Here is a 144,179-nt window from a genome sequence, read left to right as displayed (position 1 = left end):
ATTTAGTTAGTTCCAGAGAGCTAATCCTCTGATATTGCCTGTTATGAAACTCCCAAACATGCTGCATTGTTTCCCATTTTGCCAAGGGAAATAATGTATCTCTGCTTTTGCTTTGACTCAGCCTGCTAATTTGCCAAATATTTTGCTTTATGTAGTTCATAGCCTTTGGTTAAACCCTACTTCTAGGGTTGAAGAGTTCAAAAAACAAGGAATAATGCTATAAATCTTTATAATATATTCATATACTAGGATTCTTCATCTGGTTTCATAGCTGGATGTCAGCACTGCAGCTTAAGTTGTAACTGATCACATTTGACTCACAAATTTTCTGTTTTCATTTTCTTTATTTTTAGTACAAACCAAATTGGCTTCTCCCCCCTCTCCAGCTTTTATGTACTATTGTGCAGTAGAATATATGGGGGAAGAGGGAAGATCTAAAGTAAGACTAAAAGTTTGGCCTCAAATTCACGATTTATCTACTGACATTTTATAATAAACTAGCTGTGCCTTTTATTAATTAAAAAAAGTTCAACAATACAAATGATTCCTCATTATCACTTAAATGGACTAGTCACTACATTCATTTAAAAGATACTGGTGCTTTTTCCCTTGGACTTTAAAAATGAATAAATTATGAATTATATTGCTGATGACACTTATGCCTTTGATTTTTAGAAGGGAATGCTTCATAAAAACCATGCTGTGAATAGATGCAAAGCTTATCTTTGCATAATATGGACTTTTTTTTAATTAATGTGAAAAGCACACATAATTAAACACAAAACTGACACAACATTATTTTTGTATGCTAAATTGAGTGCATCTGTGTGTGTGTCTGTGTGTGTGATAGGAAGTATGTGTGTGATATATATCATAGCCCAAAGAAGTCAAGTTTTATAATATTTATTTTCTATCTGAAGTTCTAGGGAACATTATACTAATTCATTTAGCTTTCACTATGTGTACAGTGGTTCCTCAGTACTCCTCATTAATTATTCCAGGAGGTGAGATAACTACCAAAAACAATGAGTACCAAATTTCTCTCCCCCCCCCTTATAAATAGTAAGTGAGTTACAAGGCAGCCGACACCAAGTTCTAGTTTGTATAGAACAATGGTACCAGCACAAAATTTTCACATCAAAATGCATTGACTATCAAATTCAATGAGTTTCAAAGCAGTTTAGTACCAAGGACCTGCTATATTTGGATATTATCAAGTCCAAGTCTGAAGATGACACAGTGAAATCCAAACAAATCCAATTCTTTATTTGCTTACACTTAATGAACAAAATCTTGCCAAACTAAAGCTATAATGTCTAGTCAGAGATGCTCTATGAGGAAGATAGGCATTTTTAAAAATATGATACATAAAATAAAGTAACCTTCTAACCTAATAGATATAACCTGAGTGATTCTAAGATATGTCTACTCTGACCTTTTTCCTCCCTTCCTACAACTAGGGAGTGCACAGCCTCTTAATGTGGGCTACTCTCTGGAAAGTCTGCTTCCTCCCTAGGAAACCATGATGCTACCAAGATGCTTCCTTTTCCAGGTGCACATTCCATCACACTTTTTAAGAACAGTGCTTTTACTATTTAATACCACCCTAGGCTGGCAAAACTTTTTCAATTTTCTGATAACAGATGGTTGAACAAACTAAGACTATGATGAGAACTTCTCATCTTCGGTTTGCCAGAATATTTGACTAAGCGCAAGAGAACAATTTGCAAAAGCTCAAGTTACAGACTTGAGGTCAAGAGTTGAGTAACTGTTTCCATCTGTTCTGTAGTATGCACAAATAAGAATGTTACTGATATTTTTAATAGATCATAGCAGCAGAAGAATTGGCTATCTTGCTAGTAGCACTGCCAGAAAAGTTATGTTGAAAGAACATCTTGCGTCAGTACCATAATTAGAAAAGATTGCATCTTGTTTATTTTGTTGGAGAGTTTCAGGGTTCCTTGATTTAGATTCAGGAGTGAATTACAGATCCCACCTCACTTGACTGCTTTGTAAGATTTGGCAGAATACTTGTAGACAAGCCTGAGGTAACTTGGAATCTTAATCAAAGACATGAATGTAACTATACACCACAGTTGATTGTCCATTGCCATTCATAAGATAGGATGTTAATAGCCTAGAGATATAACTTCCTTGTGTCTTCTTCCTTGTGTCTTTCAGAATTAATGAGAACTAAGCTTGAGCAGTTATTGTATGTTTATTTCATCTGGGAATCACTGATTCTTAAAGAAAGATCTATGAGCTTACCAGGTATGTGTACACCAATCTTCTAGTGGCAAACCCAGGTTGTGTTTTGTTGACTTATGGATGGACTTGGTTCAGAAGCCACAATTTCCCCAAGATAAGAATCTAGAATATAAGACTTCATTTTTACCTCCCCACTAGTCATTACCGCTTGTAGTCAGATTATATCACTTAGTTTGACTACAAGAAGTAATAGCTAGTGGGGAGGTAAAAATGGAGGCATAAGCTGAATCTTTCAGAACCGTGTGTCATAACAATGTTGACATTGTTTTAGAAAATAAGCATGAAAATATTGAAAATATTTACCACAGGAATTACATTATCAAGTTTGGCAGAATTTTAAACTCTGAATTTAAAAGAAAAGTCAAACATATTCATTTTCTGAATGTTTCTTATTTTATTCTTATCTTCTAAATATCCTCAAAATGTCTTTTTTTCCAGCATGCTGATATTTGTGGACTATAGATTGTGTTTATGATTATTGCAACAAACAACTTATTTTATTTCCTTGATTTACCTGAAACCTCATTTATCACAGAAGGACATATGGAAAATATAACATGATTTCATACACATGGGATCAGAGGGTTGGTACATTGTTAATACTGTCCCTGTGAAATGTATCTGATTTATATAATCTGGCCAATGAGTGGTGCCTGGCCTAGAGGTGCAGATCTTGCCTCACAATCAGGAGGCTATGAGTTTGATCCTAAGTAGCGGCAGGTATTTCTCTCTCTGGGCACAATGAGTAAATATCACTCCACCCCAGTGCAAGGGATTACGGGGTCATTAAAAGACAACATATAATCTGGCCCATACTTTTCACTTTAATTTATCAGAAAAAAAGGAAATAAATGAGGAATTTTAAAATGATAGGATTGATTTAATAAGCTAGCTTTATTTAAAATATTGTCAGAACAATGAAATTCACATTTTTGTTTTGTTTACTATGTATCCAGAGATTAATATATACTAAATACTAAACTGTTTAACTGGATTCCCTGATACAATCTTTTTAAAGGACAAAGTAGCTTGTTACATCAGTTCTGGAAACAATGCCAAATCTGAAGTTTGAGAACATGTTTTGACAGAGCCTTTTCAGATCAGTAAGTTTTCCAATAGTGAAGTCCACATTTTTTAATTTTATCATCAAAGATGGGGCATTTGAAATCAGCCTCTAAGGCAACTGGTCAGAATGTCTATGCTTCATATACTTTATTCCCATAGAAACATTACAGCAAAGGGACAAGTTTCATGTGAATTTATTGTAGACTGATCATTAATGTTACTTAAGTAACAAGTACATATGTAGAACAAAGAAAATCAGAGTTGGAAGAGACTTTGGCAGTCTTTTAGTTCAACGCCCTGCTCAAACAAGAGACCCTATGCCATTTCATATAAGTGGCTGTCCAGTCTCTTCTTAAAAGCCTCGAGTGATGGAGCATCCACAACTACTGAAGGCAAGTTGTTCCACTGGTTGGTTATTTTCACCGTCAGGAAGTTTCTCCTTGGTTCTAGATTGGGTCTCTCTTTGATTACCTCCCATCTGTTGTTTCTTGTCTTACTTTTGGGTGCTTTGGAAAATAGGTTGACCTCCTCATCTTTCAAGTATTGGAACACTGCATCATGTCATTCCAGTCCTTGTATTCACTAGACTAGCCATATCCAATTCCTGCAACCATTCATCATATGTTTTAATCTGTGCCTCCCTAATCATCTCTGCACTTTTTTCAAAATCTCGACATCTTTTTTATAATGGGATGACCAATCTTCTGTCAAACATACGGTCTTCGGTTGGGTTTGGGGAGTCCACAGGAATATTAACAAAAGTCATAACACTGATTGATTGTGGTTTGTACATCAGAGAATAATATGAATTTTTTTTAGGCTTGTTGTTATGTCCTCTAAATTTGTGGACAAAAATACTGTGAATTAAATATGAAAAAATGTGCTTCTAGGAGTGTGTGGAAAATAAGGATCTTCTCAGTAGGATTTGTTCTCTTGTAATTGAAAATTAAAATTAAAAACCAAGAAGCTGTTCAGTTCCACAGCCACCTGCCTTTTCAGATATCATCAGAAGCCAGTGTTTCTTTGCCAGACAGACTGCAGATGTTTGTAGTAAATTTAACTATATTTAAATGAACAGGCATTCTGTACTATTTGGTGCAACTTTGAGAATGGTTCTTAATAGGTAGGTAGTAGAAAGTTTTGCACTTTGAATTTAAATGAAATTGAAGTCCTTATGAGCAGAATTCTAGGAGGAAGGAGAATTGGAATGAAAAAAATGGGGATGACAAAAATACCACTTTACACCTTACATATTTCCAATTACACATTTTTAATCTAAGCCTGTAGCTAACATTTAAAATAAATGCTCAGGATGAATTCTTCCCTCTTTCCTTTTAAACTTCCTTAGTTGTGAATTGGTATATTGTATTCTATCTTGGGAGCCCTCAGGCAGAGAGAAGGCCTAGGAAATATGACTGATTTCACCCTAAAATTCTGCTTTATGAATCTAGTTTATAGACAGGTAGGAATTCTGAGTTTGAGAAGAATAGAATTCATTCAAACCCTTGTGGTCATGCTTGAGAGAATATGTTGTGTAGTCCTGAGAGTTTACAAGAATTAAAGTTCATCCTTACTTTTTCACTCAGAGGTAGCTCTCAGCTACTAAACCCCACTGAGTTCAATTAGGCTCCTTCGAAATGAATATATAACTGTAGCATAAGGCATACAGTTTCAGCAATCAATTTTCATCAGACACTGATTTTAAAAAAGGGTAAAGAGAAAGCACAGCATTAAGAAAACAACAAGTTTTTGGAACCTGTGTGGTACGGATTTTCCCATGTCATTATAGTTGTGCTTTTAAAGTTGTAGCAATGTTTCGGCAGAATCTCATCTGCCATCATCAGGCTTCTGTATTGTGTTCATCTGTGAGTCAGACTTTTACAGTTGTTTCAGTTTTAAATTTGGGGCTAGCCTACTGCTGTGCCAGAATGGTTTCTTCTTCATCCTGATTGGTTGGGAGTCTTGGTCTGTGTTTATTGGTCTTGGAGTTTGCTGTGTTCTGCTTGATTGGTGTTTCTAATATCTTCTGTCTGTTTTGTGGCTTTTTTTTGGTGTCTTGATTGGCTGGCAACATTGTGTTCCTGTATTGGAGGCTTTTAGTGCAGCTTGGCTCTGAGTAAATGGACAGCTATCATTTGTTAGGAAGCTTGGTTTCATCTGGGTGCCTGGTTGGGGTGTGTTTGAGCTGGAGGTATCAAGGGGAGTCTGTTTGTGCCCAGGTGTTTGCCTGGCTTGTGGTGTATATATTTAACAAATCCAGCATTTACACTGGAAGTATACGTGTGCATTGTATTTTGTGTAATGATGCTTTTCATCTGAAATCCTGAAAGATGCTAAGGCGGTCATCATCTCACTATTTATTGGATCCTATTTTGTCAATTTTGTAGTGATTATGAAGAAGGACAAATTGCAACTAGACGAGAAATGTTGTTTTCCCAAAGCTTTTGTTTGATCAGAATAGGCATTTGAATGGGCATCCCAGCTTCATAACATTTTGAGACTAGGCTTGCTTCTCTGATAGTACATTCTATTGTCATAGATTGCAATTCTACTGTACTCTTGGTACCATTTATACAGGTTTACATTCAGATCACTACTACTCAGAGACTTGGAAATAGTCCCTAAATTTCCAGATCAAGTATAGTTTTATGGTGTTATAGCTCTTAAGGAGAATGGCCAAGGTGCTACTCCAAGGTGAAGTAGCAACTTTTATGCAGAATGTCACATGTTTTATCTATGGCATCTCCAGGAAAAAAAGTCCCAAGTTTTGATAGAGGAGAATATTTGTAGCTCAGGATTTAAAAGAGAGGTCCTTGGTACTCTCTGAGCTTGGTTGTTTTCTTGCAGACATTTCATTACCCAAACCAGATAATATAATCAGTGCTCTCAGTCTGAAGTTTCTCAAATCTCTTTCTTTCAGCTATTAATATCATTTTTACTATTTGCAATAAACAGAAGTAGTCATACCCTTGAATCTCTGTTTGCACGTCTTCTAGTTCTTAAGTACCAATCCAGGTGAAGCCGGAGAACAAAAGCAGCTATTGCATACTCCCAGTTTGAGGGCAAGAAACATGATGTTGAGTTTTCTAGGTCCACTGGTGACTACCAAAACCTTAATATTTTCATTTAATACCCTAGCAATTTAGAGATTAATTGGGTTCTAACGAAACTATCTAAACAACATTACTATAAGCAGATCATTTTTCTCCCAATGTGCCTAATGATAGAGGTCTTTGTTGCCAATATTTTTGAAAAGAGGAAGAATTTGGCATGGAATATATCTTACATTCCCAGTAAACGATAGTGAACTGCAATATGTTCTTTACTGAAAAGTGTGGAAGAAATGTTTATTGCCTGTAAGCCTCTCATGCCCCCTGAATATCTCCACCTTTCTTGTCTGTTTAATATATTTAACCATCACAACTTTAATTACATTTTATACACCCTACAACTACTTGTCTATAGAGATTCTCAGTCGTCCAGGCCATGGTTGTCCCAAAGGTGCTTTTTCAAGAGGCAACTGGACTTTCTGATTTTTCTTCGAAGACGTTTCGCTTCTCATCCAAGAAGCTTCTTCAGCTCTGGTGGATGAGAAGTGAAATGTCTTCAAAGAAAAACCAGAAAGTCCAGTTGCCTCTTGAAAAAGCAGATTTGGGACTACAACCACTTCTTTATGACATATATATTCTTCTGGAAGTGTACCTTTATTATATTAATAAATGATCTTTGATTCACAAACCGTATCTCTCTGTAAACTGCAAAATCCTCAAAGAAAATAATAATGGATGTGTTTACAACACTTCACAATACATTCAAAAGGGAATACAAGCTCAAATTGTTAGAATTACAACCGAGTCATTCAAGCTTTTCAAAGGCCAAATATCCTATATTACAAAGTACTGTCTTTCTGTACACAAATATTCCCATATGTATACCCCAATCTGTATTCCTTACTAGATGTAATTACAGAAGTAGCTCTCTAATCCTAGCCAAGAACTTAACTTAGTCTCTCATGCCCTTCAGTTTTCATAGCAGAAACCTGTGATTCATTGTCATTTGTTAGTTTTAATAACATTGGATTGGATTGTTGAATCCTCTACATGGCATGCTCTTAGATGAGTTTATTCAAAGCAAAGGACTACCCAGAAGCATTGAGATAGCAGATCATGCCTATGTGCTTTGACTTCTGTGATAGTTCCATTCGCAATGTCTTCAAAAATGTAATTTTTCACATTTCAGTTGTAGCACTTGCCAATTTTTTGAACACTGGAGGCTGATGTTTGAAAGAGGAAGAAGGTGATCAACAATGAAATTGAATTTTCTCCCCTGAAAATGTAAGGGAAATATCTGGACAGAAGAAAAACATCAAAGAAGATATAACAGTGATGGACATTCCTTTCCACCTGTTTCTTCTCATGAAGTGTCAGTCCAATACAGTAGTCCAGACTAAGGGACCAATAGCATGTAACTCGGGACTACTTTTATTGTAATAGCTCTAGTAAAAGAATCTTACAATTTTGAGAGTGTTTTTGTTCCCTCCCCCATTTTATCTTTGTGTGAACTAGGAAATAGTCTGAGATATTTACTCTATTAGTTTCTTGGAATGAACTGAAGCCCATTTTCGATCATTGCCTTGCCAGCAGCTTTTCCTCCTGTCCTTCAAGGCTCCATGCCTTCTACAGAAAGAGATGAATGTTTTTCCCCCTGTGACCTCCTCATGCTAAGGTGGAAGGTTCTGGACTGGGAAGAGCATTTTAACAAGATAGATCTGATACAGAAATCTCTTCTGTCAGCTGACTGATGTCAAGAGTAGATCTTGACAAGAGCTTTCCCTTTCCTGTAATTGTCCCTATCCTTTAAGGGAACAGATCTGAAATGGAGGTCTTGTTAAAGAAAATGTTGTAACTGTTTGCGAGTTTTGCTATCCTCCCCAAATATGCATTCCTTTTCCTCTGTTTTTTTTTTTGAATGGGGGGAGGGGGAGGGAAGACTTTGTCAGCCTCAATCAACATGCAGTTTAAAACAGAAGAAAAGTCAGATTCTCAGTTTCTCATACCCAAAGAATCCCCTAAGGACCAAGGAAGAGCAAATGGAGAGGGAGGTAGTGTGAAAGCTAGAGTGTATTTTTGGAATTGTGACTTCAGTTGCACTGACATTCACCCCTATATTCCATAAGAGACAGGGAGTTGTAAGTGGAAGATTGGGAATTTCTTTTTGATCTCTTGCTCTATCTGTTCATTCTTCCTATCTTTGTCTTCTCAGTATTCTATGCTTAAGATTTAGTTCGCAAGTGAGACTTTGCTTATATCAAGTCTCTTTCCTGACTAGTGTATTCTAGTGTTAAATATTATTTCTCTTGAGTTACAAACAGCTGCTTTGCTAGTCCTTGCTCAAGTTAAATTCCTCCTCTCCAGGAACCCACAGAAACAGGTTCTTCCAATGTGGCCAAGGGCAGCAACAAAAGGCCTGATTTAGTGTGGTAATGCAGTGGTTAGGATGCAGTACTACAAGCTGCTCCTGCTGGCTGTCGACTGCCAGCAGTTCAAATCTCATCGGCTCAAGGTTGGTAAAATGAAGACCCAAATTGTTGGGGGAAATATGCTGACTCAGTAAAACCACTTAGAGAGGGCTGTAAAACACTGTAAAGTGGTATATAAGTCTGTTGCTATGATGATGAACATGTGTCATCTGTCCCTTTTGCTGAGAAACAAATAGCTTTCAGTCTGCTGTGACTAAGAATAATTAGTTTCATGCATTGGTTTTGAACAGTGGCTTCCAGTGCCCTGCATTTATTGCATCTGAAGATGCCAATCCAGCAGCTCCATTCAGGAATATTCAGACTCTAATAGAAAACGATGTGTGAAAATGCTTTCCAGTAGGCACACCACATAATTTTCTGGGTTTCTTTGCAGAACAAGTAATTCATATTCATGTTGTTTTATAGTGGCCTCACTCCTATCCCAATGAGTGGTTCCTATTGTTAGTGCTGGGGAAGATGTGATTGAGCCCGAGTGTTGTCCATTGTGGGATTTCTCCAGATTTGGTGTTCTCATCAAGCTATTCAACATCTTCATGAAACTATCTGGAGTGCCAAATAATGGGTAAAAGTCTGCTTGCAAACCTCACAGAACCCCATCAATAATAGTTACAATTTGTACTAATGAAGGTGGAGAAAACACAGGTCTGTGGCTGATACAGGTGTGTCAGAAAATTTCTCAACATCAGCCTCCTCCTCCTCCTCCTCCTCTTCCTTGCCATATCTGCCATTGGATGTTGGCAATCATGTTGGTGATCCTATTTGTATCAATAGCTGCACTACAAAGTGCTGTTTAGTTTTGTCCAAACCAGTCCCTTAGATTTTGTGCAAACCAGTCCCTTAGTCATGATCTTCTTCTTCTGCCTGGACCTCATTTTCCTTCAATCTTTCCTCAGACGATTAAGTGAAGTATGCTGTATTTTTCTGGGTGTCACATCGCATGTCCAAAATATTCTTTCACTTTTTTATGGTTTTGATGATTTCTCTGGCTTTCCCAGGTGGCTTATCACCTCTTCATTTCTGATTTTGTGAACCCAACTTATATGTAACAGCTGCCTGTAAAACATCAGCCTTAATAAATAGTTTTATTAACAGTCCAAATGAATGCATGTTTGCCCAGAAGAATAGTGTACTGATTGCACTGTTGATTTTTCCCAGATTAGGGTTAAGGTTGCCTTGGTATTATTCTTTCAAGCTTCCTTTTCTTCTTGTTCCTTTTCATACTGATTTTCCTCCCTTACACGAGGCTTGAAAATATAATAGTGAGCTGCGCTGGATAAGAATCTTTTTTTACTTTACTTTTCGTTTTTTAGTCTAAAAAACTCAAAATAACAGTGACCAATTTCATGAACTATTATCGCAGTCAATGAAAGTTTACAAAGTAGTTTGCACACACTCATAAATAAATATTGCTGTTTTTCTTCCAAGTTCTAATTCAATAATAATAATAATAAACAAAATGCAGATAGAATCAAATACAAACTTCATTGATTAAGTTATTAGTCTGTATCAAATAGATAAAACTAATACAAATATGCAAATGGACACAAAGAAAATAATAGGACATGTTCATAGTAAGTCGCCACTCCTACAGTTTAATTTAATCTAATCAATTTAATCTAAATATTCTATCCTCTTCAAAGTGGCCTTCTGAAATAAAGAGTGTAGTTTTACTACTGATATGCAGCTTCATTCCTTTCAAAAAGTAAGATGGTTTCTCCTGACTTCCCCAATATTTTTTAGTTTTTAAACAGGAATCTAAGTAAGTAGCCATTTCTGCAGAGTACAGATGGAAAGTAGTTATTAGAAAAGCATGTTAGAGTCTTATTTTTCTTTCTGAACATTTTATTTTATGCATTCTTCTCTGGCTTCATATTTTAAGGCTTTAGGCTTACATTAAATTAGATTAAATTCAATGAAATTTAGCTATAGAAGATTATGCTTTTAAAAAATGGAAAAAAACTGTAATTGCTCTCTTTCAGAATAAAATTGATCTGGAGGTGGGGAAGATTTGCATCCACCTAAAAGGCAATTTATATGTAGTGCATGGCCAACTCCCCCCACCCCAGTGATAGTCTAGTTGTGGCACCTTTTATGAGCGAAAGAAGAATAGAACAAAGAGACTTCAAATTTTATAGGGTTTTCTCTGGCATACTTCTAGAATATGCTGTTGCTAGTTTTTCTTCCCTATGGCAGAGTCTTTTTACTGGTGCATTGTGGAGGTTCTTGGCAGTGAATTCTCTCCATTTGTGGATATCTCCCCTATAGGCTAAGAAAGAGCTTTCCAAAGTATTATAGTCTTTATCTACTGGGCGTATAGGGTTATTCCTTTTACAATATTTCCTTTCTTCTAGTTCATTGTGGTATATTTTATAGAACTTAGTAGGCAAACCTTTGCTAACCAGGAACCCATATTTACTGATTTGGGTGGGATGGCACTTTCCCATTAACCCTGTATTTTGTACCACTACAACTGGTACATTTTCCCTGTCTCAAAAAGCACCATGTGGATTTAGGTTATAAAATTAAAATTTATGAATGTGGAATTTGCGACTTTGGAACAGGACAATGTGTTGTATGCTTATAAATTTAGGGGGAACTCTAAGTTAAAATGATGGACCTGAATTATGGACTGTTTTGAATGGATAAGGAGTTGAAAGTGAGCTGCTGAAGCCGAGAAGAGTTAAATATGATGAATGTAAAACATGAATGAGAATAAATAAATTATCTTGGGAATGAATCAACTTTGTGAACTGGGTAAGAAAAGCAACATTTGATACAGGACTACCTGTAAATGTTAAAGAGATTGTATGATGCAACAAGCAATATAGATTTGAAATTTATTATTTTAAAAGACGAAGGTAACTGTTTTGGAGTGAATAAGTGCAAAATATATCTAAATGATATAAAGAAACTACTGATAGTCTCTTTGCATGAAACACATAAAAACAGAACGTGCATTTGTTAAAGCAAAGGAAATAGGGACAAGAATACACAACCAAAAAAAAGATAAAGAAAATTGGAATAATAATTTATATCATGTCACCAGCCTAGAAAGTACTTAAATCATTTTAATCAATTTAAAGGCAAAGCAGGAAGGATCTTGTAACAAATGAAAGAACACAAAATAATAATTCTGGCCTTCATTTATGCTCCAAATAAAGATAAAGAACAATTATACAAAATACCTTTTCAAAAGTTAGTAGAATTGAAAGAAGGTAAGTCTTAGGAGTCTTAGGAGATGTGAACTTATACAAAACCATACAAGAGAAAAATGGTGAAAAGCTTCTGCAAAATATATTTCAATGTATGGATAAACTGGCACTGATATATGGAGATTACAAAATCCAATTGAGACACATTATATCTTTTTCTCAGCAAGACATCAATTATACTCCAAAATAGATATATACTGGATCTCAAAGACCTTAATACCATCCATTAAAGAAGTACAAATTTTGCAATGGCCTATGTGGATCACAATCCATTTTTAATAACATGGAGTTCTGGAGAAAAACTACATTTCAGATAGAAGATGAATGACAAGTTATTATTCCATGATACTGCCCTCCAAAATTGTGAACAGGAATTTAACTTCTTCTTTAAAACAAAGAGGACACCAGGTATTTTTCATACTACCATTTGGGAAACTAGAAAAACATGTAATAGAGCGGGCTCTTAATTAAATGTATTTAAATAATTAAAATAATATTTATATAAATAATTAAAACAAATTATTTTATTTAAACAATTAAATAAATAAATAAATAAAATTAAATAAAAAAGGAAAATATAGTAAACAGAAAGAACAATTAAATGCCAAAATAGAAGAACTGGAACAAAAGCATAAAATGGGCCCCCCAAAAGCAATTGATTAAAGAATTGGAAGAATCTAAACAGCAACTAAATTTGTTAGAATCAGAAGAATTATAGAAGAAAATAACATTTGTTAAACAAAAGAATTTTGACCATGTAAATAAAAATTAGTGAATTTTATTGTCTATGGAGATTCTCAGTCATCCAAGTCATGATTATCCCAAAAGTGATTTTCTAAAAGGTAACTGGACTTCCTTGGGTTTTTCCCCCCTTGGAAATGTTTTGCTTCTCATTCAAGAAGCTTCTTCAGTTCTTGATTCTTCAGAATTGAAGAAGGTTCTTGGATGAGAAGCAAAACAGTTTTCAAGGGGGAAAAAACCCAAGGAAGTCCAATGACCTTTTGCAAAAACAACATCGGGACAGTGAATTTTTAGTTTATCAAAAAGATTTAAAAAAAACCAGACTATCAGCAATAAAGAAAAGGACTTAATTTTTATATCTAACCTTGGAAATAATAAAATAATTGGTAGCTTTTTAAAGGGAATTAAGAGGGTCTGCACTGATGAAGCTGCTATGAATCATTAAACGACCAATATCAACAAATAAAAATACACTCATCACTGTTCGAGAAATAAAAAGAGCAATAAAATGAATCAAATGCAATATTAAAAAGAACTTGAAACAGAAAGGAGGAGGCAGCAATTATTTTCCTGGTTGGGGAAAAAGCCTTTGACAGCCTGCAGTGGCCATTTTTATACCCATATTGAATAAAATGAACTTTCAAGAAGAATTCAAAGCTTGAGTTCACTGGTAAACAGAAAAGATTCTGAGCACTTTCCACAGATTTTCAAATAAGGAAGGCAAAGTGGTGCACTTCTCTATTATTCATAGATTAATTGATATTGTTTAAAAATATCAGCAGAAAAGAATTCTAGAGAATTCTCTGGATATAAAATCAATATTTTTTAAAAAAGTGATTATAGATACTTAACACAAAGAGAAGTAAATCTCTTATGGAAAGAATCTGCCCATCAGATAGGTTACTCAGTGAACTATCTTGGTTTACATTTGAACTAAATCAAAGCAATAATGTTAAATTATGTCACAAATGGTAAAGATACACACTAAAACAAATGAAAGAACAAAAAGAAAAGAAAGTACTTTTCTTTTTTATTTTCTTCATTTTCTATTATTTATTTATTTGTTTGTTTGTTTGTTTGTTTGTTTGTTTATTCCGGTATACTGCATATAGAAATGGCTTCCCACTTCATAACAAGCACAAACAATTTTAGTAACTTACTCTTTTCTCTTAAAATACAACAAATGAGCTCTTCTTCCTAAATCTCATCTTTAAAGCATTGTTATTCAGTTCTGATCAGCAAAAGTCCAGTAAGGATTACCAAAGATAACTTTGATCAAAGAAACCAATTTTATATTCCTTCTTTTCACTTTTGACTATCTTGATCTTTTTATATTCTTTCCCTTTATTTTAACAATATTGTTCCTTAATCTCCTCAAATTAAGCCCTGGAACTTCCAAACACATTATTCTAGTTGAAGATATATTCAAAATTTATAACTTTCTAAAGCCTATGCTTTAATAACTTTATTTTGACGTTTATTAAAGAAAGGTTTGAATTTTTTAACTAAGGATTAAAGGAAACTAATAAAGGAGAATATTTGTAGCTCAGGGTTGAAATGGGGAGGTCCTTGGTGCTCTCTGAGCTTGTTTGTTTTCTTACAGAAGTTTCATTATCCAAACTAGGTAACATCATTAGTGCATTAAAGGAAACTTGCCAAATGGTCTGTTATGAAGATTTCTAACGTAAAAAAATAAATAAATTAACAAGCAATTTCAAAAGTGATTAAGAAGAATGCAACCCGACTTCCGGTTTGTCGGCTTTGCGAGCGGCAGGGATTCGTGACACTGCGCGATCCCTGCTGCGCTAGCCGTTTTTGGTGCTCCGATCCGGACGGGTTCGGAGCTAAGGCTACCCTGCAGGGTTAGCTGAAGATAGGGGGGATCCAGTGAGGGGTTTGGGGGTGTTGCAGACCCCCTCCCCGGCCGGCAGAACCCCCTTCTCCCAAGACGGTGCAGCGGCGGTCTGCCGCCACAAAGAAGCCGGCAGCTGGGTAAGAATGCGCAGGAGGAAGAGGAGAAAGCCTTTGAGAGTGAAAGTTTTCTTGGTTGACCCAGGACTCTAAGACACATTTAACACAATTCCTGGAAATTATGGCTTTTTGAATGATTCTTTCCACAAGAGAAAATAAGCGGCAATTTTGAGGTGCTGAAAGGAAAGTTTACTCTCCTTCCCTACGGAATCAATAAGTGGATATTGAGAAACCTGTCTTTTTCAGGTAAAAACTAGCTTTATGTGATAAGTGGGAAGGGAGAGGACAAAATATATATTCATATGTTAAGATTTTGTTGGAGGAGATGCCTTAAGGATTTGAAGATTGAAATATAATTCCAATAAGGCTTTAAGATACAGATTTGGACCTTTTTTTTTTGATTGATACTACCCCAGGAAGAGAAAGTGAGAACTTTGTCTTGGCTTGGATTGATTGAGGACTTTGGGATTGTTCTATTTTTTCAAAATATCTTGGTTGGTGCAAGAAGAAAGAGGGGAAAAAAAAAGAAAAGAAAAGATTTATAATGGCTTTTTTTGCTGAGGAACTGAGAAAAGAATATGAGCAAACAAAAACAGACGGCAAAGATGGTGTGAAAGAAGCCTTCCTTTTTTTAGAAATGGCGCTTGTTAACTATCAACAAACACTACAACAGATGGAGGCAGAAGAAGAAGAAGAAGAAGAAGAAGAAGAAGAAGAGAGAAGAAGAAGAAGAAGAAGAAGAAGAAGAAGCCATCTTTAATGAATTTCAAAATTTAACTAAGAAAGAAGGAAGGAAGAAAGGAAGGAAAATGAAGGACTTAAGATTTAAAAAAACATTCAAGAAAGAGAAAAATAAGGTGCAAAATCAATATAATGATAGTAAACAAAAGAAAAAAGGAACACAACAGAGAAGGGAAGCCAGCAAGGCAGAGGCTAGGAGAAGGGGAGGTAGGAAGGTCTGGTGGGGGAAGAAAGAAAGGGAAAAGGTGGAGAAAAACCACAAAGTTTTGAAATCAGATGGGAAAAGAGGAATCTTTTTTAGGGACAAAGGGTAAAGTACAATTTCTTTAAAAAAGATTTTGCAAGGTACATAAGATGGTATTGTAGCATTTATATTAGAAATAGAAAATTAGAATGGTTTAAGAGTTAATAAGAGATTAAAATGTTGAAATGTTTAGTAATGATTGATTTTAAAATTTAATAAAATATTAAAGGGAATGTTTAGAATATTGAGTTTTAATTAAAGAGTTTAATATGACTATGGTATTGATGTTATTATAAAATTATTATAGTAGCATTTGTTTTTGGAAAAGGCAATGGGAATGTTATAAGATTCAATATTTAGATCTATTATTTAACTATGTATTTAATCATTTTGGATTTATTATTTTTCTTTTATTAAAAAAAAAATTAGTAGATAGAATGTACCAAGCAGAATCAGATTGGGTATTAGGTGTTATTTTAAATGTTAATCTAATTAATTTAGGGGGAAGATAGAAAGGCATCATACTCTGATTAGTGATTTCAGGAGAAATTCTTTTTTTTATTATTATAAGGAATGAGACAGAGGGATAATAAAGAATGGACAAAAGATACAAATATAACGACTCAAATTAAGATGGATTAAATAAGATAGAATTAAGAAGAGTGAAATGTGTGGAGAAGCCTATATAGAAGATATAGAATGGTAAATAAAATAGGTAATGATATGTAAGATGAGCATGAATATAATTGAAGTCCATGTAAAGAGAGGTACCTGGGGCCAAGTTACTTTCCTAAAAGATTTTTTATATGTTTGTGTGTTGTGTGTTTATGTTTCTGGGAGAATTAATAAAACCTTGCAGAAATACAGAATGAGAATAATGGTAACCAAGTCAGAAAGAAATAGATGAAATAATAATAGTGAAATTGAATAAGAGTAAAGAGAAGTAAAGAGAAATTGGATAAGAGGTATTTGTATGCTCATATGGAAATGGTTTAAAATAGAATTATATTGTATAAAATAAGGTTTTATTTGACTTGTAAAATTTATAATGGAAAAAGGTTTAAGTATGTAATGGTTAATGATGATTTGTTTGTCTTTAAAATTAATAAAATTTGTTTAAAAAAAAGAAGAAGAATGCAACCCCGTGTCCTTTTTAAAAATGCTGAGTTGCAGCTTGGCCTACAAAGAATTTCCTTCATCTGCCATCATGTTAATCCTTCTGGAGACTGCTAATTTTTGGTCTCCTCATTAGGAGCAGCTGTCTGGACTGCTTGTGAGCAATCCCAGTCTTCTTTTCTGGAAAGGGATCAATTATGGGACAAATTTATAAAATTTATTCTAAAATGCTGAACTTGTCAATCAGAAAGGTTGGCAGTCCGGCAGTTCAAATGCCTAGCAGCGAGTAACGGAGTGAGCTCCCGTTACTTGTCCCAGCTTCTGCCAACCTAGCAGTTCGAAAGCATGTAAAAATGCAAGTAGAAAAATAGAGACCACTTTGGTGGGAAGGTAACAGCATTCCATGTGCCTTCGGTGTTTAGTCATGCCGGCCACATAACCACAGAGAGGTCTTTGGACAGTGCTGGCTCTTCAGCTTTGAAACGGAGATGAGTACCACCCCCTAGAGCGGGAAACAACTAGCACATATATGTGAGGGGACCCTTTACCTTTACCTTATAACCCAAAAGATAACTGGTGTAAAATGTTTTGCAGCTGGTATATAACTCTGCCCAAAATGTCCAAAATACACGATAACATAACAAATGTTGAAAAACCATATATATATAATACCTCAAAAGTATTGAAGAGACAGAGCACCATTCAGAGAATTTTAGAAATTAAATTTGAAATGATATAATCCTGGAAAACAATCATTAAAATATAACTTATTGAGATACATGCTTTCAGCAGTGAAGATAAATTTTGCCCAACATTGACAGAAAATACAGTAACAATGATATATGATTGGGAATTAAAACTTGGATGATGCAAAGCAATGACAAAACTAACAGTGTATATCCACAACAGAAGCTTAACTAAATTTAAGCCAGAATGTTTTTCATATATACAACACATCATGCAGTAAGGGAAATATAAACATTTACAGCTTGATTTTAAGAGGGTTAAAATGTTTATAAATGTTGCAAATCAGTCAGAGTGGGGAAGTTAGAGATTAATACCTATTTATTGTTCTAAGCAGCCTTCTCTTTTTATCTCCCTTTTTCTTCCCCATCTCCTTTTTAGTACTCATAAATAACAATAAATAGAAATACAATGGATACTTCTATAATACATTCAAAGATATAAACATTTTTCATGTTACAAAATAACTCAGCTTGCTTTGCAACTTCTTATCCATGTCATACTAAGCACCAACTGAACAATACAAGTCATTCGATGTTCCTATAGATATTAGATATTATATTTAACACTAATATGCATTTTGAAAGTTTCATTTCAAAATTAAATTTATTTATTTAATTTATTCTAATCACAGCATAACAGGCTCAATTTTCTATTGTATAGACATCACTGTGCTTAGTTCTTATTTGTATTCTGTTATGCATTATTCATATTCTATAGTAAAATAATTAATTTGGATAATGTGTTCATAATCAATGAAAAATTAGCTCAAGTAGATGATCTAATGGTAGAATGTTAATTAAAATGAGAATGAGTAATTTTAAAATGTGTAAAAGTTGATGGCAAAATGTAACCTATGGCCTGTCAGAAGAAATAAAAATAACTACGCATCAGAGTATATTTTACCCACTTTGTTATGTAGGAGTGATAGTTAAGTGTATTCAGACAAACAAAAAGGTAATTTGAATGCTATGGAATGGAGTTCCTAAGTAATAGGTGGGATTTCACAGAGTACCAGTCCAGTCAAGAATTAAATTATAGATCATTAAACGTCCCTGACATTCATACCAATAAAGGAGAATATTTGTAGCTCAGGGTTGATATGAGGGACGCTTGGTGCTCTCTGAGCTGGCTTGTTTTCTTGCAGTTGTTTCATTACCCAAACTAGTAACATGATCAGTGCTAGTGATGGACTAGCACTGATGATGTTATCTACTTTTCTTTGTTTGCAAGAAAACAAGCAAGCTCAGAGAGCACCAAGGATCCTTCATTCCTGAAGTTCATAAACAAGCTATACTTTATCTAACCATCAGTATCATTTATTAAATAATGTTTGAGGATAACCAGTCAAATAATGACTTGGTCTTCAGCAATTACAATTCAAAATTCAAAAGCTAATCCAGAGTGCTAAAGCTTTTTAAGAGTCCAGACAGAATTTCTAAGCAGCTGGGCCAGAATTCTCTATCTCTACCTTGAAATAATTTGCATCACCCAAAAGCCGAGCTGTTTAACCAGATAGTGTTTTTCACTAAAATGAATCACCAGCTGTTTCTCCTTGGGTTAGAATATTTAATCATCCCAATCAATTTCTAGCACTGTCTCATTTTCTAATTCGTAAATATCTCTTGCTCAAAGGAAGGATGAGAAAATAGATACAGAGGAAATGCTGGAAAGTTAGCGAATTTAATATTAAATTAACATTAAATTAAATCTTGTGGTTCAAAACTCAGATTTCCCTATTTGAATTTTACACTGCCCATTTTAATTAGCTGGCTAAATTAGAACCTTTAGCCATTTGGTGTCAAGATCTTAAGTGGATCTAGAGTAGTTTAGAATATAGAATATGGTTCCACTTAATCATAAAATGCTTGAAAGGTCACAATTATAACCAGTGGTGGGATTAAATTTTTTTTACTACTGGTTCTGTGGGCTTGGTGGGTGTGGTGTGGCTTGGTGGGTGTGGCTTGGCAGGCTTGGCAGGGGAAAGGTTACTGCAAAATCACCATTCCCTCCCCATCCCACTAACCTGCTTTCCAGCTCCGTTCTCCTGTGCAGGGCAACAAAAGCCAATCAGCAGGGACTCGGGAGGTAGAGAATAGATGGGGGCAGGGCCAATCAGAGGTGGTATTTGCCGGTTCTCCAAACTACTCAAAATTTCCACTACCGGTTCTCCAGAACCTGTCAGAACTGACTGAATACCACCTCTGATTGTAACCATGTTTTTCTAAAACCAAAATGGAGCCTCTATTGAATTTTCTGAACTAGCATTGAGAGAACTATGCTTTGAAAGAATTAATGACATTTTGAAAATACTGTGTCCCTGAAAGAAAATATGCAGTAGAATTCGAACATTGTGAAATATTTAACTTGTATTTTGAGAGCTTGGAAGGATCTGCGTGGTGCACCTTTCTTTCCTCAATCTGAAACTTACTCTGGAGAGCATCAGAAATATATACCCATGTGACTCAGCTGAAAACCAGACAGGGAAAGAAAATGACTGAAGAAACAGAATTTAAGAATAAATCTGTGCCCTTTGGACATAAATCTCATTGTGTGCCTCTGAATTGTGCTGAGAATATGTCATAACTCTGGATTATGTACTTTTCTTCAACTTTCTAAGGAAAAATGGTTCCTCTCAGGTTAAAAAAAAAAAGTTCCTTGACAGTAAAGTTAATAAAGTTTCCCAGAAGGAAAGGAAGGGAATTCTCTGCACGCTTTTCCTATTACCTTATTTAAAGCAAATTATCTGCTGTGGCAAAGTGATATATAATTCTTTGTTTTATTGACTTTATATACAACATTTATCCTTACCCTAAAACATATGGCTATATTGCCCAAATTAAGCTTGGAGACTTGTGCAGCATTGCAAATAATTTGTTAATAAAGCCAGTCTGTTTTCATTCTGTTTAATTGAATAACTGAGGGCCATTAAGGGCAATCCCAAAAATATTTTTTCCAGTAATAAATAATAATTAAAATAATGTATATTTATGCAGCGTATTTTCTGCCAAAGTTGAACAGAGGGCAATCACAATAAAAACAAGGAACAATAAACTAACAGACAGTGATAAAAGACAATGAAGAAAAGCATTTAGCTATACAACTACATTTAAATTAAAACCATTTATCAAGATAAAGCAGAACTATTTAAAGACAGTTTGAAAAAGTTGTTACCTTGAAAATGTTTAGGGAACGTGAATGCCTTCGGCTGCCAACTGAATTCAGACAGCAAGGAGGCTAACTTGTATGTTCCCTGGGAAGTACAAAACCAGGATACTATTACTGAGTCATTAAGTTGGATCACTCAGTTAACTTAAGAGGATGGGAACAGGTAATACCGATGCTTAGATATTAAGACATTTAGGATGTTACAAGTTAGAGTTAGAACCTTGGAACTGGGCTTGATAGGGCAAACATAGCAGCCAATGCAGTACTGCAAGGATGAGTGTTATTTGATCCATTATAATTGATTTCAATTGATGGCAGCAACTTCAAACTCTCTTGATTAATGGTAGAGTCAATCCTGTTTGGTATTGGATGGAATTGGAGGACCATCTGGGAATCCCCAAGATGTAGGCTAGACTAGGAATTTGGGGAAAAATCTAAAAGAGGTTAGTGACCAAACACATCTGTAAAGTTACCAAGTAAGCTTCAAGGCTGTTGTCTTGAGGAACTGAAGCTGAGTCGAAGGTCAATTCTGTTTGTTTTTTTAAATTCAATTCTAGGAAAGATCATAACTTCCACATTAATAAAAAATGATCTTGGAGCTACTTCATTACTTTTTTATTGTATATAGAGATGGGGATATTTTGCTTTCAATGGCCTTATTCAATGGCCTCAAAAGTCTTATTTAAGTGGGCTGCACCCATACTGCTAGGCCAATGATTCTCAACCTCAGCAAATCTACTCCCAGAATTCCCCAGCTAGCTAGCCACACTGACTGGGGAATTCTGGGAGTGGACGTCCATACATCTGAAAGTTGCTGAGGTCATGAAACCCTGTGCTAGGCACTTAGTCATAATTTATAAACATAATTTGAAAAGATCCTATATATTGAAGAGGCATTTGACAAATAAAATAAATAAAACAATCCTTAAAGGATAAACCATCCATTCAATCAGTTTCTGATATGATAAGAATACTATGAATGACACATTGGTTACCATATGTAAACCATGGCTGAATGAGCATTAAAAATACCTTTTTAGTCAAACTATGCGCTGATGCTATGTGAAATTGTAGCTGTGCACGGCATTAGCTTTAAAGATTATATAAATATGTGCTAGTGATTTTCTTTCACAGGCCTGTACAATTGCATTTGCCTTCTTCACCTTTGGTAAAGTTTCAATGTCAATTTTCATCATGAATATTTAGTTATGGCAAAAAAAGTAGAAGGTTTTAATCATCAAAAATACACTGGAATCCATGACAAAGCTAATTCTATTGATCTTAGTATCCTTCTTTTAGCCTCAGTCTAGGAAGTAGTACTCTAACTGTTAATTGTTAAAACATGTAAGAATACCCTTCATGATTTTATAAATCAATCCATACCGTTTTCTGGGCAACAGTATGGGAACATTATTTTCTTCCACGATATCTTTTGACAACCAGTCCAGCCTACAGCTTTGGTAGTCTTCCATTCATGTTCTCACCAATCCAGGCTGTGTTTAAGTTCTAAGCCCAGAGTGTCTATGAGATTCTCAATCATCCAGATCATGATTGTCTCAGTGTTGCTTTTACCAAAAGGAAACTGGACTTTCTTGTTATTTGTCTTTGAAAATGTTTTGCTTCTCATCCAAGAAACTTCTTCAGTGCTGAGCTCAGAGAAGGTCATCCTAAGGCTGCAACCTGTTGAGGAATTGCACTAATTGTTTGACTGACAGCAAAATGTTTAATGTAAGTCTGCTTCAAACTAACTTTCACTGAATCCAGTGGGATTTACTTTTGACTAAATATAGGTAGGTTTGAAGGTTGAGTAGCCTCTGGGGTCTTTGTATGTTCCTGAAATGTTTGAAGGGACAGGCAAGGCTTTTCTAGACAATAAAGTGAGAAACCCAGTGATCCAAGTTTGATCAAAACTCTAAAAATGCTTCAGCTTTTATTTTCAATTTCTGCCATTCACAGATAACAGAGCAACAGGGTTATTACATTTATCAATAGTATACACATCTTTCAGCCAGAGTAACACACCTAATAAGAATCTGAACCAACATGTCTTCAACGATCTCTGTTGACTTTATCAGAACCTGTCTTGTTTTTGTGAACCAGAACAAATGATTTGCATGATGTATTCATTGGGTGATAAACACACCAATTGCCATGACTAAACTTAACCTGGGTGTTTCGAATCCTTAATTCCCCTTTCCTGTAAGATTCATTGTCGGCAGGAATGCCTGCTGCTGAAACAATGTGACTTCTAGACAGGCTAGTTGACATAGCGAAAATACGGAGGTATGTGATGGGTATGTAGTCTGTGGTTAAGATAAATGGAACTTTCTTCTTCTTCTTCTTCTTTTCTTCACCGCTGTCTCATGTCAGCGAGGTCCAGAACGTCCGTGAGTATTGCTTCCACGCGTCTGCCACGCGTCGGGTTGCCCGATCCCCACGGTCGGCATGAGCCAGTCCAGGCTACTAGGTCTACCACGGGTCGCGGCCCGACAGTCACCCTCACGCAGTGATGAACTTCCATGCATCAAATCTGAACCATGTAGGTGACTGACCATGGGGATGGCCCGACGTTGAACCGTCACGCACTTCTTAGCCTGACGCCGCTGGATGTTGGACGGTGTTCTGAAGTGGATTTCACCATGTTGATGCGGACCCGACATACTCAGCAGCCTGCACGGGGCCTGGAAGGGTCTGCCTCAGTTACGGTCAGCGACTTAGCGGACCTGCGATCCAGGGACACCACTTGAGTGGACAAATGCTCAAGTTAAGATAAATGGAACATAAGGTTATTTATGAATGAATCATTTCATTCACATTATAATTGCATAATATAATATATCATAATTTAATGGGAGATACTTACAATTACTGGACCCCTTACGGTGTAGCCAGGATACTAGGATTCTTTAGATCTGGTCAAACTCCTACTTGCTTCACCAATGGTTCCCTGTATGCATATCCATTGGTTACTTATACAGGAGTATATGGTTTGTTTCCACTGAACATTCCGTATGTTGAACTCTGTGGGCTGCCTTGATTTTTATATGTGGTAGATACTGAGTTATAGTACATGAATATGGCAATTCACTCAGTGGGAGTGTGGAGACACAGTGTTACTTGTCTTATGAAAGAAAGCAGTCTATAGTACTTTCTACAATATAATGAGGAATTATTTTAGTTTGTGGTGTTTCACAATGGATCATTACCAGGTTAAGACAGAAGGAAGCTGATATACTATAATGATTGAAATGCTGTACTTCATAGGGTTCTTAGTGAGTTTGTCTTTCCACTCCACTAGTATCTCTTCCCATTCCCCTTCTCCCTTAACTTATTTATTTATTTTCTTTGTGATAGCCATGTGATATCATCTTTAGCATTCTCTCTAGCTCAGAACTCTTGTTAGCTTATATACATAGATTGGAATTGTTTGTTGCCATAGTTATAGATATAATGGTTGAATGAAAAACTATGCTTCCATCTCTATAGCTTTAGTTTAAATTGGGATACTTTAATAATAAAATGGAAAGTTAATTGTTGAAATTGGTTCCTCTCTTTACGTCTCCCCAGAATCATTACTGTGTTTGTTCACAATGGCAAGCTTCTTATAGTTATCAGGAAAATATCCGTAATTCATTTCTTCAATAAACCCCTGACAATCCTTTCTACCACTACACCAGAGCTAAATAGATATCCACAAAGGTATTCTTTCAATTATGATTGAAGGAGGCAAAAAGTTTGATGGCAGTAATTCTGGCATTTTAGGAACTGAGGTGCTGTTGAGTTCAGGACTCATGAATACAACTGATTCTTTTGAGAATTTTTAATATGAAGAAACATTGCTGCATTTATTTGTAAGGAAGAGGACCCCAAAATCAAGGTGAACATTGAAGGAAAATTAAACAAAGAAGTTATAAACCCAGACAAAAATTACATGAGGTGCCAGCTTTGTTCATCCCAAACTGCAAATTCCATCTGAAATCAGTCCTAGATTTTGCTTCGTTGCCTACTGTACCTTCCAAGGAGAAAACTATGCTCCTGCAAAAACTGCCAGGGCAAGCTACTGAATATGAACAGGGAGCAAACCCCACATTCACTAGCACTGATAGTGTTACCTAGACAGGTAATGAAACATCTGCAAGCAAACAACCAAGCTCAGAGATCACCAAAGACTCCACAGTTTTCTTCTGTTTGGGGTATTATTAGCCCTTCGGTTGAGCACAACGGAAAAGTGGCATTTGCTGCACATAGTGTTCCTGCTGGGCTAAGAAAAGCCTGCCCAAAATCTTGTGCTGTTCATTTCTGTATTGAAGCATGTGGCATTCAAGGCTGACAAAGTCATTAGCAAACCCTGCTCTCAGTGAGATCAATTTGGCTCAGGGTCGGATTATGTAGCAGTGGCAATTACAATGGCTAATAGGATTTGGTTTTGCTGGTGCTGCCAGTGCTTTTCACTTCTTGCTTACCCTTGTCTTTGCATTCTTTACATGGCATCCTGGGGACAATACACATTACAGCCCACTTGGGTCACAGCAACAACGAACACAGTGCATTCTGAATGAACAAACATCAAATTGGGATGGAGACAGCGATGGAGGTAAAACTCTTTTTGACTTGACTGGGTTTTTTTTTTTACACAGCTACCACCGATCTGTAAAGATATTATTTTACTCTATTTTTCTACCCAGGCAGATGTACTCTTGCATGCTCATACACACTTCTGAGGAACATTGAGTTTGCAAAGTAATTATTACAGCAGAAGGAGCAGCTGGGGGGAACTGGAGCTCATAAAAAGTTTCTGCTGCTTTCTTTTTCATGAGTTTGGGTACCCCCACTCCCCCTTTGGGGAGGTATTTAATGGCTACACTGAAAGGATAATCTCTGCTTACTTGCCCTGAATGATTTCCCTTATTTTTGTTTCCCCTTGTTTTGGAAAAAAAATAATGAAGAACTGCTGATGGATGAAGAGTCTCTTTACTTCTGACTGAATAAGAAAAATGAAATGAATGTAAGTGAAATCTGAGCATTGCTCTCTATTTTCACTTGCTAGCAGAGAGTGGCAGGATTAAACACAGGAAAAAGAGCTGCATAGTTGCTGATGGGATGGAAAATGACAATGTAAATGAATTTAGTCATGTGCAGGAAAGCAGGCAAAAATCAAACAAAATTCCATTCTAGCGTCATAAAGAGACATGAAAAATGAAAAGAATGTAATCTGCAAATGTGTGGGTGTTATACATATATGTGTCTAGGCTAATTATAAAGGTAGGTTTTCAATACATAGAATATTTGAAATAACTCTCTGGCATAAGGGAAAAATGCATGAGGACAGAGAATAGCAATGCTCAGTTCAATATACCAAAGAACACACTGTTTCGCCTTCAGAAACTTCTGATGGCACTTTTGACAAGTTGCCAGAGAAAGGGAAGATTGTCAAAACATGTTTTACTCAGCCTTCCTGAATTTTTGTCTCATTCTCTCTGGGTTGGGGCTGTGATTTCCATTACTTCCCCAGCGGCGTGGCCATTGTCTGCTCTACCCAACCGGCTGAATAATGGAGAAGTCACTCTGACTGAGGTCCAAAACTTCATTGGTCTCCAGATTGCTCCTACATTAGTTGATGGTTCTGTTTAAGGGAATTGCAAACAGGACTCCACGAATACTGATATGGCAAGACAGATGGAAACGAAAAGCCAGGAAGGAGGGAGGAATCTTTCTAAACTTTCAAGGACAGGGTGTGATATTAATCATTTAAAACATTCATGTTTTTCATTTCTTCATTTTCAGATAAAGTGGAACCTTTTAATGGCTTTGCTTCCCAATAAAAAAGTTGGAAAATAAGAGTTGTGAAAAATAGCATGTTTCCTTTATTTACAGATGCTGGGTGCAGGAAAATAAGCAAGGCATCTTGCTGCCAAATGCTTTTTATTGCCCGGGTTTTGTAGTGTTACAAAAGAAATTGAAATGCACAGATCTCTGTCCCTTAATGGGGTGCACATAACTTGTGTTTTCCTTACAAACTAAGCAAGCAATAATAGAACAAACATTTTCCTTTTACCCTTCTCTAAAATAAACTCGATAAACATGAAAAAAACCCAACTGATCCAATAAGAATCATAGTTTCTCATGTCCTCACCAAACAAGGAGCAAGGAGCAAACATACTCCTTTGTATGTGGAGTGAACTATAAAAGTCACACGATTTGTGAAGAATTTTTTTTTATTAAAATAAGATTTTACCATGATATTTAAAAGTACAGAAACATAGAAGATTAAGTAGAAAAAGAGAAAGATTCTAGTAAAGGGAAAAAAATGAAGAATATAAAAAAGCAAGAAAAAGAAAGATATTTAAAGAAGTGACTTTTGATTTTCTTTATGCAGTAATAAACATAGCAGTAATAAACTGCTATCAGTAATAAACCTGATGAAGTTAACAATTATAATTGTAATAATTTCTTAGCTGCACTATGTGTTTAGTTTTGTAAATATTGTGATGGTAATTTGGTAATTTGGTAAGAGTAACTTGTTTGAGATGGATGCCCATAGAAATGGGAATGAATGAATGAATGAATAAATAGTCACTTTATCTCATAAACAAATCCTTTTTCATGAATAAATCACAAAATCAGCAGTTCATTTTTATCCCTTTTCAGCACAAAGTCTATAAATGGTTCTTTTATAAAAGTAGTTGTGGTTCACTTCTCAATCAAAAGACCATACCACTTACTTTCATGTATTATTCATTTGATTGTTTGTCTGCTTGCTTATTGGTTATGGCTACCATGTCAGTAGACTCTGGTTCTCTTACAAAATCTAGCTGATGTACTGACATGTATGCAATGATCAGATAGTCCAGGTAGCAAATGGGACCAGTGCCTCCTTCCATACCTCCAGAGAACCCATTGGAGCACTGTCAATAATAGATTTGGAGTAAAATCTATTGTGGCTGTATCCTAATAAAATGGCATGTAGATGTCCTTCTCTCCCTATGGCGTCTGGTCTTACCGAAATCTCAAAGCCATCCTCAGGCTAATGAAGCAGATTTCAGGGGAAGGGAGGAAGGCTTGGGGCGAGCTGAGGGAAGTGAGAAGAAACAGGAGGTTCTGTTTTCACTGGTGAAAGCTGGATTGCACAACGTTAGATGAGATGCCTTGTTTGAAGAAGGCCAAGGAGACAGCATTAAAAGTGTATCTTTGAATACAGTGAATTCTTGCATTGCATGCAGTGGGGCAATTGACCTTAATCCAGTCTGGACTCTCTTTCTCTTCTGTATCTATCCTCTCAGAGTATAATGTGTAGTGTATATTTATACAAAAATTTGAAAGATTGGCAGCACTTGTTTGTTTTTTGATAGCATTTCAATTCTTATCTTTAGATTCCAGGTAGTAGTTTGATTTTTGAATGTAATCCCCCATCAGTCTCCATCTGGCATTCAGAACTCTATTGTCTCAGAGAGGAAAGCTTGAAACTCCCATTGAGCTAATAAATGTATATTAACGGCTGGCTCCATTGGCACCATCACATCACACTGTCAGCTGCCAAACAGCTGAGTGACATGCTCAGTTCTGTTCTCAACCAGCTTGCAGAACTGCTGAAAATTTAACAATTGGCTCTTGTGAGCTGGTATGAGCAGGTCGCAACACACTAGTGCCCAAAGCCCTCTAAATTTTACTAAATTAAAATTCCTAGAAGCTTGAAGTGGGCAAGGATGCTGGAGCTTCAGTCCAGTAACATTTGGAAAACTATAAGCTCAACAATACTGTTAGATACTTTGATGTTAATGTCCATTTCCCTCTTTTTAAAATCTCTGTGTGTAAGACACTGCATCAAGGCCCCAGTTTGTTGGGACATTTTACACCCATTGAATTTTTCCCCTGTGACTTGTAATAGACAACTCAAGCCAAAATGCATCCCTGTGCTGCCATATCTGTGTATGCCAATAAATACAGTGTTCTTATGACTAAAGTGCCAAGAATTTGGAAATCAATAAATGATATGATTGGTTTCATAGTTATTAGCAACCAGACCAATACCCTTGGTTACTCCAGAACAAGGTTATTGACATTTGCCTGTTTCTGTGTAAATTATTCTACTTCCTATTTTTATAATATTTCTACAGAATTGACGTTTGTTTTATTTGCCACATGATTTCAAAGCATGTTCACTTTCCTGTTTACTTTCAAGTCCCAATAATCCAGTTTTAAGGGACCATTGTTCAGATATTTAGGTACATATATTGTCATGATAGTGAGCCTGAGAGGGCACCTGGCATTGTATGAAGAAGATCCTGGGCCAATAATTTCCATTTTCCACAAACATGGGAACCCCAAAGCATGTGCCTTCTGGCCCTTCTATGAGGCCCCTTCTCATTTGCACTCAGTACAAGGGATCTGAGACCATATCAATGTTGGCAGAACTGTGATGCTTTGTTTCAAAACCTGAGAGGCTCCACACCCCCATGTATTACGCTATCAATGTGAATATGAAGTGAATGCTCCAGATAATCCCCACCCCGCCAATGTTGCACTAACAACAGCAAGTATCTCCAGGGAAGAAAGTCTTTGTGTGCCTGTGAACTGTGCACATGCACCAGAAGACACAATAATGATGGGTGAGAGGTGCCAAGCTACAGCGACATTAGGAAGAAGGAGTATGAGAAGCTGGAGTATGAGTACTAAGACCAGAAGGAGGAACTAGAGAGGATGCTGAAAGTAAAGCAAGGCCCTCTGTTATCTAGTAGTTCCCTACATAGCATCTCTTTCCCCTATTCCCCAAGGTCTTTTCCACATACCAATACAGAGACTGGAGTACCAACACTGGAAACCTAATTAGACAGTATGACTTAGAGAATGAAATGAAGCCAGAAACAACATATTAATATCTACCAATCTAATGGTTTCTTCATTGCTAACACAATCTTCCATCCAAAACAACAGTTATATACATGGATGTCACAAGACAGAGTATATCAAAGTCAAATTGACTACATTATTGATATAAGGATGTGACCAAGTGCCGAGTATAGAACAGATTATGAATTGCTTTTGTGCAAATTAAATGGAGAAATAGAAAACCAACTAGTTTCCACCATATGATCTCAACTGCATGTGTTTCATTTTCAAGAAAAACAACCAGGAGTTGTTTTGAGGTCCTGAATATCATTGATAGGAAACCCCGGGAATTGTGGAATGAAATCAAAGATGTTATCAAGGATGAACATGGAAAGAGCTACAGTTACAATCTATATGGTACATGGTAAACAGACTGACCCCAGTTGGCAAAAGACTGAGATAAGCTGCATGTTCTTGCGTAATTTATTCAGCCTGGAACTGGAATATACATTGAAGGAAACTGGAAAGACAATAAGCATCAATAACTTGTGCTATGTTATGCTCTAATAACTAAAATGCAAATAATCTATGAACTCTAGTAACAACAGTCCTAGAGCACAGTGGAAAAAATGGGACTAAGATTAAATAGAGGGATGTGGTGGTTTAGTGGCTAAGACACTTAGCTTGTTGATCAGAAAGGTCGGCAGTTCAACGGTTCAAATCCCTAGCACCGGAGTGAGCTCCCATTACTTGTCCCAGCTTCTGCCAACCTAACAGTTCGAAAGCATGTAAAAATGCAAGTAGAAAAATAGGGACCACTTTGGTGGGAAGGTGCGTTCTCAACGCACCTTTGGCGTTTAGTCATGGCAGCCACATAACCACAGAGAGGTCTTTGGACAGCGCTGTCTCTTCGGCTTTGGAACAGAGATGAGCACTGCCCCCCTAGAGCCGGAAATAACTAGCACATATGTGTGACGGGAATCTTTACTTTTACCTTAATGTTAAATATAATGAGGCCAAACCAAACATGGGCAGAAAGTAGTCATAGAATTGACAGTGAAGTGATGGATAGTCTCTGCCTTTCAGAATTTCCTATCAACAGTAAAGAAACCTGCAGTCTAGAATACAGTGCAGACAAGCACTTGATAGAGTGGCATTGAAAGTTTGGGGGGGAAAATCTTAGATTCTGCGATATGTCTTATATACCTATAAAAACAGCATCATTTTCCTTGAGACTCCATGGAAGTGAAAGTTGTACTTTGAAAATACAGGATAAAAGAAGTATTGATGTTTGTTTGAACTCTGGTGTTGGATAAGTCTCTTGAGAATAGCCAATAGCCAAGAAAACCAGCAAATGGATCATAGAAAAAAAATCAATCCAAAATTCTCATTCTAGGTACAAATGAACAGGCCCAGATTATATTTTGAGCATATTATACAAAGACCTGCCTTGCTGGGAAGCTATAATTCTGAGGAATGTGGAAGGAAAGAGAAAAAGAAGATGAAAAGAAATCATAAAGTGAACGGACTCAATTATAGTGGCAATGGCTGCATCACTGGAAGACCTGCAGAATCAGGTTGAAGATAGATCACCATGGAGAAAATCCATATAGTAATAGCATTTAGACTTATATACCACTTCACAGTGTTTTACAGCTCTCTCTAAGCAGCTTACAATGTCAGCGTATTGCGCCCAACAATCTGGGTCCTCGTTTTACTGACCTCGGAAGAATGGAAGGCCAAGCCAACCTTGAACCTGGTGAGAATCAAATTGCTGGCAGTCGGCAGAATTAGCCTGCATTACTGCATTCGAACCATTGCACCACCACAGCTCTTAATTGCCAAGAGCTGACACCAGGTTGATGTCTCATTGTCTTCATCATTTTCATTGTCATCTTCATCATGATTTATTTTTCCCCATTTTCCCCAGTTTTTGATGGCTTTATCTTTCTTCCATCAGTATTCTTTGTTGGATGTAGTATTCTAGCTCCAGATTTTTTTGGTGGTGGTGGTGGGGACAGTCCCTAGCACTCAGAACTCTAATTGTCTTTTTAAAAAAATTGACATAGGGTTACCCAGTTTTTCTTTGGGTTAAGAGTTGGAATTGCTCTTCAACTAGTGTGGCTGCAATGCAATGTGCCTGCAAGTTATGGTTCCAGACTGATGAAGAGTCAGTAGACAGTGTTATAATTATCTTATGTATGTTGATGTATCAACTGTATGTTGAGGAACAGTTTAGTTGCTACAAACCTTGTAATATAGGTTTGCTAAGTCTTTGTGTAAACAAGGTGGGTTTTTTGGGGGGTGGGTGGGAGGCCGGGTTAAACAGAGGCTAAGGATTTGACAATAGGTTAGGGGTCCAGAGGCTACTCTCCAAAAAATATTAGATGAGGCCAGGAGAATAAAACCCCACCCATTCTAATTTTTTTAGCCAACTTATTGAACCTAGCAATATTTGTATTGCCAATAAAACACCCTGAATATTATATTCTCCTGAAACATCTTCTGTAACAGGGCTTTTAATACTTCATACCAATGACGACTATTTTGTTGCCCAGGCAACTAGCGTGACATATCATTGTGCGCCCTTCTCTTGCATTCTTGTAGCTGTAATAACAACAGAGTGTGGCAGCCACTCAGTTATGGCTGCCAATCATACCAACCAAAATAAAGAGGCTAAAAAAGCACATCAGCTAGGAGGCAGAAAAAATAGCTTTAAAATCCCCTCCCCCCCACATTTTTAATGTTGGTTACTACACTTTATAAAATGGGCATCCCACTTTGGATTGCATTCTTAAAATGAAAAAGAGATGGAGATATTTATAAATACAATTTTTATTGCAGTTTAATTACATTCCATTAGATTATACATTTTTATTGTTCATTGATATACAAGATGGTCTTATAAGATATGAAGCCCCTATATTTTTTTTAAAAAAATCTGCTCTTGGATGTTTGGGGAATCCCTTGCAAGCAGATTTGAGGGTGTGAGGTTGTTTGTGGTATTAGGAACTGTAGAGGGAAGAAGAAATTAGATTTCATCCAGTTTTTGTGACTAGTACAAAACTCTGCAGTAACCCTAGGAAGCATCTTTAGAAGTGATTAGTTGTATAGCAAATTTGAAAGAGGAATCTAACCTGAGATCAAAATTAGTTTAAGACATTAAGCAAAGTTCCTCATTACCCAAAATCAAAAGAAATCCAAGCCTAATTGTGTTAGTTTGGCACTGTTTTTACACACACACACACACACACACACACACACAGAGAGAGAGAGAGAGAGAGAGAGAGAGAGAATATATATAATTTATGTATTTAATTTAGTGAATTTATTTGCCACCCATCTTGTAACAAAACGGCTTACCTGACAAAATAACTGTTTGGGGAAGTCCCAAATCAACTGCTACAGCAATGACTCATTTTGTCCTACTTGAGAATGGAGAGACAAGGAGGCCAATGAACTGAAGATAATAGTGACTAGGTCTGGTCTGCAGGACAGACCTATCAGGAAAGCAAAGGAGCAGAGCTAAGGTTGATATAGGAAGCTAGAAGTTGCACCAGAAGGAGCTAATGAGAACATTCCTCTCAAGATCTAGACTGAAGATGAGGATTTTAGTTAATGTTAAAATAAAAAATATATAGTCCTGTTTATTTGAAAGTAAATCAAGTCCAGTGCAATTGACTCTCAAATAAATATGCCTAGGATCGCAACTGGAAACATCAAAAAGGAATCTTCTTTTAAGTCTTCACAGTAGAATCTTTATCAAGGTAGGCACTATCGTTTATATTAAACTGAACAGGCTTTTTACAAATGGCAACACTTATGCAGTGTGAAGTGCCATGTTTATTTCTAGGCTTCTATTTCCTTCTGCTCAGAATTAATAGCTGTGTACTTCAGATTATTGTGAATATGATACTTCAGGTCATAGATTAAGTTGTTTTTAGGAATTATATAAACCTGTGTTAAAGGTAAGAAACTTAGAACACTAAATAGATAGCCATGTGAGGTTGCATAAATTCTGTGTTTGAATCTAGCCATAGAAATGTAGATTAGCAATGCTAAAATACTAAGGTTTCTACAATATGGATTTATATCTTTATAACAGAGCTATTCATTAGAGCCAGTTTGGTGTAGTGGCGGAGACATCAAACTAGAAATCAGGAGACTGTGAGTTCTAACCCTGTTCTGATCCAAAACCTGCTGGGTGACTTTGGGCCAGTCATTTCCTCTTAGCCCTAGGAAGGAGGCAAGGACAAACAACTTCTGAAAAGCCTTGCCAAGAAAACTACAGGGACAGGCAGTCTCTGTGAATTGGAAACAACGAAACGGGGAAAAATTATTGATTTAAACATTTTATTAGATTATAGAATAAAATACAAAAGTAAATAGTAAGACACAGTGGGGAAGGGGAAAGACAAGTGAGGAGGGGAGGAAGAAAAGAAAAAACGCATTGACTTCCAACTCCCTCTGTTACAGTAGAATACAGCATTAACACTGAACCTCAACTTTTTACTTTTCCATGATAACCATAGTCATTTCTATAATAACAAATCAATTTAAACAGTAAAACTCAAAATCAAACTTTCATTTTTTTTCCAACTCAAGCACAAAGTCCAGAAGCGCTCTCTACATAGCAACAAAAGTACTTATATTCTTTTCTTTGATCAAAGTGGTCAATTTAACCATCTCTGCCAACTCCATCAACTTCTGTAGCCATTTGCCCATGGTAGGAATTGAAGTGTCTTTCCATTTTTTTCTGCCTTCAGTAGTTTTGCTACCATCAACATACATAAAACCAAAAAAAAAAAAAGTAAAAATCTAAGTCTTTTTCTTTTAAACCCAAAAGAAAAGTTAAAAAAAAGTAAAAATCTAAGTCTTTTTCTTTTAAACCCAAAAGAAAAGTTTCTGGTTTCACCTTTATCTTCCTTTTAAGAATTTTCTGTATTAAAATATGAATCTTATTTCAAAATTTCTTAAATGGGAAAAAAAAATAGACCCATTTAGATGCTAGAGATTTTCAATCATGGTTTAAGTGCATGTGCCCTGATCTAACTTCAGTACCCTGACATGCTTGGGTTGAGTCTCATCCAGTTACATGTGACCCAACAAATATATTGCGGTGATCAGGTGCCCAAGTAATACAGGGTTCCCAGTCATGTAGATAACTGAATCAGATCCATTTGAACATGATTACAACTTTTCTGTAGCTTTGCCTTTCATCTTAAGTATTCAGGGATGAGGCAGTCTCTGAATATATTACCATATATTATCTAATTCATATACTGAAACAGAAGTGATTGAGCATAATTTATCCAACTGAAATTAGCCAAGGCCGTGATGGCGAACCTATTGCACATGTGCTGGAAGTGGGACGCAGAGCCACTTCTGCCAGCATGCGAGAGGTCACCCAGAAGAGCCCCACTGTGCATACGCATGCACCCCCCATCAGCCAGCTGATTGTCGGGTATCTGCCATGCATGTGGGGGGGAGACGCATTCAGGGGAGATGCGCACGCATAGGCAGAGGCATGCGGTGTGAGGGGGGTTTGCGTGTGCATGTGCAGACCACGTGGTGCATGCACAGGGGATCGTGCTTGCATGTACAGGGGAGCGGGGGACTCACATATGCATTGCATCATGGGTGCAGGCACAAGATCACACGCGCACACTTTTGGCACGCAACGTGGGAAGGGTTAGCCATCACTGGAGTAGGGTTATTTAGGATTATTATGTCAATTCTGTGCTATTTGCTTTGCAAAGGAATAGATAATAGGGAAATGACCTATAAACATATTCTTCACAGCAGATGGCCCATAAATATATTCCTCTCAGAACAAGTCTGGATCAATCTTATTTTGTTTCAGAGAAAAGCTAAAACCTCTATTTTACTGCAGTCCTCCTCTTAGCAATGTTTGATGGGTCCTAGAGAGAGATGAATGCAATTCTGGTGTGAGTTCAGTTTAATATTCTTTCAATAACAACAAAATGAAGCATGTAATATGCCTCTATTCATTTAATTTCAAAATACTTGCTGATTCTTTGCTTTTGATGGTGAATAAGCCTAATCATAGAGGGACTCCCTAAATTCAAGCCAATAAAAATAGAGCTCAGTAGAAAAACCAATAGATATGAATCAGAATTAAAATAATGTTTACCCAATCCATTGACATGAACATACTCAAATTCAGTCTCAGGCATTATGGAACTTGTGGTTTTGTCTGGTTTTTGGGGATGCCTTGGGTAATGAAAGGAAAAATTAGGGAGCAGGTGATTCAACAGGCAGCATAAGATTGATCTGGCATGTGACAACACATAATTGTGCCTACTCCATTGCAATTAATGAACCAAAGAAGGTTTTATGGTCTCCATATTGTCCTCAAGTAGAAGTCCAACAGTGCTTTTTACAGTGATCAAAGATTTGCTGTCTTCTGCCCAGATAATCTTATACAGGGCTGGAAGTCTCCTGTGACAAATTTGCAAGGCACTTCAAGGACGAAAATCACTTGTCTTCATGCTGACTTGCATGCTGCTTTTATTACAGAATTAGCAAGTTATTCAGTGAACTATCTGATCCAGTTATATAAGATCACTTTCAGTTATTTTTTTAGGTCAAAGAATAAGAACAAGACACTTTTAGCTCTCTGTTCTACAACATGTTCTCTTGACTCTAGCTATCCAGGGGAGTGGTGAATGTTTCTTTGTGATGAAATGACAGTTGTTGGCCTTAAAGAACACCTTAAAAGCCTTCTCTAGATTCAGGAGTAATTACTGCCAGTCACAAGCTAGAGCAAGATATTGGAGGACAATGTCCACACAGATGTAGACATTACTGAGAAATATTTTCTTCATTTTCTGATCCATTTCAGTCTGAATTCCTCAGTTTTGGGATTTGATTCAGCCCTGGTCTCCAAGGTGATCTCCTGAACAATGGTGGGATTCAAATATTTTTACCACCAGTTCGGTGGGCATGTCTTGTTGGGCACACTTTGTGCGCATGCACACACTTTGTGTGCGTGTGCCAAATGCGCACTTTGTGCAGGCGCAGAGGCATTCTAACTTACCTCCTGAAAGCCTGTACTCTCCTGGTCGCTTCAGCAGCTGCCGCATGTCACTTTGCTGTGCTGCGCAAAGCAGATGCGCTTCAAATTCAGAGGATAAAGGTAAGTATGGGAACCCGGGTGGGCAGGTGGGCCCAACAGCAGCGTGGTGGAGAGAACCGGTTTAGTCTCTGCTACTCATCTGCAACCAGCTTGGCAGAACCATGCCGAACCGGTGGAATACCACCACTGCTCCTGAGGGGAAAAAAATCAGAAGGGAATAAAACTCTTTTGATCGTGCTGGATCTTTTAGTGAATCAGGTTACCATTAATTACTGCATTATCCATTGTAACATGTATTATTAGCATGTCTTTGTGAGATAGCATGTCTTTGTGAAGATAACTATGTTGGCTTTAATTCTACTCTATTGGTTTAATTTCTTCTTGCAGGGATAGCTTTAAACAATGCGTGTGCGCGCGCGCGCACACACACACACATACATACACAGTATATATATGAAATTACTGGTGGCAGGTATTAGAGTTTGGGGATGAGGTGCTGTCAATATGTTGAAGATATTTAAAATATCTTTAAAATAAAATAAACATTGTTCACATTAAATATATAATTTATTTTATTAAAATTATATAATTGTATAAAATAAATAAATACATAAATACATAAATGAATGAATGAATAAATAAATAAAAATATATGTTGAAGATATTTCTCAGTAATACCTGAATTTCTCAGTAATACCTGAATCAGAAATAGGGATGCATGATCCCTGAGTAATGCTGCTGAAGGTGTAGGAGTATCTGGCAGCAATCTCCATAGCTCTACAGTGTCTTGGTAGTGAACTGCCAGATTATGTGATGTTGCAAATATTGCAATCAATAGCAGAATAGCTGAGATCTTGCTATTCTCATCTTCTGGCAGAATATTTAGAAGCTGTATATGGAACATCTTGTCCTGAGTATCTTGGCTGGCTTAAAGAAAGAAGCATTGACAATACTTTCAAAATAACAAATATAAAGATGAATCACAAATTGGAATTAAGATTGCCCGGAGAAATATTAACAACCTCAGTTATACAGATGATACCACTTTAATGGCAAAAAGTGAAGAGGAACTAAAGAGCCTCTTGGTGCAGGTGAAAGAGGAGAGTGCAAAGTTGACTTGAAACTCAACATTAAGAAAACTAAGACCATGGCATTCTGCCCTCCCAGTTCCTGGCAAATAGATGGGAAAGAAATGGAGGTAGTGACAGATGTTATTTTCCTGGGATCCAAGATCACCGCAGATGGGGACCATAGCCAATAAATTAAAAGGTGCTTGCTCCTGGGGAGGAAAGCTATGGCAAATCTAGACAGCAGAGACATCACCCTGCCAACAAAAGTATAGTCAAGGCTATGATTTTCCCAGTTGCAATGTATGGCTGTGAAAGTTGGGCCATAAGGAAGGCTGAACACCAAAGAATTGAGGCCTTTGAACTATGGTGCTGGAGAAGACTCTTGTGAGTCCCTTGGACTGCAAGGCAATCAAACCTGTCAGTCCTACAGGAGATCAACTCTGACTACTCTTTAGAAGGCCAGATCTTGAAGATGAAACTCAAAAACTTTGGCTACCTAATGAGAAGGAAGGACTCACTGGAGAAGAGCCTAATGCTGGGAATGATTGAGAGCAAAAGAAGAAGGGGACAACAGAGAATGAGGTGGCTGGATGGAGCACTGATATTATTACCTAGTTTGGGTAATGAAACATCTTCAAGAAAACAACCAAGCTCAGAAAGCAACAAGGATTCTCATTTCAACCCTGAACTACAAATATTTCCTTACAGTTCTGGTCACCACAATACAACAAAGATGCTGAGACACTAGAAAGTGTACAGAGAAGAGGAACAAAGTTGATAATGGCTCTGGAGGCTAAAATGTATCATGATGGAGCTAGATATGCCTAGCCTACCAACCAGAAAGATTAGGAGGACATACCTGTCTTTTAGTACTTGAGGGGCTCTCACAGAGAAGAGGGGATTGATAGTCTCCAAAGCACCAGAGGGCAAGATAAAAAGTAATGGGTGGAAGCTTGTTAAAGAGATATCCAACTTACAATTAAGGAGAAATTTTGTGACAGTGAGAACAATTCATCAGTGGAATAGCTTGCCTCCTGGAACTGTTGGTGCTCCATCATTGAAGGTCCCCCCCCCAAAAAAAATAGATGGACAGCCATTTGCCTGAGATGGTATAAGGTTTCTTTGTCTTGAGCTGGGGATTGGACTAGAACAGAGGTCCCCAACCCTCAGGCCACAGCCCACTCCCAGGACATAGCTGGTTTGGAAGTGGGCTGTACGGGTGGCAGGCTAGCGCACGCACATCTGTACTTGCACAAATGGTGGGCTGGTGTACGTGTGTACACTCTACTTACATGAGCGGCGGGCCCAACCACGCATGCACTGACTCACCGCTTGCATGGGCTATTCCCCTCTCCCGCTGCCAGGCCAGCTAACCATAAAGGTTGGGAACAGCTGGACTAGATAAAAGACCTCTGAGGTACCTTCCAAGCTTATGATTGTATGTTCTAGATCATATTAAAAGTTCAACAGAATTATTAATATGTGGTGATTTTATTAACCACATACTTTCACATTATTACCTCTGGATATTTGTTTAGATCAGGGGTGTCAGACTCAAGGCCCAGAGGCCGGATCCAGCCCGTGGGGTGCTTAGATTAGGCCCGCAGGGCTGCCCTGGAAATAGTGAAGGACCAGCCCACAGTGCCTCTATCAGCAGGAGCTTGCAAGGCCTGTGCGTGGCCCCCCTGAGCTGTTTCAGAGGGTTGCAGGAGGCCATCACAGCCAAATACGGAGCTTCGCTGGCAGAGCACTCAGCTGCCACAGGTGCCCCAGACACAAGTGATGTCATGCTTGCCACACCCACCATGACCACACCCCCTGGCCTCCCCAAGGTCAAACACAACCCTGATGAAATCGAGTTTGACACCCCTGGTTTAGATTGTTAACAACTTCTTGGTTAGAGAAAGATAGCTATCAGCATCCCCAGCCATATTTTGGGTGAAGGAAAACTTATAATGGCATCTTGCACTTATTCCTTGTTAAGAGATCCTTTGATTCTTAAGCGATCAGGACAATTACAAGCTGCTGTATGTGGGGAGTTTTTTTCTCCTGATTTTGCATACACCAATGATCCAGAAGCAAAGGGAAGAAATTTTATATCTGAATATTTCTTTTTGTGCTTTGGAGCGTTTTTAAGAGCACATAGTGCAGCCTGCTGTGCTTAGTTTTGTGTCCTATAGGAGATGCTCTGACACAGTTGCATGTGTGGAAAACAAAACAGAGAGCTTGTTGCTTTTTCAGTAGGAAAGAAACACTTGCCCCCAGGAGCCTTCACAGTAGGAGTTCACCAGGCTTGCATTTAAATAACACTCTGTTAGAATAGCAGCACTGGCCCACTTCTTAATCAAGTTTGCAATCCACTGTGATTATGGTTTATGCAAACATGCTTGCTGCAGCCAACAAAGAAATTCTCTTTCAGTCTCCTGTGATAGCACCTCTAATTTGGGAGGATGCTTTCCCATAGCCATGCCACGGTGATGAACTGGCAGGCAAATTTTCCTATGTTGTATCCCTTCAGGGCAATTCTTAGCTATGGGTTAGAAAGGAAGCAAAAGGAGTATTGATATAAGATTGTTTTCATAGCTTACGTGAATTGATCTGTGCTGAAGGCCAACTCTATCATTAAAATATGCAGTCTTTGCTACTTGCAGAAATGGTTGCTTTGTTTTCTTCTTTGGCTCTTTAGGCCTAGATTTAAGCTTGAGCTTTCATGGGTATTTCAGTGAGAACATGTGGCAGATATGCTTTAGAGCAGCAGTGGTGTGTGTGAAGAAAAACCTTGCAACCCTTTCTAGATACTTAGGATCACAGCACGAATACAAAACCACAGGTTGTCTCTTTCTTTTCCTCTGCCCCAGTAATAAAATGTGACCCTGATCAATTAGTAAGAGAAGATAGATCCAATCCTTATATAGTAAAGAAAAACCTGGAAAGACAGAAATAGAATGTATTCAGAAAGTGAGGCCTTACACCTGGAAAAGCAGATTGAGGTTTGTAAGCCATTTGTATGATGCTGCAATGGCATATAAATTAAGACCATTTTATATTTAAAAAAAACCCCACTCCATTCGTTCCTCTTCGTATGATGTAGCAAATAAGATAGTCAAGGCATATAATAGGCTTTAAAAAACTTATTCAGGAGAGGAATGACTCCAACTGATCACTTTGCTTTTTTTGATCTCTTAGTAAATGTGCTGCTACTACATTCACAATTTTAGCAGCAGAAAGGAATTAAGAGCAGTTAATGACAAATGGAGCCAATCTGATTAGCTTAACATAGAATCTTGCTTCAGCACACAAATGTTGCTTATTCAGCCATAAGACAAGATTTAAGTGCCTGTTTTTTTTCTCTCTCTCTAAGTATGTGATTACTAATTCAGTTCAATAAAATAGATTTTTTATCTAAGTGTCTTTGCTTGTTCATTATCATCAACTGCTGATGTCTAGACACAGAGACAGCTTTGATTTCTGTCAACAGGAATTCTGTGCCACAGAAACAGATCAGTGAAGCAAAGAGAGGGTGTGCAGCTTCCTTCATGTTGGCTCACTGCCTCCATCAGCAATAGCTTATTACAGGTGCTGGTCAAGGCTGCAGAGGCAATCTTGGAGCAGTCAAAGTGATGATAATGGAGAAGAGAGTGGATCGTGTTGCTTTACCAAGCAGCTTTAGGGTGGACAGTTTCAAATGAAACTTCAACTGAAGTAAAGCAAAACTTCAAAGATTAGCAAAGCCCCTACACTATTATGTGAGAAGACCCGTTTTGGTAGAGTGGATAAGGTACCAAGCTAGAAATCAGGAGACCATGAGTTTCTGCCTTAGGCACAAAGCCAGCTGGGTGACTTTGGGCTGGTCCTTCTCTCTCAACCCTAGGAAAGAGACAATCACAAAAGATCTTGCCAAGAAAACTGCGGAGACTTGTCCAAGGAGCTGCTAGAAATCAGAAACTGACTCAAAGGCACACACACATATACACAAAATAAATAATCCAACCAATGAATATTATGCAAATAAAAAACGTGATGCTGGGGTGCGTGCCATAATTTTAAGGAGAAAAATATTAATTCAGTCTGCTCACATGCTGAACAAATATTGAACAAATGATCTGTTTATCAAAATTTAATAATTGAAAAACAAAATTTTCAGATCCAAAAGCTTTCCCCAAGTATACCTATGAAAAAATGTTACATTGCCACAATCATCTATTCATATAAATATGAATGCATATCCAGATTGGATGTTGGCTGAGGCTCTTCATCACACCATTGTAAAAGTCCAGGTTTGTGCAATGTGGTGCTTTCTAGATGTGTTGGACTTCAATATCGGAAATAGACAGCATAGAAAACACCAGAGTTGAGGAAGGCTGGACGATATATATCATGTATAGAATAGATAGTTGTTCAAGGAACAATGACAAAGAAGAATTTTTGAAATAATAATTGATGTTGTATCCATTCATTTATTCCTCTGCCTCTCTCTTTCTGTCTTGCTTTCTCCAACCCTTTAGATTTTTTTTTTAAAATTCACAATGTGCATAGCAAGAAGCATCAGGAACATGTATAATAACATAAAAATAACAAATAAGCATCTAGGAAATATTGATAACAGTAGATTACAAATCATACAAGGTTTTTAATATTATCCAATTACAATATGTCTTTTCTACCCCATTCCAGCCCATTCCACCTCTAAATCACAGACAAAAGATTTAAGCAGATCCTTCAGGTTTTAATGGTTAATATGGATATTTCAAAATACGAAACATTGAAAATTAATGACATAACATCTTTCAGTGCACTCTGAACTGGCAGAAACAGGAAAACATTTGCTCATTTTCATTTGTCTGTTACTCGCAGAGAAGCAGCACCATACATAGAAAAACTCAAATAATCAAATATTTAGACAACACACCTCCCCACCCAATCCCTACAACCAGCTCTGCAGAGACTCAAATCCAGTTTTTTTAGGTTGACAGAAGACTGAAGAATTTGAAAGCAAAGTGTGTCTATGGTAAGCTACAAAGAACCAACATTGGATGGAACCAATGGAATCTTGGATCTAATGAAAGCTGGGAAGTATGGAAACCATTGAATAGACTGGACATGGGTACAACAAGGTCTGGAGACACCCTGAACAAATGGGGACTATCCAGTGGCTTCTGCTCTTTGCAAATGTAGAGCACAACACAAATATATACCTGCCCTTTGTTTTTTATATATTTTTTATTTTATTTTTATTTGTCAATTGCTTACAAGATAATAGGTATAAGTAAAAACATAGTTATGAATACATGGATACATATAAGAAAAATAAAAAAAATATATATAAAAGAAACAATAGGACAGGGACGATAGGCACATTGGTGTGCTTATGCACGCCCCCTACAGACCTCTTAGGAAAGGGGTGAGGTCAATAGTAGACAGTCTAAGGTTAAAGTGTTTGGGGTTTGGGGAAAAAAACACAGAGTCAGGTAGAGTATTCCAGACATTGACCACTCTGTTGCTTAAGTTGTATTTCCTGCAATCAAGTTTGGTGCGATTAACCTTGAGTTTGTATCTATTGTTTGATCTTGTGTTGTTATGGTTAAAGCTGAAGAATTCATTGACTGGTAGGACATTGCAATGTATGATTTTATATACTATACTTAGATCAGACCGAAGGCAGTGTAGTTCTAGATTTTCTAGGTCTAGAATTTCGAGTCTGGTGGCATAAGGTATTCTGCAACGAGTAGAGGAGTGGAGAACTCTTCTTGTGAAATATTTCTGGACTTTCTCAACTGTGTTAATATCAGATACGTAATATGGGTTCCAGACTGATGAGCTGTATTCGAGTATTGGTCTAGCAAATGTTTTGTATGCTCTAGTTATTAGTGTAATATTACCAGAGAAAAAGCTACGTAAGATTAGGTTAACAACTCTTAATGCCTTTTTGGCTATGTAGTTACAGTGGGCTTTAACACTTAGGTCATTAGAGATGAGCACTCCAAGATCCTTGACAGAATTTGGATCATCAACAAGGTCTTGACTATTCAGCCTGTATTTTATTTTCTGATTTTTTTTGCCAATATGTAGGACAGAGCATTTTTTTGTTTGAGATTTGAAGTTGCCATTTGTTTGACCATTCTGATACATAGTCAAGGTCTTTTTGAAGGGTAGCAGTATTGTCTGTGGTGTTGAATAGCTTTACATCATCAGCAAAGAGAACACAATTGCTCTTGATATGTTCACAGAGGTCATTTATGTAGAGTATGAAGAGAGTTGGTCCTAGAACACTGCCTTGGGGGACACCACTATTGACAGGTACAGAATTTGATAGGACACTCCCAATTTTGACCATTTGTTGTCTGTTTGACAGGGATGCTTCTATCCAGTTATGCAGGTATACAGAGATACCGTAAGATTTTAGTTTTAGGAGTAGTTTGTCGTGTACCACTGAATCAAAGGCTTTACAGAAGTCTATGTAGATTGCGTCTATTGCTTTGCCCTGATCGAGTTGTGTAGTCCATATGTTTTTGCAGTGTAAGTTGCAGATCACATGATAGTTTTTTTCCTAAAACCAAATTGTTTACTAGAGATTAGGTTGTTTGTTTCTAAGATGAGGATGATGGATTGGTTAATAATTGATTCCATGATTTTACAGGTGACGCAGCATAAAGAGATTGGTGTGTAATTTTCAACTAGGCTGGGGTTTCCCTTTTTGAAGATGGGGATGACCGTGGCTTGTGACCATAATTTTTGCAAGGACCTGGTCCTGAAAGATTTTTCAAAGATTATGCTTAGAGGTTCGGCTATGGCAGGGGGTAGCTTTTTTAAGAAGTAGGCACATATTCCGTCCAGTCCAATAGATAGAGATGGTTTTAGGTTGCGTAGTAGTGCTTTTTCAACATTGTCTTCTGTAAAATCGATATGTATTAGATCATTGTAGTTGTCTGTGGTTAGACTAGGAAATACTGGGCATGATCCATTGCTGTTTACAAATACTGAGCCAAAGAATGTGTTAAAGAGGTTGGCTTTAATATTGTCGTCATTGCAGTCTTTACCCTTAGGTCCTTTCAGGGGTGGGATGGACCTTGAGTCTTTTAGTTTGTTGTTTACAAAACTGTAGAAAGTGCAGGTGGAATTGGTGCCCCCATCAGTGTACACTTGAGGACCTCCTGGCAGTGTGACAGAATGCAATTAATGTTGCTAGTTTCTGAGAAAGATCTGATTAATTTGTACATATTTAAATTTTGTATTTTATATTTTAAATTTTATGTCATATAGCAAACCTTATTTTAAGCGTGATGTTTCTGATTGAGTAAACAAATAAACATTTGTCCATTTTGGTAAGGTTTTTTTTAAAAAACTTGATTTGCCTAGACCATGTAAGCTATTTCCGCTCCCTGTACAGGGATGTATTTTGCCACTGCAATAAACGTCTCAACAGATAGCCTCTACTGCATTGGCTGAGATAGTGGACTATCCAGGCACATTCCTAATCTTCAATGTAGTGCTGTTTATTCCTGATGAATAATTACAGATCCGCTCACTAAGACAAACCATTGTCTCTCGCCAGAGCAATGTCATTCTTTCTTTCCCCAGACAAAAACAACAAAAAGTTTGACTTCAGAGAATTTAATCAGGTGGATTAGTGAAAAACCTTAACTCTTGTTGAGGATTAGCTAGCCCCAAATCCAATTTGATAACTAGCATGCCAAAAAAGAGAGAGCAATTTATACTAGAAAGATGAATAGTTTGTGTTTATATGAAGTAAAATTATCTAAAATTACAGATAACAGAGTGTTTAATATGGGATTTAATGAAGTCTTGGCTAGGGCTTTGGCAAATGTTAATTCATACCCTCCCCAAAAGTGAATCTTATGAAGGGTGACAAGCGCCAGATGGACAGATCCTAGATTGTTGTGTATTTAGCAGAGGCAACAAGAACAGTAAATATGGAACATTCAAGCAAAACTTTTTGTTTCAGTCATGAAATGAAAAGTGCCCTCAAAGTAGATGAGATTTTTTTTAGCATTCCATTTGTAGTTGTTTGATTCAGTGGGTGGTCTTGAGTCTCAGACTGTGAGTCATTCTGTGCTTAGGCCCTAAGCACAGTTTTAGTTTTAGACTTGTTTCAAACAAAAGACCCATCCATACCCAGTGCTTCTGCCGAGCCGGTAGCGGTGATGAGCAGTGGACACTGAATTGGTTCTCTCCACCACTGTTGGGTCCACCTGGCCGCCCGGGCTCCCATACTCACCTATATCTTCTGCTTTTGAAGTGCAGCTGCTTTGCACAGCAGCTGCTGAAGTGATCGGGAGCATGCAGGCTTGTAGGAGATGAGTTGAAATGCCTCTGCATCTGCGCAAAGTGCGTGTTTGGTGCGCACGTGCATGCAAAGTGTGTGCATGTGTGCAAAACGTGCCCACCAAGCCACGCTCACCGAACTGGTGGTAAAAGTTTTTGAATCCCACCACTGCCCATACCCCATCCATACTTTTGAAACTGAGGGATGTCAAGATCTATTTGGATAGGACATGGGAAGCTTTAAATTAGTTAAATGAAAAAAAAATTCATAATAATGTGATTGGTTTTAGCTAATATATTACTTGGGTTGGGTTAATCTAAAATGCTATTTCCATCATAGTTATGATGTTTAAACTTAGTACTAAAGTATGTCTTTTGGCTGTGTGGCAGTAGTAATCTTAGTAGTAAGGATAGAGAACTTGGCTTGCATAGAATAATGAGAACAAGCCGGTCATCACAGTAGGCTTTGGTTGTGCCATGGTATAATGGCCAAAATGTTCCAGTGCTGATCAATACTATAGTATATCAATACTATATTAAGATATTAGCAGAAAAGGTTACATGTAATATGGGTGTATCTAAGGCAAGTAACCAAATTGATAGTTTCTCTGTCTTAGAAGATCAAATGAATACCTCAATTGACCAAAGCCCTGCAGGTTAGCAGAGGTGTTTATCCATGAGGTCATCTGGTGAAAATCACAATATAAGGCAAGTTATTATTATTTATCAAGTTTATTACAGCTGAATGTAGATATAGTAGATAAGAAAGCAAGAAACAATCATTAAAAGAAGCAGAGAATGCAGAGCGATTTTCATGGAATTAAAACATACATTCTACAAGTGAGTAAAGAGGATTAAACAAAGAACCTCAGCAGAGTAACTGGAATTAAAAGTGATGAAGGTATTTGGGATGAAACTGAAGTGGCAAATACTGAAAGGAGTATTTTTTAGCAATGTTGGGAATGATGTCATGGGAATGAAAATATGTTAAAGAATACATAGAATGATAGTTCAAGAAAGAATTCATGAAAAGGAAGTTATAAATGTCAGAACGGTAAGGATACAAAAATGTTAAAATATGGTTGTAGTTTCCTGATTTAGTGATTATGACTTGCTTACTGTATGTGTAAAGACTAGTTTTGTGCCTGATAATTGGAAGAATGCCATGATTGTCCCCTTATTAAAGGGAAATGTAGCAAGTGTGAACATAAAAACTACAGAGAAGTAAGATTGAAAATGCCTAGAAAGATATTTTGCATAATTATGTATGAAAAGGAGTAAGAGGTGACAATGAGCAAAATTTAAGGAAATGTAGTGTGGTTTTATGATAAGCATGAAGTAGAGAGAGAATAGATTTTGCACTTCAGCAAGACATAGATAAATATAAGAATGTAAGAATAAAATATAATGGTCTTTTGTTGGTTTAGAGGAAATATATGATAAGAAAAATAGGCTTGAATTATGGAATGTTTTGTGCAAATATGAAGTTCAAGATTAGTCATGAAATCCAACAAGGATGGTATATTATGGATATAAGGGATAAGTGAAGATAAATGACTGCTTAGTGAATTGTTCAACATTGAACAGTGGATAAGATAAGGATGTATAATGTTCCTTTAGTTGCTTGATATATTAATGGAAAATGTATAAGAAACATTTGTGAGGAGTTTAGACTTGTGTTGGTTGAGGATGTGAATGTACAAGTCCTTTTGTATGCAGAGAATGCCATGTTGTTGGCAGAAAATCCCAATGATTTGCAGTGAATATTAGATAGTTTATATGATGCAATGTAACATGTGGATCTGAAAATCAATGTACGAAAGACCAAAAGAATTTTGCTTGACAGAAAAAATTGAGTGTCCAATTTCAAATTCCATATAATTTATAAATGGTAAAAATTTAGAACAAGTAGATGAATTTTGTAACCCTGGTAGAATGTTCACTAAAGATGAAAAAAAATGGATGGAGAAATGTGGGATGCAAAGAAAATGTATGGATGGAAAGATAATAATGTGTGGTTATTTTGCAAATACTTTTTTTTTCCAAAAGAAAATATTCAAAAACAAAAATATGTCTGTAAGAATGTGTTTCTGTGAACTTCTTTGAATGGAATTGAGAATTAGGTATGTCAGCAGACTTATAAAACATAAGTTGAATGCAATAAAATGGGATATTTAAGGCATATGTTTGGTGATGTGCTCAAGAATAAATGGGTGCTGAATAAATGCGGATTTAGCACAAGAGTGAGAGACTACTATGAAAGAAGTGGGTTGAGGTGGTTTGATTATGTAGATAGAATGAATAATGACTGAATTGCAAAACAAATATATGAAGAAAAAACAAATTGGTAAAGAACTTCGAGAAAATATAACATATAACTTTTTAACCTATCATACTCTATGTAAATTAATCTCATAATTCCTATACAAAGTCTATATCCATACACCATTGTCATAGTAAGTGTAATTATCATGTGCAATTGGTAGCAAGTTTAATCCATTGAATAAGTGGAACCATACAGTTATCTTACTAATAGCAATAGCACTTAGACTTATATACTGCTTCACAGTGCTTTATAGCCCTCACTAAGTGGTTTACAGAGTCAGCATATTCCTCCCAACAACTGGGTCCTCATTTTACTGACCTCAGAAAGATGCAAGGCTGAGTCAACCTTGAGCCTGGTGAGATTTGAACTGCCAAATTGCAGGCAGCTGGTAGTCAGCAGAAGTAGCCTGCAGTACTGCATTCTAACCACTGCACCACCATGGCTCATAATACTCATATATTCATATAACTAATGTTGCAATATAAATCTTTTAGCTATAATAAAGGGATGGAGAAACCATTTACATTGTCCAGCTGTGAAATTCCAGGTACTGGGTGTGTACGTGTATTATCCTCAGAAAATTTAAGCTATTTTCACAATCACATTTATACAGTCTACTACTTTCTTCCGAATGTAGTAAGTATGGGATGTTGTACATGTGTTTTAAAGAAGCACTGCCCTTAGTTTATCTCCAACAAAATGCTTGACAATTATTTTCTATGCAAACATAATGAAGTCCAATAAATTCTAAATATTATTTTTTGCTGTATACGCTATAGGTTAAGTTCTATTGATGCTCTTGGTATAGAAATTAAGACACTCACTTTGTTTTCTTTTCCCCTTATTGCTACATGTCTTATTTTTTTTGACTTTTTATTTCTTGCCTCTTTCTATGCTTTGCATAACATCACATGCCCCAAAAGGGAACAGTGTTCTTGGTATATATTTAAGTCAAACTGTGCAACTGTTTGTAATGGAACTCAAAGCCAGTGTCTTTTTGTTTTTCCCCCAAATGTCGGACTGCCAATCCAGGCTTGTGGTCCTCCATAAAACATAGAAACACCTAACAAAAGAAGCAGCCACTATTGTATCTGTTTTTCTTAAAGTTTTAGCCAGCCCAGCCTGCTCCAGCAAAGTTCCTGCTAGCATGGTTTCAACCTTACCTCGCAACTTTTTTTTTTTCCACTCTTGGAAAATGATGGTTGCAGCTTTGGCAACTGTCTCTTCATTGCACAGTGCACCTGCCTGCCTTAATGCTTAGAGGAAAGGAGTCTGCTCTTTGTTGTTGGTTGATAAAGGCATGGGCTGAGTAGGAACGAAGGGTGAAAAAGTGGCTGTCAGGAATCTGTTCACAAATGATGAATCAGATCAATCAGATGTGCAGAAGAGGCGGCTGCTTTGGAACCCCCAGTTTTTCAGATTGCCAAAAGCTTTCAGACCTAGCCAAAGGCTAGCTGAGACTTTCTCAGTTGAGCAACATTCATGCCAACCAACTCAAAATTGGAAAAGAAAAGCTGACCTCCCTCCAACTTCTCATCAGCAGAGACAAAACACGAAGATTCTGAAAAAAACAATGCAGGCCATGAAAATTTGAAGACAAAGGAGGGGAACAGACATTTCATTTATTTCTTCTCATTTTGCTAAATTCTGATTGTTTGACATCCAATTTATGTGACTGCATTTTACTGCTCCTGTTTATTGCTTCTTGGAATCTACAGCAAACTGCCACCATTTTTGCCCCAAGATCTGTAAAGCTGTTAAAACAGCCCTACTGCAACCAATTGCGGAGAATATTGCTAGTTGGCTAGCAGTGAAGTATAAATCACTGCGCTACAGAGTTGTGGATCCAAAATTCCTAGCAAAAAAACTCATTTCAGAGCATTTTGTCATCACTCCGCAACATCAGGGGTGTGTTTGACCTCAGGGGCTGGGTGGGCATGGCCAGCTTGATGTCACTCGTGTTGGGGGTGCCTGGGTGGCCCAAGTGCTCTGCCAGAAAAAACGGGCTCCTGGCCCCCATTTTTGGCCACAACAGCCTCCTGCAGCCCCCTGGTTTGGGTCCAGTTTTTTTGTCTCTTCCTTGAGTCTGGGTCAATATAATTAGATGTGGTTTAAAAAAAGAATATATCCATGATCTCCATAGTCTCCAAATATCACTCCGAAGATTCCTTATTTATGCTAACCATAGATAAGTTGGAAGTATGTCAGTTCAATTGCTCAGCACAGACGACTACATGGGAACATAGAGATGAGACACTGAGCTGGAAAGTCCCCCCACCCCCGCGGGAGTCCCTAACCCCCCCTTCTCCCTTGCCCCCCAAAAAAAAAAAAAAAAGAAAACCCCAAACAACACCCAACGTCAGGAGCTCCTTCCTAACTACAGCAGAGGTTCCTCTTTGAAGGGTGGACAATTTCCACAATCCCCAGTCCTAGGTTTTGTGCAGACGGTCCCCACAAACAATAACCACCCCAGGTTTTTTTTTAAATCAAAACCTGGAACCATGACTTCATGGTCTTGCTATGTTCATCAACTGTAAGACCTGACCTTGACTGGGTGGCACATGATTCTGGATTGAGAAGGGAAACTGACATTTTCATAGGGTTGGAGCTATGTCAAGATCTCCCATTTTTCCTTTATTCAGTAAACAAACAAGTGAGATCAGAATGAGCTCTAAAGTTCTAGATTTTTCTTAATATGAAAGGGAAAAAAAAATACGTTGCTAAACTCCTTGAGATAACAATGGTCTTCCACATTGCCACTACAATGGTCCCTCAAATAAACTAGGCCTTATACCATGTAAGGGATTACAACCAGAATCTGGAAACGCCCCTGCATTCGGTACTCACTCAAGGTCATATTAGTGTCACATGGGCATTACTGCTCCTGCTACTGCATTCTGGTTCAGTGGCAGTTTCTGAACAGTTTTCAAGGGCAACCTCACATACTGCACATTGCAATAGTCCACCTGCAAACTCACCAAAGTCTGGACTAAAGTTATCTAACACAGTTGGGTCCAGGGATGGCCCTTTGAGGAAAGGGTGCCCCACAGTCTTCTTTAAGAGCTGGAATTGCTACAGTGAAGACTTTTATCTAAATTAGATGGCAGCAACCAGTGATAATGGTATCCAGAGGTGGTATTCAGCAGGTTCTGACCAGTTCTGGAGAACTGGTAGCAGAAATTTTGAGTAGTTTGGAGAACTGGTAAATACCACCTCTGACTGGAGATTTTATAGTATCCTTTCCCTGCCAGGCCCACCAAGCCATGCCAACAGAACCGGTAGTAAAAAATTTTGAAACCTACCACTGATGGTATCTCTCTCCCCTCCTTCCTGTACCCTCCCCCCTCCTTCCTCCTTTGTCTCTCACCATTTAGTAACCTTGTCCCTTAGTGACCAGAGAAGATGAACTCATATTAAAGCTGTCCTTTAGTATTAATTAACTGATTACTGCCTCTTTTTTGTAAGGCCACAGTTTATATATGCTTGTGGTTTGCTACATCCTTTTTGAAGGAACATTGTTCTTCGAGGATATAATACTTACTATACTATACTATACTATACTATACTATACTATACTATACTATACTATACTATACTATACTATACTATACTATACTATACTATACTGACCCTTTTACTTCTCACTGGTTTCATTGCTTATTCATGGGCTGGTTAAGCTATACAGATGTCCAAAAACCCAATACTTTGTTAAAAACTGTAAGTGTTCATACATTCTCTGCTGTTTTGATTCACACTATTACTTGTTGTGAATTTCCAGCTGTCTTCGTGATTTGGCATTTGTTGTGTGCAAACTGTCCTTGTTACTGTAAGCCTGAAATAAACTTTTCCATATGGGAATAGAGGCATTGTTATTTGCCCCCCATTCTTCCATTCTTACACAGCAATTTCTTTTTGTTATCAATTTGAAAAAGTTTTATTGTTGACATTTCAACCTGTCTCTTTGCCAGATTTGTTGACCTTCTCGTATCATTCTGATCATCTCACTTTTGTCCCAGTGTTCTTCACACAATGACACTCACTAAACTTCAGATGTAAAAGACCAAATTTCTACCACATCCCCAATAATGGACAAATTCATTGCATCTGAGGTACTCCAAACAAGGCAATTAAAATTACATTAATTTTACTTTGATTTTATGATAGGCATGGCAATTTACTTCATCTGTGCATTAGTATAATCATGCAAATGATCTACATTATGACTGATACACTTTCAGATGTAATGGTCATTTGGAAGTAATGGATACCCCCTTCTACCCAAATGGTCCAATATGATGGAGGTTCATTGTCTTTGTTATTTTGTATGCTGTTTGTAATTTTCCAAGTTTTAATAGACCTTTTTATAATTTACTACCATCATGCCAAAATGTTCACATATATTTATTTCTGCCTCCCTCAATATGTATGTTTGCAAAAGTTGTAGTTTTTGAGAAGTCAAAGACCACAGTTCAGATATTTGATTGTCCATAAAAATTCCATGATGATGTCATAGGATGTAGTGACATTGTTTTCATCCCATTTATTTATTTGGAATATATTTGAAAGAGTGCAGAGAAGAGCAACAAACATGATTAAAGGACTGAAGGCTAAAACAGAGCTGAAGAAACTTCTTGGATGAAAAGCAAAATGTCTTCAAAAAACCCCCAGAAAGTCCAGTTGCCTCTTGAAAAAGCACCTTTGGGACAACCATGACCTGGATGACTGGGAATCTCCATAGACATATGAAGAATGGTTGCAGGAATTGGGTATGTCTAGTTTAATTTAAAAAAGAACTGGTGGTGATATGATAGCAGTGTTCTAATTCCTAAGGGGCTACCACAAAGAAGAGTGGGCCGGTGGTGGTGGTTAACCTATTCTTCAAAGCACCGAAGGCAGACAAGAAGCAATGGGTGGAAACTAATCAAGGAGAGAACTATCTAGAACTAAGGAGAAATTTCCTAACAGCGAGGACATTTAAACAGTGGAACAACTTGCCTCCAGAAGTTGTGTGTGCTCCATCACTGGAGGCTTTTAAGAAGAGATTGGACAACATTTGTCTGAAATAGTATAGGGTTTCCTCCTTGAAAAGGGCATTGGCTAGAAAACCTCTAAGGTCCCTTCCTCTAAGGTCCATTATTCTGTTAATATGCCTGCCATAATCAGGACAACTCTTGAGTGTTTTCTATAAAACCTATACAATATCCATGATACTCTAAGTCAAACAATAAAATAAAATAATAAAAAATAAAATAAAAACAGCGCAATACAATAAAACCAGTGCTGGGATTCAATTTTTTTTTTACTACTGGTTCTGTGGTCATGGCTTGGTGGTCGTGGCTTGATGAGCATGGCAGGGGAAGGTGACTACAAAATCCCATTCCCTCCCCACCCCACTAACTTGCTTTCCAGCTCCGTTCTCCTGTGCAGGGCAACAAAAGAAGACCCAGCCAATCAGATGGGACTTGGGAGGCAGAGAATAGATGGGGGCAGGGCCAGTCAGAGGTGGTATTCGCCAGTTCTCCGAACTAATCAAAATTTCTGCTACCGGTTCTTTAGAACTGGTCAGAACCTGCTGAATACCACCTTTGAATAAAGCATCCATAGTAAAGAAAATGAAACAAAACAGCAATAAACAAGTCAACAAATGTCTTTCTAACAAAACTTTGCAGCATGATATTGAACTGATTTCTATATTTTAGTGACCACTTCAGGCCTTCACTCCAGAGTTGCTGGGAGAATTTGAAATGGTTATAGCTTCTTAGGGGTGTCCTATTCCTATTATCATTTTTAGTTGTGGTAAAAGAAAGCCAGTTTGCTTTAGTGATTTAAAGTAGCAGCCCAGAAACCATAGTCAGTTTAGATGCCTGAATGCTTTTGTTTTGTTTTTATAGAAGAGTAAAATGAACAAGGCTCATTTAAAAGATGACTAGCAGTGTGATGTCTACTTCTTATACAATGGAGAGTTTTCTAAGAAGAATCTGAAATTATCAGAGTGTGACTTAGAAAGCTCTTCATAGAGGCTGTACTGCAGCTCCCTCAGTGAAAACTATTCACAAAAAGATACCCTTGCATAGCAGAGAATTGGATTTAAAATACAAATGTCACATAAGGTGAAATCATATAATGTCTCTCTATTTGCCACTAGCACAATTCAGTGCAAAAAAAAAAAGGACAAGAATTCATTTCATGTTTTCCCTTAGAAATTGCTTTTAACAATATTAATTGAACTTCTTGCCACAACATTTATGGGACTTGTACCTTGATCATTTTAGTATGTTTGAACATTTCTTTCTATTAGCCCATCATCGTCAGTTGAAAGCCAATCAGAGATATACTTTTCATAGTCTATATGAACAAAACCGCAACATTATAAAAGCACAATGCAGATCAAACCAAACCAAACCAAAACCCCCAACAAAACAAGACTTATAAACCAGCTTAGAGCCCAGTAGCCAAATATTATCAATAAAATAATCAATAATCAAACATTAATAATACATTTAGAGCAATGTCTGGGATAATATTGAGTCCCCCCCTCTCTCATGTGTATTGTTGAAATCCAGTGTTTAATCTATGACTATCAGCTATGTAAGAGTAGGGTGGAATAACTTATTGCTATACCAACCCATTAATTAAATAAAAAAAACATCTTTAAGCTCCTTTTAAAGACCATCTGTTTTTACTGGGACGAAGAGAAGGGAGCTGATTTCGTAGCTGTTGGACCAGGTTCATAAAGGAGATGGAATGAGGAATCAAATAAGGTCTTGCTCAGGGAAATTAACATGATTGTTGGGAGAAACATCATCCCAGGGAGTTCCTGGGGGATCCATAGTTGGAGATACAAATGCTCCATTTCTCTGATGGTGTAATTAGAATCTACAAGAAGATGAACTTCGATCCCTTTGTGAATGATTCTTTCATATTCTCAGTGTGTAGCACATCCACTGTGGTGGATGTAGTCTGGATTCCCAGGGGCTGCACTGCATTAGAGAGGAGCCAGAGACAGCAAAATTTAGATAGTTTGATTGAAATCAGGTGCCAAAAACCAAGAAAGACACACTGAATTATTTCTAAGCAGTTTCTTTTATGGTTCCTGACCTATAAGCAAAAATCTTGCCAAACTAAAACAAGGCACTTGCATCATGTGCTCCTGTAGGGATGAGCTGTCTTGATCTCTTCCTCCTAACCAAACTATCTGAATTTCATGGCTTTTTATTCCTCTGGAATGCAGCGCTTTTACTCCTGGGAATCCAGACTAACACTCCACCATATCCACTCCAGGTTAATGCCCAGCACCACCTTGAATGCTTAATCTCTTCCCAGAATATTTGCTCTAAAAGTAACAGAAAAAAATCCATGATAACTGCCCTTATGGATTATCAGTAATAATGGCAGCTATCCTAGGATTAAAGTAATGCTAGCAATTTTGAAGCATTTTATTGCAAACTGTATTTCTAAAATAGTGCATAACATCATGGTGAATTGGGTTACATATGCTACCATGTACAGGTGAACAGCAGAAGATATTTGTGCATGTATGTGAAACATTGAGACAAGATGCTTTCGGTGAGAGATTAGATGAGAAGCTGGTATGGAGTTAGCAATGTGAGAAAAATTGAAGAGCCAGTCAGCCTGTATGATACAGAATCAGAATTAAGCTAGTAAAACTCCTCTCAGTGTTGATGAGCTGAGATTACTTCAGAGAAAATTTGAAGGCATTCTAACATGAATAAGTAGGCTTAAGGCAATTAACTTTGTAGCAAGCAGCCACTCTACCCAGAACAAAGCCACCGATAATACTTATAGAAATTACATACGAAATACTCATTGAAATGATCTCCTTATTACACTGCCACAAAGATGCTACTATCAAGCAAAGTAAACATTTAAGGACAGTAAACCATCTCTCAATTACCCCAAGAAAATGTATACATGATTTGTGAAATACTCAACAAAGATTCTTTTAATTCCACTGAAATGCTAATCTCGTTTTTTAATAATGTGGGTGCTGAGCTGAGTTCTCTAGAGTGGCCTTAACTTGCCAAAGTATCAGTGTTTTTGTACATGAAATATACTTCATTGCTGGGTTTACAATGAATTTTATTGAGGAGAGGATGTGCTACTGAAATATATGGGTTTTCCACTGACTGTGGCTTCTCTCCAAGAATCATGACAATGATCATCAGTGTGGGATATCAAATTATGGGACTGGTAGCCAGAATGATCTTCAATTCCCACACATCTGTTAGGGTGCTACTATCTCATCTCTGTGATAATTATAGGTCCTTAGTTTTCCAGGGAGAGAAAATTACTGTTCAAAACTAGTGTGGTATGTATGTGTGTCTTCTGAGAAACATGACGTATCGTTTTAATGCTTATTGCCTGATTTCTTTTATGGGGTTTGGAAAATAACTCATTTGCACTTGTTCTAGCTCCCTTTAGACAGTCATTTAGGATGTTGATAGAAATAGAGAAGTGCCATAAAAGACAATTAGTTAAGAAAGATTTCAGAGCTAAAGATGTTTCTGGAATCCATATTTAATCGTAATAATCTTTATTTCCCTCCTTATTGCCCGTCAGCTATTGCCAGAAGCTAGTAAGTGGTCTTGGGCCTCAAGTACTTTCCATCTCAGCTGGATACATCGTTTTTTGTTGGTTAACAGTTTGTTTTGGTCTGTGCTGTCAGACTTGCCACAATAAAAACCTCTAAATAGAAATGATCCTTGGTTTTATTTGTTGAGAAAGGCATTGTTTATTAGAAATCAAGTGTATTGCACTATTGCAAAGCCAGAAATGAAAATTGTGTGCCAAAATCCCTAAGTTCTACCTTTTCCTCCTTAACTTAACTTAACCCCTATCCCCAGTGCAGCCAATCAGGTTCAGACAAAATGTTTTCTTAATGGTCACTCCAAATGTAGTTTGGTATGTGCCCCCTCCTTCTTCCAGCTGGGTGACCTTGAGGCAGCATCTTGAGGAGATACAGCACTTACTTTCATTTCTGAAGCATTTCCACTTTCATTCCCCTCCCCTTCATGGGAGCCTGTTACCACATAGTGAAGCACAAACAAGCATAAAGTGGCAGGTGACATCTGCACATCTTTAGTAGACCAGTGCCAAAGCATGGTTATAGGTTTTCTCTTGACTGAGCCTAGCCTAGTCAGTGTCCTTAATGATTTAGCATATCCTGGGAGTACAAATATAAGTACTGCCATACATATTTTCTTTAATTGCCATTACTGTGTTTGTTTTATATTTGAAAACTGTCCATTGATGATGCAAAAAGAGAGCTCTTCTCAAACTTATCAGGAAGTGTATGGTTTGAAAAGAGCAAGTGACATTTAAGGGGCAAGTGACATTTAAGGGGCACTTATCCAATTACATTTATTTTGCTTCAAGTGTTCAGAAATCTCTCTTCCTCTCTCCCCTCCCACCATTGATTGTGTTGAGTCCAGCGCAGGAAGGAAGCTCGGTGTCGTCGAGGTCGGGTAATGGCGAACGGCTCAGTGCGTCTGCATGGGTGATTGTCTTTCCGGGCGGTGTGTGAGCCGGTGGTCGTAGCGGCGAGGAATTGACCACCTTGTCATCCTGGGGGATAGGATGTTCGGTGTGGCCCTGTTTCCTGCCAGGATTCCTAGCAACGGTTTGTGATCTGTGATAATTGTGAATCGACGGCCGTAAAGATACTCGTGGAATTTTTTACGGCTGCAACGATGGTGCAAGGGCTTCCTTGTCTAGTTGGCTGTAGTTTCTTTCTGGCTTGCTAAGTGTTCTTGAGAAAATGCAATGGGTGCTTCTTTTCCGTCCGTTAGGGTATGGCTGAGGACGGCACCGACGCCAAAGGTGAGGCGTCGCATGTGACGGTAAGGGGTAGAGTCTCGTTGTATTGTATGAGGACGGGCGTCCGAGGTTAGCAGGTCTTTTGTTTTCCTGAATGCGGTTTCCTCACGCGTCCCCCAGGACCATTTTGTCGTTTGTCCAGGAGCCTATGCAAAGGCTCCGCCCCGCGATTGCCTTTTGGGGTAAAAACACGTTATAAAAATTGAGTAGTCCCAGAAATGCCTGTAACTCTGTCTTGTTTTTGGGGGTCGGGGCTTCCTTGATGGCTTTTACTTTGTTCCCGGTCGGGTGGATGCCATGTCGGTCTAGGAGGTACCCCAGAAACTCAACTTTCTCTGTGTAAAGTTGGCATTTCTCCCTTTTCACTTTTAAACCGGCCCCTTTGAATTTCTCTAGTACTTCCCTTAGGCGACCCTCTAGTTCTTCCCGGTTTGTTGCTGATACTAGTACGTCATCGAAGTAAGGGACCACCCCTTTTATTCCTTGTAGGAGTCTCTCCATGAGGCTTTGAAAAATCCCGGGACCACGCTGACTCCAAACTGGAGTCGGTTACAACGAAACGCCCGGTGGGTTACAATAGTTTGTGCCTCGGCGGTTTCGTCATCGACCGGCAGCTGCTGATAGGCTTGTGCCAGGTCGAGCTTTGCGAAGACTTTGCCCCCCAGTGAGTGAAGTAGATGTTGCACGACTGGGACAGGGTATGCGCTTTGTTGCAAGGCGCAATTGAGGTGGCCTTATAGTCCCCACAAATCCTTATTGACCCGTCTGGCTTGACTGGGGTGACTATTGGGGTCTCCCACCGGGCGTGATCAATTGGCTGCAGAACCCCCTGTTTGACGAGCTTGTCGAGCTGCTCGCCTATTTTCCCCGGCAGTGCGAAAGGCACCCGCCTCGGCTTTAGGCGGATGGGGTTGACGTTTGGGTCTAAACTGAAAGAGATAGGGGGTCCCGGTACTTGCCTAAGGTGCCGTCGAATACTTCCTGGAAGTCCTTAGCCAGCTGCTGTTCCCAGTCGGTTTCCTCAGTGTGGTTTATCCCGTGACCCGATGCCCAATGGTGCGAACCATTGGAGTCCCAGGAGGCTTGGTCGGTTCCGGTCCACTATTGTGATGGGAAGTTTTGCGATGCGGCCCTTGAAGGCTACGTTGAACTGTCCGGTCCCGATGACGGGATGCGGTTCCCTTGGTAGTCTTTGACTATCAATCTTTGGTTCTCTAGCTCAGCCTTGTGGAGATTTGGTACTAGTCGCTTGATTTCTTCCCAGGCGATCATGGAAAGGTAGGACCCGGAGTCCACCTCCATGCGGCAAAGCTCGCCCTCGATGCTTACTTCCACGTAGACCTTACGGGTATCGTTGGTCTCGGCGTGGCCAATTGTGAGTGTCTGGTGGGTTTCCTCCTCTGTTGGTCTCCCCGTTTCGTCCGGCCCCGGCTGTCCCTGTTCCAACGAGTGTCGGGTTGGTGCTCTCGGTGCCTGGGGAGGTGTTGTCTTGCCGCCGGTTGCTCGGCTCTCGGTGTCGGGGCTGTAATTTTTTCTAAGCCGGCAGATTCGGGCGATGTGGCCCCTCTTGTTGCAATTCCGACAGGTCGCGTCGAAAAACGGCAGTCTGCTCGGTAGTGGTTGCCCCGCACCCGCACACTGGGTCCCCGACTTATGACCTCGTTGGTCTCGTCGTGTCTGGAGTCGATGGACGCTTCTTCTTCTCCTTCGTCTGGGGTGTCCGGCGGAGTCCAGGTCGCCATGGTGTGTGGCGGTTTCTCGGCGGTTAGCCTCGGGTTGTCGGCGCGGTCCCCGTTCTCCGCTTTCCGTGGTCGAGCTGCCGATTTCTTGGTGGCTTCGGCGGCGGGCGACTTCTGCCAGGGCGACATCGAGACTGATGTCCCCTTTGCCATTAGACGGCTTTTCAGTGCCTGGTCCCGGAGACCTAGGACCACGCGGTCTTGGAGGATGTCGTCTAGTTCATGGAATTCACACAAACCCCGAGGTCCCTTAGAGCGGCTATGAAGTCGCTTATGTTCTCGTCCTGCCGCTGATTTCGCCGGTAGAATTCGTCTCGTCCGGATGAGGATGGGCACGGTGGGAGCGTAGTGGTTTTTTAGCAATGGCGCAAGGTCGGCCCAGTCCATCGCCTTTACGTCTGCGGGTTTCGCGAGGGCTTTCGCCATTTTGAACACTGCGGGCCCGCAGTGTGTCAGGAAAACAGCCCTTTTCTTGTTTCCGTTGGCATCCTTCAAGTTGCTACTCTCGAGGTACATCTGGAAACGATCAGCGTACGATTCCCAGTCCTCGGTAGCCGGGTTGAATTGTGCGGGCGGAGTGAGGCCGGCCATCGTGTTGGTCTTTGTCTTCCTCCGGACACGTGCTTGGTGGTTCCTTCTTGGATCCCACCTTCGTCGCCAGTGTCGAGTCCAGCGCAGGAAGGAAGCTCGGAGTCAGTGACAAAGTTCAGCTCTTTATTGTGCTCCAGTACATGCTTGAGAAAGGAAGGGAAAACCCCGGCTTTTTATTTCCAAGCCGCGCGGCCCGCGGCCAATGACATCGTTAATCTCCCGCTCTTGGCTCGACCAATAGCGGGAGATTCCTAACGACCAATCCGGGCGGCTTGCCCGACCAATCCGGTTGCCGCGCGCTTAGCCAATCGTCAACGCGGGGTTTGCAAGTATGTTAATTCTTTGTACAGAACAGATTGGGTATCCATTCAGGGGGGTTAAACGGAAAATATGACCTTATTGGCTAACATCAATTAGAGAGCATGGTGTTATAGGACTTTTCTTGGAAAGAAAAATGGGATGTGAATTGAAACTGGTTTGGTTTCTATAAAATTCTCTATAAAGGAACCCAGCAAAATTAAATTCAGGAAGTTATGCAGTTATCCCAAAGAAGTGGATGAAAGTGAGTAAACCATGGATGAGCATGTGGTGTGAACACAGTCTATGCACCAAAAGAATGAATGTCCTTGCAATTAGTGGACTATTATGAAAAGTCTTATTAGAGCATGAAGTCCCTAGTGAAAGAGAGGAAAAAGAGCCAGGTTTTAATCAAGGCACAGAAAAATAGGATGAGCCTATGTAGTCTCATAGCCGCTTTCCACTTGCAACAAGATACAAACATGCCTTGGCAACAACTTATTTTTGCTGTATTCCCATGACATTGCTATCCTTTTATTTCCAGCTCATAAATGAGACAGCTATAAATCATCTTTAGATGTACTGATGTTTCTTACCTTAAGCTGACAGCATCCAGTGATAGCTGTGAGGTGTGTCAAATATGTTATGTTTTGCCACATATTTCATGGCAAGCTAAATCAGGTGATCAGCAGCAGATGAGATCTGAAACTACTTATTATTTTATTTATTTAATCAATTTATATAGCCACCTATCTTACCAGAAATGACTTACTGGTCTTTCAGAGTGAAGTGAGTTGGTCTCCAGTTAACCTTATCTGTTGCCATTCTGCTGTTTCCTCCATATAAAGTTGGAAACAACAGGAAGTAAAGTACAACGAAATAACACAAGGGCTGCAATGATGAATCAACATCCTCCCAACCCTTGCCCTCTGAACAGGACACAGATGAATCCAGAACTGGTTTTCTTCTCTTCTCCCTCCCTCCCTCCCTCCCTCTCTTTCTTTCTCTCATGAAAATTTGGCAGAATATTTAGAAAAATTAGCAAGAATACTTCAAAAGTTTTTTCTGAGTGTGGCCATCTGAATAACTTGTCTCCTGGAAGACCCATGTTTCATGAGAGACAGCAATCATGTTCATAGGAAGGAAGGGAGAAGGAAAGGGATTGTAAGTTAGTTTCACATTTTCTCTTACCACCAGAACAAATGCCAAAAGAGTTGCAGTGCCTAAGGATTAGATGGAGAGAGTACATGTACCCGTAGCAAGCCTGTGCAGCCAATTAGATCTGAGCAAATCATGAATGCATCATTTCCCTAAAGTGCCATAGGTTGTCTACATGGCAAGCTTTGCGTTGGGAGAAAGTAATACACACTTCTATCACAACAACTAAGGATGATTCAAGGCTGCCTTGCTAATGGGCGGGGGATGAGATGAAGGTGACAATGAAGACATGCCCTGCAAAAAACATTGGTGATGCATTCTTTTGCCATAATTAGAAGGCAATGGAATAAGACTGGTTTCCCAATATTGAACTGAAGTATATAGGAGAGTCAATACAATGGAGAATGTTCTACCAATACCTCCATTCTAGGCCTTGGCATGACTGGAGTCTTGTTACTCAATCCTTGTTCTCCCCTATCTTTTTCCTAAGAGGGGCCCATGACAGAATGGCAATGTCAGCTTGTGTGCAAAAAATTCCCTACCATAATTACATATTTATGCAGTAACTAAGCAAGCAAATACATTACATTAAAAATAGGAAATTTTTACCTTTCAAATATATTAAAGGTTCTTTTTTCCATAAGTCAACTGGACTTTCTTGATTTTTTTCTTTGAAAACATTTCACTTCTCATCCAAGAAGCTTCTTGGATTTCAAAGAAAAAACCAAGAAAGTCCAGTTGCCTTTTGGAAAAAAGCATCTTTGGGACAACCCTGACCTGGATGATGAGAATCCCTATAGACCAGGGGTGGGATTCTACAGGTTCACACCTATTCGCTAGAACCGGTTGTTAACATTCTAAGCAGTTCGGAGAACTGGTTGTTAGAAGAAATTACTGGCCTAATCCTGTAAGGAAGGCAGGAAGGAAACATTCTGATGTTGCTTACAGAAACTGCCTCTCCGTTAACCCTTATTACATTCTTGGCAGGACTAGATTTCCTGTCTCAGGAACTTCTTTGGAGGGTTTTTTTCCTCCTTTGCTGGTACTTTGCTTGTGTGGAGTGACCATTCAAAGTTACAATGGCACTGAAAAAAGTGACTTATGACCATTTTTCACACTTACGACTGTTGCAGCATCCCCACAGTCATGAGTGGCCAGGCGAGGAGATGCGTGCCTCAATGTGAGTGATGTTGAGTTTGCCACGCCCAGCCAGTCATTTGACCACCAAGCCATGCCCACCAACTAAGCCACGCCCACAGAACCGGTTGTTAAAAAATTTGAATCCCACCCCTGCTATAGACATTTACCTTTCAAATGCATTTCTCCTTGATTCATGAGTAACTTGATTTAACCCTGTTCCTTCCAAGTTTGCAAATGAAGTTATTAGAATAGTAAAGGAAGGGGGCCTAACACATCCTCTTGAAGAGGTCAGGGAATATACTTTGTTGAATTGGTTTTAAATGATGATAGTGAATTAGAAAGAAATAATTTAACATGAAACATTCTTCCCATATGATTAGGCATATAGTAATGTATTATAAATTGTGGTTCTCCAGTTTTATCCAGAGAGAATATCATAGTGATGACTGCAAATCATCCTGCTTCTTTTCCATTTCATGCTTTGTCATTTCATTTCTCTTGAGAAAATGGATTTACCTATTGTAACCAACATTCATCAGGGATTTGTGCCTGTTCTTCTGATGGTGTTGTCAATATGTCTGCTCCATACATCATTTCTCGTTGAATTACAGAAGGATCTGCACTTAGCAGAATTGAAATATCTGATAGGTAGAGAGAGGTTCATGACATGTATTGTAATATAGAAAGATTTTTTATAAGCTGGTTCAAATGTTGAGTAGCAAAGAACTAAACAGTTTAGCAATTTTAAAAAAAATGGGAAAGTGTTATGAGGCCACACATTGTAACTTCTCATTTCTTAGCATTTTCTTGAATAAAGCATACTGCTGCTTTATGATAGAATCAGACTTTATACATGATACATTAGAATTGGTATATCATGGTGGGTTAACTAAAACAGTGTGGCTTTATAAACCATGTTTTATGACAATAACATGAATAAACTCAATCAATATGCTACTCAATAAAGCATGTTAAATAAACAATTTTTTAGAAAGGTGGTATGTTCCTTTGCATAGGATGTGCAAATCCACCTGGCATGATATGTTCCTTAAACAAATCCTATGCAAAGGAACATATCATGCTAGGTGGATTCTTTACTATATATTCCAACTAAAGATTGAATGTGATGGTGTAAACAGGCATTTTCAGAAGTGGTTTGCCATTGCCTCCTTCTTAGGCTGAGGGAGAGTGACTGGCCCGAAATCACCCAGCTGGCTTTATGGCTAAAATGGGACTAGAAATCTGACTTTTCTAGAAATGTACAGTACATATTAGGGGTAGAATATAAGCAGGCCTGATATCCCTTTAGAATTTGCAATGTAACACATGAGAAATGGTCTTGATCTCCTTGTTATCACATGGGCAGAAACACATGATCAGTTGGATTTGGGAGTATTTTCCTTGTAACAATTTAGATGGTAAGATGTTATTCTGGCCTTGAAAAATGCTATCCTCAGCTTGGGTCTATGGGGAATTTGTATATTCTCAGGTTCTATTTTAAGAAATTTCAGTTTTAATTTTTTTTAAATTTAAGAATTTTACATCTCCTAGAACAATAAGAAACATTTGCATAGATAATTAACTGGATTTAGTACACAAATATCTGGGATTGAGTACAGCTGAATTGTGGTGGGGAGACATGTGTAAATCCCAACCCAGTGTCCTTGCATGAACAGCTGCTTGCAAAAGTTTTTCTGAAAGGACTGTAAAGGTGTTAATTGAATAAGATGGAAGGATTCCTACCCTGAAATCTCTGTCATATCACAAATGGTTCCATACAAAACAGAAGAGTAGCTGACTCTTACTTAAGCAGTGACAATGGGATTGTGTCCTTCACTATTCTTTTAAGGAATGCTAGATAGACTTGAAATTTCTGCATTGCTAAATTAGAGATCAGTATGAAAGTTGAAGCCCATTCACATCTAACTTTCTATGCGCATTTTAAGCAAGGGCTTATACAGACTACAGAAAGCAAGGGAGAAGAAGTGCTTGAAATGCACATAAGAAACACAGTATAAACAAAAGGAAAAAGAATTTGCAATTGCCCAAGAAGTTTAAACAAAAACATATTTCAGTTATGAATTGGAGGACTATACTATTTTGGAGTAGCTTAGAAAATAAGATGTCATTTATTTCACTCCTACCTCATTTCCAGTTTCCCCAGGTTTTACAAAGTTTAAAACATATCTTGATAAATTGCTATAGAATAGATCATCTAAAGTTGTATGGCTGGTACCTTAAGCTACACTGAGGTTGAAGAAAAGCTTCCATTTTTATCAAAAAAGATAAGATAACCCTTTCTACCCATATGAAAATCTGAGTGTATTATCTTTTCTTTACAGAAAGATGAGGCAGTTCATTGGTATCATATCTACTGAACAGATTTTCAAGAAAGAAATAAGACAGAATTATCTGATTAGCTATCTGGCTGCCCTTTCCTCTTTTGATCTTCACGAGCATCAGTTGGTTTTTGTTGGAGATCAGAGATAACATGGTAGAGCAGGGATCCAATCAGTTTGCTTTATAGAACAGAAGGCTTCTTTCCCAATATTTCACTGTATCAGTGCTTCTTTTTTGTTATCGGGGCACAGCACTATTTGCATCCTTCCACGCAAAGTCTAGCCAAAGGAGAGAGGACAGGCAACCCTGTAACCTACAGGAAGAAATGAATGAAGAGCATGGAATACCTTGAGTCATGGCTGAGAGAGGAGGAAATTTGTGAACAACAGCAAGAGCAAACACTAGTAGCAGGTCTCCCTGTGTGTTGTCTTCTAAAACGCATTTTAAAAACATGTGATGAGAAAGTATTGCTAGTAAAAGAAAATGATTATTTCCTGGGTGTGGGGAGTGGGGGAGTAGGAGGGATGAAGGAGGGAGAGAGAGAGAGAGAGAGAGAGAGAGAGAGAGAGAGAGAAAATGATTGGGTTGAATGTGATTTTTTAAAAATAGTTGGAGCTTTAAAAGTCCACACCATATATCTTCATTGCTGTGTTTATGTTACTTTCTACTTTGGGGAGGAGGAGGACCAGGGAGGAACATTACCATCCCCTCCAAACCCAGTAATTTCAAACTTCTACAGATGGCAACTGTTATGGAAGCAACAGAAGAAAGCATGTAATTACAGTTAGATAGGAAAGACATTCTACCTGAGCCTTTAAACTAGTTGCAGAGTTCACATTTAATGTCTAAAGAATTGGAAAGATGTTTTTATAGTGTAGGGTTGCATTTTGCTATAGTTTGCAAATACAAAAGGTCCCAGTGCAATAAATGCTGGAAGTCTGAACATTTAGCATGGCATTGCAAAGGGAAAAAAAAGGAGAAAAAAAGAAGCAAATTCTTTTTTTTTTTTTTACTTACAGGGGAAAGAAGAGGAAATGTTTGCTGAACCTTGTAAAATAATTTTACAGTTCAACAGCCAACTTGTAACCATGGCAATAGATATATAACCACACGAAACTTAACAAAAAGTGAAAATGGGACTGGGCCAGGATATAAGTGAATTCAGGTCTAATTCAAAGTCATAAGATTAGGAAACATCTCCATTGCATATAATGGAGAAAGGAAAGCCTTGAAGTATTAGAATGTTGATGTTTTGAGCTGCCTTGAAGAGCTGGCTCTTTGCATATAGGCCAGGGGTCCCCAAACATGGCAACTTTAAGACTATGCTGACTGGAGAGTTCTGGGAGTTGAAGTCCACAAGTCTTAAAGTTGCCAAGTGTGGAGACCTCTGGCATAGGCAATTGAGGAGATGGTGACTGAGGCCTCCTTTGGATCTGGGGATCTGTTTCTTTTCATTCCAATCCATTTTTTTTTCATCCTTACCAATTTTTCTCTTCATTTCTGTCTACTATTGCATTTGTTCTTGTTTTGGATAGTTTTATTTGAAGTGGCCCAGAGTTTGGGGGAATCAGGCAGCATATCCATTAATTAAATAAATGAAATAACGGAAGAAAGACAAAAAACTCAGATAGGGAAGGAATGGGTAAATGGGGAACAATATTTTGGGAGCCTACTATTTAGTATTCTAAGAGGAGTGAGATGCATATAATGGTCAAAAATTATGTTCAGGGCAACTAACTAAAATATTTTTAAACCTGAGGAACTTTGTATATTTTTTGAGAGAAAATTGAGACAGAAAAGAATACATTCCATTTTTCTGAATGGGCAACATCCATTGTATTCATGTTTAAGAACTGGGTAGTTCCACACAACATCAATATTTTAGCCCCAGACATGTAAAGAAATGAAGTTAGAGGAGAACTATAAGATGTTTACTATCATTAAGACCCATAAAGGATTGTAGCATGATAATTAATTGTTCTATTATATTTTATCAGTTCCAGGGATATTCCAAAGGGTCATGACAAATCTCCTAAAGGCAATTCCTATTCATATTACCATGATTTCTGCCTTTTGTGTTTATAGTATTTTGTTCATATTTCTTTTTCTGTATTTCTCTGTATAAAACAGAAGATGGGTATCTAATCACTTGAGCCATATATATTTCAATTCATCTTTCAAACAATTTTCCCTTTTGTTTTTATTCTCACTTTCATATAATGCAAAATAATGTGACCTTGGATGTAAGGTGGATCTGCTTTCCATACAAAATTTGATGTTTTTGAATTCAGATTAAAATATTGCAAAAACTCTACCCATCTGTACCCTTTGGGGTACAAATTCTTTAATCATCCTAATTTCTGGACATTTTGAGTGGTTTCTTAAATATACCTTTCAAAGTAATTGCACTATAACAGATATCAGTATTTATACATAACATCACTAATGTTTATATTAGATTCTTGGATTTGGTGATTCAAAGTTGATATTAAAAAATAATTAAGTCTAAAAAGCATGAAATGCCAATGGTCTATTAAATTCACCTGTTTCAGGTAAGCCTCAATTGAGTCCCTCATTAATGATTGGTAGGAAAAAAAAATTGTGCCAATGCATTCCTACAAGGCCACGATTTAATATTTCATTAAAATCTCCTCCTGTTACCACTTTATCATAAACACATGCATTCAAGTGTAAAAAACATTCATGAAACATAACAGAAGAATCTAAATTAGGCCCATAAACATTAACAATAGACATAACAATCATTCTAATAATACCCATTTACATCAGCCATAACCTGTTGTACATCAATTGGAAATCCTTTTCAAAACAAATTGGCTACACCTTTAGCTTTATTCGTCATATCTATGAGGTAAACTTGTCTACCACAGCCTTCATTAATGAGAAATTGAGAATCAATTTCTGTTAAATAATTCTCCTGTAAATAAGTAATATCAGTCCTTGAATACTTTTAAACATGATTATTTTTTTCATATCTATATCTATATCTATATCTATATCTATATCTATATCTATATCTATATCTATATCTCTATATCTCTATATCTCTATCTCTATCTATCTATCTATCTATCTATCTATCTATCTTAGATTCTCAAAGTTTTTTTTATGTGAAGATAAACTGACTTGATTCATTAATTTTATTTTGAGCCACTTCTTAATTGTCTTCCAAGACCAGTTCATTTTATGACCAGTACTATTTAACAACTAGCTAGTAACAAACATTTCTATGTTTGAATATTTATCAGGTTTTCTAATATTGTTCATAGACATAGAAGCTCCATAAAAATTCAAATCAGCATTCAAATAGCCCATCACATACATACATAAAATAAAAAAGAACTCTACAAAAATAAAAGGAGACCAAATTCACAACTTTCCTAAATGGGATAGCACTGCAGTTTCATCTCTCTTCTTATAAATAAAAAAAACATAGAACTGTTTCATACTTACTAGTTCAAGCCTGTGTGTAAAAACAGACAGAGGTTGGCATTATGCCCAGACTTGCTATCATGCAATTAACTATAGCAGAAATGAGAGGGGGGGAGGGAGGGAGGGAGGGAGAGAGAGAGCAGAAAAAAAATGCAAGCACAGAGCCTTTTGAAATTAAGGGTTTTTCAGGACAACCTTGGACAAATTCAAACTTCTCATTCAACATATTCTATGGAGAGACATTGTAAAGCATTTTTATCTTGAAAAGGAGTACAAGAAAGGAAGGAAGAAAGACATATGAAAGAAAAAGAAAGAAAGAATAGAGCCCTTTAAAATAAGGCTTTATAGTGGAACTTTAGCAAACTCAAAATTCACCCCCAACAGTTTCCATGGAACAAGACACAATCAGGCTTTTCAACCAGCAGATTTCAAAGATAAGATAAAGAACCATTGGAGTGATTATAAAATCTGTGAATCTGATCTTGACGATTAATGCAGAATGTAGGAGGAAAGCACATGAAATACTTGGCAAGACTTTCTGTTTTTGTAAACAACCTTCTCTTTTCAGAGACATTAGTAAATTTTTTAATAAAACCAGGACAAAATGTTATCTTACTTTGGCTAGAATTCCACTTCGATGTCGATGTTACTGATTCCTGGTGAAAATCTCTTGTGGTAACATGAATGAATTACTCAATAATCATATTGGAATTAGTTCCGGTCTTTCTTCTGGTTAAAGAAATTTGAATCACACAATCAGTCTCAACTAGGAAATCCATTCCCAAAAGAAGTTTTTTGAAAAAATAAACCTGTATAAATTCAACTAGGTTTGATTGATTTGGAGGGTCTTCAGTCTCAACCACACATAGACTTTTCCTACAAAATTGTGATTTTAAATAAGTACTTTGTTTACACAAAATATTATGACTGGCTTGAGTAATTTTCTCCTGGGCATTTAGCCGATCCCTATTATTATTTTTTTTTGCATTTCTTTTAAATCACATTTAAGCTCTGCCAGATGATGTTGGATCATTTCAAGGCTTGTACTTGAGTCAGGATCTCTTTTAACAAATTAGTAGAAGAATCTTCCTCTGCCATCTTTCCTGGCTTGGCAGATGGTGACTGACACAGCTGAAATTAAGCCAGCAGTTCAACGTTTGCATCTAATTGCCATCAGAATAGTTTGTTAAAAAAAAAGTGATGAAAAGTTATATTTACCTAGTGATCGAATTCTTTGCCCACACAGGCTGATAATTCAGAAATTAGAAAACACTTTAATCAGGAGAAAGGCAACAGCACCATCCCTAACAGGGCAGCAGAAGTAATTTTGTTGTAATGTTGGGAAAATGTTAATGTGCAGCTATCTAAAATAAAACTTTAGAGTTTGTAGAATTCTGTTGTGTGAAGGGTACTATAATACATCTTATATGATTAGCTACACACACACACACACACACACACACACACACACACACACACACACAGAAAATCTTCCTGGAGCAGAACTTTGCCCTTTTTGGACCCTGTGGTCTGAACTGATTGTAAAGTTATATGCTATGAATTATGTGAGTGGTGGTTCCACACCCTGGACCAGCAGAAAGTTGTGATGCAATTATATGAAACACATCGTTCAATTTCTACAATGAAAGTGTTGGCTTATAATGACATGTTGTAGCAATAACTGGAATAAGACCTGGGCAGGATGTTCAAGAAAGGCCCCTGATGTCAATTATATTAACAGCCCCCAGCACAAGGTTCTTTGTATAGATGGGAATAGTCAGGACAGCAGTGTAAACAGGCTGCTGTGTGGGAAAAATAGTTTTGATTTTGTTACATATTCATTCAAGATGGTCAAAAGTGTGACATGTGAATTCTACAAACTCAGAAGCAACTTGCAACAACTTTGATGGGTCTTTGCCATACGGTCATGAATCTAATCAGTTTTTGAGCAAGAAATGTTGACAAAAATGTTTGAACAAAAACTAGTTTCGTGTTGTGATTAAGATGGTGGTCTAGCAACCAGGAGACTGTGAGTCCTTATGGCAAGAAACTGGCTGGGTGATTTTGGTCCAGGCATTCTCAACCCAACCCAAAGTGTAATCATTGTGGGGAAAATAGTCAAGAGGGATGTTTGCAGTCTTGAGTTAAATAAAAAAGGGTAGAGTAAAAAAAGGGTAGAGTAAAAATCTAATAACAATAGCAACAAAAGCGTATTACTACCCAGCATTAAATGATTTGACAATCAGAGCAGTGAAATCATTCAAAGAAAATGTACAGAAAAATGAGTAGAGGTAAATTGGCTTGCTTCTTGTTGAAATACAGAACCAATCCATAAACCATCATTGATACTAGACATCAAGAATAAAATCCACAAAAGCAGTCATAATTAACCCTCAACACAGAGAAGGCTTGGGTACAGGGTCCACTCTGAGCTACCAATTTTCATATTTATCAATCAACTTTGTTTGCAATTAAGATCCAAAATAAACAAGATTCTTAAAATGAGACACTGAATGGTCAAGTTTGAATTGATCCCCTGGCATACTGCAGAAACAGTATGAATGGCATAAGATCCTATGAGAATTGGCATTAATTAATACATTAGGATTACAGAATCCAATATTTGGGTCTCCCATCTGTCACTTCTATTCAAGGTCTTGGGCATAGGACTATAAAGAAGAGAAGAGAGGCAAAATCTGAAAAAGGAAAAGTTCTTAGTTATTTGAGGGACCATATTGGGATTGCTATTGCCCATCAGCTATAATGTATGTACATATGAATGTGTGTGTGTGCACATGTACCTCTGTTTATCATATCATATATCATATCATATCATATATCCTATCTATCTATCTATCTATCTATCTATCTATCTATCTATCTATCTATCTATCTATTTATCATCTATCTATCATCTATCTATCTATCTATCTATCTATCTATCTATCTATCTATCTATCTATCTATCTATCTATCTATCTATCTATCTATCTATCTATCTATTCCATCCATTCATCCATTTATCTCTACTTCTACCCTGTTTCTCCAACAATACGGCCTCCCCCAATAGGAAGTCCCAGCATGTTTTATAGGCATGAAATGAAATTAAGCCCCTCCCCCCAAATTAAGGCCTATATTAAAACATGCAAAATGGGGGGGAATGGTGGGGGGGCTTGCCGTTAGGAAGTACTTTTGTTGCACACCCGGATATGGTGCTGCCTGCGTTGACCCTGATACGAAGTGCCCCACCAACGCCGAGGTCAACATCCAAGCCGTCGCCGCCCGCCCGCCGATGCAAGGGGGGGGGGGAATTAAGTCACCCCCGAAAAGACGGCCTAGCCATTTTTTCGGGGCTCAAAAAAAAAATAAGACCCAGCCTTATTATATGAGAAACATGGTATCTATTCTGGGGTGGAAATTAAGAGGTGAGATATGTGGTAAAACTGAAGTTTATCTGCTAAGAGTTGAAGTGTAAGACTCCCTCTCCCCTAATTCAGTGCATGTGGTCTTGCTTCCTGTTTGTACTTAGTTTTTGTTTTATCAATTAACAGTTTGGTTTTACTAGAGTGCTTATTTTCCTTAGAAGCAGTGATTTTGGCAGGACTTTTAAGTAAACATCCCTCTAAAACATTCCCTTGAAACTATAGTTCTACCCTTGGCTTTTTCCAAACAGAATAATTAGCTCTGGAGATTCAATGGGTGTTTTTGTATTGCTTAAAGCAAAGAAGGATTTAACAATGGGATTATCAATAGTAAGTGTTAACAGTCTGGACAATTTAGTATATTTTGGGGGAGAGATAGCAGCCTAATTGAGATAAGTATAGTAAAGATGAAAGAAAATAGAATTTCTGAGTTTTTTTTTAAAAAAATACACCCAGTGATAAAAAGATATTTCTATATGGATTTGATGAGAGCCTTTTTTCCAAATTGTATGAATGACAAACTTTAATTTTGTGCAGGTAGGAGAGCTGTAATAAAATATAATCACAAGATGACTTAATAAATGCCTTAAAGAACTGCAAAGATAAACACAAGACAATAAGCCCACCACAAAAAAGAAGAGAACGTTCAGAACAAATCGACAGCAAATCCCAATGTCAAAACAGTACATTTTAAAAAGTAATGAAAGCAGATAAAAGCATATATTGAATGACCTCAGCTTGGAATCTGCTGTCATGCTAATGGCTCCATTAATTATGATTTCTTTGGGCTTTTATTTTATTTGGAGCACTGGCTATCTGCTGTTGACATGCTGAGTCCAGACAATTTACTATGTCTGTTGGGGACAAAATGGAAAGAATTAGACAGATTTGGATGTATTTGTCTTAGGCAGCATTCAGAGGACTTTTCCTCTATACAGTAGTTTTACAGACATGCCTCAGAAATCATTATATGCAGCAGTGTGTCTTTCTCAACAATTCAAAACTGAAAAGATCAGGTATTATTGGAAATGTAAATGCCATTGCACACAGCTACAGATCAGTGTGAGATGAAAGTACCACCCCGACTCAGTTGTTATTCAATGCCTTGATGAATTATTTTTTATAATATGATCAACATTGTATGTCTTACAAGAAAACGTAATCCTTGTCGTGCTCTTTTCTTTACTGTTGTCTTCAGCACAACCCAAATGTGCAGCAACCGCATGAGCTCCATGTTTCATAGATCATGTATAGGGTTTTAAAAGACTTTCATCTAGCACAGGGATCCCCAACCTTTTGACGCCTGCGCCCGGTACCGCATCAGCTGGGCGCTGCGGCCCGGTACCGGCATCAACTGGGCGCCGCCATCTTTTTGACGAAAAGTGCTTCCGGTGACCTCACCGGAAGCACTTTTTCGTCAAAAAGATGCTGCGCTAGCGCTCGGTGAGCTTTTCGGGTAGAAATGGCTTTCTACCCGGAAAAGCTCACCGAGAGGCGCCGCCATCTTTTTGATGAAAAAGTGCTCGGTGAGCTTTCTACCCGGAAAAGCTCACCGGAAGCACTTTTTAAAAAGATGGCGGCGCCCAGCAACCAGCGGCCCGGTAAGAGTTGTTCCGCAGACCGGTATCGGTCCGCGGACCGGCGGTTGGGGACCCCTGATCTAGCATATTTAAACCCTGCTGGCAATTATATGTGTGTGTTTTTGTATATGCATGTATATGAATACAACCAACAATATAAGCCTTCTTCCACACATCTGAGGAAAAGGGCTGATGTAGGAAAGCTTATACAATTAGCATTTAAGGTGTGTCATCTTTGCTACTCCTCAGGCATTGAGTGAGATTATGTTACAATTGTAAAAGCAAAAAGAACAACAAAAACAAGAAGCAATTTGATATTTATCCATTTATTTACAAATTTGTAAAGCTGCCCATCTCAACAAAAAAAGCAACTCTGTGTGGCACATACAACAATTGAATAAAACAACAGATATAAAAATAGAAGCTGTATAAATCCACATTAACAATAAATATTGTAAAAACAATTTTACAAACCCTAGGCAAAGAGAGGATAGGAATGACCATCTCAGCAGTGGCTCTATCTAAGCACAGTATATTAAAACAGTACAGTTTAAAGGGGAATTGACTCTTTATTTTAACAATATGCCTTTACCAAAATGCAGACAGACAGTCACAGACAGGTTTCTGATATGTTGGCCCCAATAATTATACTTGCTAATGCAAGAATCTGAGTCAGCACACCAATGCTCTATCAGAAAGCTTTCCCAATTAAAGAGGGGTAGTGGGAAGGACACTCTAAAAACACCAAGGACTTAATCAAACTGCAGAAGGAATATAGCAATATCTTGTTTTCTTTTTAAATGTTTCCACAAAATGAGTGGACTGATATAGAATAAAACCCCAGAAACTGTTTACCTGCATCTTCATTTTTCAGTATGCTGGAGCTCTTTGAGAAGTTTTAAGAGAAAGGATCAAATGAGAGAAACAAGCTAGTCATGTACAAATAAGTGAGACCCAATTGTTCTTCCTTTCTCAAAATAACAACAACCACAGGTTATTAAGCTTGTATGCTGCCTGACTTTTAAAAATTCTGGATTGCTCACAACAATCAAACAAATCAAAATAAAATCTATAAAACATACATATATACATATGTACATACATAAAAAGTATACAGGAACATAACAAAAACTTTCCTCCCTCCCTCCCTCTCTTTCTTCCTTTCTCAAAACAGATCAGTGGGAAAGAAAAGATATATTTTCAGTACAACAGATCCATATTTATGGGGAAAGCCAGAATATTATCATCCATCCTGCCATATGAGCTTTAGAGAGGCCAATGAGACATTTCCAATATATAATATTACAGAGAGACTGCTGAAGAAATACTGTGTACTGCCACAAAAAAGAAAAATATATAGACTAATTACAGTACAATTAATTTTTTAAAATACTAATTTATCCCTTTGACAACACTAAAGAGAACTTTATTTTCTCTCTTAACTGCAACTGTTATCTATATATATATATATAAGTGAAATATGACTCATGCATCATCACAAAATCTCCAGAACCGTAAAGCCTACAAACTTGAAATTTGGCCCGTATGTTCCTCTTGGCTTCTAGGTACTCACTAAGAAAGGATTTTTCAAAATGACCATCAGAGCATTAGTATTTTTATATTATTATTAACACACCATGATGCTAAGGAGTTATATTCCCACTTCCCACTTGAAAAGAAATCTCTTCCAAATGCAAAACACAAGTAGAGGAGAGGAGTCTCAGTTTTAGTTTCACAGCACCAAGCAGCTTTAGTACAGAACAATTGAGCTAAGCCACTCCCAGGCTCCTTGCTGTCTCCTTGCTCACACAGCAAATACTGTTTCAGGTTCCAAACAGCCCTCAACTCTGGCCAGATGAATAATGCTGGATGCTGGTAGGCAGAGGCAGAATTCCCTCCTTATTTTCTTCCCCAAAAATTAAATCTGACCACATAGTTTCATAGTGAAGCACAGATATCGAGCTAGTCTATAGTGACTCAAAGCAAAATTAATATGTATGATATATTGTATGGAAACTTACACCTCCCTTTTTGGACTCAATAAATAACTGAGGCAGTGCTGATTTGCTTTGATTGGTGCAATCAGCTCACAAATAGTGGCTTCTATCCAAATGCTGAAACCACATCTCAGAGTGGAAAAGATGCAGTAAAACTATTTTATTTCATGGATTGGAGATTAGAAATCTCTCTTGTTCTTGGAGTAGCACTTTGAAGATCTGCATAGCCCTAACATGCAACTTTACTCCAATCCTGAAGACAATTCTCGAGACAGGCCATATAGGGAATGGAACAAAATTCACTTAAAAGGGACACTGGAAGAGTAAAAGAGAAGTGAACTAACCTGCCAATCAAGATAATTGGCATAGATGGTGATCCCCTGGCAAAACCAAATCTAAAGAGATGTTTTTTCTTGCAGGTGGGCTTCTAAAAAGTCAGCCCCATTTTGCTTTTACCTATTGCTGCTGCTTCTGCAAGAGGGTTTTCTTCGGGGCTGATGGAAAACAGATAAGAAAAGATCTATAACAATTTTAGTTGGAGAGTAAGGAATTACACAGCAACCTAGGAATTAGTGAAAACTAGATGTAGATTAGAATTTGATTTGATTCAATGGATTGTGATTTGAGAGGAAGGCCTGTGAGATCTGACTGAAGGAGCAGTAGCAGCTCATATCAAACTCTTCAGAACTACAATTCCTCCTCTTCCTCCTCTGATATTCAAGGGTCCCATTCTATAAAATGAACAAAGACAAGATGACCAAGTGGTAGGGCTATTGGAAAATGACTTTCAAATTAGTTTTAATTATGTTGAAATTAAATGAATGTAAAAGTAAGGGAGCCAATCTGGTGTAGCAGTTAAAGGTGCTGAACTTAGAAGCTGGGTAAATATGCGTTCTGGGCCTACCTTAGGTATGGAGATGGGTGATCTTGAGCCAGTTCTTTCAGCAATAGGAAAAAGGCAATGGCAGTACACTCCCCCAAAAAATGTTGCCAAGAAAATTGCAGAAGAAAAAAAAAATCCCATTGCACACAGTGAGAAATACTTTATTTAGGCTATATAAGTGGTTGATCTAAAAATCTCCTCACTCACCTCCCTCATAGGTTTGATGGGGCTTAAAATTCTTCAGATCATTGACTTTCCAATTCCCTAATCTGAAATGAACATAACTCCCAAGGCTGATGGGGAGGCTCCTTGTACTTAAACCAGGAAGTAGTCCATTCCCATGGTTTTGGAGATGCTGCCTTGGGGACCATAGAATAGGCTCTTAAAGCATCCATTTAAGCCAGACATTAAATGAGTTTTATCCATTCCATTGCAATTTCTCAGTACAAGATATATGCTGCTTTCCCACCCACCCACACAACTTGTTCAGGTTGTCCAATTTCTTTGTTGCAGGTTTTATAATGGCTTTGTAAAGGGGGACTATGGTAACCATCTCCAGGATTGGGAAGTCTTTGGGAGGAGAAAATGCACTATTAATAGATCACTGCCACAATGCAAACTAAGTTAGACAAGGTATGCTTTGTTATAGAATGTTGTGCACTGAATAAAGCAAATATTGCTTCATTATTGCAATAATTGGTTTTTCAACAATGGCAAAGCCCTAATAAATAAAGCAAAACAGAACTGTGCAGTAAACAAATTAAGCAGTAAATAGTGACAGCAGTGTTGTCTATGATGGTCTCATGAATATGCATAAAATAGAAGAAAGTGATTGCTGGCATACAGCAAAACCTCCTTTTGCAAATAACAATTAGCAGAGCAATGGTAAAATGGATGCAAATTGGTGCATTGGTGATTCGAGCTAAGGAATCTTGATAAATTGAGACTTTGTATAATTTGCAACAAGTGCCTGTGAATCAGATTGCAAAGACAAAGTCCCTTTGAAAAAAGTTGGAAATGCAGCCATTCAGTTGTAAATAGGGAGAATTCTAACAAACACATTATCAACAGTGTTTAGATGTAGTATTTTCCCACTCACATTTTCCCACTCACAAAAGAGTGCCTCATCATGGGAGATAAATACTGAATGGAAATCTTTGACTTAAGTATATCTTTTTCCTGCTGGAATTTCAGTAATAAAAGTATACATATGTATCAATTATTTTAAATATATATTTTTGAAAAATGGAGCTGAATTTTTGTATTTCTCACTTTTATAAAAAATACAGTGGTCTCCAAATAGAACTTAAGCCTGAAATGTTTCTTTTAGGGATAATTAGAGGAATATTTAAGAAAAAAATTAAGAAAAAAATTTAAAAAATATTTAAGAAAAAAATTATTTAAGAAAACAATACATGTACTAACAGCAGCAAGAATTATGTACTCACAGAGTTGGAAATTAGATAGCATCCCTACAGATAGCATGATAATAAAGAAAATAATGGATTGTGCAGAAATAGTCAAACTCATATTAGAATTGCAAGATAGAGAAGATATGGAATATTATACGGTCTGGGAGAAATGGTATAGTTGGTTAGACTGTAGGAATAAAAATAATGTAAATAAGTATATATGTATATATGTATATTGACTCAAATGGAAAAGTTGATGTCACAACATTGTGAAGATTGTATATGAGTTGTTTTTAAATGTAGAAAAGTTTAATAAAAAATATTTTATTAAAAAAACACACAGTGATTCTTCAGTAATCAATAATAAATATATATGTTAAAGGAATACCGTGTTTCCCTGAATAAGACCGGGTCTTATATTTTTTTTGCCACCAAAAAAGGCACCTAGTCTTATTTTCGTGTGTGTGTGTGTGTGTGTGTGTGTGTGTGTGTGTGTATGCGCGGTGTCATCCGCTGACTCATTTCACTTGCATGCATTGCCCTCCACCCGGCCTGTTTTTTTTACTATCAGAAGTCTTCAGGAACTTCTTCCAGCAAGGCTTTTGAAGGCCTCTGGAGCCAGTAACAGAGTCTGGATTGATCTGAATCTCTGTTATTGGCTAGAGAGACCTTCAGGGAAGCCTTGCTGGCTGCAGAATAAGTGGGCCGAGGCGTGCGAGGCCTGGCTGCAACTATCCAAAGGTAAGTAATAGGGAAGCTCCACCTTTCCCATCCCCATCCTAGCTTAATTTTTACCTCTATGCCCTGGAACAGGTGGAGGTCTTAATTAGGGCTTATTTTTGGGGTGGAGCTTATATTGGGCGCACATGTAAAAATCAAGCTAGCACTTACTTTCTGAGTAGGTCATATTTTCTGGGAAACACGGTATGTAATATGTCTACATTTATTTATCTCACAAAATAATTGATCTCAAGGTCTCAAGTAATATTCATGCGAATATCCATGAGATAGTGGATTTTCCCTTGTTTTCATTGTATTTCCATAATAGTGCAGGAAATGTTCTTATTGATGTAAATGTGCATAAGACCTATTTTTAATTTTCAGTTTTGTTGGTGGGTGATTTTCCTGATGTAGGTAAGGCATTCTTTCACTTGGTATCATGTTAATTTGGCACAGTGATGAAATTGCAAGAAAGGAAAAATTGTGCTGTTGTCTGTATTCAGGGGACATAATGTATTTATTGTTTTTCAGTTTTTCATAGATTCTATAATATTCAAAGTAAACATATTAATACAGAAATACAACTGGTAAGATAGCCAATTTTTGCATAGGATAAAACTAGATTGCTTCAATTTATGAGGTTTCAGTACTCCAACAGTTCATGAGGTTTCAGTACTCCAACAGTTATTGGTGTGGAAGTTTGTTTTACTTTGGGGACTTTCAGAGAGGTACCAAACACCTGTGAACATTCTCAGAAGGCTGCCAAACATCTGGCGCATGCAAACACACACACCTAAACAGAACAGAACAGAATAATAGAGTTGGAAGGACCTTGAAGATCTTCTAGTCTTCTAGGACCTTGAAGATCTTCAGCTCCAGCATGGAAAGCCTATACCATTTCAGACAAATGGCTGTTGAGTCTCTTCTTAAAAGTCTCATGTCCATGCACTTTTTTGGGGCAATATTTTTTAGAAGCAATTTGCCCTTGCCTTCTTCCCAGTTCTGAGAGGGAGTAATTGGCCCCAGGTCAACCACGTCCAAGGTAAGATTCATTCTCAGATTTTCTGGTTCTTTGTCCAGCCGTTTATCACTCAACCATTGGCTCTTATGAAAATTGTATTCTTTGCTGTTATTTAAAGGTCGCCCAGATTTTGTACTCCTTTTTTAAAAACAGCCTTAGATTTTTATCTGCCCAGGCAAATCTGAGCAGACTTATCAATTGACTGGAATAATTTCTCATCTGGACATTGTGGGAAAGTTAAGCATAAAATAGCTATTGGATTATGATAAGGCAGGGGCTCCTAACACATATAATAAACCGTCTGGTGAATCCAAGATTATGATAGTGAATCTGTAACAGAAAAGGTTTGTTGTTGGGAATAATTACATAAATTAATTTTCTCCATTCATGGCTAAGTTTTTAAATAATCCACACTAAGAGAAAATGTCAGCATATAGAATTCATGGCTCAGTGTGGGAGGTTTATATACCAGGCTTTGCCAACAAATGTTCAATCGGATTGTCCTACCTGATTGTGTGTGTGTGTGTGAGAGAGAGAGTGTGTGTGTGTTTGTGTATGTGTATATTTACATATGATTAAAAAACAATAAGCATTGTTAAAAATCAAAATAAGCTACTTTCCCCTGAACAGAGTTAAATACTCTGTTCAGGGGAAAGTAGCTTATTTTGAAGAAATAAAGAAAAGGAGAGAAGGTGTTAGGGATATACACCCTAGCAGAACCTGCACAGCAGTCAGGCAGGCAGGCAAATATGTGAGACAAACGCTTTTTGTAGCTTACACTCAGTAAAACAGATACACAGTGCTAGTTAAATAGTTTATTCCAGTAAGATTTATAGCATAGTCAAACAGTCCATATATCATACACTAGTTCAGTCCGTCCGGGGATTATTCAGTTGCAAAGTCCAGTGTCGAAAAAGAGGTCAGTAAACTTACAAATATCAGTCCAGTAATATATCTCTTCGCAGTAGAGATATGAAGAAGTCGAACCTCCTTTCTTCCTTCAGCAACAGAAAAGAACACGCAGTTAACAATCCATCATCGTCAGCAAGCAATCCAGTAAGCCAGCAATCAATCAAGTTCTCTTGCTCCCTCTTATGGCGATTTACAGCCGCACCCAAAATTACATGCTTTACAGTTAAAGTGACACACACTTAAATTCACTATCATAGTCTATATATATTATTTTTACCCAAACTACGTTAGGTAACCTATGTTATTCCTAACAGAAGGTATATATATTCTGATTAATATTGTGTAAAATATACATGAGTAATATTTTTGCACCTTGTTTGCATATTGTTCTTAAATAATCTTACCTTACTTAGTATGCAATTAGCATGACTTTAGCTTTCTGAAAGAATTTTATTTGATTTTCAGTTTTGATACAATTTGATATTTGACTCTTATGCTGGATTCTATGTCAGTAATTTGGCTTTGGACTTTATTTCTGTTTGGATTTATTCTGAGCCATAATCCTGACATTCTTCTTTGAGCTAACATCAACACCTGGGTTACTGGGTTCTTCCAGATTGTATCACAGCAGAGAAATGGAATAAGATCTGTGAGCCAAATTCACATTTCCCCCCATAGTGAATTTCTGATAGTAAATGGAAATGTCATAGGCTTCAATTCCACAGTAGACTGAAAAACATACCTTTCCATGCAGGTGTATTTAAATGATAAAGGAATGAAATTGCTTTGACAAGATTAATTTTCAGATAGGCATAAATTACCCAAATTGAATTTTCTCTCTGCTATCATTGGAATCCACATACTGCTCAGACAGAAAGTTTAAAAAATCCAATATTTCAAGAATTCATACTGTACCAGAAACAAGGCAGATATAAAGAATTAATGGTGATCGATAGTTTTATTGGCTCTGATTGACCACTGTTGTTTATCTGCAAAAATATTACTCATGTATATTTTACACAATATTAATCAGAATATATATACCTTCTCTCCTTTTCTTTATTTCTTCTTAAATTAAAGAAGCTGAATTATGGGAAGGGAGGAGAGGAAAGAAGAGGGGAAAGGGGAAAGGGAGGAGAGGAAAGGGGATAGGAAAAGGGTGGGGAGGAGAAGAGAGGAAAAGAAAGGGAAGATAAATCATAAACCAGCAACATTCAAATTTGGCTTTTTAAGTCTATTGTGATGGCATTTTACAATGAAAGCAATAAAGGAAGGGACAAAACATGCAAAGAAGGCACTCATTATCACCAAATAAGTCCTTTCTTGAATGAGTCTTACTTTTGAGTAAACATTATAGCATCACTTAGACTGTGATACATTATTCAAACCCTCATCATGCTCTACCCCAGAGGTATCAAACATCTGGCCCACAGGCTGAATGTGTCACATGCTAGCCATGCCCATGCCTGGTTTAGCAAAAGGGGAAAAAATCCTGATACATCACATGACACTGCTGTGAGGCCGTGAATTTGACACTCCTGCTCTACCCTTTTGTGGAAGGCAATTGGCAAAAAAGAAAAGTGGCAAGCATGCTACATTAAGGCATAAGGTAGAATAAGAAAAGATATTACAAGGACAGCAACACAATTTACAGTGTCTTTCCATCATTTTTTTTTAATCCTTGCAAGTTATCTTTGCTTTCACTTCATACTTTGTCTTTGGTTTTTCACCTCTCTTATTTTAAAAAGCTAATTGTCTCCATCAGTCCATGATTTTCTTAATATTCTTACACCTTCCTTCTCGGTTATATACTGTGATTCAATCCTCATGCCTTCTCTGTGTAAGACCAAACCAATGTATGTTTTTCACTCACTTTGTAATCAACCCACATTCAGTAGGACCCATTTTTCTTCATGTTGTACTGCACAGTCTTTTATATAAACCAATTCCACTGCATTCAGCCTCCTTTTAGGTTTCTCTCTCACCTTCATATTGTAAAATGAAATAATGAATCTATCTTCCAACCTCTGATAATCTGGAAGACATATTGATATATAAGTAACATGCAATCCAATTACACACCATCAAAATAGAACAATTTAGAACTGCTTTATATGTAGTTTTCTCATCTCCCTTTCTGTGGGTATTCATTAAAGCACTATGCAGTTATTACAGAAAAGGAAAAGACACCCAATTTAAGTAGGCTACCTTCTTTCATCATTATATGGTCTTTAGCTACCATAATTTTCATCAGTTATTACTACTTATTATAACAGAATTCAATCCATGTAAAGTGTGATACTGAGAGATTAAGGAAACAATGAAATCAGTGTAGAGCATGTCAAGATACAAAGAAAAATTAACCTTTGTGCTGGATTGTTTGGATAGACCATTCTGCTTGGTTAAAAAAATCACCGTTAAATGATCATTTCTTTTTTTTAAAAAAAAAATCTGTTACTTCTCTATATTTTCTTTTAACCGAACAATAGGGTTAAGACTATTAATAAATTTTAAAAAGCAAATGTCCTTTGTTGTAAAATGATCAGAACAGATAAACTTATAAACAAAGAGCTTGTGACCAAATAGCTCAGATTTTATATTAGGAACTTGCTGCACCATCTGTATATATTTACTTGCTTCCCCTGTTGGAGAATCTACATGTTTTATGTATGGCTGGGTTATAAATAGCATGCAAATGTTAACTAGGATATGCATTTGGCTTTGCTATCATGATGAATTTGATTTCCAATTGCCCTAAAATATTCAACTATCATCTCATGGAAAGATGATTCTGTGTTTTGACTTTATTTCAATTCAACAGCTGAAGTTCTTTTACTTTGGGCTAAGGCATGCTTTTGCAATTATATCCCTAATTTCATAGTCATAGATCATGAATGCTGATGTAGAAGCTATATGAAAAAAATGGATGAAGATAGTGATTTAACCTAAAAAAAAGAAGAAGAAATCTTGTATCTAGGAAGGTAGCAGTATTGGAAAACTTTAATATCTACACTTAGATAAAGTGATAAGTGCAGAATAAAGGCTCATTGTTTACACAAGAATCATGAAATTAATATACTATATCTAAAAAGATGAGTTTGTTTTTTACACATTTTCTGAATGAAAGAATGACATTATATTTGCTATTGTCATGGTTATTCCCATAGATTCCAGAATGCGCCAACTAGGAAATTTGTTTTATTATTCTTTGCTATATAGGTTATTTACTTTTATCCAACATTTCATTCAAAACTCATATATAGCAATTCATCTCCAAATTATGGGCCTCCTAACTGCAATATGTAACCTGTATCTACACTTGTCTCTTTAGAGGATTGGAAGTTCGCCAATGTAACTCCAATTTTTAAGAAGGACTCATGGGGAGAACCAGGAAAATTATACACCTGTCAGCTTAACATCTGCTCTGAGGAAGATTGTGGAAACTGCTATTAAAGATAAAATTATCAACCATTTGGAGATGCAAGCCTCGCTCAAGGGTAACCAAAATGGCCTCACAAACAAAACTAAACAACTAAAGTTTTTTGAGGTTGTTAATCAAAATGGTGATAAGTATGAACTAGTAGATATTATCTACTTAGTTTTTCAAAATACCCTTGATAAAGTCCCTCATTAATGACTTCTCAGTAAGCTTAATAGCAATAGAATAAAAAGATAGATGCTGTTGCGGATAAACAACTTGTGAAGAATAAAAAACAAAGAGTGACTGCAAGACTAGATGGCCAGAGGTCCAGTCCAACAGGGCACTGCTTATGTTTTTATGACTGTAAGCTTCAGTGATAGGAAAGGGGAGGTAAATTCTAGGCAAGCATCCTTCTGAAGTTTCAGGAATTGGAATTAATTGTTAAGGCAAGGGTCTTCAAACCTGGTAAGTTTGAGACTTGTGGTCTTCAACTCCCAGAATTCCTGAGCTAACATGACTGGAGGAAGAGTTCTGGGAGTTGCAGTCCACAAGTCTTAAAGCTGTCAAGTTTGAAGACCCCCGTGTTAAGGTATTTCTACATTGCAACCATTTCTACTTTTGGGAGTACTCAAATGTCCTCATCTTTTCCATTGTCTCAAAAGACTAAGAAAATATAATGATACAATTGTTATCCACTGACACAGGGAACTACTAAGTGAAACCAACTTGTCTCTTAAAGAACTTGCTAGAGCTTGTGAGTCTGAGTCCACAGTCAACCTGATCACTTGTGAACACTTCTGGAACACCTCTGGAGGCTGAGAAATCAAAACAATAACAACAACCCCAAAGAAAAGCAAACCACCTCCACATTGCTGCCAAAAAAAAACCTACACGAACCCATCTATGAACAAAGCAAGAGTTTGACACAAAGATATATTTACTTTTAGGAAAACTGAATCCCAGGAACTGAGAAAAATGGAGAAATAGACTATCCTTGATCTTTGCAGGGATTCACTATTAAAAAAAAGAAAAAATCCTTCCTTTCTCTCCTTTTTTACAGTGTAGATTTCACTTCAGATTCAGAAATAAATTGCCTCATCTGTCTACTAATCTTGTGAGTTTCAGAGGTCCTTTTGAATTGGAAAAAGTCCTTATGTAGAAGGGCCTTTAGCTTACTGGGACTTTGAAAATTTTTATATATAACAACCAAGAAAAAGTATGGAAAAGAGTGGACTCATGTCTAGCTCCATAGATACATATAATAAAATTATTTTCAAAAGCCTAAGAATAAAAATGATGCCCTCTCTAGCCAACATTTTTTGTCTATGGATTAATGGAGTGCTTTATTGTGACAAAAGGCTTTGAATAGGCTTTTACAGTCTATTGTCCCCAATAGACAGCTGGGTGCAGGTAACTATAATATACTGTATTTGTTAGACATTTTGCAGGAAAAAAAAATCTCAAATATTAAGCTCAAATTATCATTGGAGGAAGAGGATGTATGTATAGTGCCATGCTACAATTCAATTGAATTTTGCTTGAGTGTTATTTTGCCTGGGCTACTTTCATCTGTTTTCTTTGAAGATGCTGACAGTATAAGGTAGGAACAAATAAAGCAAGTCTGCGATTTTTTTCAATGCTTGGTCTTTGAGAACTATGGAGGATATTTCTAACAATGTCATAGATTTCTGATATCTCTTAGTGGATTTTTTTCTGATTAAGATGGAAAGATTAGGTTTTATTATTTGCCAATAGTTACAATAGAAAAAAGATGAGTTACAGAATGAAGAGATTTTTGGTTAAAACAATAAAGTGTTAAGGAACTTTCCCCTCTTTTTATATATTTCCCACTTTTCCTTCTTTCGCCTTTTATTTTTCTCTTTGCACATTCTTTTTTCTGTTTTATATTTTTCTTAGATTTTATTATCTTCTTATCATTGTGTTATTAAACTTCAATAAGAAATATTATTTTAAAAAGAAGATATCTAGCTCACAGAGGAGACATCCTACCACTTCTGTGATACCCTCATTGTGTCTCTTTATAAAAATAATGAAAATGTATCAGACTGAAGAAACTACTGTGTTAGCTCCCTGCTGTCCATTTCAACCAAATTTTTGCCCACGTTCTCCTGAATAGACTTGTTACTGGAAAGTCTGTAGTCCCCCAGAGACAAAGTGTGATTTTTAATCAGAATGAAGCATAACGGACATGATGGTTTCTGTGATTCAAATCCAGAAAAAGTGTATCAAGCAGAACAAACTTCTTCATTCTGTCTTCATTGACAGGGAGGTCAACAAGGATACTGTGAATAGAGAGACTCTCTGGATCATCCTGAGATTCCAAGGATGTCCAAGAAAATTCATGAAGTTTATTCACTTACTCTATGATAGAATGACAGAACAGGCCATCTACAATGGTGATATGTTAACTGCATTTGCCACTTCGAATGGGGTGAAGCAGGATTTTTTGCTAATCCCAGTCCTGTTCAATTTGTTTTTTTTGCTTGCATGTTATTAGGTGCTGTCCAGGGTCTGAAGGAGGGAGTATACTTCAAATGTAATTTGACTTTCTTTGATTTTGCTACTTGAATGCACAGACAAAATGTCTCCAAACAGTCATTCAAGAAAACCTGTTTGCTGATGACTATGGATTCCTGGCACACAAAGACAGCTACAGTTTGATGCTGAACAAATTCTCAGATATTGCTATGCTCTTCAGCCTGACCATCAGCCTAACCAAGACTGAAGTACTTTTACCAGCCTATGCCATATGTCAAGAGCATAGAACAAAAATCACTGTTGATGACACTGAGCTGGCAAATATAAACAGCTTCAAATATTTGTGAAGCATCATCTCAAGTGATAAGTCTTTGGACAAAGACTCCTGGATCTGCAAAGCCAGCTATGTCCTGGGGTGGCTGTGTGTATTAGAGAGCTCAGTCAACACATCTGCATGTGCACAAACCTGAAAGTCTACAGAACTGCTGCCTCTTCTATGTGGTTGTATTGAGAATTCTTCTCCTGGATTTCTTTTCTGTGGAACCCCTCACAGAAACTATTAAATTTTTAGTCAATCTTTCTTTACCTGGGAAACAGCTAAATCCATTTTGTTTTGTTTTTGGAGCATTATTCTCTAGGCAGGCAGGCAGACAGGCAGGCAGGCCCTTCGTATTAGTTTCTTTCCATTGTTTTGTTTCTTTGGAATGAATTCAAAAGGCAAAACATTTCAGCAATATGCTCCATAGTGACGCTCCATGGTCTGACTTCAGGTTAGGATGGTATTTGAATGATCCTACATAGTTTTGTTCAAGTTCTGCCATGGCCCAACTAGTGCAAGTAAGGATATGTTTGGTCTGATTTTCATTAGATGGCATTAGAAGGTAAGTGTGTAAGAAAAATGCTTTGGATCAACTGAGTATCCCACTTCCCAGGCTTACCAAGTCTGGGAAGTTTATCAGTTTAGTGAAGAAAATCTGATGCCATTAAGGAAAAGGGCAAAGGCCCCTTTGGGAAAAAAAAACAACTGCTGTGACTTGATTCTAATTATAGTCACGAATTCCCACTATTTAGGAAATTTAATTGCATGACTTTTTCATATTAGTTTTCTATTTCCCTAAGATTCTCTTTGACTTATTAAAAGGGATTATTTGAACATTTTAAATCTTATTATTTGGGTAGGTTGGAAACTGGGTCTTAATGAGATTAGTTATAAATGATCTAAGAAACACAAAATGTCTATGCTTTCTCATAGCAAAATGCAACTAAATGAGCTTCCAAGAAAGGGGAGGTTTTAATATAGTAAACATTATCTGTATTAAAAATCGAATGTAATTTTCTATTTTCTGATCTGATTATATAAAATTAGATTTCATCATGCATATTTAGCACAGCATTTGGGATACTTTATTTTAAAACATTTTACAAGCATTTAGGAAGTAGTACTAATTAAAACTAATCTATTAGGTCTAGAAAATGTATTTTCATTTATGAATGAATATTCTCTTATTACTCCCATCTGCCATTTCAGAGGACCACACTGTTCCACTGAAAACTATGATTGTGTTATATTTTATAAAACTCTATAAAATCTGTACTGTATTAAAGTCTACTGTACTATACTTATTCATGCTTGGCTGATACATTCCAATTATTTTAGTATTTCATATTTTTGGCACAACACTGATGGTAACACATTCTACAAAGTTCCACTTTAATGTTGTATGCTATACTGGATTTTTAAAATTTGTGAGTCTTCATTTGAATCCCTTGAAATGGGATCAAAGATAAGACAATCCATTTGATCATTCTTATTCAGTAGATATATGTTTATGTATACTACTGATATAAATTTAGACAAGTTTGGTGTAGTGATTAAAGACACCAGGTAAAAATCAGGAAATTGTGAGTTTCAGTCCTACCTTAAGCATGAAGCCAAATGGGTGGCTTTGGTTCACTCTCTATCTACCATAGGAAGAAGGAGGTCATAATCAATCACTTTCCCAAAAATGTTGCTAAGAAAATTGTATGGCATTTAGGCCCTTTTCAAAAGTCCAGACTTATTTGAAGCTATATGTCTATTGATTTTGCTCTAAATGAAGCATTGTACCTTCTCACAGAAAGCTTTATATTGCAATATTTGGCTTTGTACATGTGCAGTTTAGCTTTGGCTTTATTATTTGGGGTTGGAACAATCCAAATGAGCATTAGATGACAGCAAAGAGTTGGAGGTTATTTTTTTGTTGATATCTCTTTGTTGCCATCTAGTAACCATCTGGGTTTTTGCAGGCCACATCTCATAGCAGTAAGCCTTACATGAATTAGACTCATCATGAAGCCTCCAGGACTCAAGAGGTTAATGATAGCAACAGATTGGTTGTTCCCACCCTATGGAATATAACAGTGAGGAAGGAAACGGTTGATGAGTAATAGCTTTAGCTTCTATCAGGCTTAGGGCTACCACATCTCATTGCAAAACTGCTGGACAGCAGCAGAAAAATACATTTTACCTTTGCAATATTGGCTTTGTACATGTGCACATGTCCAGTTCAGCTTTGGAAAACTAGTGATAGGTCAAAAACTGTTGAGTGTTGGACTGGACTAGGGAAGTCCAGATTTAAGTTCACCATCTTCCAAGCAAAGAGTGACTGGGTGACTTTGGGCCAGTCACTATTTCTCAAATTAGTCTACTCTTGGAATTGTTGTGGGGTAAGTAGGAGGAAGGAGTGTTCTATATGCTGACCTGAGCTCCTGATATAAATAACTTTAGGCATTTTTAAGCAGTAATTATATTTACGCCAAGTCTGTCAATTAAGGGATAAAACAGGCCAAATGTCTTGAGAACTTATTTACATGTTATATGCTGTTGCTGCAATGAGGGGAAAAAAACACAATTTCACAAGTGTACAGTTTCTTGTCTTTAATCACAACAGGCCTTGATTACATCACTGTGTATATTTTGTGTTTTAAAGAATGTCAGTTTAAATAGTGAACTATGGGTGCACTCTAGGTAAGCAAGTTTGGTTCTCTGTTTTTCTCTGTCTGCTTTTCTCTCTCTCTTTCCTATTAAAAGTTTTAAAATCATTTTAAAACTCTTTTTTACTGTGACAAAATGTCAAAGATAAATATATGTACATCCAATTTAAAATTTGGAAAAGAAGAAAAGAAAGGTCAGAATATAACTCTGGGTCATAATCCTCCTTAGACAAGATATTATTTTGAAATGTTCATTATCTGCTTAGAACAGATGATGTTTGAGTTCTCTTTTCAGTTGAACATTGTTTCCAAATTCATTAAAAATGTATTTTTATTGACTGTGATTTTAGCTGTGCTCTAACACCAAGATTTTGAATGTGACATATATTTTAAGTCAGCTTCCACAGCCAATCATTTAAAAAAAAATGTCCCTATACTACTTTTGAAAAGTATTCAGATTCTCAAAAAGTAAGATCCATAATTATGGTAATAATTCTTTTTGTCTATAGAGGTGTCTTTTTTTTTGTTAGAAACTATGGAGGGGCAGTGCAGCTACTCAGTTGTGTCTGTGAAGGAATGTAACACCCTTATTTAGTGTCCAATTTTCCTCACTAGTGGTAGATTTGTTCACTTGCTATAATCACTAGAATACATAAAGTTCTGAATTGTTTCTTGTATAACCATGATGGCGAACCTATGGCACGCATGCCACAGGTGGCACGCAGAGCCATTTGTGCTGGCACGCGAGCTGCAGGCAAAATTACCTCACTGCACATGCGCGTGCCTCACAGCTGATTTTTGGTTGCATTGAGGCCTATTCAGCCTGCAGAGGCTTTTTTCAAGCCTCTGGGAGGCCGAAAAAGTCCTCAAACCAGTGGAAAATCAGTTGTGAGGTGCAGTGCAGGTAACGGGGAGCGGTGGTGGTGGGGAATTGTGCATGCATGCGCAGGGGCATGCGCATTGCCTTCTGGGTGCTGGCACGCAAGCGCGCCAGCGAGCACACAATTTTTGGCACAGGAGCCCCAAAAGGTTAGCCACCACTGTTGTATAAGGTACTGCCTCCTATTTATCATGAGGCTCAGAACCAAGATGATACCCATGATATACATTCAAAGCCAAATATTATTAATGCAATGCATTTAGTTAATTACTAAACATCCACCTCTCCCAGATTAGTTAGTGAACTGCAGCTAGATTTCAGCTTTGCTCAGGAATAAACTGCAACAGCAAATTACCATGCAAATATGGATATAATATAAAGTTGGTGATAGTAGAGAAGCTGTCTTTATGTGTCACTGCCTTATATGAAAATCAAAATGGGTTTAGGTGAGTTCTAAGGACTCTGATACAGGAGATATTGACCAGGAATGTAATATTGACAGTCTTGAGGCAACATATATGCTGATGGCACCATTGCCTCTCTAGGCCTTCAAGGTCATGGAAATTCCTCAGGAAATACTCAATGTCTCTGAGGTAGCAATAGCATTTAGACTTATATACTGCTTCACAGTGCTTTACAGCCCACTCTGTTTACAAAGTCAGCATATGGTCCCCAACAATCTGGGTCCTCACTCTATCGACCAATGTTCTTGAAAGACCTCCAAGGGAAGTGGATAACTATTTCTGTACTTCTTTATCTAATCTAGAGTGTGCCAGTTTGTCTGGGTGGAGTGTGCCAATCTTTTGGATAACGAAGTAGATGATGTAGCAAATATATAGATATGAGTGTCAAAGTGTGTTCAGGGTTCCCTCTTGCTTTGAGGGGCTCGTCTTTATTCAGCTGAATAAACACATAAAGCTTATCAAGGCAACTACCTGGACTCTGTCTTTATTTCTACTAAGCCACATCTGAAACTGGCAAAACAGATAAGAGAACGGAGTAAGGAAAACAGTGGCTAATAGGTAAAAATATAACAAGAATCCTACTGAATTAGTTTAAAGGCTTTTCTAATTCCATCTATGTCAACCAGATATCTACAAGAACTCAACAGCTTTCTTCTATTTCTGTTCCAAGCAACTGATTGCTAAGGACATTCTTGCATTAGAACTTTATAGTGTCTTCATAGCATCCTCCAGCCATTGTTATAATGACATAAAGCCTGTCTACATTACTGCTGTTTTGACACAATGATGGTTGGGTGGCTACTGAAAAAAATTAAGAGTGAGAAAATTATTTAACACACATTGATTCACTTATCCCAGTCTTATCTCACTTTGTTTCCAATCAGAATATCCATAGAAGACTATATGGCAGTGGTTCCCAAACTTTTTCAGTCCACCACCCCCTTGGTACTACAATCTTATCCTCGGTGCCCCCCACCCAGGGGTGGGATTCAAATTTCTGTGGGCATGGCCTAATTTGAGGGTGTGGCTTGCTGGTCATGTGACTGGGTGGGCGTGACTTGCTGGTCATGTGACTGGATGGGTGTGGCTTGCTGGTCACATGACTGGGTAGGTATGATTTGCTGGTCATGTGACTGGATGGGCATGGCCAGGTAACTGGCAAACAAGTGGTCCTCACTTAATGGCCAGTTGTTTAGCAAGTGTTCTAATTTATGACTGGCCTCCCCAGAGATACTTGACCCATTTTTGGAGTTTTGACAGCCATGCACACACATATACACACACTCCCTTCTAACCCTGCTGGAGCAAGTCTTTGGACTAAAATCGGCAAAGCATCTCTGATTAGATTCTAGTAGTGAATAAAATCTAATCAGAGATGCTTTGCCAATTCTTGTTGATTTGTTTTATTTGTATCTCTTTATTTTATATTGCTGAATTGCATTGACATGTGTGTCCCTGCTTGTGCACAACCCAGAAGCTTTTGTGATTCTTTGCAGCAAAAATTACCGACCTCTGGCTTTGCTCAACTTTTCAAACATTCCACCACTGCCGTGTTCTAGGTGCCGGCCCCACAGATCCACCCCATTGAGCCCACTGCACTGGAGGGACTTGCCCAAGCAAGTCAAGTCAATGGGGTGAGCCTGAGAGAGGGAAAGAGAGAGAGAGAAAAGACAGAGAGAGAAAAGAGAGAGAGAGAGGGAGAGAGAGAGAGAGAGAGAGAGAGAGAGAAGGAAGAAAAGGAAGAGAAAAGGGAAAGAAAGAAAAAGGGACAAAGAAAGAGGGGGGATGGAAGGAAGGGACAGAAAGAAAAAGAAATAAAGAAGGAGGAAGGGAGGAAGGTAGGGAGGAGAAAGATAATGAAATATCTATTCTAGTCCAATCACCTGCTCCAGCAGGGTTAGAAGGGAGTGTGTGTGTGTGTGTGTGTGTGTGTGTGTGTGTGTGTGTGTGTGTGTTCTCCTTATAATTTACCAGTACATTTTGGTTTTGCCTTTTTCAGAATTGGCACTGTAATCATTGGGGAAAAGTAATGTTTAGGGTGGAGATCTGGTCCAATGGATCCTGTTTAAAGCCTCAACAAAATGTGAGCTTCCTGATAGTCTTGACCATGTTTCGTCCACAAAACCTTTAATAGAAGCCAAAGATGTTTCAATATGCTGGCAAAGATGTTTCAATGTGGAAAAGGGCCTCAGTTTAAACTAGGCCTCATTTCAATCTGATGCATCAGGTCTCTTTCTCTCTCTCTTTCTCTCTCCCTTTCTCTCCCTCCCTCCCTCCCTCCCAGACTGGCTTTGCTCTACTTTCCCAATGTGCCTGCGGGGCTGGCGCTTCGAACATGGATGGATGGATAGAGAGAGAAAGACAGAGAGAGACAGGAGGTAGGTAGATAGATAGATAGATTGGTAAATAGATAGGTAGGTAGGTAGGTAGGTAGGTAGGCAGGCAGAACTTTTGGATGAATGTATGGATAGGTAGGTAGGTAGGTAGATTGGTAGATAAGTAGGTAGCTAGGTAGGTAGATAGATCTATACTGGTAGATAGGTAGGTAGGTAGGTAGACAGAAAGACAGGTAGGCAGGCAGGTAGGTAGATGGGCAGGAAGGCAGGCAGACAGACAATTTTGGATAGATGGATGGATGGATGGATAGATAGATAGATAGATAGATAGATAGATAGATAGATAGATAGATAGATCTATACTGGTAGATAGGTAGGTAGGCAGACAGAAAGGCAGGCAGGCAGGCAGGTATGTAGGCAGGAAAGCAGGCAGACAGACAGGCAGACCTTTTGTATGTATGTATGTATGTATGTATGTATGTATGTATGTATGTATGTATGTATGTACAGACAGACAGACAGACAGAAAGAATGCGACAGCGGCAGCACTTTGGGAAAGTAGAGCAAAGCCAGAGTGGGAATTAAAGTCCACACAAGTTGCCAAGGTATAAACCAATAAACCATGGCTAAGATCTTCCTGCTCCTTAATGCAGCTGCCCCTCTGCCCCTTCTCCAGCCCCCTGACCCAGTTCTTTTTTGGCATCCAATTTTGCAATGCCAACCTCCCTGGAGCAGTGATGCGGCCGACTTCACCCCCTTTGCTTCAACCCAAAGTCCACTTCCATCGGGCCAAGCAAAGGGAGGCACTCTGCACACGCTCAGAGACTCCCAACTTCGGGGAAGTGTTCCGCCCATCTTTACGCTCCACCCAGCCCAGACCGACGGAGGCAGAGGGAACGATCGCTTAGAAACTAAGCAAGCAAGCAAGCAAGCGCAGGGCTTGGTCAGAAGAACTGTTCTGCAGAGGGAGGCTAGGCTCTAGGTCCAGGACGGCCACGTAGAGCCGAACCGAACTGAGCCATGTGCCTTGGAGAGCCGCAGCTGCACCCACCTACATCCTGTGTGCTAGCCCGGCTGGCTGGAGAGGCAGATGCCGGGCAAGTGCTGCACGCTCCCTTGTTCTCCTCAGGGGAAGGGGGCCCTAATGCCGGACCACTCACCCCTTCCACTGCGTGTCTTGGGAGGCTTTTGCTTTCGGGCCTTCTGGCACACCTCTGCCGCTTCCACTGGAGAGGGCAGCCTGCAAGCTAAGGTGCCCCCTTTCTGCCACCTCCCACCTCTCTGCCCCCCAGGCTTGGCAAGGCTCACCACGCATGGGTTCCTCATTCGAGGCGCCAGCTATAGAGTGATGAAACAGTAAATGGGCTGCGGGGCTGGCAGTCAGTGAGCCTGCGGGGCTGGCGCCTCTTAATGCCCCCTGCCACCTCTTAGCACCCCCCTGCTGGCCGCCTTGTCTCTTAGCACCCCCCCAAGGCATCCCACCACCTCCAGGGGGCGGTACTGCCCACTTTGGGAACCACTGCTATATGGCATTCCTTCTTTAGCTTGTTCAGTTTTAATGCTGGTCACAGAGGAAGAGGCACCATTCATGCATACACCTCTCCCAAGGAAATTGTGCTGTGTTTTTTCTTTCTTTCTCGACAGTAAGATCTTGAACAGGTTTCATTGATATTGTTCCTATTATTTAACATCCATTCAATGAAATATCTCTCCCAAATCTTTTTATATTACATGCAATGATATGTGATAGTCCTTTGAAGAGAACGGATCCTTCTGAAGTTTCAGTGAGCAAGTTCTATTGTGGGCTTCCAGAAACGAAGACCTTTCCATAGCCACTTATAGAACTGTCCATTTCCTACAGATTTTTCTACCACATAGGTTCTTTTTATTTTGCCCTCACTTGATACCAAATTAATGACTGTAATTAATACTTTAAGCAATATTTCAAGAACTTGTGCTGTGGAATGTGATAATAATTTGGGCAATAAAGTATTCAATGGCATCCCTTTTAACTGAGCCACCTAATAAAATTCCCATCTTATTGGAATGAATAAGTATTATTTTATTTAATTGGCAAAGCTTTCAGCAGAGAGGCTCTGGAAGGCAGACAGTGAATTTCATTCACAGCCAGTCACTAACTGAGTTATTTTCTGAATATATGAAAACTATTGAACTTTTTTAAAGACGTGCCATAAAAACCAATTTTTTTATACCATATGAGTGCCTTGAAAAATCTCACAGCGGCTTCCTTAGGAAGAGACCATATCTAAAATGGACAAATGAGAAACAGATGACAAGCTATGCATTTCATTCTTACCTTTCCACTTTATAAGGCATTTATTTACCCAGGTTTTGACAGAAAGTCAACAACTGAATGCTAGAATAAATTTATTTGGAATCAGGGTTATATAGGATCTCAAATTTCAACTGGTACAATCATCTGCATTTATACTGCAAGAAATACCCATTACATAAGATTTAAAAAGTGATGGATAATCCACAAAAGTTAGCCATTCAATCCATCATCTCCCTGTCCCGCCACTCCTTCTGCTCCCAGTTCAGTAGTGATAAAAGCCTGTTCTCTCTTATTGATCTACCAGCTTTTCATCTCAATGCTAAGATTTCTCACTACTTGATAAACAACAGTGTAAACTATTTAGTTATTCTTTCCTGAATCTTTTTTTTTTAAATACAGCATAGACTCACAATAGTGGACCACTGTGTTTCAAATACTCCCACTCACTATTTTAATTTCACACTCCATTAAGAGTCAGTCTAATTAAGTCATTGAGTTTATACTGGGGAGACTCAGGTTCAAGTCTCCACTTGATTATGAAGTTCAACTGAGTGATTTGGGGCTCCTTATTTTGTCATCCAGTACGTTGTCAAAAAGTTGTAGTTCTGGAATAAAACTAAGGGAAACAAGGAGGAAACCATGCCGATGCTTCATGATTTAAAGAAAACCGATAATTTAGAAAACATGAACTAGCCTTAGAGTTTCTCATTTATGATGACTATGAATGTAGACATTTTCTTTTAAGCCAGCTTTGCTTCAGTCTAATTTGCCAATGTGTTATATGTAAATTTTCCTGAAAATCTCCAAATATATGGAAATGGCCAGTGGTGGGATTAATTTTTTTTTACTACCGGTTCTGTGGGCATGGCTTGGTGGGCATGGTGTGGCTTGGTGGGCGTGGCAGAGGAAGGATACTGTAAAATCTCCATTCCCACCCCACTCCAGGGGAAAGATATTATAAAATCCCATTCCCTTCCCACCCCACTAACCTGCTTTCAAACTCCATTCTCCTGTGCAGGGCAACAAAAGAAGACCAGCCGATCAGCTGGGACTCAAGAGGCAGAGAATAGATGGGGGTGGGGCCAGTCAGAGATATTTGCCAGTTCTCCAAACTACTCAGAATTTCCGCTACCAGTTCTCCAGAACTGGTCAGAACCTGTTGAATACCACCTCTGGAAATGGCAAAATATAACTTATTCTGCTGACTTAGTGTGAATAACACATAGAAAGGAATTACTGCTTTAATGATTATATTGATTTTATATTGTTTTTTATATTTAAGTTCAGTAAACGGCTTAGAGTTCATTTGGTTTCAGGCAGTAGACAAATCCCATAAATAAATAACTCAAACTCAATTCCTGGTGACTTCATGGATTCACTGTTTGTTTCCTTGGCAACAAGGTAGATGTGGCCTTCTGATGGTTTCTTCTGTGATACTATTTTTGTTTTGCCAATTGTAGTGGCATTTCCTGGAGTTTCCCCTCCTAAAATCATATAGACCTTATCCTGCCTAGGTTCTGGATCCAGACAAAGTTGAACACTTGCAGAAGCTTTCTAAAACCAGGGAAGATATGCCCACTGCCAATATTTGTATTGTATTTTAATTTACCTCATGGCTTTTCTCTCTTGAATAGAATTCAGCAGTTTTCACTTAAAATACTATATTTTTATATTTTAACAAAACATTGTTCAATAGGGGAACTTTCCTATTTACTACCATTGTCTCTTGAAAATACATTCCAAAGAATTTAAGGGTTAAAAATAGTATTCAAAATCCCCACCCTTACTTTTCTGTGTAGTAGTATTGATCTTCCCTTTGGGGCAGCCTTAAACCATCACAATTAGCACAATATGCTGTTAAATCTTTGCAGACTGCTTTAAGACATAGCTTTTTATGTTTAATTCCTTGGTATGGTATCTAAAACCTGTACTTCATTTAAGAGATGAACTTTAATAATTCTAGGAAAGTGTGTCCTGCAGAAAATATTTCTGAAGTATATTGAAGGAATTAGGAAATGTTAACAGAAAAACTGCTTAATAAAACAGAAATCTGACAGAAGAACAAATTATTCAGAGAGATGATGGACTTCTTTACTGGACATATTCAGACAGAGTTTGCACTGCTACCTATCAGGGATGTTTTAATTTGGATTCTTAGATTTTGAATTTAATGACTAAATGGCTACTTTCAACTCAGTGTTTTTAATTAATTATTGAACAGCACTTTATTTATTTACTTGTCCACTATGTCTATTCATGGTTTGAAGGCGCAGAACTTGACTATGTAATTAAGGAGCTATCTGAATGCCCCTTTTTGTTTATACTGCTATCACTCAGCCTTCTCTTGTCCTCTGTCTTGCAGTATTAGGATGAACCATGGTATATCATAATCTAATCAGTGATGATGGTTTATCTCACAAGCACTACCTATAAGACTTGAAAGCCCAGCAAATTGATCTATTTTTAGATGCAAGAATCTGAATCATTTCAGATTCTTGCTATTCACAAATGCACCCCATATTCCCACATTGATCCCACCTCACTGTATGTATGTATGTATGTATGTATGTATGTATGTATTTATTTATTTATTTATTTATTTATTTATTTATTTATTTTGTCAAGCAATTATAAGATATCAGGTATAAGAATAAACATAGTTATGGATACATGAAATGGATACATATAAGAAAAATAAAAAAGAAACAATAGGACAGGGACGGTAGGCATGTCTGGAGTATTCCAGACATTGACCACTCTGTTGCTGAAGTCGTATTTCCTGCAATCAAGTTTGGTGTGGTTTACCTTGAGTTTGTATCTATTGTGTGCTCTTGTATTGTTATCGTTGAAGCTGAAGTATTCATTGACAGGTAGGACATTGCAATGTATAATTTTATATACTATACTTAGATCGCACCAAAGGTGGCGTAGTTCTAGTTTTCTAGGTCTAGAATTTCAAGTCTGGTGGCATAAGGTATTCTTCAACGAGTAGTGGAGTGGAGAACTCTTCTTGTGAAATATTTCTGGACTTTCTCAACTGTATTAATATCAGACACATAATGCGGGTTCCAGACTGATGAGCTGTATTCAAGTATTGGTCTAGCAAATGTTTTGTATGCTCTAGTTAGTAGTGTGATATTGCCAGAGAAAAAGCTATGCAGGATTTGGTTAACAACTCTTTTTTTAAAAAAAATAAATTTTATTTGGGTTTTCACAAAAAAAACCCATAATGCAAATAAAACATCTTTCTTTGAGAATAGCCTGATCACGGGTTATCACTTCTTCATACAGACACAAACTCAATTTCATGTTCATCTTTGTATTCTATTCCATATCTTATTACTATTTAACATTTTCTACATATTTTTCCCCTCGCTTGATTTTCTCAACTTTATTTTTAATTATCTCATATCTCAATTCAAATAGTTATATTTGTATTTTTTGTCTGTCCTGTTTCAATTTCATATTATCTTTTCTCATTAAACAAATTTTCCCTGTAGTTACTAATTGGAGTATGACATCTTTATATCTTTTAATTTTGTCCATTCAACTCTTATTTAAACTTCAATTTATACCTTTAAGATTATAGCAATCAATATACCGTGTTTCTCCAACAATATGGCCTCCACCAATAGGAAGGCCCAGCATGTTTTTTTGGCATAAAATCAAATTAAGCCCCTCCCCCCAAATTTAGGACTATTTTAAAACATGCAAAATAAGGAGGAAGGGCAGGGGACTTGCCGTTAGGAGCGCCCCGCGGGCAGCAATTCCTCGCCACCAGCCGCTCCTAACGGGCGATCATGGCGAAGCAAGGAGAGCTCCCTACTCCCACCAAACACCTTTGCTGCAGACCCAAGACCTTTGGCACCCACCACTGTTGCTTTCCCTTCTGCTCATTCCGCCGCCACGTTTGGAGCTGCTGCTTCTGTGTTTGGAGTGCCGCCGCCATTTGGAGCTCCAAATAGCGGCAGTGCTCCAAACGCGGAAGTGGCAGCTCCAAACACGGCGGCAGCTCCAAATGCGGAAGCGGCAGCTCCAAACATGACGGCGGGCGATCTTTTTATTTTGGTCCACGCGAAGTTCAGAGCGAGCAAGAGAGGGAGACTGCGATGCCTCCATCCGAGATGGCAACCTCACTAGTGATTCACAACGTGGCTGGAAGCCTGAATTGGCGGGAAACAATGGCGATCTTTTTGGAGCGAGAGGAAAGGGAGAGAAGAGTTGTGAGGCGTAATTTGCAGGAGAAAGTGGGTGTACCCCACGGCAGGGAGCCCAAGGAAGAAGGGCCGGTAGGCAACGGAGAGCGTCCCATAGCTCCGGAAGCAGCCTAGAGATGCGCCCGGGAAGAGGCACAGATGCTGCTTGTAGTCCCCAAGCCAACTGCGTGCGCCGCTTTTAATTATGTGCGCTCTGCGCTTTGGGCATCTCCGTGTGATTGCGACCCTGTCCTTTCCACCTGGAGCCCTTGCTGCTTTCTGGCTCTTTAGCAACCGGCTTCATGTTTCTGCCAGGAGATAATTCCTTGTAGACATTGACAACCAGCCACGTTGTGATCCACTAGTGAGGTTGCCATCTCGGATGGAGGCATCGCAGTCTCCCTCTCATGCTCGCTCTGAACTTCGCGCGGACCAAAATAAAAAGACCGCCCGCTGTCATGTTTGGAGCTGCCGCTTCCGCATTTGGAGCTGCCGCTGTGTTTGGAGCACCACCGTCATGTTTGGAGCTGCTACTTCTGCGTTTGGATCACTGCCGCTGTTTGGAGCTCCAAATGGCGGCGGCACTCCAAACACAGAAGCGGAAGCTCCAAACGTGGTGGCGGAATGGGCAGAAGGGAAAGCGGCGGGTGCCAAAGATGTCTGCAGCAAAGGTGGGAGTAGGGAGCTCTCTGCACTTCGCCATGATCACCCGTTAGGAGCGGCTCGTGGTGAGGATGCAAGGGGGGGAATTAAGTCACCCCCGAAAAGACGGCCTAGCCGTTTTTTCGGGGCTCAAAAAAAAAAAAAGGCCCGGCCTTATTATGTGAGAAACACGGTAATACATAACTTCCAATCAAATTCTGCTTGGTACATTCTTAAAGTACACACTATATTCTTAAAAAATTATATATATATGTAAATAAAACACTCATTCCATTCCAATTCAATTCTATCGTTAATATTCATTAACATCTTTTTCTTTTCAATTGAGTATCATACTTCCTTGTGAACACTTATAAACTTTCCATAATTAATTCTTCTTTTTTATATATTTCTCTTCACTTATATTTTTATAAATCATTAATAATAATTACAATCTTCCCATTCTTTCCTAATTTCATTCTCTCATTCACTTTCTTTCATTTATTTATTAACAGACATGCCACTATATTACAATAAATATTTTATCCATCATTTCAATCATCATATTTTCTAAAAATTATTTCTATTTCTAATATAACAATACTATCTTATGTACCATTGCAGAATCCCTTTTCAATTAAATTTTCACCTGTTATCTCTAAACACACTTATACTTTCAATCCTTGTACCTTTTTCCTGTTTCTCTGTTTCTCTGTATCTTGTTTCTGTCTTTTATAACTTCTTTTCCTTTCCTTCTTCCCCCTCTTCTTCTCCCTCTCCTTCCCCCCCCCCTTGTCTCTCTACTTCTAATTCTGTCTTTTGTGATCCCCTCTTCGGTTGCTTTCTAATATTGTAATTATTTTTCCAAGTATGCTTTTTTTTGGTTGTTTTTTCAAATCTTAAACTTTTCACTCTCTTTCTCCCCTTTCATTTCCCCCCCCACATAACATTACTTGATCATTAAAGATGGCTTCTTCTTTGTCCAGATCTTCTTGTTCTATAAGCGTTTCTTGTTGTTTCTCATAGTTCCAGATCTCCATTTCTAAGAGTTGGAATACAAAGCCAAAAGAACCTCTCCCTTCTTGTGCATCTTCTTTGTACTTTTAAAGTTCCATTTTCAGTTCTTCTAGAAGTGATGTCATTTTAAACACTTTTAAACAACCACCTGATTGATTTTAGTCATTTAAATGTAATAGCCAAAAATCCAAAAATCACCAAAGAATCCAAATAATCCAAAGTTGTTTCTTCTTGCTTCTTTTTTCCACTTTCTCTTTCTGGGGTTCTATTATTTTGTCACAAAGTTTCAGTTGAAGTGTATCTTTTAGGAATCTTGTTAAGGTTTCACTGTAAATTCCTTTTAGTTCCAGACAGTCTCCTCCATTTTTCCAGCCCTTTTATTCTTTTTCTCTCCCTTCCTGCTTTTAAAAGTTTTTAAATATCCAAAAAGCTTTATTATCCCTTTGACATTTTATTTTCAGCTTAAATGTCTAATAATGTCAAAGTGGATTTTTGTCAATTTCTTAATTAAGTCTCTTAGTTATCAGTATAAGGAAGGGAGGAAGAAAAAAACCCAAATCCTTTCCCTTCCCTCGCTCATTCGCTTCAAAATCTTCTTTGGGAACAATGCTATTTTTATAGTTTAAGTTCCAGGGTACTTTATGTTCTTGATTTTTCAGTTTAACCTGGTCAGCCAAAGCTTTCCCTTCTTCTCTTCCTCCTGCACTTTCTTTTCCGGTCGAGTTCTTTGGGGTGGCCATTTCTGACCATCGCTACAACCACCTTTGGGAAAGGGAGTTATGGCCAGCTGGGGAGAAGAGATGCGGCTCTCCTTGACCCTGCTGGCAGTTTCCCCCCTCTTCACCATCTCTACAGGATGGCTTAGCCCCGAAACCAGACGGCTCCGGGTGCTCCGGTGGTGAGCACGGATTGAAACTGCGCATGATCACAGATTTCGATCCGTTGCCGAAGGGCTCAAACCAGAAGTCTGATTAACAACTCTTAATGCTTTTTGGCTATGTAGTTACAGTGGGCCTTACCACTTAGGTCATTAGAGATGAGTACTCCAAGGTCCTTGACAGAGTTTGGATCATCAACAAGGTCTTGACTATTCAACTTGTATTTTATTTTCTGATTTTTTTTTTGCCAGTATGTAAGACAGAGCATTTATTTGTTGAGATTTGAAGTTGCCATTTGTTTGACTATTCTGATACATAGTCAAGGTCTTTTTGAAGGGTAGCAGTATTGTCAGTGGTGTTGAATAGCTTTACATCATCAGCAAAAAGAACACAGTTCTCAAAGTAAACCGGACCAAACTTGATTGCAGGAAATACGACTTCAGCAATAGAGTGGTCAATGTCTGGAATACTCTACCCGACTCTGTAGTTTCTTCCCCAAACCCCAAAAACTTTAACCTTAGACTGTCTACTATTGACCTCACCCCTTTCCTAAGAGGTCTGTGCATAAGCGCACCAACGTGCCTACCGTCCCTGTCCTATTGTTTCTCTTATTCTTTTATTTTTCTTATATGTACCCATTTCATGTATTCACAACTATGTATACACTTATACTTATTATCTTGTAAACAATTGGCAAATCAAATAAATAAATAAATAAACAGTTGCTCTTAATATGATCACAGAGGTCATTTATGTAGAGTATGAAGAAAGTTGGTTCTAGAACATTGCCTTGGGTGAAATTAACAAGTGATCTGTGGTTCTATTATCAATTATTGCCACTGCATGGAAATTGTTTTGTGAGAAATGTTTACAGGCAACAATTCAAACAGTGGTTTGAATCATTTCATCCATTTCATCCAAAGTGGCGTGTTAGGTTTTTCTAGGTTTTTCTTATTAATAATTATTAAACTCATAGTTTGCACTTACAATAATATAATTATAATAGAGCATCACTTAAATCAGTTCACATGTAGTGGCTATACTGTATAAATCAGACTTACAGTAGATGTAAAGTCTGGAATCATATTGTTATTAGCATAGTATTAGATGAAGAGAAGGTAGAATGAATGTGCAGAGGATTCTTACATGTCTGCAAGTTTGGTTCAATTTGCAATTTAGCTACTAAATTGCAAAGGAAATCATAATGGTCTTGAATTTATTGTAGCATATGGTTTTTTCAGAGGACCTGATGATGATGCTATTTTTTTATTACAAAACAGCCAGGTATTTTAGCTAACACAATTATATGTTTAGCAATGAATAAAGAAGTGAAGAAGTAAAAAAGCTATTTTATAATATAATATATTATGAATATTATACTATCAACCCCACACTAAATAAGGAAACATGTGTTGGACAATGAGATTTCTAATTTTCTGTCTTGTTTTATTCTTTGAGAACACAACAGTGAAAGAAAAAAAATGTAATTTCCCGTGAAGCATTTTAAAAATCCAGGGAATTACATCTTTGAAGGAAAGAGCTTTTCAGTTGCTCTCCAGAGAACAGGCTCTTCTTTGATTCACAAGAAGAAGGCTGGCTTCCATCCACATTGCCTTCCCAGGCAATTGCCAAATGTCAAATTAACATCTATTTAATTTTAATTTTAACCATTAATGTTAATTTTCCCCATTAAAAAAAATCATAACCAGGCTTTCTGATGAATAAAGCTTACTTGTGAAGAAATGAAAGAAGATAGATGGAAGAAAAGATTCACATTCATGTCGCTCCTAGTATTGTTATAGGCCAGTAGAGTTAACAATGTAGGGTTAACAGAGATGCAAATGTGGAAAATGAAAAAAAAGGTTTGAAGTAAATGAAATTAACATCATATGAGTGTTCTAGAGGCCTATTTCAGAAATATGCTCTACACTATTTCTCATATAATGGTAATTGCTCTATGAGATCTGCCAGGCCATTCATCTAACAGAATCTTATTATAACTATGGGTAAGGCTGTATCTGAACCAATTCATAGGATTTTGTTTAATATGAAAAAGAGTTTACAGTCCAAATGATTTAAGTGCCATGTTATTTAGGCTCATAATTAAAAAAGCCAGCTGGTGACTTTGGACTACCCGCTCACTCTCAACCCAGCTCACATCACAGGTTGTTATGGGCAAAGTAGGAAGACAGAGGTATGCTTGTCAACTTCAATTATATGTATGTGTGTGTGTGTGTGTATGTATATATTTGTATACGTATACGTATACACACACACACACACACACACACACACACACACACACACGCGCGCCATGGTGGCACAGTGGTTAGAGCACAGTACTGCAGGCTATTTCTGCTGACTGCTGGCTGCCCGCAATTTGGAAGTTCAAATCTCACTAGGCTCAATGTTGACTCAGCCTTCCATCCTTCTGAAGTGGGTAAAATGAGGACCCAAATATGCTGACTCTGTAAATTGCTTAGAGAGGGCTGTAAAGCACTATAAAGCAGTATACACATATACACATACACATTGAAATATAGTGGGATATAATCATAACCATACTTTTAACTGCAGCCAAACTATTTTTCTTTCAGGGCAAATGCTTTTTTCTTTTCTTACAACTCCTCCTGCAGAGAAGAAAATAGAAACTGGTGATGAAGTGTGATTTGATTCAAAGTCACCAAATAGACTGCAAGGTTGTCTTACTGGAATAATCTGAGAACTAGATCCTATAATTGGATCAGTCTGTGGAATCCCCTGCCTACAGTGCCAACAGAAAGTGAGAGCTGTCAAGAAGAACCATCTACCTGAATATTCCTGCATGACTTTGCATGAACAAAGTCTTTGCTTGTTCCTTATTTTCCATTCCTCTCACAGTGTTGTTAAATAATTCTGCTGTGTGGCAAAAGCAATCAATCTCAAAATTAGAAATGATAATTATAACATACTCAGTCTTAATTATTCAGCATCTAGTTGTTTTTATCTTTCTCAGTCTCAAGTATATCTTTAGATGTTACCTTCCATCATGAAGTGTTTTTAATTTTATATGTTGCCAAAATAGAAGCTAAAGTGTCTTCTTGTACCATGGGGGTGATTGTGAAGGAGGAATGGAAGATAAATGTTTCAGAAGAAAATCAGCAAATGCAGGTGATAGAAGCAAAGAGGAATCATTTTTCCATAAGAGATTGCGGAGAAAATTGTCTCTAGTGTTTTCAAGAAAAGAATTACAAAACCTTCTACTGGAATTCTAAAGATTGCTACATATTAATGGTATGAGTAATATATCTGCTCCTGATGAATTAAGCAATCTATGAACATCTTATCCACAGTAACTGGTGGCTATATGGAAATGAATGAGGAATAACAGGCTACCCAGCCAAGACTCAGTGGTTCTGGATTTGAAGGTCTATTGGTTCCACTATTGTGCCATTTTTGGTGCTGGATGGGATGGCCCTGCCCTAGACAGATTTGGTATACAATTTGGGGATCCTCCTAGACTTATATCTCCTGCTCAATGAGCATATTTTGCAGTTTGATATGGCTCAAGGGCTAATCAATAAATAAAGAATGCATAAATAAAGAATGCATATGGCAGTCATGGCTAGTAGAACCTTTTGTAAAGCTTTGTGTGGTGCACCTGTTGTGCCTGTTCCTGGATCGACAGGCTATACACATAGTCGCTCATGTCCTAGCCATTGGACTATTGTAATGATTTCTATATGGGGCTGCCATTGAAGCACCTCAAGTTTCAACCGGTGCAGAATGCAGCAGTTCAAGCAGTTATATGTGCTTCCTGAACAATGTAAGATATACTTCTGCTCCACAAGCTACATTGGCTGCCAATTTGCATCCCTGTCCTATTCAAAATGCTGGTTTTAACCTTTAAAGCTGTTCATGACATGGTGGGATTCATTTTTTTTTTTACTACTGGTTCTTGGTGTGGCTTGGTGGGTGTGGCTTGGGAAGGTTACTGCAAAATCCCCATTCCCTCCCACCCCACTAACCTGCTTTCCAGCTCTATTCTCCTGTGTAGGGCAACAAAAGACAACCCAGCCAATCAGCTGGGACTCAGGAGGCAGAGAATAGATAGGGGCGGGGCCAGTCAGAGGTGGTATTTGCTGGTTCTCTGAAATTTCCGCTACTGGTTCTCCAGAACTGGTCAGAATCTGCTGAATACCACTTCTGGAGTGGGTTGTCCTTGCCCCACTTTTACCAATGTAGCCCATTGGGTATGTCAGAAAAGACATGCCATGCACCACATTTCCCAGGAAATTACATTTGATGGGTCCCAGGTGACAGCTTCCTCTGCCATGGTGTTTGCCTTATGGCACATTCTTCCCTCAGAAATTAGATTAGCCATTAGAAATGGTGACTCAGCATACATAAGAACATAATAAACCTGAGGGGGAGGACTTCTATAAAGAAGAACCCAACTTAGAAGGACAAAACGAACAACAATTATTTAAGCGGGGGCGGCGGGGAAGGAAATAGAATTAAAAATTTGTGGTCTGATGGGATGATGAAAGGGAGAATGGTTTGGAAAATGGTTAAAGAGAGAAGGAAAAAGCAGAAAAAGGAAGTGCAAAAGAAAAATCAAAAGAGGGAGAGAGATAAGTTTAATAACTGGAATGAGAAAAGGAGGGCAATAAGAATGGGAAAAAGGGAATTAAGAGAAAGGACTAGAAAATAAAGAGGAACAGGAAACAAACAAGGATGAAAAGAAGGTACATTGTTCAAAGAGTGAGAGATAATGGGTGAAAAAAAAGGGATAAAGAAGGGGATTCTTCAAGGCAATATGTTGGGATGTATAAGAATATATTGAAAATAGTATTTTGTAATGTATAGAATCTATACTATAGATGATTTATAGATGAAATATAATGCGGAATCTGAGAAAAATATATATATTTGTGTTTTATACTAGATAGGAAGATTGATATTAAGGAAGAATGAAGGTGGTTAGCTCAAATTATTAACTAGAGAGGACAATTATATTTATAGATAAGAATTAATAGAATGACAAATGTGACAGAAAAAAATAATAATATGAGAAATGACAATAGAAAAGAGATGAGAAGTTTAGATAACTTTGTAAAATAAGTTATGAGAATATACTAAGAAAAATGGAAGGCGATATATCAGGATTTGGAATTGAATAAATGAACGTAGTATTGAGATGAGAATTTTAGATAATATTGTAAAATAACATATGAGAACATGAATTGGGATTGGATAAAATAAGCTTAATATTTAATAATGACGAGGATGATGCAATATGAAATTAAACAAATAAAATGAATAGGTAACTATGGTCATGTTTGTATTGAGATGTGAAACCTGGAACCATACTGCTTGCCAAATGAGAATTTTTTATTTAAAAAAATAAAATGAAAACAGGGAGAAAATTGAATAATGGAATTACTAGGTATGTTTAGTTGATACGGTAGTAAGCATTTGGAGAGAGTAAGGTTGAAAATAAATATTGAAGAAATGTGAATTAATATGAATATATGCAATGAGAGAAGTATGATATATTGATGCCACACTGTTAATGTATTGTTGTTATATGTAGATTGAAATAAATAAAAAATTGGGGGAAAAAAAAGAAATTAGATTCGCGCTGTCCCTTTTGATGTTCCAGAAGTCCAGCAAGAATTGGTTATGCTACCAAACTGGGGTTCCCAGGGAACTGGAGATATGCTTGGTGAGGTGGATGTTCTCATTCTCTCTATGCTTGGGGTTTGTATATTTTCCTTTTAATAATATTTATCTTTTAATAGTGATTCTTAATGCATTAAGGTTCTGCTTTTAAATTTAGAAATTAAAAGATGTGGCTCAAAGAAATAAAGGACTTGTATTTATATCTTGCTTAAGCATTCTCTCTCTCCCTCCCTCTCTTTCTCTCTCCCACTCCCCCCTCTTCCTCCCTCCCTCCCTCCCTCCTTCTCTCCCCATGTGGTTGTTTCATTTGTGGTAAATTTGTTCTTAGATTCTTATGGAAAGGCAGTGAGAGCAGCTTTGAAATCCCTGGGCAATTTAAGTTTATGAGTATACCAATAAATTGTTTTCCTTTGATGGACATTGCAAATTGTTATTCTTCAAGTAAATAAAACATTTTGCTCATTTATTTAGTTTACATAGCATCTATGTCATGTAATCATAAGACACAGGACAAAAATAAGCAACTGCAGGTCTCTAAAGAGTTCATTATCCATGTTATTTTTCTTCCATTCCATCAAACAATGAAGCAGGAACAAATGTAATGATTCCCCATTATAGGCTCTGCATGGATACTTTTAAAAATCAAATTTACCCATTTCACTTGAATCATCTGGTCTTCAAATGTTGGATCACAACATGAATGTACATGTACATGTTCTCTCTCCCTCCCTCTCCCACTCCCTCCCTCCCTCCCTCCCTCCTCTCTCTCTCTCTCTCTCTCTCTCTCTCTCTCAAAATTCCAGTCTGAACTGAATTGGATTTGCCCAGGCGTACAAAATATGTAAGTAAGAATGATGGAGGGCTGACTGCCACATAACGGACAAATTAAAAGAGGTTAAAATTATGAATGGCTTCTGTTTATGACAAAACAAGCAAAGGAAATAATCCAAACACTTAATGGCTGGACAGTAAAAAAAAAAAAAGCCTTCAACTAAGTTTAAGTGCTATTATGGATCTCCTCAGATGGCTACTGTGAATATAAAATATTAGAAGAGATGACCCAAATGCAATGGTCATTTTTTAATCCAGCTTAATTGCCATGACTACTATTTGTAAGAAAAGGGATACTTATCCTCATTAAAACTACAATTCTATATAAGTTTTACTTCTATTTTAAACATGTTTCAGTTTACATCTGGTAGAAAGGAATTTGATGAGATTGAGACATAAAATAAAATTTCAGGGGATGGTTTATAGAAAAAAATACAAATCATAGATCATTTCATAGGTTTCCTAAGAACTGTGATCCGCATTTAATGTAACAGTGATTGACAACTTAGTTCACTTGATACAATCTGATATGATATGATTACCAAGACTTTCATTCAGGATTTAGAATAGTCAAAATTGCAATATACTGTATATTGACTCCAATTCTAGATCTGCCAAATTTCCAAGATTAATTTTATTCATTGAATCACCAGGTCAGTTGCTTGTATATGGGTAGGGTACAGAAGTTCATTTTATACCATGAAAAAGTTAAAGTAAATTATGGCATTTCAATGATGCAACCATTTTTTAAAATTTAAGAACGAAAAAGGTAGAATTTGTGCATGCAATGCTGCAAATGATTCAAGATCCATAAAATAGATTTGACTGTTTCTGGAATTTTTTGACATCAAAAATGAATCTGCTTGCTGACTTTTAGAAATGCAGTTCACATTCATGATGTAACTTGCTCCCTGCAGTGCAGATGTCAAGGAGAAGAAAGAAATGTAGGACTGAAAGAAGCCCTGCCTGACAGATTGCTTCACATCCAGCCTTCTAAACCAATACAACTTTAGGAGAAAATGCTAAGCATCAGCGTCGTACTGAGGTCCAAAGAGACATCAAGAAAACTAAGGAACTCACCTTCAAGTGTACTTCTTTTTTGACAAAGAATAAATATTAACACCCAGATGGTTTAATTTAAAAAAGCCACACGGTGTGCTACATAGGAGAAAGATCCTGCCACCCAGAATGATCACAGTCTAGTTTGGATGAAGATTAATTGTCACTTTCTAATATGCTAATTAGTTTAGCTTTTAGCATGCAAGCAATGCCTGTTCAGCATTCTACTGAGATGTTCCTGATTGCTTTCAGATTTTGAACAATTCTAATTGCTACTTCTGTCCTAATCTCATAGATGACTATCCCTAGAGAAAGCACTATGGAGGATTAGGACTGAAATGCAAAATCTGTTCCACACTGGTTTTGAGCAAGGAGTGAATGCAAAATGTAGAACTTGCATATGATTTCATGTCCTCCTTTATTGCTAGTCTTCTGTTTGATGGGGAAAAAAAGAATATTTAACTACAATATAGAAAAATGTGTTATATATTTGACAGTGAATGACTTGAAAAAAATATGCAGAACAATATTATAGTATAATTAAAATTCAGACAAAAAAATGAACAGTAAAAATAAATAGATGTTGATGTAGAATTAATAGCAATCATGGACATGTTTCAAAATGCTTTTTCAAGAAGCAACTGGACTTTTTTTTTTTTTTTAAGATGATTCGCTTCTCATCCAAGAAGCTTTTTCAGCTCTGACTAGATGGCGGGAAATGGAAGGATTTATATTCCTTGCAGACAGCTGGTCATTTGCATTCTTTTAAAGGGTCATTGAGGCCATTTGGAGATTTGTCTGTGTCCTCTGTGTCACCTGAGTAGTGCAAATGGGTGTGGAGCCTTCTTGGAACTGCTGAAAGACCTGTGTTGTGCAGGTGTGCTTTCTGCAGGATGTTTTCTGCCATTTCCCTTTACTGTTGAACACAGGCACAGGCTGTTGGGGATGAGGTGTTGTTGTCTGCATTTCAAAGTGAAGCACAAATGGTTCCTGTAGTCTGCAATTTTTCTGGAAATTACAGACTACAGAAACCATTTGCGCTTCAGTTTGAGATGGACAGGAATTGAAATGCAATTGATTGGTTTGAAATACAACTCAAACCCAGATAAAACAATTTAAAATGCCTCTACATTTTATCACCTGTGATTAAAGGTTGTTGTTGTTTTGCTGCAATTGGGATCTGTCTTGCTATTAGGCTTAGACTAGGAGGATTGAGGGTGTGGGTGAATGATCTAGGAGGAGTTATGAATAAAATATCAGGTACTTCAGGTATTTATATCTGTACATGCAGAGAGAAGGAATCATTTGGGATTTAACTGCTATTAGAGAATAACTAACTGGAGAGGAAGAAATTGCTTCAATTGATTACCTGGATTGAATGATAGACTGTGCTATGTATTCAGAGTTTTGCAGCATTGATTCAGCACCAGAAAAATAAACACAGATGGTTGATGCTTCATTTAACATCTTTATAAACATAATAATAAGATTTTACAAACCAATGGTAGATTTCTCCAACATGCAGCAAACTCAGACAGAAACATGTTGCAAGTAACTTTAGTAGCAACTCAGGAGCTCAGAAACAGACATCAGTTTCACGTTAGTTCGGCAGGCAAGCATTATACACAGCAAAGGAGAGAAGCAGTTTCATTTTCAATAGACAGACTCAGAACTTCATATAGCTTCAGAGCTACAGAGCTTAATATAGAGCCAGCCTAGGCTACTTCTAGTTTCAGTTTCCAGCCTAGGCTACTTCTAGTTTTAGTTTCCAAAACAGTCCTCATTGGCTGATTTAGTTGTTATGCCTATTCATTGGCTGACCTTGTTACCATGCTCTATTCCAGTTCATGAATATACTCTGATACTCTGCTAGAATGATAGTGACAGGTGGTTTCCTGAACACTGACAGGTAGTTTCCTGAACAGGGATGTGGGAAAACCCATGATTGCCCTTTCTTCTGTGTGCTATGAAGTACTGGTGATATAATCTACATTTAGCAGTAGGCAGAAATGTTTTTTTAAAAATGTTTCCTGGAATGGTGGTGCATTCATGGTCATGGTACTTTACCTTTATTACTGACAAACTGAAGTAGAAAGAGAGAGTTGATGTTCTTGATTGTCTGTAAAGTTAGGCTTAGAACAGGATTTTTGTTAGTCCTGTGTGGCCTGAATGAAATTAATTTAATTTTTGGGGGAGGGGCAGGAAGTCCTTCTGCCTATTTGTCTACCTCTATTCATATTTCCTTCAATTAAAAATCATGTTTCTTCTGGACTAATGGTTGTTCTGTGTTTAAAGAAAACTAGGGTAAGGTACCACATTTGGATTGCAAAAATCTAAATGACCATTAGATGGCAACATGTAGTTATGTAGCAGTAATCCACTGTTTCCTTGACCAGAATCAGCCAAAGCTAAATTGTTTCTAGCCAAAATCATTGACAGAATTTCTGGAACATGATATTTTGTTTCAGATTCAAAACTAAACATATTTTCTATTTTGGACAAATACCTCTCCCAGAATGTTGAGATCAGAAGAGCTCCTACAATAAGGAGTTTGCAAAAATCAGAGTTTCCTATCTGAAGTTGGGCTTCTTTGTTTTCTCAAGAATGTTAGATGGATTTGGGAAAACAAAAACGGGATTTAAATTTTCATGTTAGCCAATCAGAACAATAGCATCATTGTAAATATCCCATCATGATATAATACTGTCTGAAAAAAAAGTTTCAAAAAATATGGCATCTCCATGTGATGAATTCTATCCCCAACTGTTCATTTAAGTTGTACCACATCAGAGACCAGAACTTCTACAGTTGTGTAATTATCTGAGGGTGCCAACGAAAGCAAATAGGTATATTTTTGCATAGAATTTAGGCATACGTTTTAAATAAACTATCTTAATTTGTTCTTTTGCTACCTTAAAGAAGACCATTCTTGCAATCATTTGCACTCAATTCCCCAGTTCTGTTCATAATCACAACAAAAAAGGATTTTAGACTTTACTGAAGATGAATCAGAACACTTTGAGTTCTCTTGATTTTATACCATTCTGGTGTTTAAAAAGCTTTTGTTAGTAATTGTTTTACTTTCTATTTTGTTTTAACTGTGATTCAATTGTATATTGTGCTATGTACTTACCTTGGCAAACTCTTATGCAAAGGTTTACTCTCAAAGGTGTTATACAAATAGTGATTAGTGAAGGTTCACTCTGAAAAGTAAATTTGCTTAGTAACTATACCAATAATGAACATCTTTTCAAATTTAAAAGGCAGTGAAACAGAAACTCTCTGGAAGGCTTATTAAAACTCAGTGCATTTGTTCCCTTTACAAACTTTACAGTATCTTCTTTGCCATGTGGGACACTAACAAATTCTTTCTACTGAGTTGTTCATGAATTATTAAAAGATTTCAGCTGTAAAAGTATTTCTGAGTAGCAAGCATAAGAAAAGTATATCAGAACAACTATAATTATCTTTTATATTCAATGTTATTTCAAAGTGGTGCTTTTCATCTTCAGACAGATTTGTCATGACAGCAATTCTTTACAATGCTGCCCAGATTGTTCTATTTTTGGAGGGGGGGTAAGGCGGGGAGGAAGAGGAGAAGGCTTTTTTCATAAAAGGCCGAGTGAGATAACACCCCAAAAAATGGCTTGTCAGGAAAATTGATGGGAGGAAGGACATTCTGCTTTTCCACTTCACCAAACTCAGAACAACCAAAGTGCTTGGTCAGTTACTTAAACATTTTATGCTTTTGCAATGTTTCCAAGTGCTTTGGACAAAGTGAATCAAATTAATTACATATTGCACTCAGCATCAGATTGACAGGGCAAATCTCCTCAAGCAGGGATCAATAAGGAGCGGAATTGCCTGCGCAGAGGAATCGCCAGCGCTGATTTCTGTGTTTTAAGTTTAGTCAAAGAATCTATGTGAAGCAAAACACATTTCCTTCCTGCAGTTTTAACATCAAGTGAAGCTGCTATATTTATATTTCTTTCTTTGCATGCCTTAGTCTCACCTGCCTTCTGTTGGTTAGACTGAAACTTTTTGGATTTTCATCATTTCCTCTCTTTTAGTTCACCTTTCTTTTCCTACCTGGGCAATTTAGGTTTTCACCTGAACCATTCTCTCTCCGTAATGAGGTTTTAAGCCAGGGGTCTCCAAACTTGACAACTTTAAGACTTGTGGACTTCAACTCCCAGAATTCCTCAGCCAGCTATGGGAGTTGAAGTCCACAAGACTTAAAGTTGCCAAGTTTGGAGGCCTCTGTTTTAAGCTATGGAAGGACTGATGCTTTCTTTATATTATGTTATAGCCCAAATAAAGCTCATCTTTATTTCGTCTCATGCAAGCACTAGTGTTCAGAATACAAAGTGTTACTGCTCTCACTTCCATGTTCTTCTCTCTACATATTCTTTTCACTGAGCAAATCAGCCTGCTAACCAACACTCTTTCCCAATCAATTTCTCTGTGTTTTCATACTTACACATCATTTGGTCCCAACAGATAAAGGCTGAACTGTGTGTCCTAGACTTTTCATATATATTGTGTCCAAATAAACATACTGATTCAACCCCATTTCTGTTTCAGGCATTATTTCCTTGTTATTTCTTCCCCAATCCTGCTCTGAGTTTTCTCTTTCTTCACTGATGCCCTTGTTAATATTAATCAGCACAGCTCTATATGTGAGCAAAATCGAGAATAGACAGCAATGATTACATGCAAAACTCCCCCATCATTTGAAATAAGGCAGGGATCTATTGAAGGGAAAAAAAGTCTTTAGACAAAAGCCTGTGGTAGGGCTTATTTATTTATTTATTTATTTATTTGATTTGCCAATTGTTTACAAGATAATAAGTATAAGTGTATACATAGTTGTGAATACATGAAATGGGTACATATAAGAAAAATAAAAGAATAAGAGAAACAATAGGACAGGGACGGTAGGCACGATGGTGCGCTTATGCACGCCCCCTACAGACCTCTTAGGAAAGGGGTGAGGTCAATAGTAGACAGTCTAAGGTTAAAGTTTTTGGGGTTTGGGGAAGAGACTACAGAGTCGGGTAGAGTATTCCAGACATTGACCACTCTATTGCTGAAGTCGTATTTCCTGCAATCAAGTTTGGTGCGGTTTACTTTGAGTTTGTATCTATTGTGTGCTCTTGTGTTGTTATGGTTGAAGCTGAAGTATTCATTGACAGGTAGGACATTGCAATGTATGATTTTATATACCATGCTTAAGTCAGACCGAAGACGGCGTAATTCAAGGTTTTCTAGTTTTAGAATTTCAAGTCTGGTGGCATAAGGTATTCTACAACGAGTAGAAGAGTGGAGAACTCTTCTTGTGAAATATTTCTGGACTTTCTCAATTGTGCTAATATCAGATACGAAATGAGGGTTCCAGGCTGATGAACTGTATTCGAGTATTGGTCTAGCAAATGTTTTGTATGCTCTGGTTAGTAGTGTGATATTACCAGAGAAAAAACTACGTAGGATTAGGTTAACAACTCTTAATGCCTTTTTGGCTATGAAGTTGCAGTGGGCTCTGGCACTTAGATCATTAGAGGTGAGTATTCCAAGGTCCTTTACAGAGCTTGGGTCATCAACAAGATCTTGACTATTCAGCTTGTATTTTATTTTCTGATTTTTTTTGCCAATATGTAAGACAGAGCATTTATTTGTTGAGATTTGAAGTTGCCATTTGTTTGACCATTCAGATACATAGTCAAGATCTTTTTGTAGGGTAGCAGTATTGTCTGTGGTATTGAACAGCTTTACATCATCAGCGAAGAGAACGCAATTGCTCTTAATATGATCACAGAGGTCGTTTATGTAGAGTATGAAGAGAGTTGGTCCTAGAACACTGCCCTGGGGGACACCACTATTGACAGGTACTGGATTTGATAGGACGCTCCCGATTTTGACCATTTGTTGTCTGTTTGACAGGAATGCTTCTATCCAGTTATTCAGTTGTCCAGAGATACCATAGGATTTTATTTTTAGGAGTAGTTTGTCGTGTACCACTGAATCAAAGGCTTTACAGAAGTCTATGTAGATTGCGTCTATTGCTTTGCCCTGGTCGAGTTGTGTCGTCCATATGTTTTTGCAGTGTAAGAGTTGCAGATTACAGGATAGTTTTTTTCTGAAACCAAATTGTTTATTGGAGAGTAGGTTGTTTGTCTCTAAGTGGAGGATGATGGATTGGTTAATAATTGATTCCATGACTTTACAGGTGACGCAGCATAAGGAGATTGGCCTGTAATTTTCAACTAGGCTTGGGTCTCCCTTTTTGAAGATGGGGATGACTGTGGCTTGTGACCATAGGTTAGGCAAGGAGCCTCACTTACTTGTAAGTGAGGTGCTGTTGCTGCGCAGTAGAATTAAATACACTTTCCTAAAAGCTATTTATAAGCACATTTATCCCAACGTTAAAGAGAATTACACAAGAATGAAAAAATCTTGCCTTGTTACAACTTTTCTAACTGGTGAGGTAAAGTTATCGATATCGCCCACACCCACCAATTCTGTGATTTAGGTCAAAATATATAAAGCAGATAAATGGGCTCAAGAAATTACCATGACATATTAATAAAGCATTTAGAAATAGGATTTCCTTATGTATCAGCATGTGGACTTTCATGTCACACAATAATTAGATATATGGTTACTTTCTAACATATGAATTTGATAGTTCTTGGTATACATTTGGGGTAATCTATAATGCAGCAACGATTCTATTTGTTTGAGAAGCAGATTATCAGAGGACAGCTAAGAACAGGCTGGAAGTTGGACTATAATTTGAGGAGATAAAATTGCCAGTGTTATTATCATTCATCAGGCAATTATTCAACAATAAGAACCAACTATAGCAGCCAACCAGTAGTATAAACTCCCTAAGGAATTCATCTAGATTTGTCCTCATGGGACTTCTGTAATGTTATATGAGTTTGATGGAATTCTGTAGCCTTTGGTAATCTTGGAAATTCAAAAAATCCCCCCAAACCCTGATTTTATAGCATTCTAAATATCAAAGATTTCAAAGCTGTCCTGTTGTAACAGCTGCCCTTATCATTGCAAGGGAAAAGAGGAACTGTGCAAGAAGAATAAACATGCAATCCTTTCCTACTGCCTTCTGGGTGGAATAAAATCTTAAAAGTCTCATTTTGCCAGGTTAACCTATGTGGCTTAATAAAGTTAAGGCTTTGGAAGAATTTTTTTTTAAAGAAATAACTGCCCAAAGCTGTGAATCACCCAAAGCTGTGATTGAGCACCAAGAGAAGCTCCATATATCCATCCATGAATATTTGTTGTCCATTCCTTTTTGTGATTCTAGGCAGTTTCCAAAAAATATTATTTAAAATTCAGTGTTCAGTTTAGCCTTTTCTTTGGCATGTTCTCCAGGTAGTTTGCATATTCCTTCAAATATTGCAGCTGAGCAAAAAACATTAACACTCAGTATCAATACATAAGGAATAAAGGAGAGTAAAAAGTACATGTGGGTGCACACACATAGAAACTAACACACAAACAACAGAGAACAAAATAATAAAAGATTAAAAAGGGTTAAAGGAATTTGGGGAGTTTGAGTTTGGATCTGTTCACCCACTGTCATCTTGGTACTTTCTCCCTTAATTCTAGATTCTGGAGATGTTTAAACTGTATATGTTTCTAGGAGATTCTGACACCAACCGAATACCAATTACAATGAACCCTATCCTTCCAAGATCATTTTCTGTTTGTTTGTCCAAAACATAGACCTTCTCTGGATAGCTGCTGATTTGTGAACCATTCTTCCTTTAGAAGTACATACAGCCTCCTCTTTTTTTGGCATTCTGGAAACTAATTAAAATTGTGTCATTTCAATGAGCTTTCAACCCCAGTGGATTGTTAGAGGACCTTTATCTTTGATTAGATTTTATTGTCTTTTTTTCTATTGTTTTGTATTTCATTTTTCTTATTGTTGGCTGTCCACTGTTCTTTGGGATGAGGGCAAGTTGCAAGTATTGCTGAATAAATATATAAAATGTCTAAGGACAATGTGGAAATGGCACAATAAAGTTTGTGAAAATAATAATAATGTACAGGCCAGTTTTTAAAAATATATTTTATTCAATTCTTCATCCAATTCTAATTGATTCTTGGGTGGTTCACAAATAATATTTTTCCTAAAATTAATATAACACTGTGAGGAATGGCAAATATAAACCAGGAGTCACATTTAAATATTCTGAGCCAGAATTTCTCTCTATGCAGGAAAATTTTAGTTGTTATGATGGAAACATGTAATCATGCTGATTGATTCATCACTAAATTTAAACCATTTTTAGAAATCCTAAAATTTCAAATGTCTAAATCTAAATATACCTAGGCATTAAAATGTCATGCATAATATAAGCAACTATGTACAACATCTCTTCTTTCCAACTCCTCCATGTTGTAAAAGAACATATTTTCATAGATAACTTTAGTCCACACTGTAAGATCTAATTATCTGAGCACAGCAGCCAGTTGTCTAGAAGCAAACAAGAAGATAAATTATTGCAGAAGCAGATTACAGCTGTGAACACCTTGAGAAAATAGATATTTCATAATAATGAAATGTAACTGGAAAAGTTCTTCCTTTGTTTATTTTCAGAATTTTCTTCCTAAACTCCTGGTGAACTCTGATCATCTATTCTTTACTCAGTGCCTTTAAAAAAGGAGAGCAGAAACAGCACCACAGAATTGTGTTTTGCTTACTGGAATCTCTTGAAGATTTTCTTCTAAATGGAAGAATGCAATACCCATTTCCTGCCTTAGTCAGGCAGAAAGTCTATAGAGATTCTCAGTCATCCAAGTCATGGTTGTCCCAAAGGTGCTTTTTCAGGAGGCAACTGGAATTTCTTTTTTCTTTTTCTTTGAAGACGTTTCCAATCTCATGGAGAATGCTGTTCTACAGGGCAGTGAAGTGTTAATACCACTTTATAATGCCTTGGTAAGTCCATACTTGGAATGCTGCGTCCAATTTTGGTCACTATGATGTAAAAAAGACTCTAGAAAGAGTGCAGAGAAGAGCAACAATGATTAGGGGACTGGTGACTAAAACATATAAAGAATGGTTGCTGGACCCGGATAGGCCTAGTCTTATGAAAAGAAGGACTAGGGGTAACATGATAGCAGCGTTCTGATATCTCAAAAGCTGCCACAAAGAAGCAGGAGTCAAACTATTCTCCAAAGCACATGAGGGTAGAAAAAGAAGCAATGGGTGGAAACTAATCAAGGAAAGAAGCAACTTAGAATTAAGGAGAAATTTTTTGACAGAACAATTAATCAGTGGAACAACTTGCCTCCTTAAGTTGTAAATGCTCCAACACTGGAAGTTTTAAAAAAGAGATTGGATAACCATCTGTCTGAAATGGTGTAGGGTTTCCTGCCTAAGCAGGGGAGTGGACTAGAAGACCTCCAAGGTCCCTTCCAACTCTGCTATTCTATTCTAAAGTCCCCCCGTTCCCTAACCTAGAACCCTTAAGCTGATCCAGAAGGACAACATGGTTGTTGGTACTAAAAGCAACTGAAAGATCAGGCAAGGAAAGTTAAGATCTTAAAGGAATGCTGATTTTTACTCAAATGGTAACAAAGATGATGTGATATATAATTTTAAATATTGAGTGGTTTTGTAACAGTTTACAGCTTCTCCCAAAAATTTGTATGTTTTGTTTATTTAATTTGGTTCAAGCATCATAGATAAGAATTTTAAAATTTTTTTAAAAAAATTCAGGGTGTTTTTTAAAGTCATTGCTTGAATGCAATAGACTTGTTAATGTCATCATATGACAGTATAAGGCTTTAAACCACTATTTACATGTATTACTAGATATATTAATACATATTTATAGAGAGAGATTTAGAAATATTTACTGATATTTAAATACGAAAAAGTCCTCTTTCACTGAAGGATTTTTTTTGTCAAAAAGGTATAAAGATGGCAAAGGTATGGCAAAGAAGGTTTCATTCTTGTAGTATGGCAAAACTTTATGGGCCTCAAGAGAGATTTTTAAAGTATAAGTGCCACTTTTAAAGTTTGAAATGAGTTTTCTCTCCTTCTCTGCACAGCATTATTAATTTCAAAAAGATTTCATAGGCATTTCTTTTCATTAGTTAGAACAAGTAATCCATCCTCATCATTAACCTCCTGTAAAGCTTTTCACATGCTCCAATTGTGCCTCTTCTCTCTATGGATCAGATTTTTCTTGAGCTTTTGAATAATCAATTTGATTACTGACTAGTTTAAAAGACCAAAATTCATGCAATTTAATTGAATAGTAAAATCTTTGATTTAGTGGATTTAAATGAACAGTGTGAGTAACGATTAGTGTAAATAATTGACTAGTGATTAGAGTAATTAATTAACCAGGCTGATTGTTGCTTAGGAATATTATCTGACTTGAGAGATTACTACAATAGATTGTTTGATATTGTTTGATGTAATATTGACTATATAGATTACCCTAAATTGTTCATTTAATTAATTCAATCAACGTACTATTTTACCAATATTACCATGCCAAAAGAAAATCCTACCTCAAACCACAACTCAATGAGAAGACAATCCCCACCAATGAACTACAAGACTCTTGCACCAATGAACTTCAAGACTCCTGCACATGCCTTAAATGCTGCAAAAATCTAAAAGATAATAAATACTCCATCAAATGTTCTCTGTGTAAAAATACACTCACCATGACTGCTTGGGATTACCTGAGCAAATGATTCGATACCTAGAATCATCCAATGAGTTTCCATATTTCTGCAAATTATGCATATCCAAACTAGATCTGTCTAAAAGAGATGATACCGCCAAACCATCAAAACATCCCCAAACATTGAAACCATTGAAACATCCTCAACCATCGAAACCATTAAAACATCCCTCAACACCATATTAGCATCCCTGGACGCCGTAAAAGAAAGAATAACCAACCTTGAAAAAAAAGACACAACACAAAAACCTGAACATCAAATAGCCACAAACCACATCTCCACCCAACAACCACAATCCAATCCAAAACCCAATCCACAAATAAATGCAACCCAGACAAATATTGATATCCCAATCCTCATCAGAGAAGCTGTTGAGCGTGAACGGAAACGTCCAAACGCCATCTTATTTGGACTAGAAGACAGCATTGTCAATGATGACATCACAACTGTCCGAAACATCATCAGAGATTACCAAGCATCAACCATCTCCGGTGATGAAATACTTGACATTTCCGCATTGACCGAGAGCTCAAAAATAGAGACGGCTCTGTGGCCCCACGCTTGTGCAGGATCATTTGCAAAAATGAATCAAGCAAACGTAAACTCATTTACACTATAAACTCACTCGCCAAAACCAACACCAACCACAAAAACCTCCGTTGCCGCCCTGACTTAACCATACAGCAACGTGCCCGCTCCCGTGCACTCCGCATCGAACTCAAAACCCGTCTAGACAATGGAGAGAAGGACCTGTACATTGACTACCATGCTGACTGTATCAAAAGTAAGACACGTAACCCAATACCCAACTTTTACCCTCAACCACCACCCTACCTCAACCACCTACCACCACCCACCACCACCCAAAACTACCCACCACCCACCATCACCCAAGACTAGGCACGCACGCCCCAACTACCTCAATCCCAACTGCTGCCGGACTTAAATGCAAACTACTCAATGCAAGAAGCCTCGTGAATAAAATACCTGAATTTCTCATCCTCTTAAATATGGCTAACTTCGACATTATATTTGTCTGTGAAACATGGCTCAATGCATCTCTCCCGACTCCATTACCACAGTAAGAGACTATCATGTTTACCGATCAGATCGTGAAAATCGTCGAGGAGGTGGTGTTGCTATATTCTATAAAAATCCTTACATCTAAAAATATCCAAGTTACCCAGGAGCTTGCCCTTCCTGAAACCATCATCTGTGAACTATCCTTAAATATCACAATTCGATTCTTACTATGTTACAGAGCACCTGATTATGACAACGAACATGTAAACAAGCTAAATACATTACTAACATGGGCTACATCCTGCCCATACCCTTTTATCTTTCTTGGAGATTTCAATCTACCTCATATCGACTGGACCCTAAATAATTGTACAACTGAAATCATACACACAACCTTCTACAATGCTATTACAAATCTAGGTCTTGAACAACTAGTAACCAACAACACTAGACTGAACAACTGCCTCGATCTCATCTTCTGCAATAGTTTGAATTTAATTTACGGAATACAAACCAAAGAACCCTTTTCCAGTAGTGACCACAATATGATTGACTTTTGCCTCAACATACGTCCACACAAAAATCACCACAATGATGTCATCCCTAATTGTAACTTCAAAAAGGCAACTATGATCTTATAGATAATGATCTCTCATCCCTCGATTGGCAATCTCTATTCACTGGATGCAATACTGTTGAAGACCATTACAACATATTTTTACTTGAAGTCAAAAGAGTCATCAAACTATATGTTCCAACAACAACTCCAAAAACAAAACAAAAAAGCAGATTACCCATATCAATAAGGAAACTTCAATCCAAAAAGAGATCACTCTGGCGGAAAAACAAATCTGGTCACGTTGCTAATTTCAAAAACCGATACAAAAATTTATGCCACCAGATAAAGACCGAATGCACCAATTACCACATTAAACAAGAGGAAAACCTTCTAAGCACCAATTCCACCCGTGCTTTTTACAATTTTGTAAACAACAAACTAAAAGACTCAAGGTCCATCCCTCCCTTGATAGGACCCGATGGTAAAGACTGCAGCGACGACACCATTAAAGCCAACATCTTTAACACATTCTTCGGCTCAGTGTTTGTAAACAGTAATGGATCATGCCCAATGTTTCCTAGCCGTACCACAGATAACAACAATGATCTAATACATATTGATTTTACAGTAGACAACGTTGAAAAAGCACTACGCAACCTAAAACCATCTCTATCTATTGGACCGGATGGAATATGTGCCTACTTCTTAAGAAAGCTATCCACTGCCATAGCCAAACCTCTAAGCATAATCTTTGAAAAATCTTTCAGGACCAGCTCCTTTCCCAACCTATGGTTACAAGCCACAGTCATCCCTATCTTCAAAAAGGGAGACCCAAGCCTAGTTGAAAATTACAGACCAATCTCCTTATGCTGCATCACCTGTAAAGTCATGGAATCAATTATTAATCAATCCATCATCCTCCATTTAGAGACAAACAACCTACTCTCCAATAAACAATTTGGTTTCAGAAAAAAACTATCCTGTAATCTGCAACTCTTACACTGCAAAAACATATGGACTACACAACTCGACCAGGGCAAAGCAATAGACGCAATCTACATAGACTTCTGCAAAGTCTTTGATTCAGTGGTACACGACAAACTACTCCTAAAAATAAAATCTTATGGTATCTCTGGACAACTGAATAACTGGATAGAAGCATTCCTGTCAAACAGACAACAAATGGTCAAAATTGGGAACGCCCTATCAAATCCAGTACCTGTCAATAGTGGTGTTCCCCAAGGCAGTGTTCTAGGACCAACTCTCTTCATAATCTACATAAACGACCTTTGCGATCATATCAAGAGCAATTGCGTTCTCTTCGCTGATGATGTAAAGCTGTTCAATACCACAGACAATACTACTACCCTACAAAAAGATCTTGACTATGTATCTGAATGGTCTAACATATGGCAACTTCAAATCTCAACAAATAAATGCTCTGTCTTACATATTGGTAAAAAAAATCAGAAAATAAAATACAAGCTGAATAGTCAAGATCTTGTTGATGACCCAAGCTCTGTAAAGGACCTGGGAATACTCACCTCTAATGATCTAAGTGCTAGAGCCCACTGCAACTACATAGCCAAAAAGGCATTAAGAGTTGTTAACCTAATCCTACGTTGCTTTTTCTCTGGTAATATCTCACTACTAACCAGAGCATACAAAACATTTGCTAGACCAATACTCGAATACAGTTCATCAGTCTGGAATCCTTATCACGTATGTGATATTAACACAATTGAGAAAGTCCAGAAGTATTTCACAAGAAGAGTTCTCCACTCTTCTACCCGTTGTAGAATACCTTATGCCACCAGACTCGAAATTCTAAAACTAGAAAACCTCGAATTACGCCGTCTTCGGTCCGACTTAAGCATGGTATATAAAATCATACATTGCAATGTCCTACCTGTCAATGAATACTTCAGCTTTAACCATAACAACACAAGAGCACACAACAGATACAAACTCAAAGTAAACCGCACCAAACTTGATTGCAGGAAATACGACTTCAGCAATAGAGTGGTCAATGTCTGGAATACTCTACCCGACTCTTCCCCAAACCCCAAAAACTTTAACCTTAGACTGTCTACTATTGACCTCACCCCTTTCCTAAGAGGTCTGTAGGGGCGTGCATAAGCGCACCATCGTGCCTACCATCCCTGTCCTATTGTTTCTCTTATTCTTTTATTTTTCTTATATGTACCCATTTCATATATTCACAACTATGTATACACTTGTACTTATTATCTTGTAAACAATTGACAAATCAAATAAATAAATAAATAAAATACAGTACCTTCTCAACAGCTGTCTTAGTTGCTCAATTATTTTAAAAACCAGTACACTGTTCTGGTTTATGTGGAGACAAGGTCCAGTGAAATATCATTTTCCAAGGAAGAGGGAAACGTGAAGATGTATTTATGTGTTGTAGTGGACATATATTTATGTGGTCTACGATTTGCAGACAAAAAACATAAACTTAAAGCCTTGAGTGGATCTGAATGACTGTTTATAACTTAAAGATTTGTGAACTTCAACTCCCAGAATTCCTCAGCCAACATGGCTAACTGAGGAATTCTGGGAATAGAAGTCCGTATATCTAAAATCATCAAAGTTGTGAAACAACAATTTATACCAATGCTGACCATTTCTATTTTCTATGGAAAATTTTATTATAAAAGCATCTGTTTCCTGAGTGAAACCTCCCCATATTTGCATATAATTTGAAAACAATGTAGAGCTCAATTAAAAATTTACTACTTCACTTGTTTTCTGTGAATTAATGGAACATGTCTAAAATCTTTCTGCAATCTCCTGTCATCCCCCCCACAAATGCATTTGGGACATTTTCATAATTTCGATCAGCAAATGACATTTCTTTTTATGAAACCAGTTCTTCCATTTCCCAAGGAAAATGAGCACCTTGTAGTTAATCGGGTTTGGCTTTGTGCTGATGAGATAGTTTTTCAGAAGCTTGAGTATAAAGAGCTTGAGCTGAAAATGTTCCCTGAGATGTTAATTAAGTATATCTCTGTAGAAAATAGCATTGCTGAGCAACGCCTCAGGTACCTGACAGAAAAAGTATACATCTTGATTGTTCTGCAGAGGGTTTTATAAAGTCACTCTAATCTGAGATCCTCCAGAAGTGCTAAAAGATAAGAGAATGACAGGGAGGAATGAGTGCTTTCTTGTGTATAATCTTCTTTACCATGTTAGTTTTCGCCATGCTTGTATTAAATGCACAAGCAAGACTACCATGACTATACTATGTCATGTTCCTTGACCCTGCATAATTAGGAATTACTGTATCTGCCAATTTCAATTTCTCTTGGATTCTAATTTATTCCAATCAGACATTTAGATTTCTCCATTTGGGTATTTATTTGACCTTCAAAAAAATTAGAAGAAATGATGTTGATGCTGCCTTATCTACCAAATCCTTTAGGAGTGGGGGAAAGGGCACACCCACTCACACACCAGTGGTGGGATTCAAATTTTTGTACTATCAGTTTTGTGGGTGTGACTTGGTGGGCATGGCAGGGGAAGGATACTGTAAAATCCCCAGTCAGAGGTGGTATTTGCTGGTTCTCTGAACTACTCAAAATTTATGCTACGGGTTCCCCAGAACTGGTCAGAACCTGCTGAATACCACCTCTCTCTCTCTCTCTCTCTCTCTCTCTCTCTCTCACACACACACACACACACACACACACACACACACCTAATACCCAACCATAGAAAAATTTTCCCATCTCTCCCATTGGGGTCAAGTCACTTCTATCTTATGTCAGCTTCTGCACATAAGGTACATGAGCATTTTAAAAATGTCCTTTAAAGCACCATAATTGTGTTGAGATAACAAAACTATTCCAGAGCACTGTAATAGTTAATACCGTAACCGGTTTCCTCTATCCATGATGCCTAACACATTATTGTAGTTTTTATCAAACGTAGCAACTTTAAGATGTGTGGAATTCAACTCCCAGAATTCCCTAGCTAACATTCTGAGAATTGAAGCCCACACATCTTAAAGTTACCAAATTTGGAGAAGAAAAAAAACCCCTACATTAGTGGGATAAACTAGTTTAAAGTAAAATCAATAAAGATACCTAGTTATCAGAGTACTTTAAAAAAACCTATATTATGCAGAGATAAAGGATTAAGAGAACTAGATTCAGACTATTATTATGAATCTGGAAATAAGGAGAAATTTTCTGAAAGTGAGAACAATCAACCAATGGAACAGCTTGCCTTCAGAAGTTGTGGGAGCTTCATCACTGAAAGCTTTCAAGAAGAGACTCGACTGCTATCTGTCAAAAATGGTGTAGGGTATCGTTGGGCAGGGGGTTGGACTGGATGACCTACAAGGTCCCTTCCATCTCTGTTAATCTGTATCTGTACCTGGTGAAGCCCCAGCTTTTCTCATCTGGCAACAGGGGATAAATAATGGAACCTAACTCAAAGAATAATGTGGAATTCAGCATGATGCAATCTGTTAAATATTTTGTAAAGGAAGCATGCTTAATACATGAGAAAAATAGTAATCATTTAATATCTATCAAGAGGAAAGTCTAGTGGAGCTTATTGTAGATCAGGGGTCTGCAACCCCCTGTCTAATGGGCCATGGACCAGTACCAGTCCACAGCATGCCAGAACCATGCCATACAAGCAAGCAAAGCCCCATCTGCAGGATGCAGGCAGCACATGAAACCACATCCCCTCCAGTCTGCAGAAAAACTTCTCTCCACAGAACCAGTCCCTGGTGCCTAAAAGGTTGAGGGCTGCTGGTGTAGATAACTTGGTACCATTGAAACAATACCTACAACCTAAGTATTTTGTGGTGTTTCCAATAATTGAATTTGAGTTTGGAGGAACTATTCTGTCTGGCTTTGCTGAAATGTTTTACTATGGTGGACTGACATTCGAAATGAGACACAGGGAAATGTCTGAGAAAATGCCAGCCCTGAGTGAACTCAGGTAGCAGTATTTATTGAGAAAAAACACAAGCAAGAATACAGTATGCATATTCAGAAAACAATGACCTCAACAGGAGATTACTTCACCAGCATGAGAACACACAATCTTGGAAAGTCCCAGATGTTACCTTGCTAGGATGAGATCATACAGCCACGGAAAGTCTCATGGGAAAGTTTGGAAAGTCCCATGAGAAAGCACAACTGTGTACCTTGAACTTTCACCCATTTTCCTATTCCTTCTAAACTTGCAGAATCAAACAGGATGAGACACTCATGAGCAAAGGTACTCCTACCCCCACCAAGAATGTCTATATCCCTAGACTTATTGCTAGTATTTCAAAGGCCTTACAGAAAATGATAAAATGATTAATAAAATATATTACCACATTCCCTCCTTTTTTATTTATTCAAAGATAGGGGGTGTTTTAGTGGCATAGTACACAGTTCCCTCATGACCTGATCCCACACGCTGGAAGACTGAGGTACACATTTGTAATAGATTAGGAATACATTGAATAAAACAACATAATAAGATACATATAGCAATAATAATAACAACCCCTTGCAATAAGGAGCGAAACCATGATCCATCAGGAAGCCAGGACCACAGACTGTCCCAGAATGATGCATTAAACCCATCGGCTCCAGATTGATGCTGAGCAATACGATCTTCCATGTCCTGAACAGTCTTTGTAATGTTTGGCTCATAATTATGTATAAAAACACAACAATGTGAATGAATTAAAGCACAAACTCCTCCTTGGGCAGCTAACATAATATCTAAAGCATATCGATTTTGCAAAGTAACTTTACGAATTTCAGACATTTCTACATTAATCATCTTAATATTCTTTATAGTATCATTAAACATAGCAACAGTAAAATTATTTAAAATATGAATATCCCTATAGTTCATAGCAATTCCCAAAGGCGGGATAAGACCTCGGGAAATTTGTGTCCATAGATTACCTCCCATGGTTAGACCTGAATCCAATTCCCGGCGATTTCGGATCCAGTATCTGAAGGAAGTGAATCCAGCTTATAGATAACAGGAACTACCATACCCACTGTACAAACCCCTGTCCAATTTTTTGGCCATTGCTGATAAGCCGTGTCTCCACACAGCAGCCATAGACCATCAGGAAGGGAAAATAGACCACATTTCTCAGATTTGTATTGGCCGCAGCCTGACTTTCCCACTTCCACATCAACCACATCCAATTACAAAGAACATATGCCCGTGTGTAATTCCCTTCATTTTAGTAGTTGTTCTATTAACACAGCAGTCATCGGCGATGGACAGAGCCTTAGACAACGAACTGGATGTTCTTGAATTATTGACACAGCCTGGAACAGAAATGTTCCTTGCCTCTTCCCCTTTAGTAATAGCAGCACACTCCATACAACCTCCTTCCATAAGCACTACCGTTTTACAAAGGGTACTATTACCTAACTCAATAGAGTTTGCAACTGGAGGGCGATAGTAACAAACCGAAGCTGTCGTGGTAAAGGTCACCTTAGCCATATACAAAGTCTGATTTTTCTTTGTCGGATCAGGATTCCAATAAACAAAATTGTTATATGTGCTCAAATTCTGACTTTTAGACTCATCCAAAGGAATAGCATGCAACAATACACCACCCTCCCCAGTTCCTGGCACATGCATGCAAAGCCAACAATTAGTAACATTAAAACCCTTGGCCCAATCCGGATATCTTTGATATAGGAATTTTCTTTCCATAAATTATCACCAAGGTCTCTAGTTTTTGAGATAATAACATCTCTTTGCCTCCGTATCGAAGTTCGTGGAGGCATAAGACGAATGGAAAGAGAGTCTGTATAATGTAACTTAGGCAACTCAATTGACACTGATATTGTCCATAGTCTGAAACAGAAACATTAAACAGGATCAGAGTTGTTGCACAGGCTGAAGATATAATATCCTTATCAGGTCCCGAGTAAAGAATGTCTTGATCCTTATGCCAGGACCAATATGCTGGAAAAACCAAAGGATACCGCTGTTTGCAGATTAATTTAGTCCGGTTCCCCAAAGAAACCTGCTGCATACAAGTTGGTAATCTCAGGTAAGCAGTCATCTTTTCCCAGTCTTCACAGCGCGCGTCCGAGCCATCGGCATCAAGAGAATCAGGAACCACAGGTACACCATCTTGCTCCTCCGAAACTTCCTTCACGGGTGCCTGCGAATGATCAGGTCGAACACACCGACCAGGAACCCAACGAATTTGACCAAGATGTTCAACTGCTGCATAACCACGTCCCCACGTTATCAGCTCAGCAGGAACCCATGCTGGATCCGGAAGAAACCGCACCAACACCCGAGGTCTCACCGCATCTGTAGAAGGAGAAGAAAAATGCCTGCTGGCCGCGCTGCGAGGGGTTACCAGACAAATTTAAAAAATTTAAAGTATATAAAGCTAGATTTAATTGATCTTGAATCGCGGAAGCCCCAGGAGCTTCCCTCCTTTTTATTTATTTTAGTCAACATGGTCTTGAGCGTGGCATGTGAGCAACAAAACACACATTCACACGCTGCTCCAAACATCCTTGTAACAGCAAAAGCAATCTTAAAATATCAGGTGATATTCCAGGAGACAAATAAGAACCTGCTACAAAGGGTAACAAATTATACACATACAATGAATCCACTATTAAATTAAAATCCTGATTGTGAAAATTTTGAAAAGCCAAAACTACAGCAGCAAGTTCTGCCTGCTGGGCAGACTTCTGCTCTGAAGTCACTTTTGTATGCCAAATTCCAGATTTATCTTTCCAAACACAAGCACCAAAAACTTTCCCTCCATCAGTAAAAACTGTAGGAGCATCTGATATGCCCAATGGTATCCTTTCTTACATTTTGGGCACACTGATTTAGGACGAACACCCTGTCCCATTGATCTCTTATTCTGCTGACTTTGACCTCCTCCAGGAGCCCGACATTGCGCTTTAAAATGTCCAGGCTTCCCACAATTGAAACAATTCCTCTTTTGAGCATGTCCTGTTTGTAAAGCCAGAGCTAAAGTCTCCATGTTAAAAGACTGACTCCCTACCTTCCTACATGCATTAATCAAATCCGCGATTTCTCGCTCTCCACTTGCTACAAGTGGATTTAAGATCTTTCTGCAATCTGTGTTAGCTTGTTCTACTGCTAACTTTAAAAGCAACTCTTTCTGGGCGAATTGATTATCAATTTGTCTTTCAATAGCCAATTTCAGTCTGCTAATGAAATTTTCATAGGGTTCATTGTTCCCTTGTTTGATGTTAGTAAAGGTCTTCTCACCACCTTCGCCGTCAGGGAGAGCCCTACGGCTTGAAAAATTAATTGTGGGAGAAGAACGAACCCTTCCTCAGGCATACCATCTCTCTGTTGTTCCACTGTTGTAAAATTACCAGCTCCGTAAAGCTGATCTGGGGTAACATTTGCTGTTCCCCTCTGTACTGCCAGCTGTCTCCATTTCTGATCTAACACCAAATATTGAGCTGGAGTTAAAATCATATTTAACAGAGCTTTCCAGTCAGCCGGAATCATTTTATTTCCATAACCAACTGCTTCTAACAATGCCTGAGTATATGGCGATCTAACACCATATTCTTTTGCTGCTTGCTTAACTTCCCTCAAAATCCTGAGAGGTAAAGGCTTCCACTCCCGCTGCGGATTCAACGCAGCGTCCATGACAATTTCTACTGGATTAAGTTGAACTTCTACTCCAAACTCCACCAAATCATCTCCTGATAGTTCCCCTCTATTCTTTGCTTCTTGAATAGCTGCAGTAACTGCATCCACCTGAACCCTTAAAGGTAAACTCTTATCCTCTGACAAAGTATTTCTAGCGCCGGACAGTCCCCAGATTTATCTGGAGGTGCCGTCGGCAGCAACAAACGTACCGCATGGTAAAGCGGCAAACCTTCTTCGGGGGTGCTAGGAGCGGTTGTTCATAAGTAGCTAACGCATCCATAATCACCCTCCAGGTTAACAAAATTGAAGAAGGGCACGAGGTTCCTCGTGCAAAAATTTCCTATCTTTTTCCAGGACTCTACTTTAATACTACCTCCTCCGGATATGACTTAATATTTTTCCAAACATACTGTAGTAAGTCCTCAATTTCTTTCTTTCCTACAGCACAACCCCTACTGCCAATTCCAAATCCAAAACTATTCCCAATGATCCCTCTCAATTCCCTGATGTGCTCTTTCTGAGCCTTCGAGAGATCTCCCCATACTCACAAAAGAATCTATCTTCGTCCAGCGAAGAAGATGAGGGCCCAGTCGACGTCCGCGACGATGAGTATAGGATGCGGGAAACGTATAGCCTTCCAAGCTATCACGTCGGGGTCACCATTTATGGTGGACTGACATTCGAAATGAGACACAGGGAAATGTCTGAGAAAATGCCAGCCCTGAGTGAACTCAGGTAGCAGTATTTATTGAGAAAAACACAAGCAAGAATACAGTATGCATATTCAGAAAACAATGACCTCAACAGGAGATTACTTCACCAGCATGAGAACACACAATCTTGGAAAGTCCCAGATGTTACCTTGCTAGGATGAGATCATACAGCCACGGAAAGTCTCATGGGAAAGTTTGGAAAGTCCCATGAGAAAGCACAACTGTGTACCTTGAACTTTCACCCATTTTCCTATTCCTTCTAAACTTGCAGAATCAAACAGGATGAGACACTCATGAGCAAAGGTACTCCTACCCCCACCAAGAATGTCTATATCCCTAGACTTATTGCTAGTATTTCAAAGGCCTTACAGAAAATGATAAAATGATTAATAAAATATATTACCACATTTACCAACTATAAGCCCCTTGGAGACCTAAGACAATATTTCCATTGTCAGGAGGTCTTTAATGGCTGGAGCATTCTAGAAACTAATCTTAAAACAAAATTTGGGCTTACTATTTGTTTCCACCATACATATCCTAGATCTCTTATTTAACATTCAGAGTACTTGTTAGGTGGTTAAAGTCATATTAGAAATTGATTTCTTCAACTGGACATAAGTTAATTTTCAAACATTACCAGAGTTTAGCTTTGCCTTTGAGATTAAGGATTAAATTTTCCTTAATTAAATTTTAATTTAAATTTAAATTAGCTGCAGTGATAAGCCCTTCAGCCTCTCAATATTCATTAGATGGTTCAAATGACAATATGTACATGGACTAAAGTTTTTTTCTTTTAAAAAAAGAATGTAATTAAAATAGTATTCTGTTTTTTTATTTTTTTTCACACCTACCCATCCTCTGTCCAGTTTATTGCATGCACAAACACATGTAGAAGCATGCAGGTTGATTTCCAATGTCTTTAGATCATCATCACGATGTAAAAAAGATGCTGAGACTCTATAAAGAGTGAAGAGAAGAGCAACAAAGATGATTAAGGGACTGGAGGCTAAAACATACAAAGAACGGTTGCTGGAATTGGGTATGTCTAGTTTGATGAAAAGAAGACTAGGGGTGACATGATAGCAGTGTTCCAATATCTCAGGAGTTGCCACAAAGAAGAGGGAGTCAAGCTATTCTCCAAAGCAGCTGAGGGCAGGACAAGAAGCAATGGATGGAAACTAATCAAGGAGAGAAGCAACTTAGAACTAAGGAGAAATTTCCTGACAGTACAATTAATCAGTGGAATGACTTGCCTTCAAAAGTTGTGGATGTTCCAAGTTTTAAAGAAGAGATTGGACAACCATCTGTCTGAAATAGGGGTATAGGGGTTTCCTACTTGAGCAAAGGGTTGGACTAGAAGACTTCCAAGGTCCCTTCCAACTCTGTTATTCTAAGTTCTAAATTAGGGATCCATATTTGTGCTGAATAGCATGAGCACATGAGGTCACACCTAATGACCCCATGGGATTAACCTAACAACTATAACAGGAACTGCTGGAACTGCAGGCTCATGCAACATCATGCTTTACAGCTGCCTTGCTTAGTGACCGAGGGTGACCAATTAGTAGTTAACTGAGGTCTATCTGAATCTGCTTAGAAAAAGTTCTATTTATTTGAAATACTTGGCAAAAGCATATGTCTGTTCGTGCAGGCACACAAAAGAGGAATAAACAGAAAAGGATGATTTATTTTATTGTTCATGGCTGAAATTTCAGACAGTTACTAAAGGTTACAAGAGATTCAAAATATAAGACAGGCCAATTTAAAAAAAAACTATAGAAAGAGTGGGATCTTGGGGAAAAGTGGGCATAGAAGAAAAAAATGACAAAAGAAAAGCTGAATGGCTGCAGGATGATAAAGCATGACTCATCTACCAAAAAGTATGATAAGTTGAATTGATTTTCTAACTGCATGAAGAGACTGTTGCTATAAGAAAGTTCAGTGTGATAGTTGCTTGGTTAGAGTGAAAAGAATTATAGAGTGCCACAGAAGCGTATGGAATTATGATAATGGGTGGCATGGAAAAGATGAATTAAAAGCATGTACTGTAGGTGAGGAAAAAAATGCATATATACAAAAAAAGGATTGTTGTAAGAAATGGGGATGAGAGAAAACTATTTATTTGCTTGATTTATTTCCTACCTCCTCCTTTAGAGCTCCAGGTGGTATCTGTATTGTTCTCATCAACAACATCAGGTAGGCTGGCTATAGAGGGACCAGCTTGAAGTCACCTAGTGAATTTCTCTGGAACAGGCGTGTCAAACTTGAGGCCCATGGGCCAGATCCGAGCCACAGGGTACTTAGATTTGGCCCATGGGACCGACTGGAAACATCAAAGGACTGGTCTGCAGTGCATCTGTCAGTGACAGTGGAGCTTGGGAGGGCTACATACAGCCCTTCCAAGCTCCATATGCACTGGAACCAAGTTGCAAGAGGCCATCACAGCCAAAAACGGAGCTCAGAAGTCTGTTTTCACTGGCAGAGTGCTCAGGACAGCCCCCCAGCCCCCTGAGGTCAAATACAACACTGATGCGGCCCTCAATGAAATCAAGTTTGACAACCCTGCTCTGGAGGAAGATGAACTAAAACTGGGATTCTTCCAGTCCAGTCCAACACTACACCCCACTGGCTGTTTTGCATAGAAGGGTGATGTATTAATTAATGATTACATGTATATCCTGTCACAATCCCTAAGGACTCTCAGCAGCTCAGAAGCAATCAAAATGCAATAACAATTAGAACATGCATGGTTAAATTAAAATTAAAACATAGAAACAAATTGACATATAAATATATAAAGCATAAACATTCCCAGTTGCCCACAGTCAATAAACCTCCCTCAAGATAATATCATAACCCAAATATCCTCTTGAAGAGCTCTATGTTCAGCTGTTCCTGTAATGCAGTTAAAGTAGCCTAGTCACCATTGGAAGCTCTACCAAAGGGCTAGTGAGAACCAGCACATCTAAGCCTTGGCTTCTTATAACTCCTTAAAGTGAGGAATCATCACCAGCTTTTCTTGAGTTAGTCATGGTGATTCTAATGAGAGAAAGGACTTCCGCAGGTAAATTGTGCCAAGTCAAGAAAAGCTTTACAGGTCAAGAACAGCACCTTAATTTGCATAAATGGAATTTACTCTTGGTAGCCCGTGCAGCCCTATAGTGCAGGTGTAATGTGATTCCAGCAAGCAACACTGGCTATGCATGGGGTACTGTACTGTGAACCAATTGCAGCTTCTGGGTGGTTTTTAAAGACAGTCCCATTAGTGTAGGGCACATGAAGGTGTGAACTACCATAGCAATGGTTACATCAGATGAATAGCTTCCACCTGCTGTTCCAGCAACAGCTATGCTTCCAGAGAGATTCCCAAGTTGTATGCCTGCTCTTTCATGGGTGATGTTCTCTATCAGGAGTCACTATTGGACCAGACAGAAAATCTTGATGGGAAACCAGATTTGTCATGCTAAGGGCTATCCAAATCTTCATAGACTCCAGGCTCCCCCATAGACTCCAGTGTTGTCACTATGGACCAGCATTGCCATCCTGGGCAAAGGTAATGCTATAAAATTGAGTATTATCAGCATATTGATGATATAAAACCCATACTATTAGATGTCCTCTGTGTAAGAAGACTGAATTTCTGTTTGAAGAATTCTGTTCTTGTCCTATAGAACAGGAAAGATAGCAAGAGTGAATATAAAAACTATAGGAGGATTAGTTTAGTAAGTGTGTCTTGGTAGGTGTTTAGCAGAATTCTGTTTGAAAGGTACCAGAAGTGAAAATGAGAAGATTTAGGGAAATCCAATGTGGTTTTAAGTGGGGCTGGGATTATGCAGATCAGGCTTTTATTCTTTAACATGCCACTGAGAAATAAATATGAATGTTAGAAAATGTAAGTTTGTTGAAATCAGTTTGACTTTTAAAATGTTTTGCTTTCATGCGGAACTGAAAGTTGTTGTTAAATGTAGTAAAAGCAGTATATCATAGAATTAAAGCAGATGTGAGATTAAATGAGATGCTTAGCAATTGGTTCAAATCTGAGAAAAAATTAAGGAAAGAATAGTGATTGCACCTTTTTTGTTTAATGTATGGATAATTGTTTAAGGAATGTTTGCGATGGTTTTAGACAACTATTGGTCAGATATATATATGTACATATGCAAATACTTTCTATGCAAGCAATACCTGATGTCAGGTGAGAACTCTAGTTGCAGCAAATGTGTCATAGATTGTATGATTCAATGAGGAGTACACATCTGAAAAATATTGTATCAAAGACCAATGTAGTTGAGTTTGACAGGGAAAATGGGCAAAATATGTGAAGTTATACATAAATAGCAACATTGAAGCAAATAAATGAATGTATGTATCTTGGCAGAATATTTATTAAAGACTAGAAAATGGATGTAAAAAAATAGATGAGCAATGTTGGTCAAATAGAGGTGACTAGTGTTTGGTTGTGAGGAAAAATGTTTGTCTTATTGAACTAAGAGTTGGGTACATCCAGAAGACATAAAAAATGAATGTAACGGGAACGGGACATTTATGAAGTGTATGTGGAAAAACAAGAAAAAGATAGGAGAAAGAATGAAAGAATACTAAATGTGGACTAAATACAGAAGTGGACAACCAGTACAAAAGAAGTATGTTGGGATGGTTTGGGTCTAGAAAGAACTATAGAGAATGAGAACCGGATTGCAAAGCAAATATATAAAGGAAGAGGAAATGAACTGACAGGAAGAGGAAAACTGAGAAAATTACGGTTGGCTGGGATTGATTAAACCCTCAAGAAGAGACTTTCAGTGAGTTTAAAAAACCAAGGGAAACTGTATGGATGTGGTGGAAAGTGTGGTTGGATTGTTTCCAGGTTTAGAAAGGAGAGATATAGTGAATGGTTTTCTTGTAAACTAAATTTAGTTGATTATATTTTCTTTTCTGTGGAGATTCTCAGTCATCCAGGTCATGGCTGTCCAAAAGGTGCTTTTTCAAGAAGCAACTGGACAAAAGAAAAGAAAAACAAAAAAACAAAAAAAACAAGTCCAGTTGCCTTTTGAAAAAGACTCGTTGGGATTATATTTTCTTGTATATTTCATATATTTTGTTCAATTCTAATCATTGCTTTCCATACTTTGCATAATGTTACTTATCCTGAAAGTAATTTGAGTCATGCAACTCCCATACATTTAGAAATCTTCTGTTTTTCTGCCTGCTGGAGACAAACCCATTTTACTTTTGGGAAGATATATAACTGAATGCTGAAGGATATGTGAACTGTAGATCTCCATTAGAAATGAATATAATCCCTTGCACAGATAAGTACTATTGCTTGAATTAAAATTACTTTCTCAAACTTTTGTTTCAGCTGCAAATTTAAAGTTTTTGAAAATGTACTAGGAAATCAGTTGAACTCTGTCTCTCTTAAATAGTATTTAATCAAGTGTATTGTGCTTAATAAGCATAGATGTTGATATTATTTCCAGATCATGTGATAAAAAGTGACGTAGGAACTTGTTAATTCATTGTTGGCAGGAAAAGCTCAAAATTCTTATTTGTATAATTGCTCAATGGGGATGGGGATATCTAAACTGGTAGAATAAGGAAGATGACCTATGCAAGCACTGTTCATTGGCATCAAGGAATAAATGCATATTTTAATCCACAACAAATAATATTCAGAAAAGGATCAGACATGTACCTTCCTAATTTACTGAACCATACTGAGATGGAAGAGGTACAAGATCATCATATTTGTGATGTTCTATTATTATAACCAATTTCAATAAAAGCAGTTTTAGCCTTCTGGTGGGGTTGATTTCTTGGTTTGGTCTACCTAGTGGAGTGACATCAATTTTGTAAGCTTTCTTTTTTTTTTAAAGAAAGACCAAACGTCCTTCTTTTGTTATTGGAAATGACCTGTAATCCTCAGGACAACTCCCCCCGCATTTGCTCAGCACTTCTTTCAGTGTGGTTGCAACTCTAGCAAGTGTATATACAAATAACCAACTTAACAAAATGCCATGATTCAACTACAGAATAGTTGGCACCAAACATATCACAGCATAAAGGCATAGCAGCCTTTAGTGCATCCAGTATTTTGGTGTTCTTGTGGGAGTTTATTAGAGAACTTTGGAGGACAACTATCCCTGAATTTCACATCTCAGTGAGAACTATTTATGGCAGGTTGAGCAGCAGAATTTCCCATAAATCACACCAAAGTAACTGTCAGACTGAGTTTGCTGAAAGAAGGGGACTCTTGAGTTTTCTGGAAGAAGGGGACCTCTTATGGTACTGTTACAATACAGAAATTGTTCAGTGATCCAGGAGAGTTGCCACTAAAGGAAGAGAGCAGAGGTGGTATTCAGCAGGTTCTGACCAGTTCTGCAGAACCAGTAGCAGAAATTTTGAGTAGTTTGGCAAATACCACCTCTGACTGGCCCCAGCCCCATCTATTCTCTGCCTCCCAAGTCCCAGCTAATCAGCCGGGTCTTCTTTGGTTGCCCTGCACAGAGCAACAAAATCTGAAAAGCAGATTAGTGGAGTGGTGAGGGAATGGGATTTTGTGGTAACCTTTCCCCAGTAGTAGGGAGGGAATGGAGATTTTACAGTATTCTTCCCCTGCCATGCCCACCAAGCCACGCCCACAGAACCAGTAGTAAAAAAAATTGAATCCCACCATTGGAGGAGAGCAATGCATCTGCACTTTCTTCTCATGACTCTGAGAGTTTTCTGGACATGTGGATGAGAAGACTGAGGTAGAGATGTGACATAGAGGGTAAGGAAGGTGACCATGATGAAGATGTGGAAGGACTGTTGCCAGAGAGATTAGGGGTAAAATATATTTGAAGTCCATAACAGGCAGATATTATTTGGAAGAGACTAGACAGACACCTTCCTAATTCATTGAATTATAAGTAGGAGGAGAAGGGACAACACAACCAGACATTCAATATTCTGTTATTATAGCCAGTTAGGAAAATGGAATGGTGGCCATCATTGGTAGCCCATATAAGGAAGTTTCAGTGTGATGTGATTGCCTGTTTTCCTCAGCATGCAGACATGGGCAGATGACGTGCTGTTTGGGAATATAAAGCCAGTATGGGTCTCTCTTTTACAAGCTGTTAATAAAAGGACCCTATTCTTAACTCTTCTCTGAAAAACCAGAATCCTGTACTGATAGGTGATTAACTGGTTTGGCCAATCTTTAAAGCTTTGGATTATTATTAATAAATGACCATTGCTAATGATAGCTGTTGGGATTGCCACCATTTGGATTGCTTTAAAGTGACACAAAGTAATATTTTAGGATGTTCTATTCTACAGAATACCTCTGTTTTCATTAAATGAGAATTGCTCTTCACTGTTCAAGGCTAACTGAATATTTTAATAGATATATCTATTTTGTCAAATGTGTGGGAGCCTTCCTTCCCAAAGCATGAGAGTTTAAGACTGACATGATTTAAACATAGGTGTGCCATTATACAGTGTGTTAAAGTACTCAGTTCCCAAACATAATACTCACCAGTTGCAATTTGTTGGCAAATTGACTATTATATAATGTTCTTTATTTTGGGAAATAGGCTCGATCGGGAATAACTCTACAATATGACATCTTTTTCTCATTTTATTATGGATTTGTGATCACTATGCAGAAACCTGTAACTATATTTGGAGCACTGTCTGCCATGTAATCTTTTAACTAACAATAAAATGTAGTATGAGACAAGAGTGAAAATGAAACAGGTCTGAATGAGGAATAATACAAATGATAGAAATAGAACCATTTGGGTAAATATCCCTGACCAATTTGAGAGCTGTAGAGTAGATGCCTTCCCAAAAGAAGAGGGAGAGTTTTGTCCTATAATCAGTGTCATTAAATGTAACTAAATTGTCATGGAAACCAAATGCATGATTTCTTTTTTTAACAAGAGAAGGAAAATACTATCCTAACTTTCATTTCGTGTTTAGGCATTTTTTTTCAGATGTGTAACTTTTTACAAGGGGACATCTCAATGCAAATGACATCTCAATGCAAATGAGTCTTTTGTACAAAGCTTAATTTTTTTTATCCAAACGTTTTATTTGGATAAAAGAGAAAAAAGTCCAAAATGCAAAAAGACAAACTCCAGAGCAGCTCTTTGACTGTCTCCAAGCCTGTTATATACCATTTTTTTTGGGTGGTCTCATCCTATGTCTTGGAAGTTGGGAAAACAGCAACAGCCATTCTATCTGATTAGATTCTTTTCAGTGAAGACTTAATAAGTGAATTCTATAAAATTATTTTTAGCCTAATTAGATAAGGCTGTAGACCCCTGTTTGCCTTAGCTTAGAATAAACCCTAATGAATGAATTTATGTGTGACTATGGGGTAGAATGTAGTTGCAGAAGGAAGGGGCCTTTTCCCAGAGACTAAAGAGATAATGGAGCTAAGAATGTCTGGTAGGTAGGAAGAGGGTAAAGGTGGACCCTCTCCCTGCAGTTCATAGAGTATAACTAATACTTATGTAGATAGTTACTTTAGTCTAGCGCGATTCTGTTAGTAGGTGAACAATAATAAAGAACTACCCAGAAGTCATTAAACATGTCATTCTTAGTTCTTTGGGCCTAACAGAGTAATAGCATAGCATTGAGTTGTATGATAGTAATTCTTCTAATGGATCAGGCTCTTAGATGATTGTGATTATCACCATCACGTCAGTAACCTTAGCAACCATGTAGACTGATTTTCCCCACTTGCTCCTTCAGCTCTTCCATTGTTGAGATAATGAAATTCATTTATCTTACTACTGTTGTTTCTTTCTCTTTCCACCTTTCCCAGCATATGGACTTCTCAAGACACAAACCTAATTATACCTTTCCTCCCACCCCTTTGATGTATAAGACTAAATTAGCTCTCAGTGAATATCAAGACTATGATGACAATGTTTCAGGACTTCCAACCATTTCCTCTTAACTCAAATTGGCGTTGCAATCACTGACTCCCAACTTGTTTTAGTTGTGGTGCCTCAGAGGTCTCCATTCAACTGTAGACATCTCCAATATATGATATTAATACCATCTTCCAATATTTGAAAGACTATCACAAAGAAGAGCGGGGGTCAACCTATTCTCCAAAGCACCTAAGGGCATGACAAGACAAGAAATAATGGATAGATTTTTTTCAAAGAAGGATACAACCTACAATTAAGAGAAATTTCCTGTGAAAACAATTATTCAGTGAAACTTCTTACCTTCATAAATTATGGGTGTTCCAACACTGGAGGTTTTTAAAATGAGATTGGACAGCTGTTTGTTTGGAAAGGGTCTCCTGCTTGAGCAGGGGGTTGGACTAGAAGACCTATTGTTCTGCATTTTGTAATTTGATGTTAGTAAAACGCCTTCTGTCCAACAGGATTGAACAGTCTATAGCCTATGGTTCATGTACAGTCACTCTCACACTCTTACCTATAATCCTGGCTACTCCCAAAATAGATGTAGAAATTTTAGTTGTGCTATGTCCTGATACCTTAGAAAATGCTCATATCTTCTCAGCAGCATTGTAGACCAGCTATCGAGTCTTTTCTATGACTAACCTGACTGCCTCAAGCAGGTATTGGCATAATACAGTTTAGCAATGATTTTATCTCATAATTGGAAACAATTGATAGCCCTTAAGAAACTCTTCATGCTTATTAAGTACAAGACGCACATTGTAGAATAAGATAAATTTTCTAGCAGACATTGTAGAATAAGATAAATTTTCTAGCAGACATTGTAGAATAAGATAAATTTTCTAGCAGTTGCTAGAAAACAAGGGCAATGAATTTATCGTTGGATGAAAAAGGAGATAAAAGAGAACAATGAAAAACTTTGCCTTTGCTTACTTGTTAAAATGGCAAGCATGCTACAGCATTATGAGGAAGAGGGTTTCTTTGGAAATGAATGAGATTACACAAGTGAGGATGCTTAGGGAAGCTATTCATTGGTGGATTATGGAATTTTTTCCATGAAGCTCATTTTTCATTTCCTGATTCTTAATATGAGTTAAAATAAAGGGAAACTATATTCTTTTATAAATGAGCTAGATATTGCCCTCTTAAGCAAGGTCTCTGTTCTGACTTTCACATTTTGTACAAATGAGGTTAAAGTCCTTTAAGGTTAAAGTCCTTAAGGTCAGATCTTTTTAAATGTTTTGGAAATAATACCTAGCTCAGTACTGCTCATAATTCATGACCATAAATTAGAGGCTGCTTCTTGAGCAAATTTTCATCAACATCTGCTTTTTTTGGAAAAAAAGGTCAGCTTAGAAAATATTAGACTCTACTCATGTCCCCAGCTAATTTATTCCATTTGTAAAAAGTTATAAACTTTTTTGTAGAGTTACCATTTTGGGGCTCAAAAATCCCTATATATGAATGGGGAAATTCCTTGAAAATTGAAACTAAAGCTATTCATACATATGTTTTAGTTTTAATTTGAAAGGTAGCAATTTTCCTATTCATTTTTTCTCTACCCAGTACATTTAGTTTATGTAACTTACTACACTTTCATGCCTAACATAGTAGATTTTACTCATGTTTGTATTTTTGGTGATGTACTGTAGATGTCAAAGAAACACCTGCAAATGGGAGCAGCCCTAACTGCTGTGAATGACATGGAAATTGTACCATTCTATCTAGCCATAATAAATATAGATGGACACCAGGAGCTCTGCTCCATCAGTATCTGAAGAATAATGGAATAACAGAGTTGAAAGGGACCTACTTATCTAATCCCTGCTTGAGCAGGAATGACAGAATAACAGAGTTGGAACAGACTTTGAAAGTTTTCTAGTCCAATTCCCTACACAAGCAGGAGACCCTCTATCATTCTGGACAAATGGTTATCAAATCTCTTCTTAAAAACCTCAAGTGATGGAGCACCCAAAACTTCTGAAGGCAACCCATCAGAAGTGGTATTCAGCAGGTTCTGACCAGTTCTGGAGAACTGGTACCGGAAATTTTGAGTAGTTCAGAGAACCAGCAGTAACCTTCCCCCAGGAGTGGGGAGGGAATCCTTCCCCTGCCATGCCCACCAATCCACATCATGCCCACCAAGCCATGCCCACAGAACAAGTGGCAAAATTTTTTGAATCCCACCATTGCAACCCATTCTACTGATTAACTGTCCACACTGGCAGGAAATTTCTTCTTAGTTCTAGGTTATTTCTCTCTTTGATTAGTTTCCATCTATTGCTGGATGGACACTTACAGGATTGTGAATATGGTTCTATCGTTTCAATTTCATGGCCTTCTAGTTGAAACAATCCAATTTTTTTCTTACAAACTCTGTATGCAATTGTTATTCCCAATGTAGGTTTATGAAGTATTTCTTTCCATGGTTTTAGGTGGGTTTGTTCAGTTAATTTCAAAGAACTCTCTGATCTCATTCTCCATTTATGTCTTGGAATCTTTGTTTTTCATTCATTTATGCCTTGGAGTCTTCAGAGAGACATTTCATTTTAAAATTCATCTAGAGGGAAATTATTTTGCTAGTTTTTTCAGTATGTGGTCAGCTCCATGTGTGTGTGTGTGAATATGTATGTGAGTATGTATATATGTATGTGTGTGTGTGAAGATCAGGGATTTGTATATCTCGGTTACCATGATGAGCATATAACACTGAAAAGAGTAATCTACTGAACTTATACAGAGATGTTCACTGGTAAAAGTTCACTTTCTTTTTTGAAATATGGAGGACTATTTCTTGTACATTACCTTGACAACACAGTCCCTCATTTGGGTTTTAATAAACTTGGGAACTAGATTACAATTAGATTAAGGATAAATGTCAGTAGTGATGATAGGGTTTGTAGTGCTCCACAACTAGGATATGCCAGAATAGGAAAGGCGGGCCTATTTTCTTATGCCATTTTCAGAACTGATAAATTAATTCCAGAGTTTAATAAAACAAGAGAAATAGGGAATTGAAGATTGCCCAGATGCTTGTGTTACTTGGTGTCAAGTAAGAGAAAGTAGGGAGAAAGTTGAAGGCATAGCACTGTGTAAAAATGAAAAAGTGATTCATTCAATGGTGAAATAGACATGAACTGACAGAATGCATTGGGGGCTGCCATTCAGATTGTCAGCTTTTGTATTGCTGGGCAACTTGTGACTGACAACTTGCACAGCCAGAGCTCCAACCAAAGCTGTACGCAGAGGGTACTTTTTCACAGATTGCATAAATGGAGTCAATGTTAGTAAAGAATGTTTATTTTATTCTTTTATTTCTTTTATTTCAGAATAACAAACTTTTCTCCAAGTCAAAGAGATATTGGAACAGCTAACCTGGAAAAGGAATATTAAACACAGAGCCTCATCATTTCTTTTTAGAAGATAGTACAGCATCCAAATATTTCAGAATTTGTAGAATTATTACACCTATGAAT

The sequence above is a fragment of the Notechis scutatus genome, chromosome 1 (genome assembly GCF_049901735.1).
Source record: "Notechis scutatus isolate UNSWTSFEM ecotype Mainland chromosome 1, rNotScu1.2, whole genome shotgun sequence".
Taxonomy (NCBI): Eukaryota; Metazoa; Chordata; class Lepidosauria; order Squamata; family Elapidae; genus Notechis; species Notechis scutatus.
Note: the sequence above shows the minus strand (reverse complement) of the source record.